Here is a 111,439-nt window from a genome sequence, read left to right as displayed (position 1 = left end):
GTTCTGCTCCTGTACCAATCCCCTTTGACCTGAGCTACTTCAAGAGAACTTGCCTGTACAGGAACAGAACCAGGTACATCACAGCACACTGCACCACTAGTAGCTCTGCTTCCTGGAGTTAGGATAATAATTTTTCAACTTACACAGGGCTGGTAACTTAAGGGCAATACAGTTAAGGACACAAGGGTTTACAGTTAGCATGAACAAACAAGCCCTCCCTCCAAGCTTCTTCCTGTTGGAGCCTGGGGAGAACACACTCTGCTTGGCTCAGTCATCAGGATGAGGCTGTGCCAGTTCTGTTCTTGAGCCCAGAGCTGAGTGCTCACTTGAAGGGTGTCCAGCTACAGCTGCAGTGGTCACTTGGGGGGGTACAGTGGCAGAGTACCTAGAACTGGAAGCATTCCATGAAGTTCCTTACCTCATTATACTTAAAATCATGATTATAACCTCTTTTGAGAAAGCAGTAATTCTTGTTTACATTTCCATCCACCTTAGTTTCCTCTTGCTTCCTGCCAAGAATGTTTTCTAGGAATCTGTGAGTGTCAGCAGGTCAGTGGCTGAAATGCACTTCAAATACAAAACCACCTCTACTACTACATGTGGTTCAGGAATTCTGCTCTAGGCTGTCAAAACCTGCACAAAATGTTTTTTTCAACCAAGAATGCCAGGATCATATTTAGCCACATTCCAGTTAGGGTCTCTGACAGCCCTCATTTCTCACACTTTCAAAGAATAGCTAGACAAGAACACCTTTATCTCATTAACAAGGCTCTTAATTCCCTTTATTTTAAAATTCTATGTACATATGAATGATCTGTATAATGTACACTCAATATAGAAAGTTTTTATATACTGGATAATGTATAGAACATTTCACAATTACACTAATTTCTTACATAACATGTCAACTTTTTAAGGTTTTTTTGCTGAAGCTTTGTCAATTTGGTCAAGCCAGTTATACATACAAATGTCTAATGCTGTTTGATCTGAGGAAGAAGATAATGTTAATGATTAAGGACATGAGTGAACTGGTGCAGAGACAAACCCTTTCAGGTCACGTTCAATGGAAGTGATCACATCAGACTGAGAAATGAAAGGATGCCCTTTTAGTGGGGTTGGTGAGGTCCAAGTTACTTTAGCCCAATTCCTCTAGACTGTAGCTCAACTCCAGTCATGCTAATTCATAAAATATAAAAACTAGGAAAGTTTGATTCACAGTCTTGTAAACAAATATAAAGGAACAAAATGTGCTTATGTACAACAAGAAAAAAATTCTTGTGTACCCATTTCAGCTGATCCACAGAGTGCTTTCTTGTGTTACAGTGTGGTAGTTAGAATCACTGACTTTTCCTAGAAAAAAAAAGTCATAGCAAAAAGGAATAACACTGTCATAAACACCTGGCGAGGCAGTAAGTTCACTTCAATATATTGGAGGAAAGTGCTGTTCCTCATCACTGGCCAGTCTGCCTTTGTCTCTTCCACAAGGATTTCCAGTCCTTAGCTGACATCTCCCACGTCGTTGTCTACCGGGGGTGGTACGTTGGGCATTACGGATGACGTTGTCCCTGCAGTGAGGTAACCAGCAACTCCAGGGCCTTTTGGGAGGAACACAATACTGGTGATTAGTTTTCCTTCTACTGGGTGAATGAACAGCTTTATTCTCTCTGGTAACACTCAGATACATCATCTAAGTCAACCAAACCTCTTACACAAAAACATTTAAGAGTTTTTCTTCAGATTCTTTAAAATCTAGGAACACTAGAAACTAAGACTTCTTAGTCTACCAAGTGGAATAGCATGTGGGAGCCATTTTTTGGACTTGCTCGGTTTTTTATTTAAATTCTTATATGTCAAATAAGTTAAAAAGAACCCCAACCACCTGCATTACCCATCTCACCTTCCATCAAGGAAGCAGCAGTAAAGCAGGGATGGCCCTCCTTTGCTAAAGAAAGGCCCTGCCACAGAATCAAAAGTGAGTTCAGGCATGTGTTCCACTACTAGGCTCCTTGTGTATCTTTTCAGTGTTGTAGAAGTTTTTCCCATCTGCATAGTTCCAGGAAGCACAATGGGCTGCCCCATGAAAAAGCAGAACTGCCTAAAGCTTGTTTAGCCAGCATTTTGTGCCTTCACAGCTGGAATAAAGTGACAGCATTCTTGGGATACACAAATGCTATACTGGAGATGCAGGGCTCACACCATTACTAAATTTCCATGTTGATTACTATAGGGGCAATCGCTTTTGCACTGCAGGCAAAGCACCTCTCCCTCAAAGCCTAGAATTAAAAATTTAGTCATATAGAAACTTTCAACAAATGCAGTAAAAACTTAGGTTGCAGCATGAGATGTTTCAACAGTAATTTTTATCACATTAGTGACTAGAAGACTGATCACTCACAACACGTTCCTGTACCAATACAGCAATCGACTTGGTCTTATACCTCCAGCCTACACTGCCAATATTCAACATACTAAATTCTGCCAGGTCCTGTAGTCTTCCCTTTTAAGCCATCCTCACTGTGCTCTCCCAAATTTACTATTCCTTCCTGCCCCACCCTCCTTTTCTCACACTTCAGCCCAGGGCCAGAACATCAGAGTATGGTTTGTCTCCCTGCGAACAGTCCCACTACTACTGCGAGGCAGTAAGCAGTGCCTCTGTCAATAAAAAGCTCTGACTGCAGGAGCTCTTTGCCAGCTGTGAGTGGAACCTGCCAAGTGTCACACCCACTGTTACCCATGCTAGTGCAAAAGCTCCCCACAGTTATCTCGTGCCCCAAGCTTTTCCTTTATGGAGGATTCCTAACATAGTTCTGAAGTTCAATTCCTGTGTAGTACCAGCAAGTACCAGCCAGTGCAGTTGCCAGTGTAGTGCTCCTGTGTGTTCGAGGAAGGCAAGTGTGTTGGTGTTGGGCAGTTTGGGACCACGCATATGAACAGCTCTAGGACATGCATCTGTTACTCGGAATGCAGCGAGCGCAGCGTGCGTTCTGCGAGGTGGTATCTACCTGCTTTAGAGAGCTACACAGAAGTTAGCAAGCTGCCTGACACAGCAGATCTAAAGCCCACTTCTCAGGTGAAGGGGACTGCTGCCAGTTAGAAGGGAAGGAGAAGAGACACCTGAGGGAAGAGAAATAAGCAAGGGAAGTTTCAAGGGAAGTGCAAATAGCAAAGCAATTTGAAGCAAGACATAAGGCAGAATACAAGTTAAGAGAAGTTAAAAATAAAGCTTGGTTTCCATCTACACTTTGCATTTGTACAGCACCTTTTTTCTACAAGCACTTAAACATTAGGCGATTAAAAGCAGCATGGGCCTTAAGGCAATTGGAAAACTGTACTGCTCCCAGTCTCAAGCCTGACCACATCTGGTACAGTTTTCAATTCAATTTCAGTCAGCATTTTCTTCCTATTTCTAAATTTATAATATTTATGAAATACCAAGGAAATTCAGTACAAACTGAATCAGTTTCATTGTTCTTTGTCAAACTGGCATCGAACAGTACAAAACCAGAAAACTCCTGTTCAGAGCTAAAGCACAGAGTCCTGTGAAAAAATGCATCAAGTGTTGCAATACCTACTCTCAAAATACAAGCAACTACTTCTAGAAGGTGTAGTTCCTGACCTGAAAGGCTCTTGCTTCATTTTCTCAAAATACACGTTAGTATCTCGCAAGAAAAACTTTGGCTTTCTGATTTATACTTCATTAGTTCAGTTATGCTCAAATGCTTTACTACCAAGATTCCTAGATTGGGTTAGATGAGAAAGTTCCAGGTGGCACATGGCTATGTCCACACTGGCTTGTCACAAAGGACTTTAAAACCCCACCTGTGAGATAAAGGTTTTAAGACCAAGCATTTGTTCAGCTGATGGCTACTGAGGAGTCAGAAGTTTGCATCATGTGTTTGCTGCAATGTCATTATTTGCTGCATCTAAAAATAATTTATGTGATAGTGATGTTTAGGACTGATACTGTTTGTCAAGTACTGCTCGAGTGAAGGAAGAGCAGGACTTGATTTGCAGTGACATAACTGATCTGAGATTATGTCTGCACCATGCAAGGAAGCTCCCATCAGTCGCTAACCTTAGTGTGCACACAGAGCACAGCACACACTCCTAAAATGCTCTTCCTACCAGTGGGACTGGGGTGCCTCTGGGGTGCCATTTTCAATCTTGGTGGCACCAGCAGGGGACCCACCCAAGGTGCACCACTGCTGCAGTGAAGTATATGCTGCAAGCTCCACATACAGGCACGAGGCCACCTTAGCAGGCCACTGATTTTGGCTGGAACACAGCCTCATACTCCAACCTATTAGCATTTCAACTTTTGCAGCAGTACAGCTACCTGCGTAACACTAAAGTTGTGTAAATCCACAGACCCAACTAATACAGACAGTCTGAGTGATTCTGAAGACAGTTTACACATCCCTTCAACTGTGGACAAACTTGTGTTCTAGAACTGAAGTAGACTGATCCTGAGAAAGCATGGAAAGCTATTGTCATTCATCAGTTTCAATTACACCTCTGCTTTATCACTACAGAGTACTTGCAAGTCTTGCCAGTGTCCAGATTGTGTTGCTAAGTATGTACAGCAAAGACTATTCAGAGAAATACATTCTCAATCAGCAAGAAGTTTACCTTTAAATACCTGTTTTAACAACTTACTGTATTTTTACAGTACTGAATGTTCAGACCACATGAGGGCATTAGATCCTGGGGATAAACAGTAACTCTAGAGTCCAGAGTGACAATTAAGTAACAGTTCAGTACTTCAGGACATAAACAGGAAAGAGTTGCTAACCTGTGAGGTATCCTGATGTTTGTGTATCAGAAATGAACAAGTCGTGTTTCTGATCCTTGAAGGCACTCCACACAGAAGAACGGGACAGAATTTCATTTACCTACAGTATTTGAAGAGATAACACAGTGAACAAGTGCCATTTGTCATGTTCTAGGCAAATACACCCATCTTCTATTGCCAAACCATTCTGAAGGGATTACACCAAAGAACATGGCAGTAGTTCAGGCTGTGATATGGAATTTGTGCACGTTTCCATAGAGACTTGCTTTTCCATGTGAATTGTACAGCTGAACACAATGCTCAAAAGAACTTAGTAGCTTGACTTTATCCTTTGTTCATCAGAAAGGTGACAAAGAAAAGCAACCCTAGAAGCAGCCCTTGCCACTCACTGACAGCTGAGGGAGAATAGCACTTTTCCTGTACTAAAGCAAGACAGGGACTTGGAAGAAAGACCAATTCCAAGTTTCCTCCCCTTGAGAAAGCTTTCAACAAAAGGGCAAGAGAAAGGCAATAAGAACTAGCACAGTTACTGGGACAAATTTACTTAGACATACATCCATAAAACTGCTGCAATTATGTGTTTATTCAGAAAACAAAAGAGACATTTATATCTATAACACAAGTTCTGAAGAGTCAGTTAAAGCTAACCAGCTCATAGAACACTTCTGCAAATCTTGGGATTTGTTTTATTAGTGGTCTTCAAATGCATTGAACTAATGACTTCTCCACAAGCAAGAGATGAAGAAATTTCAAACCATCATAATTTTGCAGTTGCAGAATGTTACCATTTTAGGTGGAATGATGCACATGACAGTCAGAAGATTAAACAAGGGATGTTCAGAGTTTGACCTATCAAGTGTCAAAGCCCAGATAAGGACTTGTGAGTACTTACCTGCTCCCCATACTGCAGGCTGCGAGACATGGATTTCAGAGCCTTAACAATCTGAGCTTTTGTTGCAGATGGGCTTTCCAGGCTCTCAAGACCAACACCTTCAAGCAGCTTTAGAAGATATGGGACCAAATCTGCTTTCAAAGCCTGCAAACATACCCAAATAAGTTGTCTTAACACGGATCAGGAAGTTCCATACAGATTTTTTTGTCACTAGTATTAGTGTGAACCAACAGTGCCAACAGGTATTACTACAAATGATGAGTCCATTTTTCCTGAGCTGTATGAATACAAACAAGAGAAAGCAAAGATAGTGTCCAGCAATTCTATCTAGGTGTAAACTCAGTTGAATTAGTTGGCATTCCACTACACTTTCTCAGTGGACACAACACTACCTTGTGCATTAAGCATCGATGCTCATCCTTGAACAGGTCTGCATTTTAGATAGAAAACTTTTTCAACAAGAAAAGCACATTAGTTAAATGTCCAGGAGGCTTCCCAGATGCCATTTACAGTAATTTCACGAATACAAGCCACACCAATTCGACTAAGATTTTGCTCCTAAACCGGAAATGCGGCTAATAATCAGGAGCGGCTAATATGTGAATAATTTTCTGACATTTACAACCTCAGAAGTGCCAGCCAGAGTGCCGAGCCAAGCTGCTGCAAAGCCGGCATTTTGCGATTGTTACAAATTGCTACCCTGTTGCACCGCAGGTGGAGCCTGGCTGCCTGCAGGCAGCACAGGGGGTGGGGAGAGAGGCGGGAGAGCTCCCTCCTTCCCTCCTCTACCACAGCCCGGGGGAGAGACGGGGGGGGGCCCGCGCCGCCATTGCCACGGCTCCAGGAGGAGAGGGGGGACCCGGGCCGCCACTGCCACAGCTCGGGAAGGAGAGGGGGGACCCGGGCCGCCACTGCCACGGCTCTGGGAGGCGGCGGGGGACCCGGGCCGCCACTGCCGCAGCTCGGGAAGGAGAGGGGGGACCCGGGCCGCCCCTGCCGCGGCTCTGGGAGGCGGCGGGGGACCCGGGCCGCCCCTGCCACGGCTCGGGGAGGCGGCGGGGGGCTCCATCCCTGCCTGCCACCACAGAGCAGCGCCGGGTCGTGGTGACCGAGCCCAGTGGCAGCGGCGGCTGGCCCCCAGTGGCCCCGCCGAGCGGCAGCGCCGGGCTGGGCTACCTGGCTCCATCAGCAGCCCCTAGCAGGCCGAGCCTGCACAGCCCGAACCGAGCCAGTAAACCCCGCCCTGCCACGGTTCTGTTACTATTTGGCAACTTTGTTGCACACAGGTCCTCGCTGCAAACGACAGAGCAGCTTATATTCAGGTGCGGCTTATTTATGGACAAAAACCTAAATATTTGCCAACACCCAGAGATGCGGCTTATACTCAGTGCGGCTTGTATTCGTCAATTTACTGTAAGTTGAACAGCTTAAACATACCACAGTCTGAGAATGTACTACTTACTTGGGCTACTAAGTCAGTTTGTTCCTTCTGAAACATCCGATTCAGTGTTTCACAGGCTATCCCAACTACATCTGATCTCTTTTTCATTCCATTCATGAGAGGGCCAATAGTCTCCAGCGATGCCATGGCTCTGACACAAAGCTGTAGAGAGAAATATCCTGAGGACTTTATTTTGTGCCAAGATTAATGGTTATTGCAATATGGTCAGCAAACACCATAAATTTCTCAGTGATTAATCTAGCAATGTTCCATGAATTAACTATAGGTCCCTGCTCACTTGCTACACAGTATTTATAGTTAGAATAATGCCCTTTTAGGAACACTACTAAACAGTAAAAATAACTCCAGCTATGTTTTTCTCCCCTCAAGTACTTAGATGATTCAGTACCTCATTGTCTGACAGTATGTGCATGACACGAATGGCACTTTTAGGAACAGCATTGTTCTTGTGATTCATAGCCTGGATTATCTTGTGAAGATGACCAAGAGGAGGAACTTGATCAGCTAGCTGAGGCTGGGCACTGAACAGGCACACAGTTGCTGTGGTAATGGTTTCTAAAGTTTCCCCCTGCAGAAAATTGAAAATGAACAGAAAGTATAACTCAGTAAAGCCTTATGTATCACCATAATAATATTTCTCCCTTGCTTTGCATTATGTATTTTTTTTCCTAGTGCTTTTATATCACTTTGCTCTCAAACTGTTAAAACAACAAGTTAAGAACATGATTACCAGCTCTAATAGTGGCAAACATTCACTAGGTCCACAAAGACAGATCACACAGGAACTCCTAAGTACTATTTTCCAGTATGTTCAGAATCCAATATCTGAGTAAGCTGCTTGATGGAAGCATTGACAACATGGATGTTTGGCTGACGACCTGAATTACTAAAAGATTCTGCAGTCTGTGCAGAAGCACTCACCTGGTGTATTCTGCATGCCTTTACAAACTGCTATCACATCTTTGTAATGAAGATGCCTGCTTTATTAAACATGGTAGTTGGTTTCCACTCTGAAAGTCTAACACAGAATCTGTCTGAACACTGTTTAAAAATTAATTTTCAAACTGTAACACATTTGCTGCACTCATTACACTATCTGTTAGGTGGTAGCTTTTTGTAGGTCACGTAATTTCTACCAGAGTGGGAAGTTAGTGCTGCAGAAGGACAACAGAAGTCTCAAGAGCAGAAAATTTTTAGGTGGTATAGAACAAGTGCCATTTTTTGGGGATTGGTCAGTCATGGAATAATTAAAAGACACTTCATTTGTTAAGCCTTATCTCTAGCACAAAGTAAGTCTCCAAGACTTAAATGAAGCTAATGCTATGGCTTCTGGGACTTTAAAACCTTGATTCATGTTCAGAAGTTGCCTAAACATATCAACACACTTTTACAGAGAGTCAGAAAGCAGACAGAAAATCCCATTTATGATGGGAAGAAAGTGTGAGAATCTAAGTTCATCAGACACTGAAAGACTGAACATTTAAGAATGCTAAACAAATTCAAAGCATAGAACCTGAAAAAAAATCATCTTACATGGGGGTTATTTTTCTCCAGTAGTTCAGTAAACTTTTCCAACAGTGCAATGAGAAATTCTCTTGGTTTCCGTAAAACCCAGGCCGGCTGGGCGATAAAAATCCTGAGGAAGACTCCCCCCACTGAAAGTTCACCTTCTGCCTCACCATACACCACAGCAAAGTCTTCAGGCAGCTGTTGAATTGTAAAGTAGAAGTTATTTACAACGGTACTTGAGAGATCTAAAATTGTTTCTCTAAGTGATCAGGGTCACTAACTATATTCTCTGAAACACAGCTGTGCAAGACCAATAAACCCTTCACCTTGAGAGAACATGAGGTAAGAAGTGACAGTAGAAGGAACAGTGCAGTGCAGGCAGTGCGACTACAGTGCACTTTTCTTTCAAAGAACACAAGTAACTGAACCTGCAACTGCAACAGTGACAAACCCTAGTTCAAGAGAAGCACCAGCAACAATGCTGTTGATACAACAGCCCTTTCCTTCCTTTGCACACTTGAGGGAAAGGTTTCTCACCATCAGTCTAGGGAAGTTTCCAGTTTTCATCTGGATCAAAACAGGCATTGATTGATCAAACGCATGACTGATGTGTTTAGTAACTGGTTTAATGTTGAACTAGAGGACTGTTGGGAGGAAGTAATGTCTAGCTTTTCACAGATACTGGGAATTGTGACATACTGAAACACCTCACTGATGGGCCTGATGTGAGGGAATGGCTAAGGATTCAGATATTTTTTGAGACCCAGTGACTTATTAAAGTTACTTCACATTTACCAAGAACAAGTTTACTATGGCTACGTAGTGACAGGATTTTTTCCAGCAAACCAGTATTCTCCTTTGTTGCTGACTTTTGATGAGTTTTAGAATGACCTGAACTATCAGGACATTCAGAGTATGCTGACAATGGTTTTTACCAGTGTCTAATTTCAAGGTGCAAGTAGTAACAAAGCATCAATTCAACATTAAACCAGTTATGTTTTCAGTTAGGAGCAGTTATGTTCACAGCACAGCAGTGAATTCCTGTTAGTACATTTAAGAAAAAAAAGCCTGTTAGAGTCCAACACATGCATCTATTATCACATGCCTTACAGCCTCCCTGGACACACTCAAAGCAGAAACAGTATACTTTTACCTTCCAGTTACTGTCAGGGTTGTCCCTCTGAAGTTTAAAGTGCCTTCAAAAAGAAAGTAAGTTTTAATGAGCAGTAAAAGCAGTAGCTGTCTTCTCTACTTGATACCTCAGTCTCCCTCCATCATTGTCAAGGAGCTCCAGTTTCTAAGCCCCATTCTATCCCCATTCTATCCCTCGAAATCCTACAGCAGTGAGCAAATACCCGGACTGTGCACAAACTGCACCTGTATCACTGACTTACACGTACAGTACACAAACAGTGAACAAGCTTCTTTCACTGAAGTCTGGTTTGTGAGAATTCTACTTTTTACAGGCAGAGCTCTGTCTCACAGTTCATCTACAGCAACTCCGGTTTACTGCCACTAAGAGGGAGTCTCAGTTAAAGATAACTGAGTCCAAAGGTTTCAACATACTCAAGCATCATTTCTCGAACTGTTGTTGATACTCTCTCCCTGGAACTGTCATTCCAAATTAATTCTGGATTTTCATGGGTTCCCTCAAAGATATGAACAGCAGCTTCAGGGTTGTCTCTCATGGCATCCATGAAGACTCCAGGTAAAAACTTCATTAGTGTGATTCTAACCTAAAAGGGATGAACATAAATGAATTTAGTGTATTATATGACAAACTAACAGAAATGGAAACCTCCACAATGTCCAAATGTCTTAAATGCTAGAATTGTCAAGTGCTAGACAACACTGCCACAAAATAAAATAGTGTCATCATTTCAAATAGCAATAGCCATTGACACTGAAATCTAGGTCTCTACTGTTAAAGTCATTACCAATGGAAACCAAACTGCTTATACAAGTTACTGTACATACAACATCTTCTAGAAGTCTGCTCACAGATTAAAAGTTAAATTATTTTGAAAAAGCCTGATTGATCCTTACATGAGTATTTCAGAAACAGAAGAGGATTTTTTGCTCATCTTTAGAGAGATGTCAGTAATATCAAGAAAGAGTTCCAACATGAGCTGTTAAGATTCTTACCTTTGGACCCACCAGCTTATCTGCAGTCATTTTGGCAAAAAGCTCTGCTGTTTGGGCTCGGACTTGTGGATGAGTTGAGTTGCAAAACATATCTAGTAGGTAGATTAATGCACCTGTAACAAAGAGATAGGGAGCATTCAGTTTTGGGGTTTTTTTTTCTCTTCGCAAGTAGTAGGAATTCTCCAATTTCACACTGATTTTTTTAAAGGGAAGAGTGGCCGCTCTATGCATTTTAAGTCCATTGCTGCAGAAACATTTGCTTTCAGTGTAGTACTGTACCTTTTGCCATGGCCTCTTTAATTATTTTTGTGCTAGATGTCAAAGCATACAAAGTTTCAAGAACAAGCTGCCGACCTGTCAAAATAAAGAGTATTAAGAACTTTGCGTCACAGAAAATGAATAAGCAAAGATAAATGTAACCAATCTTAACAGAAAACTCTATCAAAACTGCAACAAATGTTCTACAATTACAAGCGTAGGGATTTCTAGCTACACCACATTAGTTGAGGAATGTCAAATCAATCACACATTCTGATACCGCATAACTTCTTAATTAGACACTAATTAACTAAATTTCCAGGAATAATTTGTCAATGGAACGCTAAACAATACAGAAGCAATCAGAGTACCTGCAATTTATATGTTTCAGATCACACATTTAAGACAAAAAACCAGTCACACACATTTTTATAAACATCCTTGTTAGCTTTGGATATGACAGTCACTAATGTTTAAATCAGCAGACAGAAGTGACTTAGCAGCATATCATAGGGCCTTTGTGATGACAGAGATGGTCTAAATTTTGCATTTGTTTAAAAAACTATCTATTTCTATTCTTGCTTCCTGTCATCATCTTTAAAAAAAAATGGTGATTCCTGTTTGGTAGCTCTGCTTTTCTTATCCAGAAGGGAAATAACTGATAGCTGAAGAATTTTATTAGGACAAGCATAGAAACACCATGTTTCACTCAGAATGTATTCAAGTACTGTCTTTACTGCTCTCATTAATAACAGAGCAACTGGAATGGAGCACAGCAACAGCTAGGAAGCCTGAGGAATACCTTGGTCCAATATATAGGTGTTCTTATTGTAGTTTCTCTTCGCAACCCAGTTATCTATCCTATAAAGCTAACAAGACAATTTTAACCTAGAACTCAAGTGCTAATTTCAGCCAGTTGCATTCTTATAGGTTTCTGAGTTAGAAAGCCTTTGCCTTGCAAGATGGATAGTCCTACGATAGTACCTACTTGAAGGTAAGGAATGCAGGAGTGCCAGTAAGTTAGCAAGAACCATTGCCTCAGCAATGTTGTTAACACATTCTTGATTACTTGTTACTATGTTGACTACCTGCAAAAGATCACAAAGAGCACTTGATTATATTTCAGCTGTTCAGACACTTTTCAGAAAACCCAGTGTATGAAGTCAGCCAACTCACTGGCCAATAGAGCTGATATTTACAACATTTATTTCTCCTACCCAATTGTTTTGTGTCTTCAGGCAAGAAGGATGCAAAGACACAGGTATGAAATATCACATGTTCCTCCAAGGAGGAACTGATGCCTTGGAGTCCTAATCTTAGTATTTTTCAGATGCTACTCCAACAGCTACACAATCAGGTTTGTTTATGATGATTATGTAAAACATCCAGACAGGGAGGTTGGGAGTTTGTGGAGGTTGGTTTATGTTTTGGTTGGTTGGGTTTTTTACCTCCAGAGCCAACTGTTGCACCAGGCCAGCTCCGTGGACACGCAGAAGGGAGAATATCAACTTAAAGTGCCCTATACATTCACACTCAGAACCTGCAAGAGACCAAATAAGTTACTCTCCATGTTAACCAAGGCATTCACTGAAGGCCAATTCCCATGTCCATATTTTACTATACAGAGGTGTTAAAGACTACATAGTTGTAGGTATAAGAGCTCACACAGGACAGCACCTGCTACAGAGTTAGAAAATTATGAACTCCTCTATTAATCTAGTTTCCACAGAATTTCAGGTCAACAATATTTCAAAAACAGAGGGTAACTCCCTTCTCTAAAGAAAGTAACTGATGTAGTTCTTGGTCTACCTAGTTACTTGCACTCTTACAAAACAACTAAACAAATTCCATAATTTTATTTATCATTGACCATCAAAACATATTGTCTTCAAATACACTTTCAGAATGCCCCAGCTCAGAGCAGGGTTGCTAGCTCCAGCAGAACAGCTGTCTTCAGTTTTATAATTGCAAACACAGAGAACATCCTAATGAGCTATTATTAGATGCCACAATAGTAACATGATTTGCTTTTAGAAGGAACATATAATACAGTAGGAAAACATCCTAATCATTTGTCTCACACTTTTTCAGTCTGTACATTCATATCTGCTCAGTAAACTTTGCTGCCCACTCTCAAGAGCATCTTCTCCTCTTGCTTTACTACACCCTAATATAGGTGCCATTTAGGTGTTTACAGTACTCAGTTCAAGGAGAATTTTTTCATGCAAGGAAGTTTAAAAACCAGTTGAAGATTCTCTGAAGGATTACAGAAAGTTTCTTTCAAGACGTTTCAGTCTTCCTAGCAACAGCAGGATCAAATTACAGTTAAGACCTAATGATTCAGAGATGAAAACAGATAAGGCCTGAATTTAAACCAAAATTTTGCTACATCTACTGACAGAGTTCTCCAGGCAAGAAAAAAACCAGCAAGCTTATATGGCTTACCAACAATGTAAAGTCTGCCAGCAAGCAAAAAAAGCTTCCTTCTCACGGGGAGATAAAGACTACAGAGGTTCAGAGTTTTTAAGGTTGTCCACAGGAAAGTATACTGGGGAAATTCAGTTTTAAGCTTACCTGGGTTGTGTTTTATGACATTTCTCAGAGCCTCCAGAGCCATTTCAACTCTCCGTAAGCGATCTCCATGTTGATTGGACTCCACTTTCCCAGTCTGAGTTATTGCCATGAGTGTATGAAGGTACTGTGCTTGTGAGCCTACATAATCCAAGAGGCTTGCAGCAAATGCTTTGGGAAGCTTTGAAGTAGAGATGACAGCATTTTTAACTGTGTGATGCAACAGTACCCACAGCAGAAGAAAATGTATCCAAGTAACTTCTACATTTCACATATTCCTTTTTTTCCAGACAAGCACCACTTCCCATGACCACTGTAACATCTGGATCACATTAAATCTTATTTCTATCTAAATATACATTTAAAAAACTGCCACACTTAAAAAACTGCCACTACTCCATGTATATGTTTGCCCATATATATAGACTGATTGCAAAGCTAATAGGCAGAATCACCACCTCCTAGAATTACTGAATCAACCCAAGTGTCTGCTTCACAAGCTTGTAGAGAGAAGTCATGAAGACATCTGAAGAGCACACCTTATGACAGACTTGTTCTTTTAATTTATTCTGCTCCAGTAAAGAGATTTCTCATAACATGCTGGTCTTGAAGGAAATCTCCATAACATTTCTGTATTTTCTCCATTCTGTTTGCACTGACAGATAAACAGATAAGGAAGAAGTAGCATTCCAAACACTAGTTTTAATAGGAAGATTTTTAGCTACATCTCACCTCTAGTTGGAAGGTAGGGACCTCATTGTAGACTCTAACGAAAATCTCTCCCACAATAAGTTCCTTTGCATGGTCACTGAAGACAAAGTCAGATCCATAGGTTTTGTCACAATCACCCTTTAAGGAGAGATAAGCAGCACAAGCTCAGACAGAAAATCTTGAAGAAATTGTAAAGCTATAATCCGATAATGAAATAGGCAATACTTAAACAGAAGACTTAATGCTTCAGCAAGTCAGAAGCTCAGACTGAAACCTAACACAAAATGAACTAGCAAAATCTTAGGGTTTTTGTTTTCTTTTAAAAACTACGGAATGAAGAAACTAACTTTGGGGTAGACAACAATGGATACTTATATTAACCATACAACTGCATCCCAAGACGATACAGGAAAACACAAAACAGGTTTTTAAAAAGCAGTCCTGTGATTTAAAGTAAGGAGTATCTTACTCTCTTAATCATGCTTTCTTGCTGAGATTCCAAAAACTCAAGTAATTCAGCTCGTGTTCCATTGTTCCAGATCAAGTAGGGGTTCTCTGTGTTACTGTTAAGCATCTTCAGAGTCTAAGAAAAAGAATTTATATGATGTAACATATTTACAAGAGTTTTGGATCGCTATGCACAGTAATCAGCATGTTTCATGGTATCAGTCAATCCAATCACATTAACAGCTAGACTAATTACACAAGCAAGTTTAAAGTGTGAAATTTCCCATATTGGAAAAACATACAGGAAAAAATAGCATGTGCAAGTTACATGAAGTACAATCTAAATTTTAGTTTTCTCTTTATTCTGCTCTGAGACACACTTTTTTCAGATTGTCCATCCAATCTACCTGCAATGTCTCTTCACAGATGACTTCCTTGGCACCACCTTTAAGGAGTTATGCTTAACCTTTGCTCTCCATCATCATTATATCCTTAAGCCTTGAACAATTATCTCCACTTTTTAGTTTCTACATTTGTTTTGCAAATATTATTCCATAAACCACTGTTGCTGCCCATTGTGTTTGAGGCTGAACCAGTTTCTTTTCCCTGCAATTACCTTAATTGCAAGTAAAAATTACACTGCTCTCCTCAGTATCAAGCTAGTCCAAGAGAGTTCAGTGTTTTAGAAGTGACCAGCTACACCTCTTATAAATCACTAGGGAAAGTTTAGGCCAACAGACCCTTACCTCAGTAGGACTGACCACAGCAAGTTTTCTTGCAATGTAGGGTGTCAACATTCCAGCCAAGCTTTTCCTGATTGTTGGGTTTTCAGGGGTAGCTTGTTCATCAGAAAGATACCCTCCAAGGCGACTCAAGGCCAGAAGACTGAGCTTAGCAAGGCTATTTGCTACCTCCTGAAAAATACAGAGACAGTTTGAGAAAACCTAGAGCTTTCTTCTGATAGTGAAAATTTACTTTTATACTGTTTGCTATAGATTAAGAGTGTCTTGCATGAAAACCATTAGAAACCATGGGTTTTGGCAGCTTTAACGGTTGAATGCTTTAAAAAAACCAAAAAAACTAAACTTGAAGAGCATTCATCACTATACAAAAAAATTCCCTTCCAAAACTCTCTGTTAATGTGACTCTTCAGCAATTCAATGATTCTAACAAATATTTGAATACACTTGGTCTCTTAGTAAGAAACTGCAAACAACAGCCACTGATTATTGAAAGCATCTCGGCAACATTACCTGGTGGTTTGAATCTTCACTTTTCTGAATCCCACTCTCCTCCAGCGTATAGTCATAGTTGAAGAGGTAACCCAGTAAGTACCACAGAACTCCAGCTTGGAACAAATGTGTTTGTAGCCAGTAATCTAAGGCAAAGGAGCTAACACACTCTACTCCTAAAGCAGCCACTCGTGGTATGGTCTGAGGGGAGAAAAAAAGAAGTTTGCCTTAATACCTGTAACCAAAGAATGCCAACTGGTTTCAATAGATTTAAAAGCCAAAACTTGCTAATTCTGCACTACTAAGCAGCCCAGCAATGAAAAGTGAAGTGGACATAATTTCTGCAGCAGAAGTATTTGGTAACCAACAACACGGCTAATTAGTCAGCATCTTTCAAAGGGAAGTGTACTTGAATAGTTACTTCACATGATTAGAAAGTAGCATTGATGAACTGCTGGAAAAACAATTCAAAACTGAGGCAGAGATTCCCAGGTGAGTTTTTTATGGCAATACATGTGTCCTGTCGGGACTAAAGAACACACTAGCATATACAGTCAATTACTAGAATCTGGTTTTAGTCTCCTGTTTTCACACACCCTACACGAAAACTTATTCCTTTCTTAATTCAGACAAAATTCAGCATTTTTATAACATGAGGCAAGTTCAAAAGAGTTAAATGGCAAGAAAACTTCTTGAACACTGTTCCCAGAGTTTATGCTGACTTTAGAGTCTATCTGCTTATGCAAGGTCTAGTTGTAGTACTTTTATTTGCTGATTTAGTACAATAAGCCAAGCTGCCTGATGTGTCAGTTAAAAGGCAAAAGTAGCTGAATCTTTAGAGTGGCTGCAATTCAAATCTACAGTTTAAATGGATTCAAACAAAAGTGTTGAAACAAGGCAGTTGAGTTTTGTATCTCATGATTTGCTGGGATCTTACAGAAGGGTTTGACCAGTCACTGCAACTATGAGGAAAGGCTGAGAGAATTGGGTTTGTTCAGCCTGGAAAAGAGGAGGTTTCAAGTTAACCAAATTGTGACCCCCAAGTACCTGAAGGGAGCTTGCACAAAAGGAGAGGGACTATTTACAACTGTATGGAGTGACAGGACAAGGGGAAAAGGCTTCAAACAGAGAGTAGGTTTAGGTCAGGTACTAGGAAGTATTCTTTACTGTGAGGGTGGTGAGGCACTGACACAGGTTGCCCAGGGAAACCGTAGATGCCCCATCACTGTAAGTCTTCAAGGCCAAGTTGGATGCAGGTCTAGTCAACCTGGTCTAATGAAAGGTGTCCCTCCCCATGGCAGGGGGTTTGGAATTAGATGAACTTAAGGTCTCTTCCAACACAGTCATAGAATCATAGAATGGTTTGTCTTATCTGCCCTAAAAGCAGAATATTCCCCAAAACATTTAACAGTCAAACACCCATTTGGACAAAGAAAAGGAACACTCACCTTGCCATAATACAGTAGCCTACAGAGGTCCTTAATTATGTTAGGCATTTCTGTAATCTTCTCTCTGCATTCCTCAAACTGAGCTGCTACACTGTAGCATTTACTAATGTATCCACATACCTACAAATCACAATATTTTATTGGTCCCAAGTGGAGGAAAAATGCATGTTTGTAATTCTATTTTAATATATACAATACTAGATCGATGTTTCTATTGATTTTATTTCAAACACACAGTTGCATTTATGATCATATTACACATATATATACACCATGTAGTCTTCTGAGAAGACAATACACTTGGTTAAAGTGGCTGCTTTAAACTCACCTGTACAGACATATCATCTGGCTTGCTAGAACGAGTCAAGACTGCTACACAACGATTAAATGCTTCTTGCAATACCTGTGAGGATTGGATGATGCACAAGCTCAGTCACAACAAAGAGGTAAAAGCCAGCAAAACCAAAATATTAGCTAGCAAAGTAATTTTTAATGGCTGAAGTGAAACACTTGACAAAAATCTGTTGCTTGCATAAATGGTTTGTAGTGCAAAATTCCTGTAAGTGTAAATTTTAAGTGCTAGTAATAACCTTTAATGATTTAAGAGCTGCCAGTTTTCTCACTGAACTAATACCTCAGTCAGTGTGCAGATGACACTAAGTTGTGTGGGAATGTGATCTGCTGGAGGGCAGGAAGGCCCTGCAGAGAGGTCTGGACAGGTTGGACCAATGGGCCACGGCAAACTGTGAGAGGTTCAACCAGGTCAAGTGCGAGGTTCTGCACTTGGGTCACAACAACCCCATGCAGGTACTACATTCTGGGGACAGAGTGGCTGGGAAGATGCCTGGCAGAAAAAGCTCTGGGGGTGTTGGTTAATAGCCATTGAACATGAGCCAGAGTGTGCCCAGGAGGCTAAGAAGGCCAATGGCATCCTGAGTTGGAACACCAACAACGTGCCCAGCAGGACCAGGCATTGTGATTGTCTTCCTGTATTCAGCACTGGTAAGGTTGCACCTTGAATGGTGTATTCATTTTTCTACAAGAAATACACTGAGATGTTGGAGCATGTCCAGAGAAGAGCAACAGAGTTGGAAAAGATTCTGGAGTAAAAATCTGATAAGGAGCAGTTGAGGCAGTAGGGACTGTATAGCCTTGAGAAAAAAAGGCTAAGGAGGGACCTTATCACTCTTGGAATTTTTTCATTAAAAGGGTGGTCAAGCACTGGAACAGGCTGCCAAGAGAAGCGGTTGAGTTGCCATTCCTGACCGTATTTAAAAAGGCATGTACACATGATTTAGTGGGACTTGTCAGTGTTGGGATGAACAGTTGGACTCAATGATCTTCAACACCTTTTCCTACCTAGATGGTTCTAATAATGTAATATGTGCAATGAAAAGGCCTTCTGTTCAAGTGACTTATTCACATTTATCTATTCTGTTACATTAAAAATGCACCAGTTCTATAAAGGAGTAGAGAAACTTCATATGTAGCTTGCTTATTTATCCACAGTTCAATAGACAAGCCTAGGACCAGAAAAGGGTATATTCTGCAAGATGTTTCTCCTACTGTATCCAGAATATCTGAGATGTTAAGAATACCAGGTTTCTCAAGACCAAAAGTGATTCTCAATTACATCTGATTTCCCAGGCATTGAGGATCTAAGATTTCTCACTATGGAAAAGTTAGACTAGAAGCATACATTTCAACATATTTCTTTACATTTACCTCAATTCCGCTTTCTCTCCTCAGTTCTTCTGCATTTAATGCTGAACAATTGACAGTATGAAAAGCAAGTTCTGTAGCAGCAGGCAACAGTGGAGATTCTTTGGAAAACAGAAGGTCATCTGATGTTTCAATGGTAATGGTCTTTATCAGCATAGGATAGCCTGCATACTTGTAAGGTTTCAAATCTGAAAGAGGAAACAAAGTCCAAGTTTATGTATACACAGAGTCTAAGCAATTTAAGCCACCACAAAATTATTGGGGGAAGATATATCAGATATATAAAGACTAAGAAAGGAAGTCAACACCTGGGGAATCTGGAACAAGACTGAGCAGTCCATGCAATCCAATTCTTCATCACACAGAACTGTTCATGCTAGAAGCTAACAGAGCTTCAAAGGAGAACTCATGTAAGATCAAAAAGGCTTGTCTCCAGCTCCGTAAGCTCCCAAGCTCAGAGCCTTCCCAACATGTTTGTCTCTCTCCAGAGAAACTCAAGTATAGCTTGGTCTTTGTCTAAGACCACGACTGACTGACAATAAACCTGTAAGAATTTTGTCCAGTTTGACACAACTATTTTAAGTTTTAAATTGCATTTTTCATTCCTGTAGAGTTTAGCAGTGCTAAAGAATAATTTCATTTTTCATACGGAGCCAATTGCAAGTCAACACATTTAAGTCTATACCAATGCTCCATATAACTGACAGGACTATGATTACAGGTGAAGTTCTTAGACTACCATTATAATGTAACACTTACACAGCAAAACACTGGGCTCTGCAAGACTTGGACATGGCAGCAGCTACCAGCCTGGGACTGTAGCTGGAGCCAAGTGTTAGGGTGATCTAGATATCCCTCCTTCCCAACTGAGCAATGAGATCGCTTGTGTTGCAGTACACTCACCCGAGGACTCTAACCCTGGTCAGAATTCCTGCAAGAATGGCTTACTGTTAATAGCCAGATGAGTGTAATTAATCTCATGTGTAACCAGCATCTGGGTGAGGATTTTTTCTGCATAGATGGAATTCTCCATACCAAGGAAGATTCAAGCTGATTACTATTGGAGCAGAGCACTTCAAAGAGCTATTCATGCTGTTTTGAATTAAGTTTTACTGCAGATTAATTTATTTCATGGAAGAAAAAGTCCTATTTTGAAGCCCTATACCCATAGGTACATAATGTTGCGGCAAGTCAGAAATCAGATCAACAGAGCACAGACTCAATAAGAGAAAAGATTAAAGGTAACTGAAATGACCACTAAAGAAATGAACATAGAACTCTGAGGCAGCATGCTTACCTTCCTTATGCCTGTTGAAGAGGATGCTTTGAGTTTTCAAGATCAAAATTATGTTTTCTGGATCTGGCCCATCTATCACCTTGGCAGACTTTGTGCATAGAAACTCATATGCTTTATTAACTTTTTCAAACATATCCTGTAAATAAGGAGAAACAGCCATAAGTGCTGTTAAGAACCCTCTAAATTACTAGGGCATCAGTTTAAGCGCAAGTAAAATAAAGCATTTCAGGTTGTTAGCAACAACAGTAGCTTTGTTGCCTCACCGCATTTCAAGAAATACTGCAAACAACACTGGGTCATGTATTAATTTTCTTTTATCTCCTGGATTCTGCCTTAGGCAAGAAACTAAATCATACAATGACAAAAGCAGTAAGTACAGTCAGACTGTGAGAATGGGCAAAGAAAGCAGTCAATCTTCGAAAAGGAACAAATAGCTTGTTTAGGTCCTGTGTAACTCTAAAGACCATTTCTGAGATGCCAGTCTGATCTGACTACACCAGCTTACTGCAGAAATCCTAAATCCTTGAATGGTATTAGTTAAATTATTCATCTGTAGCATTAGTCTGTATTTTAGCATTCATCTGAGGCATAGCTTTTAAAAGGAAGAAAGACAATTTAAGTGTGCATTTCAAAATTCTTAATTTATGTTGTAGCTGAGTATGTCCCCATTTTATTAAGACCATAAATTTGTGCTGTACATACCCTGCCTTCTGGATTCTTGTCTGGATGGTATTTTTGAGCCAGCCTGAAATAAGCTTTCCTGATCTTGCTTTCATCATTTCTACAATAAAACAAGTTCAATCAATTACACTTAACAAAAAACCAAAAACAACCACAGCAAAACCAACCTGGGGTTCTGACAACAGTACTAACAGTAACTGCAACTTTCCCTTTTGAGTGAAAACTACAAAGCTCTCTTATTTCCTTTGTAAAACCCTGCTTCATTATCTTACACTGAATGGGGGGTAACCACGTGGTCACAATAGGAAGAAATTTTAGAGACTGAAAGTACCCATACCAGAAGGTGCTCAAAGTTCCCCAATATTTTAAATGGGGAATCTAAATGAGCTACAAGTGTTAACACTTAGTTTTTCACCATTTGCAGTAAGTGCACTCTTCTTGAAGGAGAAACACAAACTGCTGCTGGTTCACTTCTAGAGACCTGAAGTCAGAAACCAGTGGCAAGACAGGATGCAAAAAATTCTAAGGATATAACAATATGGGGGAGGGAGGAGGATGATTACACAAAAAAGCTCCTTTGAACATATTCAAGTTCTGATATATACTTTGCTCACTGTGATTGAGTCTAGAGCTTGTTCCCCATTTTCAGCTTATCTAAGCACTTTAACAATTGTTTTCTCAAACACTGGAATTGCATTTCCAAGCTTTCTTTTTAGTAAAGCAATCTTCCACTGTGAAAGAAGGTGCTACACATGACTGAGCTGGTACCACTAACTCGTTCCAAGTACAGCGATAAGAAACTTCAGTTTGCTCAATGCATGGAGTTTATATAAAAGTAGTTATACAACTTTAAATCCTGAAGACAACTTACTGGCCTTGTCCTCTGGGTAGGTTAAGAACTTCATAAGCATCCTCTATTGACATGGTCGGTGGCTTCTTCTCCACCTCCTTCTTCCAAGCTTCTAGGGTATCTTTCAACAGTTTAACCTCAAGAATTACAATTTATTAGTGTTTAATTTATGCTGACACCAATATACATAATTTTTAATAAAATGCTGCTTTATTAATGAATCCTGTATTTTATTCAATATAAAAGCACCTTGAGACTAAAATTACTATGCAAGAGTCAAATTAGAAGATGGAGAATCACTTAAATAAGACACAGTTTGCATCATAATACTATAAAAACTGCAAAGCTGCATGAATAAACAAAGCTGCTTAGACAGATCTAGTCCATAGACTTGTACCAAAAAGATGTCTTCAGTTAATGTACTGACACTTTCCATTTCCTCTCACCACTCCTAAAAAAAGATTCATTGAAACACACTCCGTAGTTTCTTGGACGCTTGATTTTGCTATTTCAGTAGTCACCACAAAGAGGATACACTTATGGGGTTGCTACGTGGAAATAACAATATGTTGCCTCAAGATAAAGTAGGGTTTAATGTATTTACTTGTGGACCAAAATTCATGATAAAGAAGTTATTTGCAGCATTTGATTATATTAATATTTTATGATTTTTCATGAACTTTTGGAACTGAAAGATCAAGAAATAAATGAATCCTAAAATACTTTTTACTTACTGGATCTTTAATTGGCCAGTCTGGAAATCTGAGTGTATCACAAAGATGTTTGAGGTAATAAATGTTACAGAACAGTTCATTTTCCAGTTGGGGATAGTTGATAACTGGGATGGGACAGTATTGGTAGAGGGCTCTTGTATTGCTTTGAAGACGAGGGGTGAAGTCAGCAAGATGAGCAGCAATCTTCTCTATCATTAGACGCCTAAAAGTTACAAAGTTTAGTTTAACACTTGCCCAGTAGTCCTCAATCCTCACTCACTGTACATGCATGTTCAATTATTTCCTCTGAAAATGTTTTCCTTAGAAGTTTCCTACATTTCAGTAGGGATTTAGAATTGGATTCTGTTCCTATTCTATTAGAGAGCCATTTAAACACTCCTAATAAAAGTTTATTAAAAACAATTAAAAGTGGTATTTTGTCTTTCTCAACATCTCTTTACTTTCTGGAAGACTCTAATATGTATTGAAATATTAGAGGTATATCACAGAGATAAGTTCTGGTAACAAAAAATTACATATAAATGAGTAAGTATAAAGCACTTCACATACATAGTCAAGTCTCCATTCACAAAAGTAACTTATACAAGATATTCAGAGAAATAGTCCCCTTCCCACAGCCAATTCTGCTCTCCCTTGCCCTGGTTATTTTTTGGTTAAAGCAGAGTGCAATGCAGGACATTGACCTTGCAGAAGACAAACAAGAGGAAGTCCTGGAATCCAGGTATTTTCAGCTTTCTTTACGAATGTCAAATACTCTTCAAAATAACCTGTAGTTCAGATTTATTTGCCCCTCTGACAGAAAACAGTTACCTCATTTCATTGCTCCAAATTGCTTCCGGAGTGTCAAACTCTCCAAGGAATATCTCAGAAAATTTTTCTGGTTCATAGTTTTCTAAATAACACACCATTGCTTCAGGAAGAATATGTCCAAGTATACTTCTTTGAACTATATCTTGACTTTTTGTCTATAGAAGAGATCACATGGTCATCTCAAAGGTAATTGAATTCTGTCTTGCTAACTAATTTGAGACCTAAAAACTCTCCCCCTTTTCCCTTATAGTTCTTATATTCTAGTTAAAACAACTACAGGTAGTCTGCAAAACTAGTTGGAAACAGGTAGTTTATTGTTACAATCTACTCACTTCTTCAGACTTGAAAGCTTGTTTTGTATGCGTGTATTTCAAAAACCTAGAAGAGAAACAGTAGTTATTTTCTTTGTTTGATACTTAGGTACACCTGAATAGTAAGCAGACCAACATACTTCAGCTGGCAGGTATTACACATTTACTTTGAGATAGAAGAGTAACTGCAACAGTTGCATGAATTTCTGTACTGTATTCATTACATCCTTGGGAACTCCACCAAGCTAAGCACTCCCATGTTATAAATATTGCCTTATGTTCATCATTTCAGTCTGAAAGTCTTGTTATTGAAAGCTGGTTTTCTATACACACACAAAAAGATGCTGATACAGACACAGACAACCTTTATGCTGTTAGGTCATCGCTGCAGGGATAAAATAAGACTATTTTAGACTAACTGCTGACAGTTCTATTACACCAGAGTCATCATGGAAGCATGCAATCGTTTCCCAATGCATTTCACTGTACAAGAGACTTAAATAGAATTGTAGGACAGCTTTTTATGAACTACTGCATTTAGAAGAAGAGTACTGAAATGAACTGCAATAGCCACCTGCATGTGTAGTCCATTATCAGGCAGTACAGACTGATTTAATTGTTTTAGGTTTCAATATTGAAAGAGGCTACTCGATTTTTTAAACCCTTTCAATAGTTGCCTACTATCAAAAGCTACAGCAGCATATATGGAGCCTGTGTTACTGCTTTTTAGTGTTTGTAATGGTTTATTCTACAATAAGGTATGCCCAGATGTCCTGTTAGAACTGTATCATCAGACATGTTCTCATTCCCTCTCTGGAAGAATCATAAGCATTTCACTTTTTAGTGACTGACTAAATCACATGGAGGCAATTCTTCTGGAAGAATTTCATGTTGGTTCTAGCAAGCCACATTTCCCAGAGCAAGTAGAGAGGTAGAGCAGTAGTCCTGAGGATGACTGGTCAAGAGATACTTTTGGCTGTTCTTTTTCCTCACCTTGCAATAGGAAGTACATTGGAACCTGTGTACATCATGATGAAGAAGAATACTCCACTCAGGTAAAAACGAGGTAACTGAGGGTTGTCTTGCATGACATGAGAGAGCAATACAGCAACTTTTTCCACAAGGATAGGATCAAAAGTCAGTAGTAGCTGAAATCAAACACAAGCATTTATATTAGCTGCAAGGATGCGAGTTATCTAGCCAAAATTGAAGTTTTAACTAATTATTGGGACAACCCAGAAACTTACAGGAAATACAGTTAAAGAATACTTCAGCTTAAAAAGAGGAAGTGTCAACCAAAGAATATTTAAAGTTGAAAGGGACCTCTGGAGATCTTGTCAAATCCCTCTGCTAAAAGCACTGTCTTTTAGACCTGGTTGATAAAGACTATGTCCAGGTGGCTTTTCAGTATCTCCAAGGATGGAAATATTTCTTTATGAGCTATTGGCTGAAAAGCATGAAATTTGCAACAACACCCTGTGAAATGAACAACTGCTTGGTCAGAGATCTGCACAATGTTGTAATTCTTCTTTGATGTGTTTGCTCCACCTAAAGTATTCACATGGGGAAGACAGTAGAGTAAGTCAAACTTTCACTCATTTAGGTACATTTTTGAAGAGTTATTTACCTGAGTGATATGAGGAAGGCAAGTACTATCTGTCAACAGCCTTTTCACTCTAGGCAGAGGTCTTATAATAGCATTATCTTGATCCCTAAAATCAAGTAGAACAGCAGTAAGCACACGTGCCTTTTCTCTTTCAAGAGTGAACAATTTTATTAAGCATAAGTATTGGACTACTGAAGCCATATTCTTTGTCTTTTTTCATTAACTTCAAAGTCTGTTGTTAGACTTGGTAAGCATGGCTTAGTGTCCTGCATTAAAGCAGTTTTGTTTAAGTTAAACAAGAGCCTGTCTATAGCATTAGAAATGCACATAGCTTGTGCATTCATTCCTGCAAGTCCCTTTCACAATGCTAGTATTGTCTCATTTACAAACTCTCTATTTGCCCACAGAATTAATTACCACCATGTAAAAGGCTCTTTAATAGAGTTCCTTAATGTACTACTTTCTAAGAAAAGCTTTAAGACAGAATTTATGAATTCATGCATTTATGCATAAAGTTTACCCATTCTGCTGAAAATCACTGTTTACCTGCTGGGAAAATATCCACACATGGTGATGAGCATGTTGAGGATAAGTGTGGCAAGGTCAGTCTCATTCAACACAGGTTGGCCACTGGCAAGCAAGCACCACTTCAACTGAGGGATGACCTGCAAGGGTCGCCAACCATCCATACCCTGAGCCCAGCAACGAGTTTTTGAAGTCAGTGTTCCATTGTTCCATAGTTCCTGCATCTATTGCAAGATTAGAGATTAATTTAGTTTATTCAGCATTCAGAGCCACCTTTGCTTCTAAACATTCACACTCATGACAAGCTTTTAACTGTTGTATGGCAGTATAGCTGCATGAAATTTCAATGTGTTTATAACTCTGTCATAGAATCGCAAAGTAGGTGTCAGATTATGCTGCAACTAACTGAGGCATGAAGGGATAGGCAGTCTTACCAAAAAGGTTGTAGTTCTTGGCACTAAACCAAGTCTCTTATCAAGTTTTATTCCTTATTTAAAGTTACCTGGAGAACATTCTTTACCATTGTTTATGATCCCTCTCATTGTTTGAAACACACAGTCACCAGGACATAAATAATTTGTCAAGTTGCAAGTCTGAAGCTGACAGATACCTCTTGAAAGCTGTAAGGACCACTCCTTTCTTTGTCAGCATTGCCGAAGTACCACTCTTTCTCACTCTCCCTCTTTGCATCAGGTGCTGCCTCAATCACGTTGCTCTAAAAGTTGGTATTTACAAGAATAGCTTTAGCTCACAGTGCAAATATCACATTTCTCCATGAAATGTGAGAAGTACAGTAATTTCACGATTATAAGCCACACTGAGTATAAGTCGCATCTACGGGTGTTGGCAACTTTTCTTTCTTTGTCCATACATAAGCCACACCTGATTATAAGCCCCATGTTACAATACAGAGTGTGATAAAAGGTATCTATTCTATCACCATCTGTCGAGGGTGGGGGCAGTGATCCTTATGTCCACGGGAGATGTTCTGCTAATGGGCCATCCATTGAAACCAGGCAGGGCACTGTTCTTTATTTTTTCACAACCCATCCTTCCTCCAGCCAGTCATTTTCTGCTAATGGCCCACTGAGTCCCACTGTGGGACTGATAAAATTACTGCATCCCATTGGAAGTTGCTCCAGCCAGGGGGAAGAGCCCAACATTTCTTACCAAGATAAAAACAGAGGCTTTGGGACACTAAGGTAGCCCCTTTCTCCACTGGACTCCAGAGGAAAACCGGATTTCTCCACATCACCACTGGACCTCTGGAGGGAAACTGCACCTTCCACAGAACCACTGCTTCAACTGAATCACATCTGTCACTGCAGAAGGATGCAGCCACCGTTTAACGGGACTGCTACCAACACCCTGCCTGACAGGGTGTCAGGTTGTACTCTGACTTTGTCAGGGTTTGGAGTTTGTTTCTTTGTAGTACTGCATTTCTATTTTAATTTCCCTAGAAAAGAACTGTTATTCCTAATTCCCATCTTTGCCTGAGAGTCACTTGATTTCAAAATTATAATAATTTGGAGGGAGGGGGTTTACATTCTCCATTTCAAAGAGAAGCTCCTGCCTTTCTCAGCAGACACCTGTCCTCCAAACTAAAACAGTAACTTTTAGTTCTTTGTCCGTATATAAGCCGCACCTGATTATAAGCCGCACTTTGGGTTCAGACCAAAATTGTAGTCAAAATGGTGTGGCTCATAATTGTGAAATTACTGTACGTTGGTTATTTTTTTTTTTTTTTTAAAGAATTGTCCCTTTCACAGAATACAGTAATTTCACGACTATAAGGCGCACCCTTCTGACTAAAATTTTCCCCTGAACCCGAAAGTGCGCCTTATAGTCCGGTGCGCCTTATATAATGGACAAAATTGCGACGTTTGCCAACCCGGAAGTGTGAGCCGCAATGTGGGGGCGGTGCCGCAAGAGCGTCGAGTCGCGAGGGGGGGTGGGAGCGGGCGGCCACGGCCAGCAGAAGCTGTGCGGGGAGGGAGGGAGCCACACAGGGGGAGAAAGGAGCCACCGGGTGCCACCGGCCGCGGGGGGAGCGAAGCGCCGCGGGGGGAGCAAAGTGCCGCCGGGTGCGGGAAAGCGGCAGTGGCGCAGCCCCTGTGGCCGCGGGAAAGGGGCAAGAAGCGGCGGCGCTGCTGAGCCGAGCGAGGGACGGGTGGCAGGTCGGCTCCGCGGAGCTGCAAGGGGGAACAGCATGGTGGCACAATGGAGCCGCGAGGGGGAACGGCACGACAGGAGTGCCGAGCGAGGGAATGGCATGGCAGGAGCGCCGAGCTGAGCGAGGGAACGGCACGGTGGCTCCGCAAAGCTGCAAGGGGGAACACCACCAAAGCAGCAGGGAGCCGCAAGGGGGAGGCGGCCCGGCGGCTGCGCCGAACTGCGCCTGCCGGCACCGGGGGCAGGCAGGAGTGCCAGGGCCCACTGCACGGGGAGGGTGCCTGGGGCTGCCTTTGAAAGCCTACACTGATCTGTGAAAAATGTTTTCAAACTAAGCCCCTGCCAATAAACTCCATGATCGCGGGTTTCCGTTACTAATTCATTACTTTGTTGCACGCGGCATGGCAAAAAAAAAGTGCGCCCTATAGTCCAGTGCGCCTTATACGATCTACAAAGTCACGAATTTTGCCGACTCCCGGGGGGTGCGCCTTATAGTCCAGTGCGCCTTATGGTCGTGAAATTACTGTAATATATGAATAGTAAGAAACAAAGGTCCTGTACCTGCAAAGGGACAGTAGCTCTGCTCGTGTGAAGATGTGCCAGAGTAAGAAGATCTACAAGAATTCTGATACCATTTGAATCCATAAGGTCCTTCACATTTCTCTGTTAACAAATGAACTGAGTTACCACAAGCATTTTCTAGATAAGCATTGCTGCAATTAATCATTGAACAGTTTTATTCAAGTAAGAAGTGACCTCAAAAAAAAGTCTAATTCTCTAAAGTGACTAGAACGGTACAATCACCACAATATCTACGAGTTTCCTTCAACTTTCTCACTAGTAAACAACAGCTATCATACTACAGAAAGCTGTATCACACCTTTTTCTAAAACTTCCTCCTAAAACTTCAATTTTTGTTCAAGTTAACTCTGAAATACTAGTTCAGACTATTTTATACAGTCAAAAGACCGCTGTTAAATGCACATATCCATTTTACCTTATTAAGGATCAACTTGTTGAGGAACAGGATCAATCTGTCCCGCTCAAGCCTGTCAGTGCACTGTTGGAGCAGAAAAGAACAAGTCAGTATTTCATAGCAAATACTAGAAGTTACCTTCAAAAGTCAATACAGCTGCAAAGCCCCATATTGTTTTTTCATGCCCAGAAAACTGCTGATTCAGTTTCATGCACAGCTAATAAAGGTAGTTTTCTGCCACTGAGGAGCAAAGGCCTTGTTGCCCTCCAACACTGCTGTTGCCCTGGATCAAACCCACTATTCTGCTAAGTCTATCAGGACTATGTTTGGATTTGCAGTGAACCAGTTAAAACAAGCAAAAGAGAAAAAAAGAATGCTTTTAGTCAGTAGACAGTAGACCGTCAGTAGACGGTCTTTGATATTACATCCCTGTGATATTATCAAAGCTCAAGGTAGAATAAAAAAGGGACTACACTGGTTCAGTTTTACTTGCAACAGCCAAAACCCACGCTGATGCAAGGAAAGAACTCCTCCTTCAGACTGCATGGAAATTTATTTTTGCAAGCTGGATCAGTTGTCAGACATAAGTTATGTTTCACAGACATAACAGCCATTTAATAGGCAAAGCAGCTACTACTACAAATCTAATCCATCACATGTGCTCATCTAAAGCTTTCATTAGGTCTGGGGCTACAACTCAAAGTCAGTAATTTGAAATAATGTGATATGGAACAAGGTTTTCCTCTTATAAAGCATCTCCATTTTGTTGGTTTCAAAGAGACTAGTGTGAAATAGCTCTACAATCAGCACGTTTTTTAGTTACACTGTAATGAAACTGAAACAAAGGAAGATAATAAAAACAGCTGTTGACAGCATGGAAAAAAGTATTCACATTCTGTAAACCCAAAACTTGGGTTTCACAGTAACTTAAAGGATCTGAACATATGTTGGACTAGCAGCATGTTAGCTACGATATCCAGTAATTTAAAATAATTCTTACCCTTTCTAACATTCCAACAATGTACTTAGTATCAGAAAATGGTCCTATTTCTTCATGACACCTTCCATAAACGATGGCCAATGCTTGCAGACATAAGCATTTCATATTTACTTTTGGGGTAAGCAAGAAGCGATGGTAGAGTTCATTGAAGAATTCATATCTAAAAAAGAAATGAGATTTTAGTAAAGAAAACACACATGACCTTAGGAATGAGATAAGGTTTGAATAATGTCTCACGATCTTTTGATTGCTCCACTTGCTTCAGTTTCATCTTCTTCCAGCAGCAATCTTAGATAATAATCCCCTATTTTTATTTCCTCAGAAAGGCATTCATATTTCACCTGTAACACAGAACACCTTACTTAACGCTAAATATTATTTCTCCTTCAGTAAGTTTTTGCTTGCATAACAGTAATGGGTTCAATTGCATCTAAAAACTCAACAAGGTTACCAACCTCTCCTAAGTTGCAGGAAAACTGAAATCTGCAAGTTTTTTGTTAAAGAAAACACACATCTACAAGACAAAAGCCATTGGTTGTTGCTGCCCCCCCTGAATAAATGAAGCTTCACATCTTATTGAAATCTCCATTTCCAGCCTTTAACTAGTTTCTACTACCAGCTGGTTTTATTAACTAAACTTGGATAACACATGATGCATTCAGTTACTCAAGTTTTAATAAGTAGTTATTCCACTACAAGGTATTTCATTTAATGTTACTGCAAGTATGAAACACAAGCATGACCTAATTACTAGTTATACTTGCTGTTGTGCTGGATAATAAAGGCCTAGAGGCATCAGTTCACGTAACAAGAAGTTGAAGTAAAATTGCACAATAAAAGGCATCATTAACCTCAGAGCAACTACATCAAATTTAACCAATGTCTCAATGTTCAGTGGTAACAAGCATTTGGCAAGCACTTCAATTATACAACAAAAGCCACTCTACAGCATCTTTTCTTATCTACAGTTTGCAGATTACTATCAAGAAACCACAAAGTTAACTCCAGATTTGATCACGGCATACCATACAAAGATATCCCACTAATTAGTATGCTTTTAGAGGAGTCTCAAGCCAGTATCCCCCTTTGCAAAGTGACAGGCTCCACAGTTGATAGAAAAGCCTTTGTCACCACTATGTAGTTCAAATACTTACAGCATAGTCCAATAACGTATCTATTAGTATTTGAAAGCAAATTTGTGAGACAGCAGCTGCTCAATCCAGTCCCAAAGTATCCAGGGTTGTAGCTGCAAGAATGTTACTGATACATTCCAGTAGCACAAAGCCACACAGGAGGCTAGAGTACAGGGGGGAAGTGTGTATTACTAAGTTTCAAGTCAGTACTTCTGATTCTGTCCCAGTTTGCAGCGCTAAAAAGTTGGGATAGTGGACACTGTGATACCCAGAAGTCCCGTGCCTGGCCTATACCTGAAGGAAACCTTGAAATACAAATGCCAGTGCAAGAAATACCAATCTAAACCCAGTCTCAGCTATTTATTGCATCAAAGTAAGAAGCAACCTATAGTTGTGCAACAGGGATAAACTGCATACATAAAAATTGTTTTCTCATAAAGCATTAGCCTGATGTCCTGCAGTTCTTCCTCGTTTGCAGAGTAGTCAGCTGAGAAATTCTCCAAACCAAGTTTGTTCTCATTTCACAAATAGTTCTCAGCTCAAATGTCACTAGAAAGCCATATTTGAACAAGGATGTCAATAGGAATTTCTAAGGAATATCTTACAGTTGAATTAAAAGGTGGCCTTGCTTTGCTTAAGCATTACACATTAATTAAAACCACATTTTTCTTTGGAACCACAAAAGATAAGAGAACAGTACAGGAAGTGTTTATTAGCACATGACTTGAAAACATCTTGCAAGATGTTTTGAGAAAGCCAAATCAGGACCATACTGATTGTCTGCAGAAGCATCCAAGGTTTTTTTTTCTTTAGGTACTGCTGATCCTAGAATGAGATGACAGTGACTTTCATCTATAATTTACAATGCAGCGTCATTTAGCCCCATAACCTATTCGTGATTTGGCAACCCAGTATTTAACAGACACAGGACTGCTGAAACATGAAGGAAACAAAAACAAACTTGCTATCTGGAAGAAGTGTCTTCTGAAACTACCCAAAACAATTCTGATACAACACTCTCAAAAACAAGTACAACTTAGCTGGACAACAGTGTAAAGACCAACTCTTGTCTCAGTGCAAGAATACACCATGGATTCTGATAAATGCTTCATCTCTACAGCACCATTTGTCAGGATAAAGAGTCTTATGTTTTGCACAGTGACACTGGACAGTAGTACCTGTGCACTGATTTAAGCCTTAGCAGTTGATTCCATTACCCCCAAAAAATTCTAGCTTGTAGTCAGGGATCATCAACAGAACATTCACTTGTGGAATAAGAGACAGAAGTGACATTTCAAGTAGAAATAATTTACAGATGTATTTTGTCCTATTTACCTCAAACTCGTGGTGGTTCCATGAGATAACATTAGCACTACCAAGTTCTCTGTCAATATTAAATGCTCTCATCTCAGACTCAAGAGTGTCTCTCAGTTCTTCCCGTGTTTTGAAGTTCCAAATCAAGTTTGATCTAGCATGATCCTGAACAAATCTAAGAAAGAAGTTACATAGTTTAACCCCCCCAAAACATTATCTGAAAAGCAGACAAGATTCAGCTGGCAAGCTGGGGGAGATTTTTAGCATTAATGGATCTTAATTAGAAGGCAGAGAGCAGCGGTCTCCAGTTTGTTACAGTAATTGCAGTTGTTCACTTGTATACTGTTTTCATAGCCATGGAGGCCAGCCTAGACTGTGTCATGCCTTTGGGCCGAGTTTGCCATCTGCATGTAGCTGATGACCAGGAGACATGTGAGTGATTCACTGTAAGCCAGTAAGGGCTACAGGTAAACAATCCAGAGCAGCTCACATGCACATACCAGCTGCGTTTTAAAACAACAACAACAACATAAGAAAGTAGCTCATGCAGTAAAATAAAAGTTTATGTCTGAAGTGTCACAAAACAGTGAGTGCACATTCTTCAGCAGCAGTTACCAACACAGCCTTTGGAGTCAAAGACTGAGAATGAACTTTAACACCAAAGGTTTAGGAGCACACAAATCTTCTTTTCATGAAACTGTACTTGACATTTAGAAACATCAAGCAGTTAGGTTTATGGAATTTCCCCAAGCTTGCTTACACAGTTTGTTAGCCAAGCCAAGCTTTATTAGTGTACTTAACACAGAGGGTCCTAGCCAAAGTAATATATCTTTTTCAGACGGAAGCCCCTCCCTTGTAAACTTTGACAGTTACAGGAACTCACAGGTAAGTTGCATTTAGGACCTGTGGCACTATTTAAAATCCAGTATCCATGTTCTTTCTCTTGCCCTGCTTTAAGCTGTATTTGTTCCAATTCAAGTTACAACATCTTGAGTAGGTCACAGGTTGATGTACCATCAAACTACAATGCTTTCCAGTGCTACTTCACTTGTCCTCCAATACCATGCAGATTTGCACCTGCAGTTTATTTACTCTTCCTTTTGGTTCAAAGGAAAAAATTACGCAGTTTGATAATATTTCAGAAGCTTTCTAAATTCCTCCCTTTCCTAAAGACAAATGAAATCCCTAAGTATAGCTTAGGGGGTTTTTAGTAAGTACCTGTTGTAAAACACTTGCACTGTCTCAAGGCAGGCAGAAACTGGAAGTCCCAGAAACTCAGAAGATATTAACAAAAATATCCAACCAGATTAAAAACTTGTATCTGAGACCACCATATTAACTTTAGTATTTTCACCTGTAATAGAAGAGATCCCAGTTTGCTTCTATTTTTATTCTTTGGCGCCGTTTCCTTAATATCACTGGTTTTTGAATAATGTTCTGCAAAAAAAACGAATTTCACAAGTTAGTAGAGGCAGATACCTCCCATTTTCCCCTTTTAAAATATAAGTCTGGATTTTTTACACTCCTTCAAAAACCACACTAAGTTAAGCCTCTTTAATAATGTCTCCTTTTCTAATGAGTAGCAGCAACATACTTTCACAAGTGTTATTTGTACATCATGCCAAAGAACCTTTTAGCTGTTTGAGAAATCATTTGTTTAGAAGCAAGTTATCAGAGAAAAGCTTAATTCCCACCACCATAGGCATTCATCAGCTCTAAAACTGATGGAGGTGAAAACCCACATGAAGAATGTTTTCCTCTTAAAAAGAAAGAGCTAAAGGAAGTCAAAAAATGAAACCAAGCCATACTTGGTCACTGAAAGATTCCCTATTTTGATGAAGCATGAAATAAGTGTTATCATCTACATGAGGTATCACATGCAAGTAGAAGTCTGAGCAACAGAGTCCACACAAGTGACAAGAGATAGACAGACTCACCATATTGTTTCTGTCCTGATTATGAAAAAAAAAATTGGAAGAAAAAGAAAAATACATTTAACACTCCAGAGTCACTGAAGTAATTTAAAACGGTAACACTAAACTTCTTACTATCTCTTCCATGCTACCCTTGCACAAATTTACTGTGAAATGATACAGTTAAGAACTCCACATAGAAAAATGACTCTTTAAACTCCATATCTGGACAAGCTGTTTAAAGTGCAATTTGACTTTCCACTGCTTTTCACATTTCTTCATTTCTCCTGTTTTGAACCTAATTCACCATTATTTCAGAAATATTACTGTCAAACTAGTGTAATACATTCTACATCAAACTTGAGCTAGATTTTCCTAAATTAAAGCTTACTGCTACATCAGAACAAGTAAAAAGTCAGGTATTTTCAATACTCTGCATTGTGCTTTTCATCCTTCCTTGCATGTAAAACAGATTGCTTCACTTCCAGAATGCATAAAAACAAGCTCAGTCAATATACTACAGAAAGTTAAGGGAAACACTTCATAATTGGAAGTTTGTCATTTAGAACATGGCAATAAAACCAAAAGAAAAAGGAGCACAACAGTAAGAATTCAAGCAGTGTTTAAGCTCTCCTGTTAGAATATCAGATCAAAACAATTATTTATTACTTCAGTCTCAATCGTGACCTTAGGTACAGTCTTGTGCCCTTTAAGCACCAAGATACCTATATTCAAGTGAATCCTAAAATGGTCTCCCTGTCCAGGGCAGGGGGAATAGAACTAGATGATGTTTAAGGTCCCTTCCAACCCAGGTTATTCTATGATTCTTCAAACAGATTCCATAACAAAAATTTTACTGGTGTAAAGTACATAATTTTGAATGGAATGAATATTCTGTTTCTTTTAAATATACTTCAAAAGTTGGTTTTGCCACACTTCAAGGAATTTTATCCAGTGTAATTATCTCACAAGAAATGCATTTAGGCTGCACTGCAGTTTGATAAGGTTGCTTAAAGCTTAATACATATGCTGAAGGAATTCATTTGCCTGCTTTACGTTCTCCCTGGAACCCATTTCCAACCCAAGAATAGTAAAAAGTAGAGAGTTTTCTAAAAGTAAGGAGAACTCTCACATCACAATGCTTCTTTACTATTTGAGCATGTGTTCTGACACTCAAGTGCGACTTAGTCAAGTTACTCAAACCAAACGTTTTAAATACTTTTACCTCTTTCTGAGCTATGCCCATTCGATCTCTCCAGTGCATCAAGACTAGATCCACTTTCTCTTTGGCAAATTTTTCAACCTCCTTTGCAGCTTTTCCAGCCAGCCTCTGCCACTCTGGCACTTTATTAAACTTGCCATACTGATCCTGCAGAATAAAACCAATTACTTATAGCTGTGTTTGCTGCAGATCAATTCAGCAGTCAAGCGTCTGTATTAGAAAAGTCACCAAGACTGTACATCTATAATAATGGATTAGGTAAGATAAGTACAGTTACTTACAGTTGCAATTTTTAAGTTATCTCTAACATGCATTCTATCAGCATCTTTTTCAGGAACAGGATCAGCACTGTCAAGGTATGCCAGCAAACCTGGTGGCTAAAAACATTTAAAACCAGTGTAAGCACACATGTGGCTAATGAACAGAAACAATCACATTAGGTAATAACAATTTCTTTAAATCAGAGATTTCAAAACAGAATTCATATTCTACTTTAAAGTAAATATGTAAAGCTAAAGTATTTTTTTTGCTGTGATTAACAAAATGCCACCATCCTCAATAGAACTGCTCAAGAGAGACATATTATTGGCTTCAATGCAGCAGAACTCTTGGCTATATCCCATTTCCTAAAGCAGCACATAATGCACCTAAAGAATACAGGAAGAAAAGAGTAGATCCCAGGGCAATACTGAGAGGGATGAATAACACTAGAATAGTTTTATATCCTCTGATATGAACTAAATGTTACATGTGATATTAGAGATGGGACAGTCTTTTTTGACTAAGCTTGCCATACGATAGCAACCAAGATCAGGACAGTCTGCTCTGCCAAAAATGAAGGAATTTTGAAATTAAAAGCTGGTAATTTCCCAGACAGAATAATTTCTTACAACACCATTCATTGAACTAACTTCACTGAAGTACAGTAGTTTCACGAATACAAGCCGCACGGATTATAAGCCGCACCCCCGGTGCCTCGACAATGTTGCTGTCTTTGTCAACAGATAAGCCGCACCCCGAATATTAGCCGCACTTTCGTTCGTCGCGAGAATCCGTGCGCAGCTTTCACAAATTGGCCAATTAGTAACAGGATCGCGGCATAGCGGGCTTTACTGGCTCGGGGCGGGGCCAGGCAGGTTCGGCCCGCTCATGGTTGCTGACGGGGCCGGCCGGGTGGTGCTGCAGCCGCCGCCGGGCTCACTGGCCCCCCTCTCCCGTCAGCACCGCCCCGCCGCTGCGTTTACGTACTCGCCCTGCCGGCGGGCCAGCCGCTGCCGCCGCTGGTAGGCATGCCGGCCGCGTCGCCGCTGCGTTCACGTACTCGCCCTGCCGGCGGGCCAGCCGCTGCCGCCGCTGGCAGGCATGCCGGCCGCGTCGCCACTGCGTTCACGTACTCGCCCTGCCGGCGGGCCAGCCGCTGCCGCCGCTGGCAGGCATGCCGGCCGCGTCGCCGCTGCGTTCACGTACTCGCCCTGCCGGCGGGCCAGTCGCTGCCGCCGCTGCCAGGCATGCCGGCCGCGTCGCCGCTGCGTTCACGTACTCGCCCTGCCGGCGGGCCAGGCGCTGCCGCCGCTGGCAGGCATGCCGGCCGCGTCGCCGCTGCGTTCACGTACTCGCCCTGCCGGCGGGCCAGGCACTGCCGCCGCTGGCAGGCATGCCGGCCGCGTCGCCGCTGCGTTCACGTACTCGCCCTGCCGGCAGGCCAGGCGCTGCCGCCGCTGCGTTCACGTACTCGCCCTGCCGGCGGGCCAGCCGCTGCCGCCGCTGCCAGGCATGCCGGTCGCGTCGCCGCTGCGTTCACGTACTCGCCCTGCCGGCGGGCCAGCCGCTGCCGCCGCTGCCAGGCATGCCGGCCGCGTCGCCGCTGCGTTCTCGTACTCGCCCTGCCGGCGGGCCAGCCGCTGCCGCCGCTGCCAGGCATGCCGGCCGCGTCGCCGCTGCGTTCACGTACTCGCCCTGCCGGCGGGCCAGGCGCTGCCGCCGCTGGCAGGCATGCCGGCCGCGTCGCCGCTGCGTTCACGTACTCGCCCGGCCGGCGGGCCAGCCGCTGCCGCCGCTGGCAGGCATGCCGGCCGCGTCGCCGCTGCGTTCACGTACTCGCCCTGCCGGCGGGCCAGGCGCTGCCGCCGCTGGCAGGCATGCCGGCCGCGTCGCCGCTGCGTTCTCGTACTCGCCCTGCCGGCGGGCCAGCCGCTGCCGCCGCTGCCAGGCATGCCGGCCGCGTCGCCGCTGCGTTCACGTACTCGCCCTGCCGGCGGGCCAGCCGCTGCCGCCGCTGCCAGGCATGCCGGCCGCGTCGCCGCTGCGTTCACGTACTCGCCCTGCCGGCGGGCCAGCCGCTGCCGCCGCTGCCAGGCATGCCGGCCGCGTCGCCGCTGCGTTCACGTACTCGCCCTGCCGGCGGGCCAGGCGCTGCCGCCGCTGGCAGGCATGCCGGCCGCGTCGCCGCTGCGTTCACGTACTCGCCCTGCCGGCGGGCCAGGCGCTGCCGCCGCTGGCAGGTATGCCGGCCGCTGCCGCCGCTGCGTTCACGTACTCGCCCTGCCGGCGGGCCAGGCGCTGCCGCCGCTGCCAGGCATGCCGGCCGCTGCCGCCGCTGCGTTCACGTACTCGCCCTGCCGGCGGGCCAGGCGCTGCCGCCGCTGGCAGGCATGCCGGCCGCGTCGCCGCTGCGTTCACGTACTCGCCCTGCCGGCGGGCCAGCCGCTGCCGCCGCTGGCAGGCATGCCGGCCGCGTCGCCGCTGCGTTCTCGTACTCGCCCTGCCGGCGGGCCAGCCGCTGCCGCCGCTGCCAGGCATGCTGGCCGCGTCGCCGCTGCGTTCTCGTACTCGCCCTGCCGGCGGGCCAGCCGCTGCCGCCGCTGCCAGGCATGCCGGCCGCGTCGCCGCTGCGTTCACGTACTCGCCCTGCCGGCGGGCCAGGCGCTGCCGCCGCTGGCAGGCATGCCGGCCGCGTCGCCGCTGCGTTCACGTACTCGCCCTGCCGGCGGGCCAGCCGCTGCCGCCGCTGCCAGGCATGCCGGTCGCGTCGCCGCTGCGTTCACGTACTCGCCCTGCCGGCGGGCCAGCCGCTGCCGCCGCTGCCAGGCTTGCCGGCCGCCCCCTCCCATCTGCACCGCCGCTGCGTTTCCTCGCCCTGGCCGGCACTGCAGGCCCACGCACCGCCGGGCTCCCCCACGCTGCTGGCCCCGATTCTGCTGGGCTTCCCCCGCTGCCAGGCAGCCCCCCCGCCGGCCTTCCTGCTTCTGCCATGCTCCCCTGCACTGCTAGCCCCAGTTCTCCCGGGCTCCCCCGCCCTGCTGGCCCGGGCTCTGCCGCCCCCCCTGCCCCGCCCTGCTGGCTCAGGCTCTGCCGCCCGCCCCCACACTGCTGGCCCCGCCTCTGCCAGGCTTTCCCACCTCAGCCGGGGCCGGCCGGGCTCCAGCTTGGCTTGGGGCTGCCGCGGGCTCTCACTTCCGTGTTGGCAGCTTTTAGAATTTTGTTCATGTATTAGCCGCCCCGGAATATTGGCCGCACTTGCGGGTTTCCACCAAAATTTTGGTCAAATTGGTGCGGCTTGTATTCGTGAAATTACTGTAACTTAAGCAAGAAGCACTCAGCAGGTTGTAAGGGTGAAAGAACATATTAATGATCAGCATATGAACTAACAACATGTAAATTTAACCAAGTTACAAGCAAACAAAGTTGGACAGGCAAGGCATGAAAGCATAGACAGAATTCTTAATACCTTAATTTATTATTAGCACAACAAAGTTTTAGAGACATGCTTACAATGTCTCCCACATTTTTGTCTTTTTAATCAAGAAAAAGAAGTTAAGACACCTTATTTTTAAGTTTTGTGTCAAAGTATTTTAAAAAGTATCAGGGAAGTAACAGAAAATTTTTAGAGTACAAGATGTTTGGAACTAGACATCAATATCCTTTAATTTGCAGATGCCAGACTGCTGATCTCCCAGGCAAGACCTTCCCCTTGAAAGGAAAAGAGACTATGCTTACTATATAGACTGTCCCAACTTTGATACTGCAAGCTTTCCTATTCTATTCTTTTGCTACTCCATATTCCGTTTTTACTTACCAAAATACGTTTCAACAAATTCATAGCAGTTTTGTTCTCAGCTGTCCAGAGGCCAACCAAATGTCTACTTAACTGCCTGAAAAAGCCATTGAAATTAACAAACTGCAAGTTACTACTTTAAATAGATTTTTAAACCACTAAACTGTGACCCTTATCATGCTGATGAAATGAAATGAGCAAGAGCTTCGTGCTCTTGAGTAAGAGCACTAAGCATTACATTGTTCAAGGATATGCTCAGCATGCTTTAAAGTGTTGCCTTTAAGAAGTTCCAATGAAGTTAGTGTAACAGTAGCAGCACATGCTTTTGGATCTACACCTCAAAGAACACTTGAGCAATAGAGCAGAAATATCTAATAATCGAGTGTAAGTTTATTCAGCCAACCTTAAGCTACAGCTAAAGTTAACAGGCTAGAAGCCATCAAGAACTGCTACATGCTCTACCTGAAGTTCTTAACAGTTACTGGCTAGAAAAGCCTTTCTGGGAGCCTGACTTCTATGCCAACTGATGCTCTCTGCCAACATTTGTCACTAGGATTCTACTGCACTGAACTGAAGCATTGCTACAAGCACATTGTAAGTACTAGCACCAAACAGAACTAGCATGACAGATGGTTTCATACCAGCCCTCTCCTGGATGATACACAGTGACAATAAGCTCCACTTGCCCCTACATTCCTTACCAACTCTAAGCACCTCAGGAATTCACAGCTAAAGCTTCTATAATCTTGCATTTGGGTGGAAATAATTGAATCACCACTCATCTTCCACAGCATACATTCAGAGATCACAAGTTCTACTGACTGTTGATTCAGGGAATAATTTCTGTGAGAAAACTTCTCTCTCAGATAGGATGGGTGACCCTAACTGCATGAGAGATGTCTGAGATGTACACACCCATTTTTAAACAGTTGTACAGTACAAACTGAAACTTCTTACAAGTTCCAAACACTCTACTTGCCTTTTCTTTCCCTGAATTATAAGAAATAAAAATCAAAACTTGAGCCATTAACAAGTAACCAACCCAAGCCCACATTAACAAATAAAAAATATCAAAGGTTTATTAAGTGGCTGCATTCTGAAGCCTGCTCAACTAAAACGTACCTGCTGCTAAAGAAAATATTCTCCTGAAGAACTGCAACTTTTCTTCCCTGACCTCCCAATGTTTGCTAGGTCATTACTTAGATTTTTTTAAACATGATATATCAAGTGAGATGGACATACCTATTTGTAAGCATCCTCTGATCTGTGCTTATTGTAAACATAGCAGTGTGCAAGTGACGAGGTAAGGCACCTTCACTGAGGGCAAGATCTTGCATTTTGGTAGCAATCTCTTTGTCTCCTTCCTTTGGAAACAGGGCAAGATGATTACTAAAGAAAGAATCTTAGTTAAGCTGCTTTTATCTCAGTCTACAGTTCCAAGGCCTTCCTGACCATCAATTATGCCCACTAATATTAAAAAAACCAGAAGCTAGACTATGACAGGTTTTAAGTCAAAGCTCTCAACAGCAACAGCTCAATGCTGTAGTAAAGCCATGGACCAGATAACTGGTAGTTACATCTATGAGGACAGTAACTGAAGAGGGCAGGATGGCTGTCTCCCATCATACATCAGGAGGCTGCAGTAGAATTTTCACACTGCAATTATAAATTACAATTAAACAAAGAATGGCAGCCACACACAATTGCCTGTTGCTTGACTTTTACTGACAGTAATCATTTAAGATTATGGCTGCTGTTCAGTTCAGGCAGCCACATGGGTAAGACTGCCACTCAGTCAAAATACATTAGTCACAATGAATAAGGAAAAGTTTTTGCAATATTTTTACTCATCTAAAGGACTTTTAATAAACACAGTAACTTTTACTTTATACATTATCATGTATATCGCTGGTAACTTGAAGATTTGGAATACCTCTATTTCAAGTGTTCATTCACTTCCATTCCAAGAAAGTACTAGATGGATTTCAGATGCATAAGCCATTGTGATACAATGAGGCACTAACTTAAGCCCTGAATTTCAACCCAGGAAGCGTCAGGAGTCAGTTAGCAAGGTTACTCTGCAACAACCATGAGCAACCCTTGAGAAGTATGGACTTGGCCCATACATTGTGTGGTATGGAAACTTAAAGCCAAAGCAAGAACAGAGGCTGACATCACTAGTCTGCTCTGGGACACTACTGCTAGCTAATCCCAGACCCATTCCATCTGGCAATGCATCCCAGGAAATATGGCCTCTCCTCTTTGAGATACCTTCTAACATGCATAAGTCTGGTGGCTCTGAGGTATGTGGCTGGGCTACATACAACATTTACAGCCAAATCTTAACTGCAGTATGAAGACATGCAAGGCACTACCTAATGTTCCAACTCACATGCTTTCCAAACCCCCAAGTGTAAGATAAAGCAAGTTGCTATATTAAACCACTCACAATTAAGCAGGTGTTCTGTTCCTCACCTTCCAAATTCTCCCTCCCCACTCCCCTCTTTGAGAAGCTAATATAATAAACTCCTCTTTGTAAGCAATTGCACTTCCAAAATAGACAATATATATTTTGCATGCTATCCCAGCTAACGTTGATAAAATCTCACCTCTATTATTGCCTTCATCACCAAACCTGCTCCTTTCACAATTGCCATGGAAGGGTGCTAGAATAGAATGTTAACAAAAAAATTATCCAAGCGCAAAAACTGAAGATTAGATCATTTGTGATTCAGTTTCCTTAACTAATGTACATGGTTGTTCTACCTCCAATTCAATTTTGTTAAAGCTAGCCTTAAGAGTTCCTACCCTGTATCTTTGAACAAGCATGTCTCATGCAACTTCCAGAGAGAATTCCTGGTACTGAACAGCAGTATCTATCAGAGAAACTGGAATAATGTTGAGGAAACTGGCTGACACAAGCTGACACTAATCAAAAAGCAGAAGAAAATACTATTTTTACAGTAAGAAGGGATTCACATTTTAGCTAAAAAATGCTGCAATCCTTACGTGTTTACTACTGAAGAAGATGTTACTTCTGTTTTCTAACTCTTAACTCTCTTTTAATGAGAAAGAAACAAAAAGGCAGATGACTTTTCCAACCAGAGGAAGATCTGTGTTTCTGTCGAATGTCTCAAAGACAATGTGGTATTTTACTGTGTTTCTGTTAACAGGTCTTAGACAGTCTATTCTACAATTATTTGGCATAATAATCACCATAGAATAATCACCTCAATCTGATATCTGAAGGCAAGGCAACAGACCACTGAAACATTCACCAAGATAGAAAAGATTTAGGCACATTAACCAGCTGAAGAAAAAACTGTCCTTCAGGAAAACAAGAAAAATTTCATGTTCACTGATTACTTGAAGCCTCTAATAACAGTGAAAAGTAAGTCTTACCTGAAACAGCTTAAATAGTGTTCTTCCATTATATGCCACCATCTCCAACAACATGTCAAACTGCTGCCCCTCAGTAGTCTCACTATATGGAGCACATAGGGCAAATGTCAGGAAGTCCAGAAGTGAACTAATTACTAGGGCACCTGTCCCATGATCCTGAAATTAGGAAGACGGTATGTAATTCAGATATAGTGAGTGGTCTGAGAGTATTCATCATGCTGAAGGTGCTCTTCCCTGTCACAGCATGAAAATAGTCTGCAAACAAACACTACGAGTTTAGAATACTCCATAAGTCTGAGTTGGTTTTAAAGCATATCAACGACTCAAACTACTTTTATCTAATTTAACCCCACAAATCCGAGTTTATGCTATTCTTTTACTTAAAAGAAACATCCAGTTTTCATATTAAACATACAAACGTTTGTTGCAGGACATTTAAATTCTGCAGTATTGACAGCTATGTCCTAACCTGACAAGATCCAAGCTAACTAGAACAAACTTCAGAGCCAGACAGAGCTGTATTTTCAACTGCAGGTGCATATACATCCAAAGAGTACATCTAAGTATGACAAAAACATTTTCATTGCAATTAGGAAATGCACTTTAAAGAAGTTTAAATCTGTTTCCAAAATTTGACTTACCACATGGGAATTGAATTTCTCTAGTAGATTTTCTAGAAACTTCTTTGAAGAAAGAAGGGAAGCTTTGTTCAGCTGCTCCTGCCTCAAGTCATAGTCATCATGCATGGGCTATAAAAAAAGAAGTATTCACTATGCAGCCACATTTCAGCCCTCAGTTCTTAACAGCTGTAATCCAAAAGCCACTCTTTCTACCCACAAAAAGCATATTCTCCTTGAAGTTCAGCAAGAAATCACTGTATAACAAGTTATTCCATGTACGAACACATTGCAAGTTGAATGGCAGTCCCCATTTCCACATCTTTCAGTAGCCTGAAGTTCACATATTCCAAAGTGCAAGAATCTGAAATTTAATACTTACACACATAAGAGCACAAAGCATGTCAATAGAGGCATGGGTTACTCCATCATTGTTCCTTTTGAGGGCCTTCACAACCTTCACGCCTAATCGTTCTCGAAATCTTTTGAAAGGGAAGCAAAAGCACTAAGATCAGAGAAGAAACTAAAATTGTAAAATTAGGATCAAATCTAGTCAGCAGACAAGAGGGGTCTGCTGCCATTGCATTTAGCAAGCCAGTAACCTGACATTTTCATAAATTTGAAATTCTTGGTAGGAAAATATTGACTTCGCCATTAACAGCATGTCAAGTGAATTCATTAAAATAAAGATGCATCTGTGTAATGACAAGACACTATTTACAGAGAAACAGAAGTTTATAAAGGTCTCAGACAAAGTGCTTTTTTTCCTCTTCTCATCATTGTCTATATTATAGTTTCTCTATATTTCCTAGTCAGAAATATTTCAAATAATTTTTTGTTTCCAGAACAGTTTTTCTGCCTCCTTGTGTTATTTAAGACATAAACTCCAAGCAGTCTATACTTACTACGAAAGTATAACCTCCTAACATCATTTAATCTTGTGTTGAACTGAAGATAACAATGACATCAGAGTACACTAATTTCACGAATACAAGCCGCACAGAGTATAAGCCGCCACTTCTGGTGCGTCGACAATGTTGATGTCTTTGTCAATAAAAAAGCCGCACCCGAATATTAGCCACACTTTTGTTCGTAGCGACGATCCGTGCGCAACTTTCACAAATTTGCCAATTAGTAACAGAATCGCGGCATAGTGGGGTTTACTGGCTCAGTGCGGGGCAAGGTAGGCTCAATCCGCTCATGGTTGCCGACAGGGCTGAGTGGCCCAGTTCGGTGCCACGGCTCAGCGGGGCCGCTCGGGCAGTGCTTCCGCTGCCGTCGCTGCCAGGCTCGCTCGCCCCCGCCTCCCGTCTGCACCGCCGCCGTCGTGTTTTCTCGCCCTGGTCGGCACTGCAGGCCCCCACACCGCCAGGCTCCCCCACACTGCTGGCCCCGGTTCTGCTGGGCTCCCCTGCACTGCTAGCGCCGGTTCTGCCAGGCTTCCCCCTGCGCTCCTGGCTCGGGCTCTGCCGCCCCCCCTGTCCCGCGCTGCTGGCCTGGGCTCTGCCACCCACCCCCCACACCGCTGGCCTCGCGGTTTTCCCACCTCTGCCGAGGCTGGCCGGGTTCCAGCTTGGCTTGGGGCGGCCGTGGGCTCTCACTTCCGTGTTGGCAGCTTTTAGAATATTGTTAATATATTAGCCGCCCCGGAGTACTAGCTGCCCTTCCGGGTTTTCACCAAAATTTTGGTCAAAATGGTGCGGTTTGTACTGTACTTTGAAAATGAAGAACGGCCTACTTCAAGGACAGATGAAGGTACATTAAAATTTTTTCCACTAGGAAAATCATTAAGCCGTATTTGCCTCAAGGCAGAGTATTTAGCACAGGAAGAATCAGTTTTACTTGCAAATGATTACCTGGGTGTCTCAGTTTGCATGAAAGCCTAGTGGCAGCCTCATACTACAGAAAGCAATTGTATACAGAGTCTTACAGTCCTTTTCAAAAGGGAGCTCTAATTCCATTTCTCATTTTTAGACGTAAGTTACTAACAAAAGCTCGAGAGCTATTTTCATCTAGTACTTCCAAGTTTGAAGAGACTTTGCACTTACTTTGGAAGCTGAGTAAAGGCAAGGAAGCCTGCTTTTGAAGCCACTAGTCGTCTTACTGCTTGGAATTGGCTTTCAAGTTCTGCATTAGATGCTGCAATATCTCCCTCTTGGGAGAGCAATGCTGTTATGGCATTATTAATGAGCTTCTCCTTGTTTTCTGAGAACAGACCCTGGTTAAAAAATAACAATCATTAATTTCTTTATGCATCAGCAACATCTTAAAAGAATGGGTAAAGGTTTTATTCTTACATCTTGTGTAACTGCATGTAGGACTCCACTGTAGGAAATGTTAGCATTGAACCTGAACACAGCATCTGCAAAGTTACCATCTGAAAAAAGACATATCAAAAGTTAAGTGTACATTACCTGACTCAATATCTGGATGCTTTAAAGAGCACTATAAACCCATATAAGAAGCATTAGCTTACTTGGAGGAGCAGCCAAAAACTTCAGATGAAGGCTCTCTACTTCTTCATCTACAGGCATACTGAGTAATCCCCAACGCTGGCCTTTGTGTGTGGAGGTCATTTTCACACAGACATCTCTATTACCAGAGGCTCTCACTCCATCCAACAAGCTAGCCAGGAGAGAATCTCTGGGTTGGGAAAATGACACACAAATACAATTTATATCAGAAGTGGTGCCAAAGAACCAAGTTAGAAGAAAAACGGGAGGGGGAAAAAAATCACATACTGAAAGGCAGCAATAACTGGATTCTGTTACTAACACTACAGCCAACAGCTACACCTCTGGAAGAAATCATTAACGTTCAGTGTTCCTTTATTCACTGTAAGGAGAGAGCTGACTTATATCCAGTATAGCCAGCTGCAGCCTTTCACTAATGGGATCAATTCTAGATTATCTGTTAATGAGTGACACACGTTGTCAGCCAATTCATCCTTGTGCTTTCTGCAAAACCTTACTTAGCAGGATTAGACTGTATTACAACTGCAAGTGCACTCAGGGACTGCTCTGTTGGTTATTTTAAATAGAATCAACTAAGACTGTCTCAAGCAGAGAGCTCAAAGGGTTCACAGCCTTCACATTTCCATACTACTTAGACTGTGTTTTCTTCCCTTGTTTCAGATAAACTACTTAACCAAGTACAGCATACACAGAACTATATTGCTTAGGAGAAACAGGCTGTATCTAACTGTCCAACACCCTTTCGTGTTCATCAGAAAACTTCCAGAGAGATTTGCTCAATGTTGGGATGAAGGTAAATGGGAGAGATTTAGTTCCTGTAACAAATCCTGATCTGTAAGTGGCAGACTGCTAGAACAGCAAATTTTCAAGTTAATCCCTCCAATGGTCAGAGTTTATAGAAGATGAGGAACTACCAGTACTAGAGTAGCAACTCCCACTTGAATCTACATCTACCTAATGCACAGAAGCTCCAGCTACCTTTCTGTTGAAGAGTATTTCCGAATTTGTCCTTTGATGAATTCAATGGTGAAAAGCTGGGGGTTTTCACAATCACACACTATTGCAAATACCTAAAAATAAGGGAAAAGGATCACATTAAGGAAGCAGTGTTATTTAGCTACTCTACAAATTAAGGCTTACATAAACTATTAACTCCTCCCTTTAAGAGTCATTGTTTGAAGAAGTGGTACTGAGGAAGAATGCCCCTTACCTCGCCTAAAGGCTTCAAAGTTGCAATGTTGTAGGTAGCTGGATCCCTCTCAACTAAGCAAGCTTCTGTAAGAGCTAGTACTCTTTTCACAGGTTCCTTGTAAAACAAGAGAGAGGCATGTTAATAAAGAGAATACTTAGTACTTAATAGGAACCAAGTATGTTCAATCTGACAGTCTTACCAAGTGCCTAGGTGTTATTTTTTGAACAACAAACTCTGCTAAGGACGTTATAGATTCATCATTGCTGTACTTTCCAAAGCGAAGATTCAAATATTGCTCAAATTCTAGGGATTCTTTCCTTATCCGCAGAGATATGCCTATGAAGTTGCCAGCATGCTCTATTGCACTCTTGATAATTTCCTCCCTCTGCTCAGAGGCAAACAGATGCTGCAAATTTTGTCAAGAAAAAGAATTAACAGGTGAAAAATACAGCACAGCTGAAGAAAATCATGCTGAAGAAAATTTATATACCTAACATTAGGGAATGGCCACAGCAGCTGGACCAGCCTTTGCTAAGTGCATGGTATAGACAGGTATTAATTACACAAGAGACCCACTATTAACTTTACATTCACCTTTAAAAAAAAAAAAAGTTCTATAGCAGCTATTCCGAAAGGATACCCTGCTACACATTAGTGTGCCACTAAAGTTATGGTCTTCGTGACCTGCCTGTCCACCCTTGACAACAGATCCTGACAGCCTGGCAGGAGTGAGTACCCTGAGAAAGCAATTTGGTCTACCACTGGTGATCTTCAAGGTTGGGACAGCTCTAGAGGATCAATTATATATTGTTAGTTTTATGCCAGAAAAAAGCATGTTGAAGTAAAAAAGACATGGAAACCCTCATCTAGTCCTATTTTGTTAGTAGAGACTGAGGTAGGTATACCTAGGAATTAATTAATGGTTAATAACAAAGATAATTTTCAGCTGCTTGAAGTACAGTACAGAGAAACCCAGTCATGACTCTAGAACATTACACTGCAGTATTTCCCAAGCAAAGCTGCCAAGTAATCAGATCACAGGTCTCAAGAGGCAATGGCATCACTGATCAATCTATTTCTGAACTGAATCCCTCCGTTAGTTATGTAGATTAGTAACACACTACCTGTCACTTCTGTAAATTTGAGAAATGACAGGAAATTACACATCCACATTACATATTCATTACCTTAAAAAAACTAGGTATTTTATCCTTTCTAGTTCTTAAACATGCAATACACATACATAAAACCACCCCCACACCAAAAACCATAACCAAACCCATACATAACTCTCAAATGTTTTAACTAATTTTCCTTCCTTTTAGGATCTGTCTACAAGCCTTGAGGTTCCACAGCTGGGTCCCAAAGATGCACATACTTATACGCTCCAACTATGTTGAAACTTCATTATTAAATATGCAGCTACAAACATCCTAGAAATCATACCAAGGTATTTTGATTTAATACTCACCAATCTACTAAATCCTCCATATAGGATGCAGAAGCCTCCCTGATAGCCAGTAATATCAACAAAGCCTTCAATATTTCTGTAGTCATAAGAGCACAGGACCTTATTTGTTGCAGGATCAATTTGGTCAATTCCTCCAGGAGTCACTTCCAAAATCACAGATTTCCTCGTATCACTCCAGTGATGCTTATAGCAATTATATCTCTGACAAGAGAGCTACTTTTAGACATCTATGCACATTCCTTTACTACACAGCAGTAGTTCACTACTTAGCTAGTAAGTTCAAAAAAACATATAACTTCCCTTAATGCTCTGATCTATATTAAGTATACTATGAAGCAAAGGAAAGTAGCTGTAGCTGTCAACTGATAAGGAGGTCACAGCTTAAACAATGCATGTTGAAGCAAGAACAGAATCCCAAAAGAGCCACTCTCAAAGGAAGTACAGTAATTTCACGACCATAAGGTGCACCAGACTATAAGGCGCACCCCCTGGGAGTCGGCAAAATTCGCAACTTTGTAGATCATATAAGGCGCACCATACTATAAGGCGCACTTTTTTTTTTGCGGCGAGGCTCTGCTCCCAGCTCCCCCTGCGTGGTTGCTGGCCAAGGCCGCACCTCCACCTGGCAGCCATGGGCCCCCAGGCCCACCTGGACCCGGGAGGGGCGGTAATGCGGGCCCCCTGGCCCGCCTTCACCCAGCAGCCACGGGCCCCCGGTCCACCTCCACCCGGCTGCTGTGGCACTGCCGGCTCCCCCCACGGCTCTCGGCTCACACTTCCGGGGTGGCAAATGTCGCAACTTTGTACATCGTATAAGGCGCACTTCCGGGTTCGAGGGAAAATCTTAGTCAAAAGGGTGTGCCTTATAGTCGTGAAATTACTGTAAGTTCTCTCATTGCAGAAGGTGGTCTACTCACAGACTTCTGAACACTGTGGTCAGATGAGGAAACAGCATTTACACCAAATGCTCTTATTCAGCTAATTAAATCAAGGTAAGTTTGTTACTGTAGTGAAAATTTTTCATTTCCAGCAGTCACATTCCATTATGAATACTAACTTACTTAAACCAGCAAATGTAAGAGATCTGTTCTAAACCATGATACAACAAAGGGGATCCCCATATTCCAGCAGTGTTACTATGCTCATGACTCAAGATTTATTCTATGCAGTATTTCAAATTACTTAAAGTAACTTTAAGCACTTGAAGTGCTATCTTCTACGACAAAAAGACAAATATAAAGTCCAGCTCTGTAGACTGCATTGTTTATTACTGTATTACCTCAATTCAGTAAATGCTGATCTTGTCTGTAATCACCCATAAAAATCCTTCTAGAGAGCATCAAATGTTCAGGATGTTATGCAGAAAATATTCAATTGGAAAGTAAAGCAAACATTGACTAACGAATCAGCATTTTTCTCCTCTCCAGATAAGAACTCCACACAGCACAGCCCTGAATTTTCATGTACAAGTGTAAGGGTCAGGCCAATCAAAGAGAGCTCAAATATTCTACTGGTAAAGAAGTTCTCACAGCTTATAAACAACCTCCATTTTCTCTCCTCAAAGACTTCAGATCCAAATTCACAAAAGCTATTTTTGGTAGCACATATAGCACAAGCATAAAATACACGAGCAAAGTAGAAGTTTGAGTCTTTACACATCATTTCCTTAAAACATACATGATGCAGATAAGCCAGACACTCACCCGTCCTGTGATTTTTCCTTCTGAGAAGTCTGTCCTGAATCTCTGTTTTTAAAAAAGTTAACAGTGAATGAATGCAAATATGACAACCTATCTATCCAGAAAGTCTACATGTAAGCTGACTCTGTTTTATGGGACTCATATTAAGTCTCCTCAGAAGGCTCAGCATTCCACTGCAGTTTAACATATTCAGTATTTGTAGCTTTATTCACTCTTTACAAATCATGCATACTTGCCCCAACTGACACTAGATCAAGATCATTAACATAACTGCTCAAAAAACTTGCTTCCCTACTTTTTATGCAGGGAAAGAAAGCACGATAAACTACCACAGATGGCAATGTTAACCAAGAACTTACTGCTTGCTTGAAGAAAATAATAAAAATCTTACCAGTGCCTCTGTAAGGAGTTCTGTTCTGTGCTCTGTGGAAAACTTAAGTGTCTCAGATTTTTTTCCACTCCCTTTGCGAAAAGTGAGGTTAAATTCTGTTCCTTGGCCTTTTCCAACAGGAGAAATACTACAGATGTCACCATAAGGCCACTAGACAATTGAAAGTAATTAGGTTGTACTGTTAGTAGTTTTAAAGCTACATATCTCCCCTTCAAAACCCCTTAGAACCTATAATAACCCTGTAACAAGATACAGCTAGCATACTAGGACAGCATGAGCTTGAGCTTCCTACTTGAAACTGTGCAAAGTAACTAAGTATCCCAACTCCCTTCAGGGACACAGCTTAGCAGTGATCAAACTTACCCTGGTTCCTCCAGAACAGCACAGCCAAAGGCAAACTACTGCCTGCTGGCCAATAAAGAGAAATTACCTAAAAGTACAAAACCCAAGTGGGTAGTTGTAGAGTTAGCGAAGAGAACACAGACCTTCTGTTATGTGTGCTTTTGTACACAGTTGCCATACTTTCTGGCTTTTCTGAGATCTTTTAAGACTAGATGGTTTCTTAAGCCTGAATGCCGCTATTCACGCTCTGGATAATGAACGTAAGTCAAAAATCAACTTAAAAAAAGACAGTTACCTGATTTGTAACTTCCAGCGTGTTGGGGTTATATGTGGTGATGGCATGGGTTCCAACTGAAAAGACTCGCTTATATCTAGAATACATAAGAGTGTTAAGTTGCTCCAGAAATCACAGGAAAACCTGTGCTGAACTGCAAAAATGATCTTAAGAAGATATATACAGGTTTTGTTAGGAAATGGATATGGAATTTTCTTTGTTGTTAGCTTGCAGTTTACCCTTATCATATGTTAAGCTCTTGTGTTCTCTATGTCCATAAAGGAGACATACAAGTTAAATACTACTAAATAGATTTACTTATGCACACCTTTTCCTAAGTTAGTGGCTAAGTCAGGATCAAAGACTGGCTTTGGAACTTGCACTGAAAGGTACTACCAGACCAGAATAAATTCTAAGAAGGCTACATGGATAGGGAAAAAAAACAACCAACCATTCTTGCCACAGTCTAAAGCATCTGTCTGAAGCTGTCTCAGCCAACAGTTTTAACATGAAATCCAATTTATACAACTGTTCACAATACTGTCAAAGTACTACTATGGCCAAGCCTAATTGTCTCCATCTTGAGGGAAACCAGACACTAGAAAGACTCAGATCACCACAGCAACAGTCATTGTACATTGATATCACAGATACATTAACTGTCACAGGGCTTAAAGAATAGCAAGGTAGCTGCTTGGGTTTCAGATGTATCAGATACAAGCATTAGTGAGCTAAAGCTACAGAATTTAGATGCATCAAGTGCAAAATCAAAGCCTTACCATGGTTGCACTTCCTAGATAATCTACAAAATATACCCTGAACAAATAAAGACTCTTTACATATTCCTTAATCTGAAAGTTTCGAAACATAACTAAGCAGAGTTTGAAACAGTAGCTCATTAATAATACCTTATTACTTGCATAAACCATGTTCTAGGGTGCTTCCATCTGGAAGCCATCCATCCCAAAAAGTAAAGCCAAACCTGAACCAGAGCCAATACTAGTAAGTATTCTCTGACTAAAACAACAGCATCTGAACATGGATGCCTTTCTTGAACTTGAACCAAATAAAAATACTTTAGCTAGTTGTCCATATTAAAACTGATTCAGTCTAGGAATTTAAGTTTCAGTTCTGGGTAAACTGTGTGTTTGCTTGGAAAAGATATTATCAACCAGATGCTTAATTAATCTGAATCTGTGCCATCTTAGACTGCATCAAGAACCAGCAGATCACTTCTTTCATCCTTCTCTGCCTTCTTATGTTGCAGTCCTTTCTCCTCTATCACTTGACAGGTGTGCAGCACCAGCCATCATTTAATTAAAGTCAAACTTTGCATGGGCTTCAAATATATTCAGAGCAGCTCTGACATATCCCATGTAACAGGAAGTCAAGAACATATATCTGACAGTTACACAATCTCACAAACTTAATAGTTTTCCATTTTTCCATTATTATTCAAATAAACCAGTGTGAATTGATGCCTTTACTGGCCCAGAGTTTACTTAGGAATTAAAACAAGTGCTTATTTTCTTCAAAGCTTAGGAACACCTGTATTGAACTGATCTGCCACGTTAAGGATGTTTAACATATTTGCAAAACCTACTTGTTTTTCCACACAGTTGAAATTTTCTTATTTAAGATGCAGGTCAAGGAAGTTATGAAGTAATGAAGCAAAATGTTTGAAGCTACTCTAGCTGCTAATAATTCCACTATATTCAGCCACTCAAAGAATGCTCCAGTTCTTAGCTCATAAAAGGAAAACAGCTGTTCCCTCTCTTCTTGTTGCACAATTTAGGAAGGTATTCTGTCTTTTATAAGACTTACAGAAAAGGTTCATTTAAGTTCTCTGGAACAGCATGTCACATATAATAAGGTTCTTTATTACTTGCTCAAGGTTTTGTTTACTTAGCCAACTATGAGCAGCACAGTGCTCTGTGGCAGAGTAAGGATTTGCAACCATTACACATAACTGAAGATCAGCTTCCAAACATCATAGTCCCTTCCTTTTCTCCCCTTATGCTCAAAGATTCAGGAAGCATTTATTATCCAGCATTCTTATTATATGATGGGACAAGGAATACAAGATAGAATAGCAGTCTTGCTGAGTTGCCATCTCCCTTGTTTCCTCCCCATAGGTAAATTCAGAAGACCCAAGTCTTGTTTCATGAACACAGGACATTCAGAAGTCAGCTCTTACACGTGGCCTACTTTTGTTCAGAACTTCACCTATAAATATGTAAGAAACATATTCATTTCTCCAGAACTTGAAGAGTTTACTATTAATTATGTCTCAAACTACTCTGCAGAGCTGTCTAATACCAGGCTGTTTTGAGAAGAGTTGAAGCAAATGTCCTCTTCCCCGTAAAAAGGTTATTACCTGTTCACCAGTTACTTCAAAGCACTGGAGAGATCCTTTTAATCAGAATGAACCTGGCAGATAAATTTCATACCACCACAACCAACAAAAAAAAAGTTCATTAATTTTACAGACCTACAGATTAACACTACAACATCATCATTTGTACTACTGTAAATACTCAATAGACACACAGAGCCCATATTAAAAGTGACAAATTCTCTGAGTAGTCAAAATTATTCAGGCTCATTTAGTACCACACATTAAGTTATAGTGGTTTTTTTAATGTTATACATAGATTATACAGAGAACGTATAACTATTAACTGAGTGGACTAAAGAATTCAAATTAAAAATTACTAAAAGCCAAATAAGCTTCTGCTGGAACAAACAAGAGGCAACTACAGTAATTTCATGATTACAAGCCGCACCGATTATAACCCGCACTTCCAGGGTGTCAGCAAAGTTTCGTTTTTCCTCCATATATAAGCCGCAGCAGATTGTAAGTCGCACTTTCATTCGCAGCGAGGATCCACGTGCAACTTTCACAAAGTTGCCAATTACAGTAAATTCACGAATACAAGCCGCACTGAGTATAAGCCACATCTCTGGGTGTTGGCAAATATTTCGGTTTTTGTCCATAGATAAGCCGCACCCGAATATAAGCCGCTCTGTCGTTCGCAGCGAGGACCCGCGTGCAATTAGTAACAGAACCGCGGGAGGGCGGGGTTTACTGGTTGAGCTAAGGCTGTGCAGGCTCGGCCCACTAGGGGCTGCTGACGGGGCCCGCTGCCACTGGGCTCGGTCATCCCAGGTCGGCGCTGCCCCGCGGTGGCAGGCAGGGACGGAGCTTCCCCCGCTCCTACGGCAGCGGCAGCGGGTGGGGACGGAGCTTTCCCACGCCCGTGGTGCCGGCGGCGGGCGCGGACAAAGCACCCCGCCTCCTCCCCGGGCCGCGGCAATGGCGGCGCGCGCTTCCACCCGCCTCCCTGGGCCACAGCAATGGCTGCGCGGGGCTCCCATCGGCTCCCCGAGACGCAGCAATGGCGGCGCGCACTTCCCCCACCCTCCCCGGGCCGTGGCAATGGCTGCGCAGGGCTCCTGTCGGCTCCCGGAGCCGCGGCAATGGCGGCGCCCCCGCCCCGTCGGCTCCCCGGGCCGCGGCAATGGCGGCGCGGCCCCCCCCCTCCTCCCCGGGCCGCGGCAATGGCGGTGTGCACTTCCCCCCTCCTCCTCCCCCGGGCTGCAGCAGAGGAGGGAAGAACAGAGCTCTCCCGCCTCTCTCCCCGCCCCCCGTGCTGCCTGCAGGGAGCCAGGGCAACACGGTAACACTGTAACAATTGCGAAATGCCGGCTTTTACTGGCCGGTGCTTGGCTCGGTACTCTGGCTGGCACATCTGGGGTTGTAAATGTCAGAAAATTATTAACATATTAGCCGCACCCGACTATTAGCCGCACTTCCGGGTTTCCACCAAAATTTTTGTCAAATTGCTGCGGCTTGTATTCGTGAAATTACTGTAGTAACAGAATCGCATGATCACAGGGTTTACTGGCTCGGCCCTGCTCGGGGCGGCTGCCAGGGAGCGGCCCTGGCCCTGCTCACCGCTGGGAGGAGGGAGAGGGGCGTGCCCAGCCACTGCCACCGCGAGGAGGTAGAGGGGCATGCCTGGCCACTGCCGCCGCCATGCCCCCCAGGGCTGGGCAGTGCTGCCGCTGTGCCACTACTGCCGCGCCACCCGGGGCTGGGTGGGTTCCGCCTCGGCTCGGGGCTGCTGCTGGCTCAGACTTCCGGGTTGGGAAATTTCCAAAATTTGTTCATATATTGGTCACTCCTGAATGTAAGCTGCACTTCCAGTTTGGGAGCAAAATTTTAGTCAAAGTGGTGCGGCTTATAATCATGAAATTACTGTACTTATTAAGTAGTTCTTTCCCCCTCACTATAAAAGAATTAACACACCACTGAATTTTAAAACTAAATCTGTTCTAGACTTTAGACTAGTTCTATAAGACTTCTGTCAGTGTACCAGAATGTTACCATCAAGGCTCAAGATCATAACTTCAAGAGCTTGTCTCAGGCTCTTTAATGGGAGGAGTTGGGCTAAAGAAGAAATCTGAAGTTTATATATTTGATTTTCACCAACTGGCTCAAATCACATGCACACTAAACTTGCACATATACCACAGAAAATTCTGAGGAAGAGACCAGACATTTTCTGTCAAGGAACAGAAAGATTAGGAAGGACAAACTGTTCTAATATTCTACTAATATTCAATGTAGTATCTTATTGTTACTAAGGAAAGTAGTTTATTCATCCACACCCACAAGATTCCAAATGCATGGATCATAACTCAGGTAAGACTCAATTTACACAAGTACCAGATACAATTCTGAAATAAAACTAAACATTAAACAATTTATTTAAGTCAATCAAAACTCCGACTTTGTAGAGGAAAGATTTTGCACTCAGAGAGCTGCTCAGTCTAGTCTGAACTCTGAACTACACAGAGTTTTAATTTTTGATGACAAAAAAGCAGGGAGCTCTTTGATTAGACATTGAAGCAATCTCATGGTTCTTCCAAGAACAGCTGTGAAAGATCCGTGACTGCTGCTCCTTGCAAGCCCATTCTCCTTTCCTTCTCAGTATTCTCAGTCTTATACATGATGAATGCGTCACACAGACAAAAAAAAATCAACCAGTTTCAATTTACTGGTCAAACAACAGATTTGGACCATATCTCTTCATAAAACCAACAGAACCAAGCAGTTCTCATGTTCCCAAGGTGCAGAAAACCCACTCTCTTTGTTATGTTGATGTTCAGATAGCAAGGAAAAACCCCATTCTACAGAGATACTATGCATGTGAACAGTGGGTAAGCATACCAAATAAAGGTCTATAACAGCTGACTTCAGACACAATGTAACAGATACCAGTTATGATAACTTAGTGGGTAATTTTATTAGACATTCCCAAGCCTTTGCAGATAGAAGCATCACCAAAAATTCATTTTTAGATCCAAGACCCTCATTAAGATCAGATTTATTTCTATTAGCAGAATTGTTCAAACTATCTAGGTTAGTAGTTTAACAGATAATCTGTTACACTCAACTTTTAAAGTGTATGTCTGGACTAGTGATCCTCATCTGTTAAAGTACATAAAGCACTACTCTTCCATAAACCTGTTCAGAGAAGAAACATTTCCACTTTAAATTTAGTGGTTTATATAGTAAGTTCAAGAGACTCAGAAGCTGATGAGGTCAGATAGGCCATTTCAGAGTTACCCTGCAGTGGAGGCAGTGTAGAGCATAAACAGAGGAAGGCTAAACCACAATGTTTAAAATCCAAACTAATTCTAGTGAAGATGCATTTAATTCAGATGCTGAGCAGCAGGAGCCTTTATTTCAATTTTCATTCATCAGTTGGATGAAGTTAAAGCTATGTAGTTAAATCAAATAATAGAGGAAAAACGTCACACAAAACTTTGAAAATAAAAAAGCAAAATTAATGAACTTCAAATTACTTACTTTCCCCTCCATGAATGTTTTGTTGTGTAGAAACAAGCCAGATCTCTGTTTTCTCTAATTATATTCATTCTGTGCCAAGAACTGAAAACAAAGGAGACATCCTGTCAGCACTCAGTATTATTTAAAATCAAAGTTCACTAATCATCAATATGCTGCAAGACAAAAATACTTGGTTTTTAAACTTATGTTTATCAAACAATACATGGACCAAGTAGCACAAGAATTATTAGTTTCTTCATTGCATTTGTAACACTAGCTACTCCTTAACAGTATCAGGTTCCAGTAAGTTATGCCACATTTGCCATATCACTCCACTTTCACTCCACCTTTGCACATTCAAATTCAAGTCTATTTTATGTCATCTCCAAAATTATTTAACCCCAAAAATCATAAGATATAAAATTATTTGAGTAGCCTCTACCAGTAACTTCAGCTAAACCAAAGTCCTACTGCAATTCTGAAATAAACAGTAAGGAGATACCTGGATACACAGAACAGTTTGCTTTCCAGTCTGAAACAGAACTTGGGGTTGAGAAACTTACTTACTAGCTAAGCATTGTGATTAAAGAGCTGACTAAGTACCATTCCCGTGCTGTAAAAGTTTAAGCAATCTCACCACTAACATCCTGACATGCTTATTTGACACAGGAATATCTATTCCCTAAACACACACAGAGGAATTTAGTGAAACTTGCCGACAATTGCTTGAGTAGATCATTGCTTTAGCAGCTGCTAAGTTCTAAGGAATGCTTCTAAACACTACTATTTTCAATGCCTGAAACATATGTATGTTGAGTAGGCAGGAAATTAATCTCCCTTTTACTTCACTATGCTGTTATTGCATATACAAGGAACTTAAGCAGACATGTCCTGATTCAGTACAGAGTGAAGTTATCACTCTTTATTTAGTGCTACAGCATTAGCTTTATTTTCAAATGTGTTAAATCAGACTTCCCTATTACTACTCTCAGGTTCGCACCAATAACATCGTGGTATCCCCAAAACATCCCACACTAATGCTGGTCTGCAAGAACATAGCTTGCCTGAAGCAACTCTCAAGCAACCCAATCCAAATCAGTACCCCATTGAAAGTTAGATAACAACCCGCATCTTTTTAGATTCAGTTAACTCTTCTTGACTTTGCAAATGAAAATTTCTTTTTTTGAGATGGATGACCTGTAACATTAGCTCATCACCAATTTCTAACCTCTACAATCTCAGGTTATTTTCTTTCTGAGCAAAGGTTGTAGCAGTTATAGAGCCATAAGCATGAAGAATGGATAACCTGCTCAAAATGAACTCTAGAATTCCTTCCCTCAGGTGAAGAACCAGCACAATCATCACTACCTACTAAAGCAAACTTGAGGTACTGCCTCTGGGAAGAGAGAAGAGCAGTACTTATGTGTTTCAATTACTCAGTTTTGAGTCAAATTTTCTGAGTTAACACTCCAATCACTTGTGGCAAGTTAAATTCTCTAAAGCCAGTTTTTGGAAACAAAGTTTTATGAGGGAGAGGACAATCAACACCATTATTGCTACTCACTGCTGACATCATCTACCTGGACCTGTGCATTTGACACTGTCCCCTGCCTGACACCCTTGCCCCTAAACTGAAGGAACACATTTGACAGCTGGACCACTCAGTGGATAGGGAATTGTCTGGAGGGTTGCACTCAAGAAGTTGCAGTTAATGGCTCAGTGTTAAAGTGGAGATAATGACAATGGCATTCCTCAGGGATTGAGACTGGCACTGTGTTAACACTTCTGTCAGGGATATGGACCATGGACTCCGCAAGTTTGTTGATGACACCAAGCAGTGCGGTGCAATCAACAGGCAGGAGGGAAGGGATGACATCTGAAGTGACTCTGACAGGTGTGAGAGGTGGGTCCATGCCAACCTCACGAAGTTCAACAAGGCACACCCGAGACCCTGCACCTGGGCTGGGCCATCCCAAGCACAAACACAAGCTTGGTGAAGAATGAAAGCAGTCCTGAGGAAGATTTGGGGATGTTGGTTGATGAGAAATTTGACACAATCCAGCAATGTGCGCTCACAGCCCAGAACCACATTCCAGGCTGCATGAATAGAAAATTGGCCAGCAGGCCAAGGGAGGTGATTCTTCCGCTCTGTTCCGCTGTTGTGAGACCTCACCTGCAGTACTGTGTCCAGCTCTGGGGTCCCAGCACAAGAATGACCTGGTCTACATCCTATGGAGTGAGTCTAAAGGAAAGCCACAAAGATGGCCAGGGAGGGAACTGGAGCACCTCTCCTATGGAGGCAGGCTGAGACCTGGGGTTGTGCAGCCTAGAGAAAAGGTAGCTCCAGGCAGAACTTAGAGCAGCCTTCCAGTACCTAATGGGACTGACAAGAAAGCCAGAGAGGGCGTTTGGCCGTGTAGCGACAGGACAGACTGATAGCTTTAAACTGAAAGAGGGGAGGGTTAGGTTAGATGTTAGAATTAAATTCTTTACTGTGAGGATGGTGAGACACTTGGAACAGGCTGCCCAGAGTTCTCACCACCCATTACACCAGCCCTGAAAGTGTTCAAGGCCAGGTTGAACGGAGCTTTGAGTAACTTGGTCAAGTGAAAAGTGCTCCTGCCCATGGCAGTGAGGTTGGAACTAGATGATCTTTAAGGTCCATTCCAACCCAAAGCATTCCATGATTACTCCTGAAGTTCTCCATTTTGCTTGGTTTAAGAACTATTATCATTATTACCATGGATAAGAATCAGAACAGTGTGCTCAATCCAAACTACACAGAACTTACTGTACAGTAGCATACTTTGTATCTGGTAATTTTGTTTTAAAGTTTTCTTTCAGAACAACATGCCATATACTCAATCTTCATGCCTCTCTTTCAAAGCCATTTTCTTGACATTGACAGAAGTATTTGTAAAAATAAAATAAGAGGCTTATAACAAGACTAGCTCCACTAAGTACAGGATTAAAAGATCTATTTATCTGTAATTCCAGTTTCACCAATACCAGACTCCTCTACCCAGCTCTATTAGGTCTCCCAGACCTGAACCACTTGCTCTAGAGTATTTAAAGCAAGGTTCTCAAAGTTGCAAATACCCACTCCTAATAATACAGAACTAGGAAACATTGATTTCTGAGCTACCAGAAGCTTTCAGCAATTTTAACACCAGCATCTAACTAGAATCAGTATACAGATGCATGAAGTATTAATTATACTTGAAGTGCAAGTGACAAATTCACCAGACTGCTTTTCTGTTTAGATGAAAAGCACTAAAAACATTAAGCTATGATACTTTACTCACTGTGCTTCTGGACAGCAATTGCAACCATCCCTCTCACTGAGGAGACTACCATAGGGGCAGTACATGCCCAAATCTAGTAACAATTAATTCTTGTACACATTTTCCATCAGTTTAACAGAGAGAAAAGGCTAACAATAGCCTAGTGTTCTGAGCTGCTGTGGTAAAGCCCAGCAATTATTTTCTAGTTGTCTTGGATTCCACAGTAATAACAAGATGAAAAAATTATTCACACCAAAGACAAAGATATTTTAGAAGAAATCAAGAAGTTCTATTCCTTCACTCATTCCAGCAGAACCAGTGTGGCATCACCCTTTTACTAGTACTCTTGTACTATCTACACTGAGATACACTATAATTTTAGCACCTAAGGCAACATAACCATTGATTTGGCAGAACACACCAGGTTTTGCCATTAATCAAGTTTAGCCATATTGCCAGTATAAGCTATAGAGGCCTGTTTTGTTATATATTAATTTCCTAAAAGAAGACAATGTTCTTGGTACCTTTACCTCTTCTTCCCACATTCAACAGACCTTTAAAAAGTTGATTGACTCAACAAATTTCACTCATTTTTTTGTGTTATCTCACTCATAAGAGAATTCAGAGCAGTAAGGCACTAACTTGAGCAATCATCTTAGTGTCCTGGGGTACCTAGGAGTAGAGAAGTCAACAACTTCATAGGTTATTTTGAATACTTCACAGCACAGCTATTGCATATCCCATACTGATGGTTTTCAAAGATTTGATACTACAGAAACACCCAGTTGTTCTATTTCCACTGGAGCAGAGGCAAAAACTACTTTGAAAGTAGCAGTCTGTAAACATTATTTGCTTGGCTGAGAGTGGACATGCTGAATGCAGACTGTAGTCAAATAATCCAAGGATTCTGCAGGCAAAGTAATTACAATTACAATTTGTAACTTCTTTAGGGAGCCTAACTAAAGTATTCCCCAAAATATCCCCTGGATATTTTAATCAGCTTTCTCACAGGACTGAAGTTCAACAATACTTTCCTATTTGGTTCCTGTAGTACTGTAAATAGCAGTGAAACAGCTTTAGGAGAAGAGCTGAAACCACATTTTTGTGTGCCTCATGTACCAGAAATAGCAACCCCTTAAACTAAGGGCCCTGAACTGCTTCCAGGACTCCCCCTGCCTCAGTTTAAGCAACACAGAATCACAGAACAGTTTGAGTCAAAAGGGACCTTTTATACAAGCAGGTATATTACACAAGCTATATCCAACTTGCACTTTCCACTTTTCCAGGATTTCACATTCTTTAGACAAAAACCACCATCTGGGAAAACAATCTATTTCAGGAAACTGAGACAAGTCAGCCTCAAACCAGCACTTGTGGAGTCAGAAGAAAAACTGTGACCTTGCAGACATCAAAGCAATAGGCACAGCTGTAATTACACATAAGTTTCCTTCAATTTATTAAATAAAGTCAGAAGTTTGGACATGGGTTCAAAGTTTAGTGCAGAATTCAGATTGAGTTTTTTCCTGGTTATATTATCTTACTATTATTACAAAGCCTGGATATCTTTCTTAAATGAAGAATTAGCAAGGTAGGATTCAGAGCCCCACACAGAATTATTATCCTGTTCCACTGAAGGGAGGAGTAAAAGAAACACTGATAAGAAACCGAGATTTCTTGGGCAAAAGAATAAGAGCAATGCAGATACGAAACTGTTATTTTGTTTAAAAGACTTATTCCAGCATGGCTGATTATGAGTTCCTGGAAAGTCTTTGCTACAAAGGGACAGACACTCATAGCAAGCTCAAATGTGAGTTTTCTGAAAGAGAGAGGACATACTATGAGCAGAAAACCAGGGACCAACTGGAAAGAAATGAGATCAAAGCACTAAAAAAACCCCCTAAGGTTCTGTTACTCTTTGGTTCTACATACTTGCCTGCTACCTTAAAGTTCTGGAGCCTGATTTCCAGTAATCTCCACCTCTGTAACTTTAAAGTCATTATTTAAATAAGTGAGTTTTCCTGAATTGAAATGTTTTAGCTGTCTATGTTTCAGTCTCCTCTCTCATTGCTGTGGTCACTAACTGGCAGAGTTTTGCCTTTGGACAGATTCTTTCCAACAAGCATTAATTCTTCCTCTTCCTTGAACAGTACTCTTCTTCTAAAGTACTACAGCCTAATTAGCTACGGAAACAGATTTCATCTGTAGTGTAGGAACTCCCAGGCCTTTTAGTAAGACGGGAAGGAGATAAAATCCACCAGCTCCTTAAAAAGAAGCTACATGCAACCTGCCTTAGTGATAGCAGCAACCCCACATTCAGTGGCCCAGGACAGAAACAGGCTGAGAATTTCAGCCTTACTACTACCATAAATTGTCACTACCATGGTGACAACACTAGACTTCATCCTCCAGGTGACCCACTCCCTCAATGAGGACCAGTGTTGAGGATAAGAAAGAGTGTGGAGATTCTGGTCTTCTTTTTAGTTTATATTAGCATCCTGCTTTACCAGTGAACCAATCTGATTCACCAGCTAGACAGTTGAGTATCAGAACAAAACTATATACTCACTAAGGAAAAGAAGGAGAAGAAAAAGAAAAATGTTCCTTTTAGTCATAGTTTAGCAATCCTGTCATATTTCTTCAGAATAATGTTCTGTTTCATTAGTGAAGCAAGAAAGATGTCAATTTTTTTTTTAATGTGAGAATAGTTTTTTGGAAGCAAATCATCAGGAAGCTAAGCAGTTGAAGGTTAACACTAAGATATGGTTGAATGCCAGCAGAAGAATTATTAAATCAGTAAGTTTCATTTAGTGAGCTTCAAGCAAGTCAAAAGCAAAGTCATCTCCACAGTATGAAAAACAGATCTGGTTTTAAAGACCAAGCCTCAGCATATCACATAAAATCTGAAAATACAAAGTGATTCAGTCCCTCAGGACAAATACGTGTTTGGAAACTATGAAAAATGCCACATGACACCCAGTAGAGCAAGCAATACATACAAAATAAATCTAGTAAAAAGCTAAAATACAAGGTTAAAGTTCCTGGAACACAGGGACAGAAATGCAACTCTGACTTCAAACACTCAGATATTTGCTGCAAGTGAAAAAAACTGTCAGTAATAATAGAAAGGCACCAGTAACTTCTAGTTAAGTGGTCTAAAAACTGGCTGCCTATACTAGGCAGGAATTAGACCAAGCTGAATATCTACGAACTAAAGCAGGCTAGACCAAAGTATAATTTTCACATCTGTAATACTAGCTATGTTATTTTGATTTTATCCATCAGACCATTTGTAGAGCATCTTCCTCACTCAATCCTAAAATGAAACTCAAGTCACTAGTAGTCCCTTCGACAGCCTCCTCCTTTTCAACAGATCTCCCTACATGCAAGTAGCCTACACAGACAAATTTAAGAGTCAACAACAAAAAAAAGACTCCCGTTTCAGAGAACTTAAATTCTAAAACAAGGAGTGTTTGCAGTATTCCCTAACCAGCACCAAGTAACACGAAACAAAGCAGTTATCAACTCAATTTCATCTACTCCAACCATCACAGATCTTATTTGTGACAGAACACAGGAGAAAAAGGAAAAACACATTTCAGATTACATTAACTTCAAAAGCAGTCACACAGCAGAGATGAAGTGCATTCACAGGAAGTCTCTGAATAAACTTCTAGGCCTATGCCTCCCCCCAAGCAGAATGCTCAAACACTCCCTCAGCTTGAGAGCACCAAGCTGGAAGGAGAAAAAAGACCTCTCCCTCCCAAACTTAACATGGCCCAGAACTCAGCCCTCTGTAGAGGCACAGCTATACAGGCACAAGCTTCATACCACTCGACAGGAAAATCTATCCCAAAGACTGCTGGCAGCTCACCACAGACAGAAAATCATCCAATATGACTATTTGTTTGGACTTTCAGAAAACAAAAAGCAAGCTAAAAGCATGCATGGAAGAAATTCAAACGCTCTTGGAAAAACAAGAGCATTAAGGGTAGATTTTCTGGAAGACGCATCTAGTGCTGCTCATGCTGTTCAGGCATACTGTTAGCACTCAAAAAAGAAACAAAATCTCATCTCTGTTGAGAGCTTATCTCCACCACATGTCTCCCACCCATCATAAATTATTTCACAAAGCATCTCCTGACGGTATATTTTGATCTGAGGGCAGGAGGAGGAAAACAACGTGTCTTTTATTAATGGACACGTCAGTTCTCTTCTAAGAAAGAGGACGAATTCCGCCCGGAGGCTATAGAAGCCGCATCAGGTGCGGGGCATGCCGAGCGAAGCACCGGGCGGGCTGAGGCTGGAGAACAACCCCAGCCCTCTCCTCTGCTCGGACACAGGAAGCGAAGGGCTGCGAGCGGCTGGTGACAGGTACCACGCTGGGGACGAGGGACGCCAGCTCACAGCCCCAGGCCCCTCACGGCTAGGGCAGGAGCGGGGCGGTGCCGGCGACAGGATCAGCCCCCGGGGAGGCAGAGCGAGCGCTGCCGCTGCCCCAGCCCCGACCCCGCTCAGCCCCGCGGGCCGGGCGCGCACCTCGCCCGCCCACCCGGGCCCCGAGCAGCGCCCGGGACCGTGGAAAGAGGCAGGGGCTTGCCACCGCCCCCTCACCTCCCCCGCCTCTGGGATTTACCTGGCCGGGGAGCCCGCGCTGCCCGGACCTGCCCCACCAGCAATGCGCCTTCCCGGCGATAAGGGCGAAGGGGCACTGAGCGGAGCTCTCACCCCCTCACCCTCCGGCCAGGCGGGTGGCAGCCGCTACACCGCTCCCGCTGCCTCAGAGCCTGGTGCTGGAGGCCGCCATCTTAGCTCGGGCAGCGAGACCGCCCCCTCGGCGCAGCCGCCGTGCGGCCCGGGGCCGTCACGGGACGCGGTCACCTGACGGGCTCCGCGCTGCTTCCCCGTTCCCGCCGCCGTCCTTCCTTCCTTCCTTCATTCCCACCCTCGCCCCTTTGCCCTGCCCTGCCCTGCCCTGCCCTGCCTTCTTCTGCCGGGAACCGGCATGGCTCGGTGCGCGCCCGCCGCGCCGCCGGGGGGCAAAGTCCGTGCCGCGCTCCCCTTGCGCGTCGCCTGAGGACTGTCGGTGACCGGTGGGCTCCCGCCCCAGCGTCTACAGGCCGTGAAAGGCGCGTTGAACAGTTAAAAAGCCAGAGCGCGCTGTTTAATTGTGTACATTACTTACGTGACTGTAAAAGCGATGTTAAAATGCCACATTAAGGCTGCGGAGACTGAATCACTGATTTATGTGGTTGGCTAACCACCCTCCAGATTTGTTACGGGACTCGAGCTGCCCGTCAACTTCCCCATATTCTGCACCAGATGTAAGGTTTCCCAGAAGTGTTGTAAATTACGGCAGCATTGTAACACGAGCTTCTTAATATTCCTATTTTGAATATTTTTTAGTGTTACTTGCATTAGAATACTATTGCCTTTCCCTTAAAACAGTGTCATTAAAGTCTGTGAATGAAGAGAGAAATGAGGAAAAAACTAAGTGGAACTAACTATTTCGGTGGGAAAAGATCGAAACCACAGGTGTTAATTTTTTTTAATACCTGTTTCATCATCATATGGACTCTAAGAAACAGCATGAAGCTGAGTCAGGGGAGGTTTAGGTTGGATATCAGGAAAAGGTTCCTCACCCGGAGGTGGTTGGGCACTGGAACAGCTCCCCAGGGAAATGCTCAGCACCAAACCTGACAGAGTTCAAGAAACTTTCGCACAATGCTCTCAGGCACATGGTGTGACTCTTGGGGTGTCCTGTGCAGGGCTGGGAGTTGGAGTCAGTGATCCTTGTGGTTCCCTTCCAACTCAGGATATTCTGTGATTCTATGGTAAACTATTTGTCTTATATTTTGCTTAAAATATTTAAATACTAGTCAGTCATTCTGATAAATCTAGTCCTCTGAATCTGGGGCACTGTGATAAAATAGCACTGGTGGGAAAATAACATTACTTTTGGGAAGCTGATAAATTGCTATTGGTTACAGAACTTCAAGGGAGAGGAAAAAAAAGATTTAATGTTTTATTAATGTACTAGGAATTGTAGGAATCTAATTTCAGAGAGAGGTCATATGATTCAGAAGGGTTTCTTTGAGTGCATGGAAGAATTTTTGTACGGTCTCGGAGTGATTTTTGGTTTTGTTGATTAGTTGGCTCAGAGGGTTTTTGGTTCAGGGGATGTTGATTTTTGTCTAAGTACTTATTTTGCATTTTTAATATAGGTAGGTAAAATAAATCAAGTAAAGCAAGAGCTTGTTAGCTGTTTATTACTCGGGAACAAAGAATGATACTTGCATAATGAAATTGATGTAACAAAATAGTAATCAATGTTTTCATGATTGGATTTTAATCAGACAGCACAGATTATACTTCAGTATATTCATTCAGCTCAAGCTAGTATTTCAGTAGCTGTGTTTTCCACTATTTTTGAACATGCTTTTGCATAAATATTGGTATTAACTTTGGATCTAATGCAAACAACTGATAAAAGGAAAGGCGACGACAGATTTAGATAGAGAAAATTTGAGAGATAGTGAAATAATGATTTTGAAATTATTCAGAGAAAAAGTGAACAAAGAAGGTGTGTTTAGCAGTTCTGACAGGAAGTTATGGAAATTATATTGTACAACATGGTTCAGTATCTTTCAGAAATTAAAGTAGACCAGGATTTCATTACTATCTAACTGTAAAGTATGCATGAAGTTACCTTGTGTGCAGAAAAACACATTCTAGTTTGCTCAGTCATTTTTTCTTGTGAGATGATGCTACTGGATATTTTTAGAGATAGGATCTCATTTTTCTGTGTAACGAAAGGTTTGGGGAAATATTGGAATACAAAAATTGTATTTTTAATACCTCAATTTTAAAAGTTTGCTGGTTTAATTTTAAAAGAAAGTGAACAAAATCCTCACTCCATTAATGTCAATGGGAGTTTCGTGATTACCTGTGTCTGATACAGGTAGTGTTTTGCCCTTAGTTTTTCCAGTCACTTATGGAGTCAGAAATCATATCAGAGACATTCTCATTATCAAAATAGCCATAGCAAAAGACAGTTTTGATGCGTTCTTGAAAGATAAAATGTTAAATTGCTTCAATCCACTTTGGAGAAGCAAACCCAAGTTCAGTTCTTCCAGATCTTTCATCTGAAGTATTGCAAATATCAGTCTGACATTGTCCATTTAAATGCTTCCATTTGCAAAAGAGTTCAGGCCATCTCCAGTCTAGAGAGCAGGATCTCTCCTTACCATCCAATTATTGAAATCTAGAAGGAATGAAGAGTTCTAGTCCACCACTAAATAATTAATAGTCCACTGGCTATTTGTGTGATCAGCACCTATTCTGAAAGACTGCGGTTTAGGGTGGCTGAATTCTTCAAGCAAGCTACAGTACAGGTACTGTAGAGCCAATGCTAAGATTCTCTGCAGCAACAGTAAGTATTATGATTTTAAATGAAACCTATAATAGCAGAGATCCTATTACTTTTAACACGGATATATTGTGGTTTATAGCAATAAACAAAGAACAAGTTTCTACCTAACCTGCAAACAGCAAACAATGGGCAAATTAATTTCCCTTTCTAGTACTGTCTCTAATGGTAGGGCAGAATTTTGGGTCATCTGTTTGGACAAATGAGAGGTTTTTCCACCCTTCCTTGTCTCAGAAGAAAATAAGTTCCTGCTAGAACTGGGAATAGTTACTTCACTCTCTTACTTAACTTTCAGTGTTGGAGGGTGCAGGACTATCCACTCTAAGGTCAAGTACTGTTTTTCTGCCATGAAGTAATGGGAATCTATCCAGTCTTCTTAAAGACTGGTTCTAAGAGGTACATCACAGCTTAATGTGAATTTAGGATAACTAACACAAAATACGCTTAATAATTGTAATTTTTAGATGACCAAATAGCAATAATAGTAAGGCTTTGATGACTCATTATAGTACTTGACTGAGAAAGGGTAACAGTAAGATTTTGAAAAAGGAGAAATCAATGTAAAAGTCCCACAAAAATCCAATTAAGCAACATGCCTTTGGAAACCTCTGTTCTGGATATTATCTCTTTTACTGCAAAATTGTTGTACAGTAATTTCACGAACACAAGCCGCACCATTTTGATCAAAATTTTGGTGGAAACCCAGAAGCGTGGCTAGTACTCCAGGGCGGTTAATATATTAACAATATTCTAAAACCTACCAACACGGAAGTGAGAGCCCACGGCAGCCCCAAGCCAAGCTGGAGCCTAGCCAGCCCCGGCAGAGGTAGGAAAGCCTGGCAGAGGTGGGGCCAGCGGTGTGGGGGATGGGCAGCAGAGCCCGGGCCAGCAGCGCAGGGTGGGGGAGGCGGCAGAGCCCGAACCAGCAGCGCGGGGGAGCCCGGCAGAACCGGGGCTAGCAGTGCAGAGGAGCCCAGCAGAACCGGGGCTAGCAGCGCGGGGGAGCCCAACAGAACCGGGGCCAGCAGTGCAGGGGGGGCCAGCAGTGCAGGGGAGCCCAGCAGAACCGGGGCTAGCAGTGCAGGGGAGTCCGGCTGCGCAGGAGAGCAGGGCAGAAGTGGGAAGCCCGGCAGCGCGGGGCTGCCCGGCGGCGCGGGGAAGCCCAGCAGAACCGGGGCTAGCAGTGCAGGGGAGCCCAGCAGAACGGGGGCTAGCAACGCAGGGGAGCCCAGCAGAACCGGGGCTAGCAGCGTGGGGGAGCCCAGCAGAACCAGGGCCAGCAGCGTGGGGGAGCCCGGCGGCGTGGGGGCCTGCAGTGCCGGCCAGGGTGAGCAAACACGGCGGCGGCGGTGCAGACAGCAGGGGGGGGCGAGCGAACCTGGCGGCGGCAGCGGCAGCACCACCTGGCTGGCCCCGAGCAGCCCCGCCGAACTGTGGCGCCAAGCTTGGTCACTCGGCCCCATCAGCAACCATGAGCAGGCCAAGCCTGCCTGGCCCTGCCCCGAGCCAGTAAACCCCACTATGCCACGATTCTGTTACTAATTGGCAAATTTGTGAAAGTTGCACACGGATCCTCGCTACGAACGAAAGTGCGGCTAATATTTGGGTGCAGGTTTTTTATTGGCAAAGACATCAACATTTTCAACGCACCATAAGTGCGGCTTATACTCCGTGCAGCTTGTATTCGTGAAATTACTGTAAATGGCAAAATGCAGGTTACACAGAGGGCCTTCTGGAAATCAGACTCACATTCCTGCACCAGTTTTTGTTCTGTTCTTTGTTATCCCAAAGATGCATTAAGACTATGCTGACAATCTGCCAGCTGTTCAAAGCTCACATCAAATTTTTATGTATCTTGACACATTTTGTCTAAAAATAAATGCAGATATTAACGATAATTTATCTTCTCTGTGACATTAATTAACAGGTAACTTTTGAATGCTCCCCACTGATAATTCTGTATTTCCTGATAGACTCATTAGATGATTACTTGTTTGTTATCCTAGCTAATAGCTTGATAATAACTGTAACCTTAGCTAATTAAGTTTGTGATAAATTTTGGTAAATTATTAATAAGTATCTTCAATACAGTGATGCATGCCCATCTGTATTCATATTCATAACATTCCTCCAATAATTCCTCTTCTGTTTGGATAATCCTTTCATTTTGGCATTGGCTTATGTACAGTAAATACAGTAATTTCCCAACTATAAGGTGCACCCTTTTGACTAAAATTTGGGTCCGAACCCAGAAGTGCGCCTTATAGTCCGGTGCACCTTATATAATGTACAAAGTTGCGAAATTTGCTGACTCCCGGTGGTGCGTCTTATAATCCAGTGCGCCTTATGGTCATGAAATTACTGTACTCACATATTAACATTTGATCTCTTAATCTGTCTATACCCTTGTATAACCTGGTCTTTTTGGTGTGTTTTTTGAAGATAATCTACAAATTGTTTTATAACTCTTTTACCTTCCAATAGATAAGTTCCAATATTAGTTGCAGTCCAGTCTTTATGTGGGCACATCTGGTATAAGAAAAGTGAATCTAACAGATTTGCTTAAAATATCAGATGTCATTCATAGTAGAAAGAATCTTTTCATGGAATAAAAGAGCAATGTGCAATGATGTAACAGTTCCTTGTTACAGTTCCTAATGCAATTTCACTGTTTAAAAAAAATGTAAGGTTGTTTTTTATTCAAAGGAAAACATAAAGGAGAAATGCATAGTTTATCACATGAAAAATGAAATACCAACCAAGTCATACAGGAAGTCTTTAACTACCTTCTCTTTTGACTGCATTTACTTATATTGGTGAAAAAAAAATCTGTACACATATGTTTAGTGGAAACCTTGATAAAATGACAATGAAAATTCCCATATACTTAGTTCATCTTGGGAATGTTTCACCTTAGCATAGCAAGCCTCCTTAAGGTAAATTGTTCTTTGAAATATCTGACTCCTGGGGACCATTTTGTGATAAAAGGTACTGCAGATGTCCCAGGTGATATTTCTTCCCACTGTTGACACACAGCCTATGTGGGGAAGAGCCCTGAAAAACAAAGAGGCATTGCAGAAGGAGCCGTTTGTGAGAAAGGTGAAGGCCTATGCAAAGAAGAAATTGGAGTTCTGGAAGAGCAGAACTGGCCAGTGTGGTAGGAGTGGATTTTGTACATGGGACTCATAGGATGAATAAATGTCTTGAACAGCTGAGAGAGGACCTGAGAACTGGGAAGACAGGAAGAGCTGTAAGGCCATGATTTTTGAAAATTTTACTGTGAACAGAAGAAGTGCTTATGTAGGGAGAAGAGGACTTTTTCTCAAGAAAACTGATACAGGCAACTCACAGAAGAGGGAAAGCAAAAGGCGAAGAAATACCTAGATATGACCTAGCAAAACACTGTTAATGATACAAATAGCTGAGAACAAAGACTGGGAATGTCTAGGAAGGAGACAGGGATTGATCGGAGAAAGAGGTTAGTGGAGCAACAGGTTGCAAAAGACCGGGCAAAAGATCTGTGTTGTAGAACTGGATGTTGTATATGATACTAACCCACATCACGACTATGTGGATTTTTAAAATAAACCTAGAGAATTATGCATTTACATACATAAATAACTATGCAATATTGACATTGTAAACTAAAAAGTCGTTTAGAGTTAAAAAATTCTGGAAGATTAGGATTGCCTTTGCAAATAATTGCATGCTTGTGTATAATTTTTATCCATGGGAACTTTACCTTATTCAGTCCACAAGATGAAAAGACTCATTGAATCCACATGGATGCTATGCTGTGTTCTATTCACATTGCTCAGTTTGCTGGTCCACATTTTTTTAGTGTACACTATACCAGCTCTATTATTGAAGCTTCAGAATATTCAAGCTTACTAATTTCCATATTGGCATTTCTGTGACATTGTTCAGTACACTGAGTGCTCCAGGAACATGATTTAATTTATTTTCACAACATCTTTCTACTTCTAATATTTGACTAGTTGAAAGTACATTAATGTTTCTTTTTCTGTATATTCCTGTATATAATTTTCAAGTATCCTAATAAAACCTTTAAAGATAATGTGTTTTTTAGCAAAAGCACACTTCTATTTTAAAAAAATCAAAATTGTTTTTTGATCTCTCCCTGTCTCTTTTTATAGACATAAGAACAAAAACAGATGACAGTATACCTTGCCGGCTTATTCAATGAATTGATCTGTGTGACAGTGTGACATGTCAACTTTTACATATCTTATGTATTTTAGTAATACTCCTATCTTAGAAAATTCATGTACTTAAGACATTGCATCATCAACTTCATTGTCAGTTTATTTATTGAAAGTTGATTTTTGTGGAAAGTTAAATTTAAATGTTAGTTCAGGAATAGGAATGCTATTAATTTGAGAAACTGGACATTGATGGAGTGGCTGAAATTTATATTCAACAATTAGGGTAACAAAACACAAAAAAAAAAAAAAAGTTTAAAAATGTTATTTTGAGCACTGAAGTATTTCAGGAGCACAGTGAATTAGTGGGACAGTAGGAAAATTCAATCATTGGAGTTTTTTGGTAGAACTACTCAGAATCACAGGGAGATTCCTGCCTTGCAGGTGTTTAAATTTAGTCATCCAAACCAAAAGGGCTTTGAAAACCAAGCAGCAGGTTCCAATTGCTTACACAATACAGTTTTCATCAGCAAGAGTTATGAAGGAGTCACTTATATATTCTTGAGTCCTCACTGCAGGCTGTAGAGCAATAGGGGAAGATAAGTACTAATTCTCTGATTCCCTGGGGTCAAATCGCAGAAGTAGAAATAAGTGAGATTATAATGCCCAATGGAAATAATTGTGGACAAAACAACAAACAGGAATTATGAACCTTGCCCAAAGTATCTCAGATGATTCTTAAAATCTTACTATTTTTAGAGAGCAAAAATGTTCTTGAGCATATCCAGTTTCATCAGAATTTGTTCATGAAGCACAGAGAAGAATAGAGGAAATTATGATCTCATAACTTGCAGGCCAAGCCATTGAAATTATAGCCTTGTGAGAAAGAATGTAAATCAGAAAGAATATTTCATTTTTCCTTTGTTTTGTAAAGCTTCCCATAGTCGAGTAGTATGCTCTTTACCATTTAGAATGACTGCTAGCTGAGAAATGCTAGTTTAACCATTTATTAATGATAAATGCAAGGTGTTATCACAAAAAACAAAGAACATTTTATTACCTAATAACATTCCTCAAATCCAATTCATCTGTGAACAGATTACTACCAATAGCAGCAGCACCAATGAAAAGGCTTCTGCCTGAAAGATCTAAGTTGCATAATATGTGAAAGCTCTGTTGCTTTTATGACAATCTCAAGCATTATCTGTATATCTTTTAGAGACTCCCACCCCAATAATAGCGTAATGCCTTATATGCGTGATCCACAACTAGAACTTATTTTCATGGTGGATTTTACAAAAATGTATTTTGGTTTCATAAACGTTCTAAAGTACAACAGAATGCAATTATCTGTTTGCTGGAAGACAAGAAATTTCACATTAGTTCAAGACCTGTTTTATTGAACTGTGTTCAGTTTCTCAAAGCATTCAAAAGTTTCATTATGAGATTACACCAGGCACCCCTAGCTCCAGCACCATAGCACAGAAAATGGGATGCCCTATACCTGCTGCTTTCCACATTTTGGATGGTGCTGCTCACTCTCTAATCCTGCTCTCCAAAGAAACTCTTTACAATTATTTTAAAAGTTAATGTAGCTTTGTGTGTATGTGGTTTGTATATCTTACTAGGCTACTTAAGCTGCTCTCTCCCCACTTCCTGCCCCTTTTTTGCTATGAATAACTGGAAATTAACTATAGTCAGAATGCCTAAAAATCATCAGTGATGGTATTTCAGGGTATATTCTTATGTGTAGCTTTACATCTTGCTGTAACTTCCCACAGCAAAGAATAGCACACAAAGCTACCCTGTCCCTGCATGGTAGAACCGGCATGTCACACTGATGACAGAAGGCCCATTTGATTTAGAGTAATTTCACGACCATAAGGTGCACCGGACTATAAGGCGCACCCCCAGGAGTCGGCAAATTTTGCAACTTTGTAGATCATATAAGGCGCACTGGACTATAAGGTGCACTTTTTTTTGTCGCGAAGATCCATGCTGTGCACAACAAAGTAACTACTTTGTAACAGAATCCTGCTATCATGGAGTTTATTGGCATGTACTCAAATTGGAAACATTTTAACAGATTGGTGTAGCCTTTAAACGCAGCCCCAAGTGCCCTCCCCATGTGCGGGACCCGGCACTCCCGCCCGCCCCTGGCTGGCGAGGCGGGGCTCACGGCTGCTGCGGTTCAGGGTGGCCATGGCTCACACCTCGGGGTTACTGCGGTTCAGGGTGGCTTGGGACCGTCCGCGGCTCAGGGTGGTGTGGCACTGCCCGCTCCCTCTCTCCCTGTGTGGCTCCTGCTGGCCGGGGGTTGCCTGCCTCCTCTCTCCCTGTGTGGCTGCCGCTGGCCAGGGCTGGGCAGTCCCTCTCAGCCCATGTGGCTGGCGGGGGCTGGGACGGGGGCTGTGTGGTTCCTCTCAGCCTGCATGGGCACTGCTGGCCGGGGGCTGGCCGCTCCTGCCCCGCCTCGCGGCTGGGCTCATGGCTCGCACTTTTTTTTTGCAGTGAGGAGCTGAGCCGCATGCAACAAAGTAACGAATTACTGGCAGTTTGCAAACATTTTTCACAGACTGGCATAGCCTTTAAACACAGCCCCAGGTGCCCTCCCCGTGCCGGGGCCGGGGGCAGCTCCCTCCCTCCCCGCACAGCTCCTGCCGGCTGCAGCCGCCCACTCCCGCCCCCACTCGTGACTCGGCGCTCCCGTGGCATCGCCCCCCCATTGCGGCTCACACTTCCGGATTTGCGAATTTCGCAACTTTGTACATTATATAAGGCGCACCGGACTATAAGGCGCACTTCCAGGTTTGGGGGAAAATTTTAGTCAAAAGGGTACGCCTTATAGTTGTGAAATTACTGTAATTGACATTTGAACCTGAAACTCCTGATGGAGCCAGGAAAAGCCTTGCTCCTGGAAGCTGTGCCTCCTCCTCGACGCAGACAGATCTCAGATCTGAGAGGTCACATGCAATTACCGTGGAGTCCTTGACTCTGAATCTCCAAACAACGTTGTGGAGCTCATGAAGAAAATAAAGTGATTTAATCCATAGAGGTATGTGGTATTGCCTATAGGCATTTTCTCACCTTTTTTGTTAATAGGAAAGAGGTCTCATAATATATGTGAGAAATGTTTTAAGCTCTCTGTGCAACATCCATGATTGCTAGTGCTGGTCTGAAGGAGGGTGGGGAATATTCCTAGGCAACACACCCTCTCCTTGGAAGAAGGCTCAGAAGAGATGGGCACAGGTGCTTATAAAGATCATGTTATGAGCTATTTAGAGTGATAATCAGATTACATCCACAGTAACAACAGAAGGAGGATGTAGTGTATACTGCAGTAATACTAAACAGCGTTGCAAACCGTGGACATAGAGAAGCTGATACTTTGCATTTCCCCACTATTGAATGACAGCTACAATGTGAGATTACCGGACACAGTGAGTCATAAAAAGAGCATCAGTCAGCATGATTTTCAGGCTCTTTCCCATTTCCTGTAATAAGCAGAAGCAGTACTTTGTAAATTTCTGTTTTCTTATGAGTTTGTGGATATTTTTTCTTAAATCATTACAGTTTCACCTTCATTTCCCTCATGCTGTTGCTGGTTTCGTTTTTCTCATTATGACCAAATCAAAGAGTTCCTTACCAATTTCTCAGTCTTGCAGGGATACTGGTATTTCAGATTCTGGTGATGAAAAAGTATTTCGCCTTTAGTATCCAGATCACTGGGTCATTTGGCTGAATTAATGGGAACAGAAGTAGATGAATGTGAGAAAGCACAAGCAGCAAGGCAGAAATGCATGCACTAAGTTAAGACTCCTTCTAGCATCCATTTCAGGCAGTATATTATCCATATTATCTTCCCACTCTTTTTTGCTTTGCTTTGACACAGATCGTGACCATCAAGTGGTATATAAGGCATATGCTGTTGTTTTTAAGCATAAGCATATGGAAAGTTATGCAATCTTATTTAGTGCTAGTTTTTTTTTGGCCAAATTCCCTGGAACTTCTGCTGTCCTATTTTTAGTGTATGGTGGAGAGGCATGTAATAAAAGAAGCTTGAATATATCCTTATTTATACCTCTTAATTTGTGGAAAATACAAATTATTATTGTACTATACTAACAAACCAATTTTGGATTAGATGAATTAATCAGCTTTTTTATAAATTACCTAAAAGTAAAGTGAAATTAGCTAGTGTGCTTATTGAATTTATTGGTCAGCAAGTAAGTGCTATCCACTTGAGAGGAGGGTAAGCTAAGTTTAAAAATCCTTGGACTGTCCCTCAGTAGGGGTGATGTTATAACAGTCATGAAATGGACCATGTTCCCTATTATAAAATCACAGAGTTCTTTTGTTTCTGCTTCTGGCCCAAATTGCGTTTTGAAAGGAGGAATATCTTCCACTATAGGAAAATCAAGAATAAAATTTATATGAATATATAAACCAATTTCATAATTGCTCAAGCTTTTTGCTGATGGCTTTCACTCACAACCTACAAAACAAGTGGTTTGTTAGCAAAAAAAGCAATGAGCCTGCTTTTTTTTTTTTTAACTACTGATCATGTTCAAACTGAATCTTTTTATGAAGAGGTAATTATTTGTGCAACACTGGATATGCTGATTAATTATTTCAGTGTGAATTCTATAATCTGAAGTGACCTGACTGTTACAAGAAAACTTTTCTCTGCACAAATAAGATTGAAGTCAAATAAGGTATACAATACTGTATTCAGAAAGAGACTAAAACTGAATTGTTAGTTTATTGTATTTGAATAAATGAACATTTTGGTAGTCTTTAAGAGAAAATGAAGCATTTATTTAAATTATTTGCTGTTCTTTTCTTATGTAAAAGTGACTAGCAGTTATGTCTTTGAATAAAATTTGGTTTTCTCTCTGAGGAGTGCTTGGAGAGCTGGTGCACCCAGTTTTTTTAGGAAAACTAAGATAGCTTTTGACAGAAGCACAAAGTGATGACTTAGCAAATGGCCGACAAAGGACAAAATGTTCAGTTGTGGCCCTAAATTTATTTTAGTTCAACCGGTAAACAGGGACACAGCTTGGACTTTGCTGATTAAAAGCAAAATTTAAAAGCCCGAAGCTGCATTTGACAGTGTTCCAATTTGTAACCAGCTCAACACATGGGATTGTGTTTCCTTTTACTTTGTGGCTTCCGGCATCCCTGTGCAGAATATTGCTGTTTCATTGTGGGTTTGTGTATTTTCTTCCCCCTAGGAGAATTTATTTCTTCCTCTCAATTTCCTAGAGAGACTTAATACCCCTGCCCAAAATCCAAGACATATGCAGCTTACCATATTTTTCTTTGTTTCACTTTTCCTGCCTTTACCATCTAGAAGGTCCTACCTCTTCCAGCCTTTGCTTAGGTGAGTGCCCTTAGTGTGAGGGATCAGTCAGGCGAACTATGCGTGTTTGATGAGTAATCCCACAGGTGATTATTTCCAGGAGGTGGCTGCAAGGTAAGTCTTTTGCATTTCCTTTGCTGTTTTTATCTCATGTATACTCTTGTGTGTCCCTTCTTCATGTCTTTTCTGCCTGCATGTGCTTCAAGCAGCATTTCTCTGTACTGCAGGAGGCAACACAAAGTTAATTACCTTCATTTACCTCAGAAAGTACCTTTTTAAAATCTGAATACTACTATTAAAAGCAGTATAAATCTGTCACAACAATAAATTTGCTTTCAAAGTAACATTATTTTTGTACTTACATTAGTACAAAATCTTGAAGGAGAATTTGGAAGTGGGAATTTCCTTGCCAGGAATTATTTCTCAAATGACTACAGTCTTATCCCTTAATAGCCTGGGGTTTTAAAATTTTTATGTTGTAGATTTTCCCAGAATTAAAAATATACAAAGTCGCAAACTTGCTAGGCCTTAAACATGTGTTTCCAGAACAAATATGTCTTTGATTAGTTTCAATAGAAAGCTTGTGTCTGTGTGTGGCAACAGCATTGGACTTCAGATAACAAAGTGTTGAAAATCCCCAGTTAAAATTCCCAGTGTTTGATGAAGGGGCCAAATACAATGGGTTGGATTCATCACTGTAATCAAGAAGAGGTAAGAAAATGCTGGTGGAAAGTCTGTGGTCAGCATGGAAATTTAATATAGCACAACTAAGCCTCTAATCAACAGCAAAAATATGTTTTTCCTCTGTTCTTCTGTTTAAAGTGTCTGTTGTATTAGCTGGCTAGGGGAATTAAGCACAGATCAAGATGGACATAGGCTAACAGAGGTCAGAATCTTCTGAAGTTTTGCCGTTGAATATGACTGAATAGAAGTTATTGTCTGTAAAAAAGAAGATCATGGGTTAATCCCTGAGCCTAGTGTAGTAGTGAAGTCTGGTATTCTCTGAGGCAGCAAGATCTGTTAATTTGACACTAACTCACGTATCAACTTTCTGCATGTTATCTAGAAGAAAATTGTTCATAATATCTTTTCCACTCCTTTAAAACAAAAGTTAGCTCTGGAAGGGTGTAGCTGACCTTTTACCATCCAAAATGACTTTAGCATCAGAGTGGGCTAGATTCCATTTTCAACAAACTTTCTAAGGATTTCTTATGATTATGAAAACAGGATTTATGGTAAGTGGAAAGCTGCAAACACCAAGATCTAGTCTAAGCAGTAGGTGGCAGACTGCTCCCAGTAATCCTTGGGAAGTTGTGATACAGCCCTTAATGCCCACGGGGCTGTAGCTAAAGGTGATGAGAAGAGAGAGGTAAAATTGGGAGATTCCTAGGGTTCAAGCAGTCTGCCTAATTTCACAAAGGATGCCAGGGATACCCGAGTCAGCACTTGCTAGGCGAGGAGCTGTTGCTCCTACGTGCCCTGTGTTATCAGTTCCTAAAGTAACTGTGGAGGTTACCCTGCCCTGCAGCAGCTGGGTGACCTTGATCTTGTTTTGGGAGATTTGCCACTGTTGACAGAAAGCTAGCACCGTCATGGCTTTTACACCTCTGCACAACAGTATGCCTCTAGTTTTGTTACCATTTGGAAATCTCTCTTAAATTAAGAGACCTCAAGGAGTTTTTTAACCAAAAAGAGTTTAACACATGAAATTGTATGTCTGAGGTTGTCTATGGATACACCACAGCCTCTACTGATCTCTACATATACAAAGTAGTTTCTGAACAGTACCCCAAAAGCTGGGATCCACTCTTTCGACAATTTTTTGTGCTTATCCTTACCTAAATGATGTTAAGCTGGAAAAAATATTTTCTCTTTGTAGAAGATTTTATTTTGAATTTCAGTTCACCTTGAGGGGTTTTCCCAATGCCCTTTTGCTAATAATTAATGTAGTTAAGAATGCACCTTGGTTTTTGTCTCATATACTTCATTTCAAGAGAAGCCTGCGGTGCTTACACAAACTGCCTTTCCCATCACACTTGTTCCTCATACCATTATTTTGCTGACTGTCAGAGACTCTATTTAGTGTATACCAAGATATTTCATTACCCACCTAGAACTAGGCTCTTGTATCAAAGTAGAGGACTGTCCACAGGCTGCTGGAAACCACATGATCCAGTGGTTGGTAAACACTTGGGGGAGCTGCCCAACCACTATGCAATAATGTTGGATCTGATTTATGGAATAATTTGTTTAGCATTCACCAGATTATTTAGAACATCTTAAAGAAAAATATTTACATTTCTACTGCATGCTTTGGCTAGGTTAAGATTATGCCATTTGTCTTCAAGATGCTTTCTCTTGCTTTATCTTCCTTCAGTTGCTTTGTGTATAAATGAAAGATGGATTTGAGAATGGGGTGTTATCCAGCTATGCACAGTTCCCCTCCTTCCTCCCTCCTATGCAGTCCTTCAGACTCAGTGGAAATCAGGAGTGGTCTTGTCATAGTAACATTTACAAGGGCTTAGTAAACATGTAAGTACATGGTAGAAAACAAAAACGTCTCTGAGAAGAGCAGAAGGAGGAACTTCAGGACCACCCCAAGCATTTCTTGACAGAAGAGCCCATTTTCAAAATTTTTATATGTTATTGGTTAAAAATCTCCCAAACCCATACCTATGACCATTCCTGTAGTATTTCCAGTTTTCTTAGAATTTACTTGAAACGCATAAGAGTCTGTAACATCCTTCTGCTCTGCAATGCAGTTATTTTAAAGTTTATCATTGTTATTTCGGGATACACAGCTTTTTCTTGAATAGTCAAGAGCCTCATATTAGACTTTGTGTTTTCTCTGATGACAAATACAGATTACATTCTAAAAATAGATCCTAAACCAGAGAGATATATAATTATAAATAACACACCATGTAATGTAATAGTTCAAATCCTAAAGCAATTATTTCAATAGCAACTCATGTTTATCTATTTGAGCATTAATGCTTGGCAATTTCTGATGAAGAAGCATTAGTGTCTAAATTAATAGTTAGCTGTTTATAGGTAAATGTCCGTCTTTCATCCTCATCTTTATGAGAAATGCAATAAGGACTACAGTAGTTTAAACACTTCCATGCCAAGGATACAATCCTATGCAGTATTGCTGACATCACCTTGACATGGATTTGTGGGGGCCAAGGTTATGTGCCTAAGAATAAGCGTGTTCCTACTCTCATCATCACTCTTGAATTCCAGCATGGTAAATCATTAATATTCTTTGTAGAGTAGAAGTTTTAGCTTTTCTTCTTTTTTTTGGTGGAGAAAAATTTAGAAACATAACTGTTGTCTGTTGGGGTTTAATCCAGACTTAAAAACTTTTGGTCTGAATAGATTTTTTTATTTAAATTCAAATGGAGTGCATTTGTCCTTCTACTTTCTTACCATAGCTAAGAAAATAAATTACAGTGAGAGGGAATAATGTTATTTGGAGCCAATGTCTCTACATTATTGGTATAAATGAACATGAGTACTCCAAGCTGAGCCAATATTACTCTGGAAGTCAGGTGCCTGTTCTGTGCTGACCCACTGTGTGCAATATTCAGGCCTGTGAAAAAAGAAATTCCCAAATAAAATCAATACACGGAGAGGAGGTTGTTGCTGACTGAGGTGAAAAGTGCTGCATATGCACTACTGTCTACCATAGACACCAGAAAACCCTGCTGCAGAGCATCTAGTTGCTACTGTAATTATTGTAGAGATAGATGATGTCCCTAGAGGGCAAATTGAAGAGCTTCATGTCATCAAATTTATTCATATCAAAGCAGAAGTGCTTTAAAATCTTTTCTTACAGAAGTAACAAATCCAAACATTTACTTTTGTTTTGAAATTCTAGATATACTGAAAGCTCAATTGTTTTTCAATAAGATAAATGGCAAATGTTGAATTGTTTCTTTAAAGTACTTTATTACAGTGCAACAAGTTGCTTGGAGACAAGATATTTTCTAATCACAAACAGTCTGCAGATTAGATTAAGCAAATTGTAAATATGGCTGAAAAAATAAAAAAGCTATGAACTTGTCTACATGTACAACCTTTTACTATGCTGGAGAAATTTTACTTGATTTAAACACAGCAAGACAAAACATCTTTCTTGTATGTGAAATTCTGGGCCTGCTTTACTAAGGTATTACATATAATGTACCCTCATTAATTCTGAAGTTGCATCATCTGAACCTGTCATTATATTCTCTGTAACTTGTGTTCACTGGATCCTTTCTAAAAGTGCATATGCATTTTCAAGCATGACTATCTGTTAGCAGAAAGGTGTCTCTACAATAAAACTCCTTCCTGACAGCTCATGTTTCAATAAGAATTGTCTTATCTTTTGAAATTCTTTGTTACAGCTTAGAGTTGAGCAGTATAAACCAGACAAGGTCTCAGACACTTCACATTTTACTTTCTGTCTGAACCTACTTCTTTTTGTAAGAAGCAATCTTTGAAAAACATATCCCATTCTGCTTCTTGACGAGTGCAATGGACTGATTTTCTAATATTTCAAAACTGGTTCTTACTGCATGTTATCAGTCAATACATCTTCACTTGTTGAGCATCTGAATTCCTCTAATAAAAAACACAATTTATCTTTAAGTGGGCAGCAGCAATATGGCTGTGGTAATGCAGAGCTCGGTATCAGGTAACCACTGACTGTGTATATATTTGTATATATAACACATATATGCACATACAGCAGCCACAATGAGTTTTGCAGTTTGTTCTGAAACTTTCCCCATTGTGAGTACACTTCTAAAAGTAATCAAGCCAGCTCAGGCTGGTTTCCTAGAGCTGCTTTAATACATTTGACTGCAATATAGGTATTCCTTCAAGCTCTTGCATGAGGATCAAAATGACTAGTTACAAGCTGAAGCTTGTACATCTAGACCATCTGATTTAGGGACAGCCTTTCATCTTTTTGACAGCTTTGCATCAACTTGTTTTACAATGAAATCCTGAACATGTAAGGCTCTAATCCACCAGTTGATCATGATACTTCCTAAAATAGATAAAATGGAAATGTCATGGATGCTATTAAAACTTTTTACTGGATGGGAAATAATTTTCAAAAAGTGGACACTTCAGTAGCTGAAGTTATTACAAGAAATGCAGGTTTTGGGAAGTGCTATATTCCCACAAGCATTTGTTACTCTGACTTATGCTATTTAATAATGATATTTAATATTATTATATATAATTATAACACATTTCAGCTGTAATATTGAGGGCTGATCTCTAGATCACTATCTCAGTGATAGCTTACTGAAGCTCCTGGGCTCCAGGTTGCTACCCACAGAATGTGAGTGAAAGTCTGTCCATAAGCAATGTATTCACATTGGTGTGATGCTATGTCTGAGCTAAGCAGCTCCATCCCTCAGTTTTCTCTCTTTCTGAATCTCAGCAGGACCCATTAGTTTGAGCACATTATATCTGTTGGGCTGACCCTGCTGCTGGCACCTCTTTATATGGCTGTCTTAATTTTTAAAGAGACTTCTCAATGGTATTGTAATTCACAATATCATCTGCAGGAATGCAGGAAGAAAAAGTCTTGATTCAGTCTTGAAACATAAGACAGTACGTAGGATTTTATGCACCAATATTAGTGCTTATTATGCATAGTTTGTGACACTCAAGAGCAGTTACAGAAACACATTCCCTGACATTAGAAGCTTAAAATCTAAACAAAATATATTGCACAGAAAACATAAACATACAAAAGGCTGATTCATTTTTTTTCTTACTTTTAGTGTACATCTTTCTAACATATAAGATTGTGAACAGAGCAAGGAGTTAAAGGAGTTACTGTGATTTAAAATAGAAGATAATGAAGAGAGTGATCACTTGAGGAATTATTCTAAGAGTGGCTCAAAGAAATGCAAGAAAAAGATCATTCATGACTGGGAGCTCAGAAAAATAGAAAAATAGTGAAGTGACAGAAAGTAGATTTTAATATATTTACTTATCCATATTATTGAAGTTACAGACACTGACCAAGATGCTGTTGCATTAAGCGTCTTGCTTGATGCCTGGATATGTGACAGAGATTATCCAGTTCTACTAATTTTAGTGAGAGCTATAGAGGTGTAACTCCTTTAAAGAGAAGGCTGAAGACTTTCATTAGCTGAAGGCCAAGGTTAAAACTCATGCATAAACTTGCATGAATAAATGCAAGAACAGTATCTCCAGATGCTGGTATTTTTCATACAGTAATTGCAACTTCTGCTCACTAAAAACTATTTTCCTGTGCATCAACAAAACAGCCATTTATAGGAAGTAAGGTAAATATTATAGAATGCAGTTTTGAAGAAAGACTCGTTGAGCAGCAGAGGGCTAAATGGTAATAGGCAATTTAAAAAAACCATAGGCAATAGCATTCCTTCACCCCACTGATGTAAGGCTGATTAATAGTAGTAGTAGTAGAATAAAGATATAAATTGGAGTAATCCCATCCATCTAGTATTTCCTAAACTAATGTATTTCTACAGCATTACTCACTGCAGATGTATAGAATTTTAGGAGCTAGGCCACAGATACCTCAGCTGTTCAAGTTTATTGAATATGCTTTGGCAATTATTTTGACCAGAGCAAACTGATGAATATCAGCAACTTCAAGTACTCCTTGGTGTCTAGATGCTCTTTCTTTCATTTTTTTACCTCCACTTTAAATGTCTTGGTAGTTGTTTCTGCGCCTGCAGAGTCCATAATGATAAAGGAGGTAGAGCAGTACAAGGTTAAAAGTGGACAACAAACCAACAGCAACATTAAATCCGATAAAAATATCTGTAAAGAATGAAAAATAAATGAAAAGGGAGTTAATGAAAGACATACATATATATATATACCATTTTGTATGCCAAGCTAACAGTCTAATTACATATGTGTACAATGTTTCTGGCAAGATCACGTTTACTGATGTATGCAATATAAGAACATATACTTCAATCCTAGCAATTTATAGATTGCTTCCTGTGGATAGGTAAATCTTGCTCCCAGGTTTCCATAGGCAGAGGGGACTATGTAGTTAATGAAGAAAGAAAAATAGTTTCATCTAGGATCAGAAAAATGGTGAATATATGCAGGACAGGAGAAATAATGGAATGGGACTATTGAAAAGTAGCATGTATTGCCTTGCTCTTCTCCTGTCTCCCGGAAATAATATTCAGGCAGGAAGAGGTTACAGCTCTCAGCTGTTAGTAGATCATGGATCAGCTGCACTCAGTACAACTGCAGAAATACAGGTGCACAAATCTTGCCATGCATTTGCAAGCCATTTTTGGTTTGCATTTGCAGAAAGTCTGGTGTATCTAACACAAACATGACCCTCATATAGCACCCACATCCATACTTCTCTAAGACGTTTTCAACAAGTGGAGATCTAGTTTTGATCACAGCCTTTAGGCAGCTCCTTTTGTGAATATGCCAATTTAATTGCTACTGACATTCCTTGTCCATAGTAAATCTGGCCCACACTTAAAGGGAAATCTATTGATTGTCTGAAAGGTACAAAGTTCAGAGTCACTGATAAAATATCTGCCTCCATGTATTATGTGGAAAATACAGAACTGTTACACTACCTTTCATTTTGTCTTTCTTCCCACATTCTTTTGACCAGTTTTCTGTAATCACAGGAGAAACTAGTTCAGCAAACTTCTCAAGTGGACAAGAAGAGGTGCACCCTGGCAAAGTGAGGAGATAGGGATCCCTTGAAGTGTCGTTCCGATAATGCATTTCGATGCTATATTGCCTGATTAACAACATTGAAAAGTTTTTGTAATGGTTCTTAAATAGAAGGTTTCCTACTTTGAGACAGAATGTTTGAAATAGGCTATAACATCCTACTCTAGAACCTGTTCTCCAAGAGTGGAGGCTTTGTGAAAGACACCTGCAAAGGCCACTTTGCCAAAGCAGGTTATTTAACTGCACAGATCAACAGTCAGCTGAAAAGGTCCTGAAGGCTCCTTGAATGGCACCAGCACTGGGTTCTTCTAAGCTAACTGGCTTACTGTAGGAGTTATATCTTTGAAATGTTCTTGCTGTCATCTGAAGAATCAATAAAATTTATTTTACCATTTTCTTCCCTCTTGTAAGGCTTTAGTTCTTCTTCCTGTCTTTCAAAGCACACATGCACATCCAGAAAGTGTATTTTTCCCTAGTTTTAATATGACTTTGTGCCTATGGGCTGGTCAGTGAAGTATCTATTTAAATCAAAATTGTATCTTCTCACAATATTTGAGAGAAAAATGGTTTTGGGGAAGAGGGTAGCAAATTCTAAACACTCTTTCTTGCACAGATAAGAAGATACTTGCCCATTGCTTTCTTGGTAGAGTTCAAAAAATTGACAAGCAGCATATGGTGGCAGTTTTCCATTGAAAATATTGAGAGCAATCTGGAGGGCTCCAACTGTGGTGTCATGCTATTGGAGAAAAAAAAATCCATCCTTTACAGTCAATTAAGTCAACTAGCATTCATCCAGAGTTATGAGACAAGAGTAGAGAGGGAGTGAAAATCAAGATAAAAGAAAACCTGTGTACGTTTGACCATAAAAATATGTTCAGTATATTCACTATAGGGTAAAACATGTGAACTGATCACTACAGACAGCGGGAGGTATTTCTGAAGAGTTACTGCAATATGTGTCTTACGCCATCTGGCAGGATTTTGGAGACAGATACAGAGGGAAAGCAAGATGTGGTTTGAGTAATAAATCTAGTTTTTCAGTCCATTTTCTCTTTTCCTTCCTTCGGTAGTGTTTTTTGCTCCAAGGTCAGATTAAGGCAGTGTAAAGTAGAATAATCTAGGGCATTTCAAGTGAAGGTACAAGTCCATTTTTTCAGGTAACGTACCAGACAAATTATTGTGCGCAAAGACTGTTCTCCTTACTTCCACTTCAGAATTTTTCCAATTATTTCTTCTATTTGGAGTCATACAACAAAATCTGAATTTGGCATCTATTTTTATGGGATTAGTTGCCCACCCACATACAGTTTCTTCATCTACCCGTCATCCCTACTTTTGCACTGATCATAGGAAGAGGAGCTGAAGGCAGGAAGTCCAAACACTTTGGTGCATAAATTTTTCAAGCATCTTTTTATATATATATGTATATATATATATATATATGTCTGCTAGACCTATTTATATTATAGTCTAGCAACTATGGTTTAATTATTATTCAGGCTCTGGAATTTTTTAGGCTGATCGGTTTCAAAAGTAACAGTATACTTGAACTCAGGCGATTAAAGCAGAAGTGAAAAATCTGTATGTACTGCTCTTTCCTTTTCAAAAAGAACATGGTAGTACTAGAATCATGTAGAAAGGACTGTGAGAAAGATTTGAAGTAACAAGTAGTTTTGAAGTATCAAGTAGTTTCTCTAGGAGAAAAGATTAAATAGGGTAGGACTCTGTCTTGGGAAAGGAGATATGGAAGAGTAGTGTCAGAAAATAGTAAAATTCATTGGAGACCCAGAAAAAGGGAATAAAAGAGGAAGTACTTTTTTTCTTTAACACACAAGTGATTGTCACAGGATGTTGCAGAGTCCAAAATTATAAATGCATTAAAAAAGTTATTAGGCAAGTTGATGGAAGACAGTCTTACAAGATATTCTGAACACAGGGACAAATTCTGTCTCAGAAAGTCCCTAAGACACAGATTGCTGGAAGGCTTTGTCACTCTGCTGACTTTATTCTCACATTCATCCCTACCTTTGGCCCTGGCTAGAGACAGAATAACGAATGAGCTAAGCAGATCTTGGCCTGATGAAAGTGGCCCTCTTCACCCTCTAAAAGAAATAAAATAATAATAGTAATAAAAAAGAACCACAGAGGAGAGCTTTGGAGGCATAGCTGAAGTTCTGCTGTGTGCCAGTATCTTTGGAGCACTTCAGGAAAGATGCAACTAATAGAAACTTCACCATTAGGTTGTAGGAATAATGACTCATAAAATATATCGTTTTCTTTTGCCAAATATTGTTTAACTAAAACTTAGATGAGATCCATGCCTATACTGTGTTCTTGTACTGATTGGCAACTTGTTAGCTGAATTAAACTGTATTGTGTTATTCTTTCATTTAACTTACTTTACTGGTAAAATCAAAGCAAGATTTATGAATGATGAAAATACTCACTGCAGAGTAGACCTCCATTTTTCTTGGTGCTGAAGAATTGACAGCTTGTTTAATACTGTTTAAAATAATATTCACAAGGACACCTAAAAATATGGGAAAAAAGGAAGTAGAAAGTGAAAGTATAATGTTTGAATGGAAACAAAAAATAAAAAAATATTGTGAGTATCAAATATAAGACATCCACTCAGGCCTCATTCTCATTTTTAAGTTTACTACAATTTTTTAACTACAGAGGAGAAATATATGATTCATCATCCAGGTCAAGTGAAGAGGCAGGATTCACAGGAAGTCATCTAGAACCATTCTGAGAACTGGGGATAATGACACTTCCAGTTCTGTTATGCTGAGATCTCTCTATCCTTTTTTGTTTGTTTGTGGTGTTGGAACAATGACAACTGTGCTGGTCTCTTCCTCTCTACATGCCAAAGAAATATACTAACTATTTACTTCCAACAAGTTACACAATATAGATTCTTTGGGGTTTTTTTTCCAAAGCTCTTTGGCACTTCTTCTCCAGCCCTAAGGTATTCTAAAGCCAATGGGTAAGGGCAGCAAAATTCACTGAAGCACAGTTTATATCATTCTAAGGAAAGAGGATGTAACTGGCATGCCAGTGAACATTAGATAAATAGTCCTGACCATGTGATATGGTCATCTGTCAGTTGATGGGCTTTACTGCAGATTGGAGCCTAGAATTACGTACTATATATTTGATCCAGTTATGTGTATGCCTAGGTGATGGATCTGCTAATAATTCTTTACCTAGATCCAGGCTGCAGAGTAGGTGCGTTAGAAAGCCTAGCCTCAGATGTTCCAGCCTGTAAATATTCAAGCTCAGTTGTTTGGATTTCCTGCTCGTGGATACGTGGGGATCATATGATAAATTCTTGGTTTGTGTCCTGAAGTAGTGTCAGAATGTGCAGCAGTCTATGTGCCCCAATTTTGGAGCGAAACAGCAGTTCCCAGTTCTTGTAGTTATTGTAGTATATACATAACTGGAATCTCTCAGCTACTGTTCTGATCAGCCTCTTTTGGAGCAGCTTTATATCATTCAGAGAGCCACAAATGTGTTCCCAGTGTTTTGACACAATGTATAACCAGTATTTCAAAGGGAAAAACAAAGAACAGGAAACAATTAGAAGAAATGTTGGAGAAACAATTTAATCTAACCTACTGTAAGTAATGATCATAACCATTAGGGTCTCATTTGTTCCCTTAGCTTTCTATAATATTTCTAATAGTCCTAATCCCTTAAAAAATCTGGAAAACCTGAAGATATTTATTTTTACACCTTGTTGCAGTATTTTATCTATGCAAGTGCCAATGTTCACTACATATTTAAATACTTAATACGACGTCCAATGTCCATAGTTGCAAATCAAGGGTTTGTTTGAATAATTTTGCATTAGTAAAGTGACAGGATGTTGCATTATCTCCTCCTTTCTTAGAGCTATTCTTTTTTTATTTACCTCCTTGTAGTCGTGATTTCTCTTCTGTTTTATAAACCCCAAATAATGAGAGTAAAGACAATTCTGCCAGTTTTTCCATCTTGTTGATTACATCTTCAGTGGCCCATACAGGGAGAGTGTAATTGTGAATATCCTAGTGATAAAGGAAAACAAAAGAATCTTTGTAATTCACTGGTTTCCACCATCCTATCGTCTACCCTCACACTACTCAGTTTAGACTTTCTGAGACTGTCCTGCAATTCTTTGCACAGTGTGGTTTTACTCCAGAGCATGCCCTGAAACACTATTTGTGGGAATGAGGATCAGCCTGGAGTGAGTGAATAGGCAGAGCAGGAGCACCTGTGTGAAGGAGATTCCTTGTATGTATAATGTGTTCTTACTATAGAGATATGTTTTTGGTGGGAAATATTGCAGATATATGTCTTCTTCTCTTCCTTTCTCTGTGTCTTCAGGTTATAAATATCTCATTTTTTTCTGCCTTTCCATACAGTTGTCCACATACCAGTTCTATCACTGGGCAACTAGAAACAAGTGACACTCTGTAGTCATATAAGAGTGACAGTATCTTATCCTGTTTAATTACCTCAGTTTGTAGAGCATATGTTCAAAATCCTTCATGCACTGATGGTAATGACTGGGGCCAAATGGAATTACCCTATGCTTGGGGTTAGTTTGAGCTTTTTTTACCTGGTAGCAATCAGCATCTCCAAAGTTGGAGTTAGAGAGTTACATAGTCATATTCTTCCCTGGTGTTTATTGATTTGTTATTACCTCACAGTGTAGAGTATCATATGTATTCCAGAGCTGGAAATTGTCCAGTATTTTAAGGTGATTTAGTTCAAGTCCTGTGTTAACTGCCATTGTTTGTAAAAAATCCTGTGGGGAGAAAGAATATACCACAAATACTCAACACATATGGAATGTACATGCACATAGATTCACTAACACCCAACCTTTTCACAGAATTTTCACAGAATCACAGAATAAGCTGAGTTTCAATTGATCAGTAAGGATCATTGAGTCCAGCTCCTGGGCCTGCACGTGACATCCCTAAGAATTGCACCATGTGCCTGAGATCTTTGTTCAAATGCTTTTGAACTTTGTCAGGCTTGGTGCTGTGACCACTTCCCTGGGGAGCCTGTTCAGTGCCTGACCACCCTCTGGGTAAAGAACCTTTCTCTAATATCTAACCTAAACAGGAGTTTAATTTTTTTCAATTTGTTTTTGCATTTTAACAACAGGAAAAATACAATTCCATAACTTCTATAACTTAGTTACCTTCCTTTTTCTCACTTCTTGAGTTTGTTTAGCACCTTTTTGTTTGTTTGTTTTTCCTCTTACCATGTATGGTTGTATTCTATTTTGAAATTCTTTAGATGTTTGTGTTTCGTGCTGAAGTTCATCAAAACGAGGACAGTTGGGCAGAGGAAAATTCAGCCTCTGAAACATGAAAAACAATACTTAGAATAGTTCAAAAATTGTCAACACCCCTGTTTTTTCTCTTACTGAGATTAATGGTGTAATATTTGTAGATAGATTCATGGCTGTGCTAGACCTACTCAATAATTGTTTCTTTGGGTACCTTAATAATGAATTCAGTTAACATAGGTGATAGACTGTGGTAACTTGGCTTTTCAAAGGCTGCTTGTGTCTGTGATAACTTGATTTCCCTCAATTTAACTGATTTTGGCAAAAAGAAATTGCACATGTCTGTCAGGGGATTGCTTTGAGAAATGGGTCAGGGTCCATGATCAGAAATTTTAAAAAGCTATCATTTCCCTCTCATTTTTTGCATCCCCCAAATGTAACTTAACTCCACCTGGTACTGGAACCTGAATTGCTTCTCCATCTACACATCCAGGTTTCATCTCTTTGGAGATAGCCAGTGGATTATTGTAAGCATTTTACGTACCATTTAATAGACATAACTTGAATCAAGAGTGACAAATTGTTCTCCTGAAATACCAAAAAGCTATGAGCCTAAGGGCTCTGTTCTTCTTTAGAGATACTTTTAATTACAAGGCCACATGATAGTACATATTTGATCTGAACAACATGTAAATACATGCATCCTTCAAACTCTAACCTCTGGCAAATATTGTTTATATCAATTGCAGAAAGACAAATGATACCAGAATGACAAATAATACAGCATAAAATGTCAGTGAAAAGCCATGGTTAACAAAACAAACTTGTTCTGGTTCAGCACGTTGTGTCACATCACTAGAGAATTTTTGACCCAGCACAAATATTATCCATAACATTAACAGACTGCAGTTCCAGCATGTCTCCAGTGGGAAGACAGCAGCCACCAACTGACCCTAGCTCACTTTCACTTGGATAAGTTTCCAAGGGTGAAATTTTTCTGTAAGAGCAGCACACTGGAGAAGAGAGCTCAAAGTTGCAATATGAAATTGGGGAATGTTGTTTAATCACACAATAACAAATGTTTCTCTTGCTGTATGTCTTAATTATCCCTCTCTAGCGGTTGTTAATTAAGCCACTCCCTTTGGCTTCATTAAGCAGTACTGTTGACTGTCAAGCCTTGATAGATCTCCGTAGCTTAAAAATAAACTGTGATTATGTTTTTTACAGGATTGTGCCTGGCTTTAGTTTCCCACTTTGTGTTGCTTGGGGCTAGAAAACACCTTCAAACATCTGCTTGGTTTAACAAGGGAACAATATTTTTTTCCGAGTGGTTTGCATTATGAAAGGCATTCTGTGTTGCTGCAGAGGTGTGTTTGAGAGAAGTGTCAATACCCATTCCTGAAGCAGCCACAGAAGTGATGAGGCACTAGAGACTCCTACAAATGAGCTTGCCTTCCTCAAACAGGTTATTTCATTGCATTGGATTCCCCTAAGGGCTTTGAGGTATTATATGGCCAAGGCTCTGACCACTTCGCTGCTTTTCTGGTCTTCTGGTGGAAGATCTTCCTCTGGTGTCCTGCATTTAAATAACAGTGACAGCGTTCTTTTCTGTTGTAAAGTTTCTGGCTGAATCACATGTTGCCTAATCTAGTTTGTGGGAACCCTTTCTGTCCGTACCTGTTTTCAAGCATGGTCTCCAAGAGTGGAGCAACATCAAAGGGAGACAGGTGTGAGAGCTCCCTAATGGGTGAATCAATCCTCTGATGTTGGTGACAGGCAGTTATGTAATAGGGGGTTTGTACAAATTTCCTTAAAATCAACTTCTGTCCTCAAAGCCAGAAGTAAATGAGGCTTTCTGTTATTACACTCAATAGCTTTTTATCCTTGTTGGCCACACTGTTCCTTACATGGTCCTTGTCACAAGAGCAAGTGAAATTAAAATCTAAACCTGAGTCAGCCAGAGAGAGCTACATGAAGTAAAACTCCTACAGGACCTATTATTCAGGTTGGTCTACTCCTATGATCTGCAAGAGAAGTGCTAGGGTTTCATTAAACGTTTCTATAGCACTGAGCATAAAAGAGCCCTTGTCTGTAATTTGAATGCCTAAGTGCTACCAGAATAGGAAGGTAATCATTTTGAGGTCATTCCAGTGGCTGGTGAAAATTCAATTCCTTGAATAAACTGTGGAACAAACTTGCCAAAGAGACAAGGTCTGCCTAGTTGAGTGGTGTTTAGAAAAGCACTTGTTTCCTATAAAGATTTAGGGCAACTTCCCTAGAATACTGTCTAAAAGTGTTCTGGTCAGTAGAAATGACCTTGGAGAAAATGGTAGTGAGCATGAACATTCAAGTATTCTGCAACCATGGAAGGAAGATTTTCATGTAGCTGTTACAGTTGACCTATACTTGTCAGCCAGTAGCTGCATTGGATAGTTTCTATTATATAGAACTCAGAAAGCTTAAAGAATGTTTTTTAGCTATTTTCATTTTTTCTGTTCTTTTGCTTCTGTTAGAGATTAAGACTTTATAGAATGCTTCTAGCCAGTACTCACCTGCTCTGTTGTTTTTTGAAAAATATGAACTGGAATGGGTTGCCAGAGAAGCTCAGGGTTCCAAATTTGGCTGCTAGTTGGTGGAAAGAGGCCCGAAAGATATGACTGGGCACTCATAATGGTGCGATCATAATCTGTACTTTGGATGTAAAACTGAAAATAGAATGGCAAAGAATGAAAGATAAAATGGAAACTATAAAATAATAGGGAAATTTTACTCAACCTGTCAATACTGACTTTTTTCAGCTTTATGTTTTTGCACAAAGTCTAAACAGTGAAACCATAACTCAGCTTTCCAGGGCCCTACTTCAGTTTCATAAATGGAATTGCCAAGACATCTTTTAATTTAGAATCTAACCCTCAGACTGAACTGAAAGAATAAGAAAACATGATTTCAAAGAAGGATATTCTCTATATTTTGAGATTCAGAGGAACATTGCTACATGTAGACATGGGGACTTGATTTATTGGTGGACACATTAACAGTTGGACTTGAAATTCATAAAGTCTTTTCCCACCTAAATTATTCTATGATTTATCAGTGATACCTCAGGAATGTTAAAGCACTCAAAACTATGAACTTCTCTTGGAAGCATAGCAGAGGTCTTTCATACCTTTCCTTAATGCATGCCTCCTATACAGACCAAAATGTTAGAGGTATCTTCCCCACAATGGATCTGTACTGTATGAGAAGCAGCTGTTAGTCCTCTCTGTTACAAGGGGAAGTATGGAAGCATGGCTCATCACATGACTGGATAGGCATTTATCTTTCAAGAGGGAAAAACAATAATGGGTCACTGTATAAATTCCCAGCTCATTCATCCTGGAGCTGTTCAGTTTGGAAAATTAGCTTGTGAAAGACCTTGACATAAGTCTGACTTTCCAAAATGCTCTTCTATTACCTTAATTTCTCCATTAATGAAATGAATATGCTAACGTGCTTTTTTAAGTCCATAGTTCTGCTATCCCAGGGAAATATGCTGCAGACAGATCTGCTCTATACCTCTTGCCGGTTGTATGTGCTGTTCAAGAAGCTAGAATATCGTTTCCTCATGTACTGTCCAAGTTCAAATAGCTGCTGCATTCCAGTCTGTAAAGCAAGCATATAGGTGACTAGAAGATTAAGGTGATTTGAGACTTCTAATGTAGAACTATCTTTTCTATTTTATTTTTTGTTGTTGCTGTTTGTTTGTTTTGTGTTGGTTTTTGTCTTCAGCAATCAGCTTTTAAGTGATCATTAACTGTATAACATACTGTCATTGTGATTTAATCCCAGCTGGCAACTGAACACCACACAACTGCTCACTTACTCACTCACCCCTGGTGAAATCAGGGAGAGTAAAAGTGGGAAAACTCTAGGGTTTGAAGACAGTTAGATATGCAAAGCAAAAGCCAGACGTGCAAGCAAAGCAGAACAAGGAATTTATTCACCACTTCCCATGGACAGGCAGGCATTAAGCCTCCAGGAAAGTGGGGATCCATCCCAGTTACTTGGGAAAACAAATGACATCAAGTTGAATGTCTGTCCCTTCCTCTTTCTCCACCCAGTTTTATATGCTGAGCATGGCATCATATGGTAGAGTGTATCTCTGATCAGTGGAGATCTGCTGTCCCAGCTGTATCCCCTCCCTATTTCTTGTGCACCCCCAGACAAACTCAGGGTGGAACAAGAAGCAGAAAAACCCTTGAAGCTGTGTAAGCCCTGCTCAACAGTAGCAAAAACATCCCTGCATTATCAGCACTGTTTTCAGCTAAATCCAAAACAGAGCCCCATACCAGCTCTTTCTCAGCCAAAACCAAAACAACTGTGTATGTTGCAGATGATCTAGAATTTTTAACAGAAATGTTCACTTGTACTATGAGGAAATTGCATGTTCAGAAATGCTAAGGTTTCAACATCTGCTACAGAAAGGCAATGCCCCGATTCTATACTAATACTACTTCCACAGTGCTGCAGATCTGTAGACACTGATCAACATTGTCCTTTACAACCTATGTCCTTTAGTAAAGCTGAGAGGATGATTGACAACCTAGTATTTCTCATTGTCATTGCGCAGTTATTTGTTCAACCTTATAAATTTTTGGTTTATATTTTGTGCTTTAAGTAGCTTTCTTTCATCTTTGCCTTGGTGTGCCTGCAGTTGTCTTAGATTGCATACTGTCCTTTCTGTTATTAATTTCTGAAGCCTGAGCTGAACTTTTCAACTTCTACCTGTCAGTGAAGTACATTCCTACTACTGTTGCTAAAAATATAGCAAAGTAGCAAAAAGCTCTCAAAAAAGTCAATGACAAAGCATGAACATCTTAGTACATAAACTAGTAATAAAATAGTAATGCGTTGTTTCAGTGTCTGGATTTTACAGATCTTTCAAGTCCCCCTTCAAACATTAAACACTGAACTGTCTCTGTTTTATGCTTCTGCATCATGACAAAGTGGTATTAGGGAATTTATTGGCGTACTTTTGCTCCAGAGCTTTATATGTCAAATACAGTCTCAGAACTAAGGCTTGATGTTAAAATGCCAGAGCAACAAGTAGATTCAGTGCATCCTAGTGAAACTCTGGACTGCAAGTGGCCTTGTTAGAAGACACATTGTCCCCAGGAGCAACCTTCTCCTGCAAGTCTTCTCTTGTTTTGTGACTTGGTAGTTGTCAGTCCAATGATGAGATGTGGACTCCTCACTTGCCTTGGTGGGCAGGCGTCTTGCCTTAGCCCTGTCACAGGGCTCAGTACTTAATGGTCATTAGAACTTCATCAATGTTAACAGTACAGTGTTTAAACTTGCCATTTACTTGAATGCAGATACACTATCAAGAAGTTGTTGCTTTCAGGAAGGTAGTTATAAAGCTGTGATGAACAAGATTTCAATTCAACAATAGCTTAATGAATAAATTGCAAAAATGTTTATGAATTCACGCTATTGGTATTTGCTAATAGCAACTATCAGAACCTGGGATTTGCTAATGCTTTTGAGACGCACACAAAAAACATCTTCCCACTTCGTCTTTTAATAGCATTTTTAAGCTCTTCTAAGAAAGCCAACATACCTTGGTGAGTTGTCCAAATCCCTGGGGCCATTCACTTTCTTTGTGCAGATCAGTTGGAAAGTTTACAATTGGTGTTCTGTCACCGTGTCGGAAAAGCTGGCAATGTAAACAATAAAAATCACTAGAGTTTGTTACTGCTAATGCTCTCTTCTTATCTAACTAGAAGTCAAGCATACATTATACTTCCAGTGTAATTTTTCAGATGAAAATATCAGAGAGTCTGCAGAAACCTGGTCAAGTAGGATGTGAATAGGATATTCTTTACAATCAAGAATATTTATAATTATATAGGAATTAAGCGGGCATAAGCCTGAAGAGTCTTCCTCCTAGAACATAAAATTCATCACCCATTAGTGTTGGGATTGGGTTCACAGTTAGGCATTTAGACAGGAAATATGACTGAATTTTGGAAACTCAGCACTTCTGAGTATTAAACCAGTTACTGATGTATTTTGATTAATACTTTTAATTAATTTTTCATAGACACATGAAATATTTTTGCAACTGTTTTTTCATAGCAGTATCTTTAAAAGTAATTCTATGTACACCTGGATCTTATGCTCAATTTCTCAATCATACTAAAATATAAAGATGAAAGAATATAAACATTTACATTGTTAGCTTACTTAATTCTTACTTTAGTAATACTTTTACATGCATGTATAAAACTATTTTTAAAAGTCTGTAGCATTTTATTTCTATCAAATTCAGTGAGAGCAAAGAGTTTGGTTGCTTTACTATCCTGGACACTCCAGCGTGGTGACTATTAGTGTGACACATTCAATCATATGATTTTTAATCAGAAAAATTAAATTAACCTTTTTGTTTTTTATTCCAGCATACAAAGGAAATCACAGCCCTAGATTAAATGGTTCTGAAAAACTGAATTATCACCCCTAAGCATATGCTACTTGGGCTTAAAAAAATTAAACCTGCAGAATTTTCACATGAAAGGAAATGCTGGAATACAAATTCACAGGGCTCCAGACAAACTTCCAGCATGCTGACCCAAATGGTTGAAAAAGTCAACTTTGCTTATCAATGTTCCCATCACCAACTTCATTCCTGACTTAGCACAATAAAATGACAATGTAGCAGCATGGTATATTTAATAAAATTACATTTATGCCCTAATACCTCAGTGGTATATAACTTGTTTATAATTGATACTCTCCGTTTCCTCATTAAGCCACATCATTCTTGCCCAGACATCAGAGAGGGTTGTGCATACAAGTTAGTTTGCCACTCCCACTGGGAGGTGTTTCATGTTTATATTTTTCAAAGTAAACATCTGCAGTGTGACTTAATGTTTTAATTACAGCACACACCCTTTCCATCAGCCTTCTCTGCTAATGCACACAAACCTGTGCTAGAGCAGGTACTTCAAAGATGGAAAATAATGTCCATTAAAGGCAAATGTAATTGGATTTCTCCCTCTGTTTTCTACAATAGACAACAAGGTTTGCTAAAGTGTAAGTTACCATTAGAACATGTAAAAGATTGCTTATTATGTTTTTGTTTTACTAGTTTAATTTCACTATGCGGACAAGCCGAATTGAATATTTTGTGGCAAATCAAGGAGGGTTTTCACCCTCATCATCAAGTTTGTTGTTTGGGAGGATTTTTCCCTTTCTCTGTGCAGTTTTTAATCCTCTTTAAATCTCTTACTAATTTGGAATCTTAGTTAGTTCTTCGTAACAATTTCTCAGTGCACCTGTAGTCAACAGGAGAATAAATAAAGAGCTACATTTTCTGGTGACTGATTCAGTTGAGTGAGAAGGAGTTTTGTACTACTGCTCATTTCCATATTCTCATGTACGTAGGTGTCAGGTAGGATTCATTAATTTTTCTGGACAAGCTGGTACCTGTGTCAAGAATGAAGGTTAAATTCCCAGTTACAATATAGCTGCTAAAAGCTTTCAATAAGCCAGAACAGATCAGCATTTTATCTGAATAGAGGTTAGTGTGCAAAAAGATCAAGATCAAAAGATATATTGAATATATAAGTAGGAGACATAAATAAAAATATTGTATTTCTTTCTAACCTTCAGAAATTGAAGGAGTGGAGGGTGTGCTTTTCTAAAAAGAAGCACAGTTTCTTAAGTCCACACAAAATAGGAAATAATTCAGCTCCTTGTTCATATTTCTGCACCTTCATTGCGCAGTGTCACATAAATATGTTATGAGCACTAAACTGGAAGCAGCAAGGGAACAAACACTTTAAAAAGCAGAACCCCATTTTTAGGAATTGAAGGAACAAAGCTTCTTAGCCAACTGGTTTTTCTATGTGCTCAAACCTCCTTGGGACTTCTGAGAATGACCTTGCTTCAGCTGCAAATGAAATAATGACCACATGAACAACAACTTCATCTGAAAGACTAACTTGTTCACTCTCAGCTACATCTTAGGAGACTTTCTAAAACTTGAAACTGTGTTTTTCATTAGAACACCTGATAGGAAAAGAAAGTGTATCCCTACAGATCTTGCCTTACTCATCAATATGTTTCGCAACACTCATAATTTCAACTTCATTAAAAATTGATTGATTTGTCAAATTAATTTAAATGCTGCAGCATTTCTTACTGCAGGTTGCCTTCCTAACCTTTCAGGAAACCGAACATGGCAGGGTGAGAGAAGAGGAGCAAGGAAGTAAAAAAAAAAAAAAGTGAAAACAAAAGTGAAAAAGGTGAAAAAAAAGTAGACATCTCAAGAAGGAAGGGATTGTAAGGGGAATGTACTCAAGAAGAGCAAAGCAGATCTGTTTGGTATATTAATTTTGGCACTCCTTTTGAAGTGCTTCACCTCAGTTGCCAAAAGCATTAGGTGGATAATTACTAAATCCATTACCCACTCCTTCCACTCTGATACAACTTGAATCTGATTTGGTGCCTGGGTTCATCCATTCACTCTTGGTAACTTTGTGAGCATTACCACTTCATATGAAAAAGGTCACATGACTCAGACTTCACCCAGGTTTTTCTTCCACTGTTGTCAGGTGAAAAATCATATTGGAGACAAACTGGTGCCGGGGAGAGGGTGCACTGAGAGTATGACGTGTAGCATAGGCATATACAGATAACATCTTCATTTAGAAATGCCATGAATTACAGCAAAGTATCTGTTTCTGAGTAATAGTGAGCCTCTTGCAGCCTCTTTGACTTGACTTCAAACAAACAGATTTCTTACTTTGAAGCCAGCAATAGGAATGAAGAAACAAAAGTGAAGAGAAACCATCATGCTGCCTGTTCAGGGAAACCAGAGATGTAGAAATAGTGAGCATGTTTAGTCAAGATTTCAGATGGCTTGGCTTGATTAGACAAATCACACTCAATGCTTCCTATCCTGAGTTACAACAAGAAAGACGTGATGAAGCCACAGTGCCTCAGAAGCCACACCTCTTTGTGTGTATGACAGGTGAAATGTGTATATGTATGTAGAGGCAGAAGGGTCAGGCCAGAACTTCTTTAAACACAGGCAACAAATCAGTATTTCATTTATACTTGGGTGCCTGATTGTCCTAATTATGTCATATTTTCTTCTTTCTTTAAAGTTCAAGTTCTTTAAATTTAAATCCTGCCTTTAATCTTAAATTCAGTGCACAGGAGTTATGGTAAAAGCTAATGTTTACATGTAAGCAAAGCAATTTAAAAACTGTTTTGATAAATTGGCTTGAAATAAGCTTTTCAGAGAAAAGGGCTTGTGGCCAGTAATCAAAACACACAGAATCAGCACAAAATTGGAAGCAGTGAGGAGAGAATGAGACCTTCCCAGGCACAGCACAATTCTAGAAGTGGTCAAAAGCGAACATTTATGTGTTTCTTCTCTTCTGCTGATGTATACTGTGCTGTTCTGCTAAGGAAGTTTAAAAAAGTCATTATCACAAATTTCACAATGAAGTAATAGTCCCAGGTGAAAACAGTAACTTACAGAGGACAGCTGGACAATGCTATTGAAGTGTCAAAAAGATGCCTTTTAGACTCACCTCCACTGTAGCAATATCCTCATTATATCCCATTATATCAGTGGTATATATTCTGGGGTCAGTTCCTATGCTATTTATTTACAGTACCAATTCTGTTTCTATGAAAATTCAATCAGTGAGTTCAGAATGCAAAATTCAATACAGCACACATAAAACTTTGCCTTGAGATAAAAGATGTATCTTGTGATGATTAAACCTATTGTAATGTTTTATGTGATTGGTCAACCGAAGCAGTAGTAGCAGGATTATTAGAAAGACATCTTAAATTAAATTTGCCTACTATTTTGATGTCTATTGTGACAAGCTACCCCAGAAAGTGTTTGTTTTGTTTTTTTGGGTATTTTTGCTTGTTTGGTTTCTTTGTTTGTTTGGGTTTTTTTTGTTAGGTGGCTGCACAGTTATGGTAAGCCCATGATTTTGGATAAGTAGTCTCTATCTCCATAATGGTAAATATTTCCAGTAACTTTCTGCAAAACCATTTCTTCTCAGGACACAATAATAGCTACAATTCAATAAAAAACCTCATTAATTTCAAGCAGTTAATGCTCTAATGCTTGCTGTCTACCTGTTTTCATCTGTGTGTCCAGTTCTTCTTGTTATCATTGAAAAAACATGTAAATATATTTCTATACACAGAATGTTACTGAAATTGGCGTCAGGTCTCTGCTGTTGTGTTGTCTCAGCAGGAGTAGGAACTGGTTTTTCCTGTGCACTCTGGCCTTCCTCCAAGCTGAGCATGCACAATGCAGCCAATAGATGGCTATACATGAAGTACTTTATCTAGAGTCAGATGATATGTTTTGGACACAGTACTTCTTCCTCGTACCTGTACGCACACATAATGTCTCAAACAGAGAAAGGCTGAAGGAGAAGATCTTCAACTGCCTATTCTCAAAAGTTCATTCCAATCCCCTCAACTTTGCACAGAAAATATTCCTTTGGACTAACTATTCTTTATCATTATACCTTAAAAAAAAAAAAGAAAAGAGTGAAAAAGACTATTGTTCAACCTTCATAATCCAAATAATTAAATTGAATTAATGTTTCTTTTTTCTAGAGGTATTTGGGAAAGTGACATTGAAGTAGTGTTTAGCTACTTTGAAATAAGAAATGGCCTGGCAGAAAAATTATTACAGTCTGTTTTCAGCCTAACTGAAATTAATGCAACACGTCTCTCAAATATCTGCTTAAAAATGCCTGTCTATTTCTGTTTCTCAGTGTACTGCTATGACAATTCACCTGCTCTCACACCATGCATTGGAATGTCAGCTAAATTGAGGAAGAATAGGTAAATCTGGACTTGGCATGTCTTAACTCATCTGCAGTATGCATCTACCACAAAGTCAGTTATCTTGAAATAAAAATTAAAGGTTAGGAGATGAAAATTCTAATAACTAGAGACATCTTTCTTTAGGTAAGGTCTTTAAACTCAGTAAGTAAAAGGGCAGAAGTACTTTTAAGTTTGAAGACAGGCAAAGAAACTGTACACTCTGTCTGATTCAATATACATGTAATTCTGTCCCTGTACTCCCCACAACAAAACAGAGAACAAATCTACTTACTACAACCACAAACTTCAGTTCTCGTGCTGCAGTAGTCTGTTGAAGCAGAATGAGAATAATGTGAAAAGAAAAACACAGGATCCTAGACAGGTTGGGAAGCCGTATCACACCCATCCTGACAGAAGAGGAAAGAAGACTTTGTAGCTCCAGCAGCTGCTCAGGCTGAACTGAGAGACGTCAGGCTGTACTTTCAGAAGGGGTGGAAACTGCCGCTGGTGCATTTCAAATCCAAGAGGAATGTTGTGTGACTACGCAACAAATTGCATCGCCCTTTGTTTTCAAATTACTGTTTACATTCTTTTAAATAAAATCATAATTCAGCTCTTTTTTTTCCTGTAATATTTTTTTTTCTTTTAGAATGTGAAGATGAAGTCAAAATACAAAGGAATTGCTAAGTATTCCTAATGTTTCTACCTACCTGTTCCGTTTCGACTTCTCAGTGCTTGGCATTTTCCCAAACTATAGCATGGCCACAAGGATGAGCTCAGGACCAAGAGCCAGGCAATACGGTTTCTCTTTGCTGCTTAGGTAGTCCACTATTCAGCTTCCTCACCCTCCCTTTTTCTCCCCTCTTCCACATGGTTCTTGTGAAATCAGAATCATTATTTAAAACATTTCATGTGGGTTATAATTGCCAGTCCCTCAGATAAAATACTCAAAAAGATCTCATAACAAATATGTTCTTTAAGATCCTTGCTGGGCAGTTATTTGCTCTTCAATTTGTCTGTGGTTTTTTTTCTTTTCCCTTGCAGTATTCCTATATTTCCACTTTGGAATTGCTTGTTGAGATAATTTTTGGCCTCAAATCTTTAAGAAATTTATTGTGAACAAACTCTGTTACTGATTAAAAGCACTCTTTCTCACAGTAGCACAGTGGCCTTGAGGAGATTGCTCAGCTTGCCTCTGCTGACTTCCTCTCTATAAAATAAGAACAACACCTGTAGACTTGATTTCATAAGTATTTTTTGAGTAATGAATTAGTTTTCTAAGATCTATAAGCAGAGTTCTTAAAATGCTTAAACTTTAGGTCCCTTGTGTATTGTCATTCCATTCCTATGATATCCAAACCTGTCTCAGGGTCTTCTGCCCAGCTCTCTGCAGCAGTATTTTCTATAACAGGTGTTTTACCACTTACCAGATATTTCCATCTTTAGGGCACTAAAGCCCACTGAGCATCAGCTGTTCTCTGAGTTTTGTCATTGTCTTTATGTATCCACTTTGTCCGATGGATGGGACTGGATGGGAGGAGTACAACAGCTCCCAAACTTTCCTGTCTGTCTTCTCAGTCCATTCCCAGTTTTCAGAAGTTGGACTTCTTTCTTCCTCCCCTGTTACGTCCCCACCCTCCTTTTTGATCTCTCCTGGTGATTTCTGCCTATGCAGAAGGGGTATGAGAGTAATCTAAACTTCATAAATGTATAATAGGTTGTCTTTCTGAAAACAAACACAAGCTGATCATCTGCCTCCATTATTTAAGAGTGTAGGTCATAAAGTAGACTCTTAGAATACTTTAATATGTCTGAAAACTCAAGAATGGATGTCCTACTTTTTAAATCTATGTAATGGGTGGTTCCTAAGCTATTTGATTAAGGATCACTGTTGGCTCTTGGAGTCTGTTCCTATCCTTCTTATGACCTTACCATGAAATCCATAACTGACTAGTTTTTATAAGATTTGCTGGTTTATTGTGTGTCACTGATGAGTGACTATGACCACTGAAGTCTCCCTAATATGAAATCATTCTAATGACTTCCCTTTAGGACCTGAACTCAATTTTATGGGGGTGAGACAGGGGGAGGGAGATGGCATAATTCAAGAATGTTTAAAAATATATGACAATGACATTTTATAGAAAATCTTTGCTAATATTTCTTAAAAGTGATACCTCAACACGAGACCAAGCATATGATAAGTAGTAGTGATATCTGTGGTTTCACTCTTCCCTTGGCATGTATACTTTGTTAGGGAGAGTATTTTGTGCTCAAAAGAATAGGTACCACAGTAACTTGAGTAAATGTCTACACATTCCAAAATGGAAAAAATACCCCATTTACAGTAATTTCACAACCATAAGGCGCACCGGACTATAAGGCGCACTTTTTTTTGCAGCGAGGCCCTGCCCCCAGCTCACCCCGTGCGGTTGCTGGCCGAGGCCCCGCCTCAACCCGGCAGCCATTGGCCCCTGGGCCCGCCTCCACCCGGTAGGGGCGGTGCCGCGAGCCACAGGGCCACCCTGGACCCGGCGGCCATGGGCCCCCGGGACTGCCTGGATCTAGGAGTGGGGGTGCCGCCGGCCCCCTAGCCCGCATTCACGCGGCAGCCATGGCTCCCCGGGGCTGCCTGGACCCAGGAGCGGGGGTGCCGCGGCCCCCCTAGCCCACATTCACCTGGCAGCCATGGCTCCCCGGGACTGCCTGGACCCAGGGGCGGGGGTGCCGCCAGCCCCCTAGCCCGCCTTCATCCGGCAGCCGTGGGCTCCCGGGACTGCTTCCACCCGGGAAGGGGGGTGCTGCGGCCCCCCTAGCCCGCATTCACCCGGCAGCCATGGGTTCCCGGGACTGCCTGGACCCGGGAAGGCGGGTGCCGCGGCCCCCCTAGCCCACATTCACCCGGCAGCCATGGGGCCCCGGGACTGCCTGGACCGGAGAGGGGCGGTGCCTCGGGCCCCCTGGCCCGCCTCCACCCGGCAGGGACAGTGCCGTGGGCCTCCGGGCCCGCCCCCAGCCGGCTGCTGTGGCACTTCTGGCTTCCCCCACAGCTCTCAGCTCACACTTCCGGTTTGTCAAATTTCGCCGCTTTGTACATCAGATAAGGTGCTCCGGACTATAAGGCGCACTTCCGGGTTCGAGGGAAAATTTTAGTCAAAAGGGTGCGCCTTATAGTCGTGAAATTACTGTATGTGCCATACTGGCTAAGGCTGTATGCATTCTGTAAGTATGTTGGTAGCATGTATTTAATTTGGAAATTTCCTTGCCTTTCTGGAATTCTCTCCATTTCTACTGGGCATTTGGCAGGTATAAACTCCTCATATGCTGCAGCAACTAAATACTGGCACTTTTCAGGAAAAGTTGCCTCAAAATAGTAATTTTTACAAAGTCCTTCTTAATCTATTTATGGTAGTTGAAGCATTATAATGCAAGTGAACCTAAACAATTTAAATCATGATTATGTTAATTTGGCTCATTGTCATAAGTTCTAATTATGACATGATGGCATTAAGTAGAATTAAGCACAATTATAATTTTTAAGTGCATGTACCTATCTTAAAGGCTTGCTGAAGCCTTGATTTGCTTTGAAGTGGCTGGTTGCAAAAGAACTGCACTTAATTTTACACAAGGGTTACCTGAGGTAACTGCTGCTGGTGGAGCACAACCTCACACCCTCAAAGGGTGGAAGTCACTGCAGTCAAAGCACCAGGTATGAAACTGCTGCCAGCACTCCTGTACTAGGCTGCTCACACAGACAAACAGCATAGGTCCTGCTACTGACTGCATGTGCAGACCAGCACTTAGCATAGTTTGGATTTATCTCCAATCTCTTTTTTTAAAATAATTTTTTTAACTGAAAAACTGAAAGAAAATAAAAGATTTTGTTTCAGTAAACAAAGTGACACATTTTTCAAGCACCATTCTGAAACATGAGGAAAACAAGACTGTGTCACAGTCCTGTGTGGGGGTGTTTTCACCCAGGTGTGGGGAGTGGGAAGGGACAAGGGAGTTAATTTGTGACAGAAAGAATTAACTTACTTGTACTGCTCACAGAACATGAACCTGTATCTTACACTACAGAAAAAAATTACCTAAACCCAAAGTTACCAATCTAAGGCAGGGGAGGGGGGAAGAAGGTGTCTACTCACTGTCTATACATTGTCTTCTAATAATTTTTTAGTTGTCCCAAGTTTAGCACTCATAGAATTTCTTCTTGATCTTATGAGATTAAGATGCTTGCCTGAAACAAGGGAAACCTAATTTGCAGGTATTTGCAAATTAATGGATAGCAAATAAGAAAGAGACAGAAAGCACTATTCCTCTTCTCTTTCCCCTATGAAGCTCTGCAATTTGGTGGTGATTTTATTTTCCGGAAGAGGTGGAGACAAATCCTTTTGCTAAAGGAGGGATTTGGACTTGTGTCTACCACATCTTGGGTGTGTACTATGAACATTAAATAAAAAGAAGGAAAACCTCCTTCTAGTACTACCATGAAACAAATCTTAATCAGTTGATTAATTTGATCAGCATTTGGATTGGTTTGGGTTTTTTCCTTTTATTCATTTTTGATAGTCAGCCAGCTCAGTAAATAACCCAAAGAGAAATGGAGGTGATGAAATTAATGAAAATGATAGTTGAGGCTGTCCAGTGCCACCTTTCCCAGTCAGCACAAAATTACTGTTGCTTTTCTGTTGTTCATTCCCCATTTTGCTGACACTGCTTCAGCATATGAAAGAAATAATAGTGATCACAAGTTATATCCAGCTATATCACAGCATCTATGACTACTCAGGTTATGGAAGCAAGTCTTCTTTAAAACATGACCAATCTGTTTAAGCATTGTTTGTGAAGGGAGTTGCATATCCAGGTGATCCGGCTTTTGCAATGTATTTTTAAAATAAATAAACTAAATAATTCCAAAGCCAAACTGTATGGGTTTTTAAATAATTTTGACTCCCTTCTTCTTTAAGAGGAACTGAAATGAACCTGTTTATGACTTCATGCCTGCAAAAGACTGTAAGACAGATTTTTCAAATTTAGTCAGCTGATGAAGTTGTAGGAAAACATAATTTAGAGCAGTTTATTATTCATTCACTGACATCCCAATTTATATTCCTACCATAGTTCTGGGCTTTATGTTCCAGCCTTTGTAAACACTGATGCTTATTTTCCCTCTGAGTCAGCAAGGAATAAAAGAAATCTTCCTTTCTGTGTTTCAACAGTGATAGTCTTAAGAACAAAAAAATATTGCAAAGAATGTGTGTGACGGTTTCTGTTCAATTGGGATGGGGGAATAAAATAATTCAGAAATGTCTTCATTTGTTAATTAAATTTGAAATTTATTTTTGCTCAGCAGAAATTAGATTATTCAAGGTATATACACAGAGGCATGTAGCATGGAAGAAGGCATTGTCTGAACATGTGATGGGAAAGGGGGACCTTACATTGTTGTACTGTAAGCAGTGACCTCACATAGGATGCACTTCCATAACTGAACTGCAGTGCTGAGGCCAGGATCTATCCACATCCATGATCCCCCATGCCAGACAAATCTTTGGGACAAAGGGTGCTCATGTGGTTTTGAAAGTTTTTGAGACATGGATTTGGGTTAGGAAGAGGGGAGGAACTGGGAATGAAGAATGTCTCAGGTCTCTATCACATTTTCTATGTCAGCATTGTCCAATTCAGGAAACCAACAGAAAATTTACCCTTACCTTTGATGGGAGAAGCATGAAATTTACCCTTTACAGCTCTTGAACTTTCACTTCTAAACATCTGTCAAACAAAACATTAAAAGCAACTCAAGCTTAATTTGGCACAAGTCCAAAAATAGAAGAAACAGGAACACTTTGAGAAGAGGAAGTGCCTAGAAATTTGGTTTTGACAGCCAAAGCTACAATCTGTTAGAAGTCTAACACCAATAAAGATGAAGTCTTGACTTTTCCTTTCTATTTGCTTTCGTCTAGCAGGTTTTTCTTAATTACTTCTTAGGAAGGGAGGTGTGATGATCAGAGCAGTTTTGAGATGAATAACTTAAAGAGCTTGCATTAACTTCCTGTGAGGGCTGCCAGACCTGGGAAGACTTTCTTCTGGTGCCCATTATAGGACATCAAGGTAATACAGAACAAACAAGCTTGCTCTTATTTGCATTAAGAAGCTGGTAGAACTGTTGGTCTCATGTTGTCAGAAAACATTTTTACCATTGTTTGGATGCTATGGTAAAAGGAGTTGCATTTTTTGACTGGAAATCTAATTACAGCTTTCCTGGTGAAATATATTTCTTATGGGGGCTTAAAAAGCACAGAAATTGGGACCTGCTGAGAAGAAAATAGGCATTTACAGTGAGAATTCTGAAACTTAGATTCTTGTTGGAAGGAATATTTTTATTATTTTGATTCATTTTTATCTTGTGGAGTAGCAGTTATCTGTTTATGCTGTAAGGAATATACTTTTCATAGGTTTAGCATCCATTTTAAAAGCCTGATCTGAGGAAAGGAAGCCAGAATGGTGAAATTTTCTGCATCTCAGCTGTTACTCTATTTCTGTTTGAAATTACCTGTGGGCAATAAGATTGTTGAAAAAAGATCCTTCCATTGTGAGAAAACAAAAAAATAAGAAATCTTAGCTCTTTAAGCAAAGACATGTCCACTGTTTTCAGAAGTAAGTTGCATCTGATAGCTTGATCCAGCTTTTGTAGTAATAACTCAAGCTGGTTTTGCAATAGCGGTATTAGAAAATGTAACTAGTGAAGGATTGCTCAAAGTTCCGCATGTTTTAATGAGCATGCAGCTCTGAATTTTTTTATTTTGTATTGCCATTTTTTTGTTCATCTCAAGAACAGAGATGCTGTTACAGATTTCACAGGAAAATAAATTTCATATGATCAGATCAAAACGCACAATCAAAGTAACATAACAAAAGGAAGGTGTTAAAAAAGCTATTTGGAACCAAAATTTACTTTTCTTCCAAAATTAACACTTTGCCTCGCTGTCTTTTAGGAAAGAATATCTGAAAGCCTTGCTAGCTGTTGGCAGGTCTTTATGGTAGCTAGCCTGGCTGTTTTTAGGCCCCTTTTAGGTCTAGATTCACAGTCCAAGTTTTCTATCCCATCTTCCTTCTATGTAGAGATGGGATATTTGTGCATGTAAAGGGCAGAGAAAAGAAGAAGAAAGACATCTCTTAGATAAGTAAGCAGGCATTATCCTAATTCTTGTAGCCTGTGAGATCTGTTTGTGTAAAATGTTTCATTACTTTTTAAATAAAACAAAGTCTAAGGAAAGTGAAATGACTCCTTCTTTTAGGGTATCCATTTGAAGCATTGCTTCTGTCACCAGTTCTGGAAGTTCTTGTCTCCTTCTTCGAAAGATGGCAGCACTGCTTCAGAGGTGTTTTCCAATTTTGCTGTAATTCAAGGCTATAGCTCTTCAAAACACTCTAACTATAATTACATAGTTGAATTAGTTTTGATAAAGTCCCTTTGGAAAGAATAGGTGTTGAAAAATTCCACTGGTGTCATATTGCACTTGGCTTTTACCAGGTGATAAAGTAAAGCAAATATTCATGAAGAATAAGTCTCTGCTTTCTATAATTTTTGTTTGTAGAATTAAGGAACATTTTCTTTTGATAGAGATCAGGAGATTCAGCTGGTCATGCTGATGGAATTTAAAGGGAAATGTTGGACCACAGTCATATCACAGTGTGGGAAGAGTTCTTTTGTAAAATGAACCACGCTGAAGGTAGTGGAGGGGACACCTTAAGGTGAGACAAAAAGAGAGACGCAGTCTTAGCATGTGGCATTCTCCAAAAGCATGGCAAACCTTTTAGTAAGTACAGTAAATTCACGAATACAAGCCGCACTGAGTATAAGCCGCATCTCTGGGTGTTGGTAAATATTTCGGTTTTTGTCCATAAATAAGCCGCACCTGAATATAAGCCGCTCTGTCGTTCGCAGCGAGGACCCACGTGCAATTAGTAACAGAACCGCGGGAGGGCGGGGTTTACTGGCTGAGCTAAGGCTGTGCAGGCTCGGCCCGCTAGGGGCTGCCGACGGGGCCAGGTGCCCCAGCCCGGTGCTGCCGCTCGGGGCCGGCCGCCGCTGCCACTGGGCTCGGTCACCCCGGGTCGGTGCTGCCCCGCGGTGGCAGGCAGGGACGGAGCTTCCCCCACTCCTATGGCAGTGGCGGCGGGCGGGGACGGAGCTTTCCCGCGCCCGTGGCGCCGGCGGCGGGCGCGGACAAAGCACCCCGCCTCCTCCCCGAGCCGCGGCAATGGCGGCGCGCACTTCCCCCCCCCCCCCCCCGGGCCGCGGCAATGGCGGCGCGCACTTCCCCCCCCCCCCCCCGGAGCCACGGCAATGGCGGCGCAGGGCCCCCGTCGGCTCCCCGAACCGCAGCAATGGCGGCGCGCCCCCCCCCCCCCGTCCTCCCCGAACTGCGGCAGAGGAGGAAAGAGAGCTCTCCCGCCTCTCTCCCCACCCCCCGTGCTGCCTGCAGGGAGCCAGGGCAACACAGTAACACTGTAACAATCGTGGAATGCCGGCTTTTACTGGCAGGTGCTTGGCTCGGCGCCCTGGCTGGCACGTCTGGGGTTGTAAATGTCAGAAAATTATTCACATATTAGCCGCCCCCGACTATTAGCCGCACTTCCGGGTTTCCACCAAAATTTTTGTCAAATTGCTGCGGCTTGTATTCGTGAAATTACTGTACCTCAGCAAGTAAGCAGTTCAGACTTAGAGAAGTTAACACATTTGCTCCTGTTTTGATGGGTTTAGGAAAAGTCTGTTGAAACATTGAGTCAATCCATGCTGAAATCTTCCCAAGTAGCAAAAAGAGCACAGGGAGAGCACATAGTTTTACCTCCTTCCTAAATATACTGAGCTTTATTCATTTCCTATGTTTCACCCTATGGTCATTAAGATGTGGAGGAGCTCAACTCTTATTTAAACCACTATCAAATACTACAATTGTACTGTGTGACCTGTAATAACAATACTTACCTAATCTCTCTATAAAACTTCAGTTAAGATTTTTATAGAAACATCTCTATGTTTGTGAACTGGAGTCTCCCTGTAGAATAACTATCTATATAAATTACAGTAATTTCACGATTATAAGCCACACCAATTTGACTAAAATTTTGGTCCAAACCCAGAAGTGCGGCTTGTAATCCAGAGCGGCTAATATATGGACGATGGGGCGCTTCCCCGGCCCCGGGGAGGCAGGGCCGCTTCCCTGGCCCCAGGGAGGGGGGCAGTGAGGCCGCTTCCCCGGCCCAGGAGAGGCAGGGCAGCAGGGCCGCTTCCCTGGCCTCGGGGAGGGAGGGGCAGCGAGGCCGCTTCCCCGGCCCCCTGGCAGTGGGGCAGCAGCTGGGTGGCACCACCTCCGCCCACAGGGCCCCTCCGAGTGGCTCCGCCGGGCTCACAGCCCCCAACACTGGTGGGCCCGGGCTCCGCACTGCCGCCCGCTCCCGTGCAGCGCCCGGGGCAGGACACCAGCCCGGCTGGTGCAGTGCTCGGTGGGGCTCCGCCACTTGCCAGGAAACTTTCCCACCTGTGGCCCCCGCTGCCTCTGACAGCCCAGGGCAGCAGGTCCCCAGCTCGCCTGACCCTGCTGGCTTCGGCCCCCTGGGCCATGCCCTCCCCTCGCCTGGGCAAGAGTGGAGCTGACAGGTTTAATAAAAGTGAGTGATTTTTCTCTGTATTTTTTTAGTTTTTAGGCTGTGTTCAAAGGCTACCCTGATCCGTGAAAAATGTTTGCAAATTCAGCAACTGCCAGTAAAACCCACGATGGTGTGATTGTTACTAATTCGTTACTTTGTTGCACGCGAAAGTGCAGCTTATAGTCA

General features: G+C 41.0%; 2 protein-coding genes across 3 annotated transcripts; both read right to left on the bottom strand.

Moving 5' to 3' along the window:
* Positions 1-755: 755 nt before the first annotated feature.
* On the bottom strand, positions 756-65,633 carry DNAJC13 (DnaJ heat shock protein family (Hsp40) member C13). 2 transcript variants are annotated; one of them, XR_004419453.2, is made up of 58 exons: positions 65,425-65,633; positions 57,529-57,609; positions 51,672-51,747; positions 51,035-51,184; positions 50,647-50,688; positions 48,944-49,144; positions 47,672-47,878; positions 47,491-47,586; positions 47,259-47,350; positions 46,283-46,449; positions 46,104-46,183; positions 45,855-46,024; positions 44,189-44,288; positions 43,831-43,938; positions 43,190-43,345; positions 42,397-42,453; positions 41,030-41,151; positions 39,809-39,884; positions 36,015-36,110; positions 35,737-35,880; positions 34,536-34,550; positions 33,953-34,035; positions 32,620-32,773; positions 30,389-30,492; positions 30,152-30,311; positions 29,173-29,235; positions 28,737-28,838; positions 26,614-26,718; positions 26,025-26,227; positions 25,500-25,584; positions 24,866-25,020; positions 23,894-23,939; positions 23,562-23,716; positions 22,752-22,953; positions 22,039-22,154; positions 21,189-21,267; positions 20,487-20,622; positions 19,193-19,377; positions 17,796-17,870; positions 17,468-17,587; positions 16,041-16,220; positions 15,534-15,701; positions 14,810-14,923; positions 14,362-14,478; positions 13,633-13,810; positions 12,507-12,598; positions 12,047-12,146; positions 11,080-11,154; positions 10,801-10,913; positions 10,222-10,391; positions 9,809-9,851; positions 8,680-8,853; positions 7,535-7,714; positions 7,147-7,287; positions 5,685-5,828; positions 4,793-4,892; positions 3,003-3,114; positions 1,508-1,595 (listed from the first exon to the last, which is right to left on the bottom strand). XR_004419453.2 is itself a non-coding variant. In XM_033072682.2 (57 exons), the coding sequence occupies exons 2-57, from the start codon at positions 57,594-57,596 to the stop codon at positions 1,498-1,500; spliced, it is 6,738 nt and encodes a 2,245-aa protein (XP_032928573.1). In that variant the 5' UTR covers positions 57,597-57,609; positions 65,425-65,633; the 3' UTR covers positions 756-1,497. The 2 variants fall into 2 exon arrangements, 1 of the variants encoding a protein (XP_032928573.1); XM_033072682.2 differs by lacking the exon at positions 3,003-3,114 and having other exon boundaries at positions 756-1,595.
* Positions 65,634-67,999: 2,366 nt separating this feature from the next.
* LOC117003075 (prostatic acid phosphatase-like) lies at positions 68,000-102,002 on the bottom strand. Its single transcript, XM_033072707.1, has 12 exons — positions 101,889-102,002; positions 96,345-96,440; positions 94,301-94,387; positions 93,298-93,450; positions 90,719-90,817; positions 90,149-90,253; positions 89,378-89,510; positions 87,909-87,991; positions 86,091-86,197; positions 85,359-85,528; positions 84,439-84,564; positions 68,000-68,052 (listed from the first exon to the last, which is right to left on the bottom strand). The coding sequence occupies exons 1-11, from the start codon at positions 102,000-102,002 to the stop codon at positions 84,446-84,448; spliced, it is 1,266 nt and encodes a 421-aa protein (XP_032928598.1). The 3' UTR covers positions 68,000-68,052; positions 84,439-84,445.
* Between the last annotated feature and the right edge of the window lie 9,437 nt (positions 102,003-111,439).

Source organism: Catharus ustulatus, chromosome 1 (genome assembly GCF_009819885.2).
Source record: "Catharus ustulatus isolate bCatUst1 chromosome 1, bCatUst1.pri.v2, whole genome shotgun sequence".
Lineage (NCBI taxonomy): Eukaryota > Metazoa > Chordata > Aves > Passeriformes > Turdidae > Catharus > Catharus ustulatus.
Note: the sequence above shows the minus strand (reverse complement) of the source record. Positions and strands in the feature narration are given on the sequence as shown.

Coding starts and splice junctions, on each gene's coding strand:
- DNAJC13 (XM_033072682.2), bottom strand. CDS start 57,596: ATGAATATAATTAGAGAAAACAGAGATCTGGCTTGTTTCTACACAACA. Junction 47,351..47,490: donor CTTTGAAGCCTTTAGGCGAG/GTAAGGGGCATT, acceptor CCTTATTTTTAG/GTATTTGCAATAGTGTGTGA. Junction 23,940..24,865: donor AATGTACTTCCTATTGCAAG/GTGAGGAAAAAG, acceptor TTTCTCTTCTAG/GTTTTTGAAATACACGCATA.
- LOC117003075 (XM_033072707.1), bottom strand. CDS start 102,002: ATGGGTGTGATACGGCTTCCCAACCTGTCTAGGATCCTGTGTTTTTCT. Junction 93,451..94,300: donor GCACATACAACCGGCAAGAG/GTATAGAGCAGA, acceptor TTCTATTTTCAG/TTTTACATCCAAAGTACAGA. Junction 86,198..87,908: donor AAATGGAGGTCTACTCTGCA/GTGAGTATTTTC, acceptor TTTCTCCAATAG/CATGACACCACAGTTGGAGC.